We start from the raw sequence: 144,179 nt of genomic DNA on the forward strand, positions 1-144,179 counted from the left end.
CGCTATCGCAGAATCTGCTATCCGTACCCCTTACTATCGAATCCCCAATAACCACTGCATGTCTCTTCCTCTGCTGGACCACTGCATGTCTCTTCCTCTGCTGGACCACAGTATCAGACACGGTGCCAAGGTCCTGGCTGCTGAGGTCTTCCTCTATGAAGTCATCCTCTCCAACCGAATCTAAAATGAGATATCGGTTTTTGAGGGGGACTGCCACTGAGGTGCTGTCTACATAATCTTTATAACTCCTGTCTATCTCCTGCTCGCTCTCCCTAACCAACCGAAGGTCATCCAGCTGCTGCTCCAGACTCTCAATCCGTTCCTTGAGGAGCCGCATCTCGGTGCACTTTGCGCAGATGTAGTTATCAGGGAGTCTGGTCGTCTCCCAGGGGCCCCACATCTGACACTCCAAACACAATACTAATCCCAGATGCATACTGCTGAATATCACTGAGCTCAACACTAAACTAAACTAATAACTCACCCCTCTCTATAATCTCGCCTCTTACCCGCTCTCGCCGAAGCCCGTTGAGCCAAAGCCCAACCCACTCTGCTCCCTCACACTCAGCTGCCCGCTCCGACGCTGCCCGCTAGATATGCTCGTCTGCTTTTTAAATCGCCCGCGCGCTTCCGGGTGACGTCACGCGCCTGCGCAGTCACTCGCCGCTGTCCCGAACGCTAGAAAGAGAAGGTGTGCATCTGACACTGGATAGTTGTCAAGGACGTTAACATGGATTGCAACCAGAAGTGCCCAAACCAATTTCGTGATTGCCCTCGCTTCACCTGAAAATGATCACTAACATGATTTTCTCTAGGTAAAATCGATTGTGTATCACTTAGTACCAAAACATACTGTGCTATGCTTTCCAACTTGTAGGCACATGTTTGGACAGTGAATCAGTTTGGTATCTATCAGTTCGGATAGAAAGAAACATATATTTAACCTTTTAAATTTGAAATTATGTAGTTTTATAAATAGGAAATAATATTGAAGTGTATTTAATGTATAAAATACCTCAAAGTCTATGTTTCAATTTGGTAAGAGTGAATATCCCACTGAATGCTTCAAGGGAGGAAAATTCACAAAACTGTTACCATCACCAGATAAATTGGTAAGTTGGTTTATTATTGTCATATGTGCCAAAGTACAGCGACAATTTTGTTTTGCATACAGATCATTTCATTACAACAATGCATTGAGGTAGTACAAGGGAAAACAATAACAGAATGCAGAATAAAGTGTTACAGTTACGGAGAAAGTGCAGTGCAGATAGACAATAAGGTGCAAGGCCATAACGAGGCAGATTGTGAGGACATGAGTCCATCTTAATGTACCAGGAGACCGTTCAATAGTCTTATAACATCTTGAGCCTGGTGGTACATGCTTTCTGGCTTTTGTATCTTCTGCCTGATGGGTGTGGGGAGAAGAGAGAGTGTCCAGGGTGGGTCTTTAATTATGTTGGCTGCTGTATTGTGGAGGGTCATGGCTGTCACGTGACAGCACTGCCCCTACCTGGTCAGAAGACACACCACTGTCAATCAAGATTTGGCCCCACCCCACCCATCAGTGCACACCTGACCACTGGACTTTGTGATTGAATAGTCCTTGCTGGCACCGGGCCATCAGCCTTTTTAAATTACCTGGGCTGGACCCCCCAGCCCTCCAGCACTATAAAGAGTGCCACATGTGCTCGACTCTCTCTCTTTTGTCTCCGAGGGATGACCCTGCTTCGCTCCAGGCCGAGTACTGTGAAACGGCGCTGGAGAAATCGTTGGTGAGGTGTGCACTGTTAAAGGGGGTGGGAGCATTCTAGTTAGTATCCCTGGTAGCATAGAGCCATACCTGCACTGAGTCAAGGGGTGGTGGGTATCATATTGTTTTTCCTTGATTGTCTGTACCTAGTTCATTGTGTGTGTGTGTGTGTGTGTGTGTGTGTGTGTGTGTGTGTGTGTGTGTGTGTGTGTGTGTGTGTGTATTTTACCCCTGTTGCAATTTTCCCACGCTTGCCATAAACTGTGCGTGTGTGTGTATTGTTCCCATTACCCTTTCCCCACATTGGTCTTTTGTAAATAAATCATTCATCTCCAAGACTGTGTTCAGAGCCCTTGCCTCTGAGACCTCGAATCTGTTTCACAACAGCTGCTTTATTGACGTAGCGAGAAGTGTAGGCTGAGTCCATGGAGGGGAGGTTGGTTTCTGTGATGTCCACAACTTTCTGCAGTTTCTTGTGGTCACAGGCAGACCAGTTGCCATACCAAGCTATGACGCATCTGGATAGGATGCTTTCTATGGTGAATCGATAAAAATTGGTGAGGACCAAGGGGAAGATGTCAAATTTCTTTAGCCTCCTGAGGAAGTATTGGCACTGGTGAGCTTCCTTGGCTGTGGTGTCTACGTGATTGGACCAGGACATGCTATTGGTGATGTTCACTTCTAGGAACTTGAAGCTCTCAACTCTCTCAACCTCAGCACGATTGATGTAAACAGAAGCATGTGCACCTTCCTGAGGTCAATGACCAGTTCTTTTGTTTTGCTGACATTGAGGAAAAGGTTTGGACAAGATTGTAGGATCTACTTATTGGAGTAACCTTGGGTGAAGGATAGCATTCTCCTGTCTGAGTCAGGAGATTGTGAATTTGTACATTTGTTAAGCAATTCAAACCTGGTGGGGTTGGGTGAGGGAGTTGGAGTTGCTGTTTTGGCAGCATGTTGGATATAAAAGTTTAAGTTGAGCCCCCATCTATATATTGAAGCAAAAGTAAATATTCCATGGTGTTAATGGCACTGCTTGAGGAACTGCACCAAAACACAAACAACGTGTTTGCTTTTGGTTTTGCCAGAGCAATTTGGTACTGAGCTACATAAGGAGACAATAAGTCAGTAGAACAGAAGATCAGCTGAGGGAAAGGTTTAAAGAGAAATGAAAGTTAGTGAGCAGATAGCTTGAGGGAGGGAATTCCAGAATGCAGGGCCGTGGTAGCTGAAGGCACAGCCACCATTGGTGGAGCAATTAAACTCAGAAAAAAATGAAGGGATCAGAATTGGAGAAATACAAATACAGTGTGATGGAGATTATTGAGATATGGAGGAATGAGGAGGGATCAGAAATCAAGTCATTGTTTAAACAAGAGTCAGAATAAATCATCAGTTACTGGCTAATGTGGCTTGTTGTGACATGAGAGGTAAGTTTACGGAGAGTTGATTGAAGGAGATTGGCCAGAGCAGCAGAAGAGGTGAAGCAGGGTCAGGTTAATGTGATGTTGCAGGAGAAGAAATAAGCAATCTCAGTGATGCTCTGGGTATGTGGTTCGAAGCTCTGGGGTTAAACCTGACACCATGGTTGCAACTGATCAGGATCAGTTTTCAGCACTTTACAGTGTTTCTGATGGAGTCAGTAGCAGGGGACAAAGGTTGTTAGAATATGTTTCTACTCCAGAATTTGACATTGGACAGGGGATCAGAAAGTTTTAGAAACAGTGCAGGGAACATGAGAGGTGGAGGCAAGGCACAGCTGAGTGTCCTAATCATGCCTGTGGAATATGTTGCTGAGGTACTGCAGGCAGGTTGCAAATATGAAAGGACCAAGGACAGTTCCTTGAGAGGCTTCAGTAATAATGGTGCAGATGTGGGAAGAAAAGACATTTCATGTGATGTCTGGCTGGACTGTTTAGTTAAGAATGAAGTCAAGCACAAGTCATCCCATCCAAATGGATGAAAGTGGGGAGGTGTTGGGGAGGATGACGTGGTTAATGGTGTCAATGGATTCAGCTGGGCTGTCAAGCAGCCTTTGTGGCAGTCAAGTAGGGTGTCATTGTGACTTGACTTAGAGATGATTTTGTGCTGTAGTAGGGCCAGAATTCAGGATTCATACAAGGACATCAGTATGGGAGGCTGCAGCATGGCCAGTGCTTTGGAGGAAAGGACGTTTGGGGACAGCAGCTGAAGAGAAAGAATCATTATCACTATCAACTGGCAGGAGAGCTAGGAAGGAAAGCTGGCTGGGCCACGGTTTAGTGGGAGGAGTTTGGAGAGAGCAGAAGAGGAGTCCCATGGTCAAAGTGAACTCAAAGATAGTATGAGGAAATTAAGGACGAACTGGTCATTATTTTTATTGTTCCATCTATTAACTGCATTGCGTTTACCTTTCTACTTGGTAAAAATGCAATGGTTCATCTGCTTGAACCATCCCTCACTTCCGCCTTAACTGCACTCTGCACCCCTGCTCAAAAAATCTTTTGTATTTTGCATTGCATTCACTCATTTTGTTGTATCCAGTGTGTCTGAAACAGAACTGGTGTACTGAGAGAGTAATGCACTGTCAGAGGCGTAGTTCTCCAGATGAAATGTTAAGCCAAGCATCCATCTGCTCTCTCAAGTGGATATAAAAGAAACATACTGCTGTTTTGGAGAAAAGCCTGGGAGGTTATCCCAGATATTTGTCTCTCAACTGACTTTACTGAAAACAGAATATCTGGTCATTATCACACTGCTTCTCAAGCCAGCTTGCTATGTGCAAATTGGCTGCCGCATTTCAAATGTTATAACACTGACTACACCTCAATAGCTATTTCACTGGCTGTAAAGTACTTTGGGACGCAAGCAAAGAGTGTTATTAAAGGAAAGACTAATCTTCACCTGTCTCTGTCACTCTGTCTTTTCTCAGTTCCCATGAAGTGAAACTCCCCAAGTTCTAGCTCAGAAGTGCAGAGACTGGTGTCAGTAATTTGCAACACATTGTAGTCTGGACTTGGGTCATTCTTGTTCCATCAGGCTTAATGCCAAATCCTATCACTGCTGAGTCTCTACAAGTATCTCTTTCAAGATGATAAATGAATTATGAGTATGATCGGAATTTCATATGTTCATGACAAAGAAGGAGACCATTTGGCCCATTGAGTCTACACAGCCTCACAGAGCAATTCCACACTGACAGCACCAGATCAAGATTGAACTTGGATGACTAAGCTGTGATGCAGCAGCTATAGAATATATGGAAAATAAAGACTCCTAATCTGGTACTAGATAACTAGGAATTGTGGGAGAAATGTGAAAGATAATTGAGAATGGTCTTCTGTGTAGCTAATGTTCTGCCGATGACTAACGGCTCCCCGTGTGTGGTAATGTTCTGACAATAACTAAGGGCTATCCATAAACGGTGATGTCTTTCGATATGGTGAGACCTTACATCTTGTCCTCCATGCAGGATGCGGCAATCTAATAATACCTAGTACCTCAAGAGCGCGTGGCTAAGACTGAAGCTATGGTTGGCCACTGAGGCCATTTGGTTCTGTTATTTACTTCTGCTATTTGTGCTTGGATGCTTGTAGTCACGTACTCTTGTAATATAAATAAAGGTTGTAATCTCTTGGTCGGGCAGAGGTGCGGAACTCTGCTTTTAGGAGTCTGAGCTCTCCATGATATCATGCTAAAATAAAGGTTTAACTACTTGAAGAATCTTCTGTGTCTCCTGGTCATTCTCGAATCTCAGTAATCCATGACAAAATCAGCACATTTTTTATTTCAAAAATAAACTTTATTCATATTGAAAATATATACAAAGGAAGAAAACAGTGCAAAATATAAAAGCTTAACATTTATGATTGTTACATTCAGTAGTGTAAAACTTAAAGAGAAAAATAACACACAAACATAGCACCATTGCCACTAATGTGGCTCCCTGAGGTGATACCCCTTTCACTGTTCGAGGGGCTTCCCACCCATCCTTGACCCCTCCATGTGTGGTAGTGGAAGGAGCCCAGACTGTGGTCCTTCCCCACAGAGCCTTAACATTAGATGAACCGAGCTTCAGTGTGTCCCTCAGCACGTAATCCTGCAGCCTGGACTGAGCCAGTCGGGCAGCATTCCCTTATGGACATCTCACTGTGCTGGAAGACCGACAAGTTTCAGGCAGACCACAGGGCGTCTTTCGCCGAGTTGATGACCTTCCAGCAGCACTTGATGTCTGTCTCAGTGTGTGTCCCTGGGAATAGCCCGTAGATCAGAGAGTCCTCTGCTGTGCAGCTGCTGGGGGTCTCCACACCCTCTTTGCAAATCCACAGTCTGCAAAAAGGTGCATAACCATTTCCTCCCCTGCACCCCCCACAGCCTTCCTGAGGGCAGCTGGCACTGGGGTTGATGTTTCATCTGCAGAGGAAGGGTCCGACTGTGAGGGCACCTCTCACAGCCGGCCAAGCGAGGTCTTGGTGCTTGTTGGATAGATCTGGCGATGAGGCATTCTGCCAGATGGTTGGACAGTTTGCTCCGAGAACAAACCAACAGAATCCATAGTGTCCCTATCCCGCAGTATCTGCAGTACATTCCGCACTGACCACTGTTTGATGGACTTGTGGTCAAAGGTGTTTGCTTGGAGTAACTCTTCCACAAAGGACAGGTAGTGCGGCAACGTCCAGCTGACTGAGATGTTGCGCGACAGAGGGGCCAGGCCTATCTTCCGCAACACTGGGGACAGGTAGAACCTCAGCACGTAGTTTAAAACTATTTTTTTAACTTTATTTACAGCACGGTAACAGGCCCTTCCGGCCCAATGAGTCCACGCCACCCATTTAAACCCACGTTAACCTACCCGTACGTCTTTGGAATGTGAGAGGAAACCAGAGCACCCGGAGGAAACCCACACAGTCACGGGGAGAACGTACAAACGTCTTACAAACAGCGGCAGGAATTGAACTCCGATCGCTGCTGCTGTAATAGCGTCACACTAACTGCTACGCTACTGTGCCGCTTGGTGCCCACATACTTACCTGCTGCATCACTGCGCTGCCCCCACAATCCTAGTTGTTCTTATCTACCCCAGGTATGCAGCAACTGCTGTATTCATTTGGCTGAGGGTGGCCAATGCTGCAGAGTCTAAATCTCTAACCTGGGACATACCTGGTAGCTTGTGTTCAAGTCCACAAAGCAACTCGAAACTTAAATATCAAGAGGATTTCACATTTCAATTTTTCATGCACATGAAGAGATTAGAAGCCAACCCCATCAAGGCCAACAAATAGGGATCGGCACAGGCATTTGAAAATATGTGCATGCACGTGTGCGTGTGTGCGCATGTGTGTGTGTGTATTTGTGTGTGAGTGAATGTGTGTGTGTGTATTTGTGTGTGAGTCAATGCGTCTGTGTGTGTGTATTTGTGTGCGAGTGAATGCATGTGTGTGAGTGAATGCATGCGTGCGTGCATGCGTGCGTGTGTGTGTGTGTGTGTGCGTGTGTGTGTGTGTGTAAAGCTCTGCCTTCTACTCTGCAGTCAGGGGTATCAACAGGGACATCACTGTCAGTTCCCTGCCTGTGTGTACAGCATGCAGCATGAGGACAGTGCTAATTGACTGGGTGGTCTCAGTAGAAGTGATATCAGGATATTTCTCTTCCTACAAGAGGTGTCATTTGTGGCTCAGTGAGAACACTCTCACCACTGAGTCAGAAGCTTGTGGTTTCAAACCCAACTTAAGCACAGATTCCAGGCTGATAGAAGAAGGGGTGCAGACTCTTCCACACGAACTTAAACTGAGAACTTGTCTATCCTCTCAAGTGGACTACTGCACCGGGTGAGATCTTCCCAGAGTCCTGTATTTAATATTTCATCCTAGGCAATTGGTTTGGATCAAGGTAGACTGAGGTTCCTGTAGGTGAGTGGGGTAGTTTGTGAGGTGGTGAGCTCCTTTCACCATTATCCAGGACTTTTAGGTGTACCTACCACATGAATCCAAGGTTTTCCTGAATGCTCCTCTCCAACAGCTTGTTCATGGGTCAGAGATTCCCAAGCATCAGTGAGGAAGCTGGATTTTTTTCAAGGAAACTTTGAACACATTCTTGAATCTTTTCCTCTATCCAGCTGGTATTCTTTTCCCATGACACAGCTCAGAATAGAGTGTCTGTTTGAGGATCTGATGCTGGGCATGTGAATAATTATCCCCCAGTCAACATCAATAAAACATTATCTCTTTATTCTTTTCAGGGAAACATTATGTGCAAAAAAGACCTTTTTTAGCTGTAAAACTCTCCGAGATTTTGAAAAGCATTTTATAAATCAAGACCTTTCATCCTAACAGTCACTTTCCAGAGTAAACAGAATCATCAAAGCAGAGCTAGAAGGGCGAAGGTAGTTTTAGGTTCCCATGAATGGATGAATTGAGAGTTGGGGGGGGGGGTGGCGCTAAATGAACAAACTCCACTGATCTTTTAACTGACTATTCATTGAATGAGATATTAAAATAAGGCCATGTTTCATCAGTCGAATTGGATGTTAAAAGTTTTGCAGCATTAGTTGAATACTGAGGATCTTTCTGTTTTTCCTACTGAGTCAGTTTCACCATTCGAAGACTTAACTGGTCGATCATCTCTGTCATTGGTTCAACTTTCCTGTAAGCAAAATGGTTGCTGGATGTAATTTCCCTGTAAAATAACATTACTGCATTTTCATTATTTGTGAATTACATTGAGATCTTTCTGAGAGATGTGATGAGATGGTAGCTATGTGCAATTCTTTCTTTGATTAGTATTGCAGCCTAGAGGAGTGCAACTACTTTTGCAGGTGGCCCTTTCAACATTGCTCAGCAATCTTTTCATTTTTTGCTGAATAACCTGCCTAGAAAACAGAAAATGTTGTTGGCTGAATCAAGAATGTGGATCTAGTAAATCGAGTTGGCATGTGAAGTCATTTCAGTGAGCTTTTACTCCTCAAATAAAAGCAGAAAATGATGAAAATATTCAGCAGGTTAGGCAGCATTCACAGATTTTTAAAAAAACAGAAGTAACGGACTGAACATTGTTGGAAACAAAAGCATCAGGCACTCAGATGGAAGTCTAGGACTATGAATCTAGGGATCATTGTCACTTTCAGTAGGATGCATCTATGAGTTCACCTCGCTGTTGGATTCCCCAGTAGTCCAAAGGTGGGTGCCTGTAGGCAATGTATAGAATTTACATTGTAATATATATATTATAATATATACAATGTTATGTTATATATATGATTGATAGTTATTCTCCTCCAAGCCTGTAGGGGTCATGGTCCCTTAGGGACTTTTCATGTTTTGATCTTTGAGGTGGCCGTTTTGATTGATCTCTGTAAGGGCTGGTTTTGCAGACATGTGCACTCAGCCCGCTTGAAGAAAATAGATAAACTTTTTAAAGGATGAAACTCAGTCTCCATCTTTTTTTTAATGTTAAGATATAACAATTTCAATCTTGCTAATAGCCCCAACATTACACTGAGGAATCACCAGTTAGATCTGGGGCAGGATCTGGGACCCATTCATTTCAATAGGTATTCTAGGCCTTCTCATTCGGAGGAAAATGGGAAGGCAAGTTATTTTTCAATATTTTCTGTTAGTTTAATGTTTTAATTATTTCTAACTACTTTAAAGTTTTCAGTTAACTGCTTAATTTAAAAAAATAAATAATATTTAGAAAAACTATATGCTTTGATTTTGTTAATGTGTCTGACATTCAGAGCTATTTAAAACCCATTGAAATCAATGGCAGCCCTGAGAACCAGCAAACTTCCACTCACAGTCCCCACCTTTTGTCAAAGTCTGTCAGGGTGATCGGGCAGGGTGGGGGTGGTGGGGAGTGGGGCCTCCATTCTTCATTGCTCTTGGCCTGGTTTGTCTGAACCTCGTTGTTTGATTTAAAGATGTGGCGAGCAAATGAGATCAGCCCTCTGCATCTGTCCCAGGTAAGTGCTGGTAAATTGGTTTATTATTGTCACATGTACTGAGGTACACTGAGAAACTTTCTTGCATATTGTCCATGCAGGTCATTTCATTACAACAGTGTGTTGAGGTAGTACAAGGTAAAACAATAACAGAATGCAGAATAAAGTGTTACAGTTACAGAGAAAGTACAGTGCAGGTAGACAATAAGGCGCTAGGTCATAACGAGGTAGATTGTGAGGTCAAGAGTCCATCTTATCGTTCTAGGGCAGAGGTTTTCAACCTGTGGTCCGCGGACCCCTGGGGGTCCGTGGCAGGTTGCCAGGGGGTCCGCGAGCAAGCCAAGAAAAAAATGGAAAAGCGACCTATTACAAAGACTTAGCTTACTTGCTTGCTCCAGTTTTCCACTATTCAGAAAATCGGCCATATCTATTCTATCTGTTATAGGCGACAATCTTAGAGACTTAGACAGTGTTCCCTTCTGGTAGGCTGCCACTTAATATTCAATTTGTGTAGTCAGAGTAGTCAGTACTGTTCACTACTCACTACTATTCTGTTGTGCACTGTAGTGTTAGCGAGACTGAGTGACGCCTTAATAATATTGCTTACTTACCATGCATTTACGCCGCAGTGACGTCACTGTTAAACGAAAAGTGCGCAAGCGTGTAAATTTTAGATTAGTTTTGATAATTTTGTTTATCAGTAATAGTAATTAAACTGTCCAGCGTGTATTGCTGAGTATGGAGAAATTTATGAAGAGAAAAGCTGACCAGAAACTGGTAGATTCTGATGACAAAGGGGATAAGGGTGACTGAAAGAGAAAACAACGCAAGTACGATCCAGAATACATTTCATATGGCTTCATCGCAGTGGGGGCAAATGCGGACCAACCTCTCTGTGTTGTGTGTTTGCAAACACTGTCCAATGATGCAATGAAACCAACGAAATTGAAGCACCATTTAACAACAGTGCATCCAGATATTGCCAGTAAGCCAAAGAAATATTTTGAGGTGCAAAAGGAGCTGTACCTCAAGCAGAAAGGCAAAATGACAGCCTGCGCCACTGTAAATGAGAAGGCTCTTCGCGCATCATATTTGGTAGCATTACGAATAGCACGTTCCAGAAAGCCTCACACTATTGGAGAAGAGCTTATACTGCCTGCAGCAGTAGATATGTGCGAAATTGTACTGGGAAAAGAATCCAGTCAAAAATTGGAAGCCATTCCACTGTCTGATAACACAGTAAGCAGAAGAATTGGCGATATGGCAGAAGGTATACAGAGCCAGCTGATAACACGTCTTCAGCAAGCCAGATTTGCGATTCAGCTCACTGAAAGTACTGATGTTGCCAGTGCTGTGCAGTTGTTGGTTGATGTTCAATATTGCTGAGAAGGAGAGGCTTTGGAAGACTTTTTGTTTTGCAAGGCACTCCCAGGGCATACAACCGGTGAAGAACTTTTCTGTATGCTTGACATTTTATTTATACAATTGGCATTGGCGTGGACACAGTGTATTGGAGTACGCATGGATGGTGCTGCCGCAATGACGGGACGAAAGTCGGGTCTAGTTGCACAAGTGAAAGAAGTAGCTCCACTTGTAGCAGCAACCCACTGCATGATTCACCACGAGGCTTTGGCTGCAAAGGATATGGATGAAAATCTTGCGGATGTGTTTTCCATGTACATTAAAGTCGTTAACTTTATCAAAACCAGGCCGCTCAATCATCGTTTGTTTGAAAACATATGCAGTGAAATGGAAGCCGAGCATAAACATTTGTTGCTACATACAGAAGTCAGATGGCTGTCACGAGGCCGCGTTGTGCAGCGTGTATGTGAATTGCGAGATGACCTGTTCATTTTTCTAAATGAGCATAATGAATTATTGGCACAGTTCTTGACAGATGAGACGTTGGTTGCCAGATTAGCTTATCTTGCAGATATTTTCAACATTGTGAACAGCTTAAATCTATCATTGCAAGGACCTGGCTCAAATGTTCTGAAAACGCATGACAAAATCAATGCCTTCCAGAAAAAACTCCATATCTGGAAGGGAAGATGCGAGCAAGGTGTCTATGATATATCTCCATTGCTGGCTGACTTTCTGACTGAACAAGACTAAGACAGAGGCCATTGCGAGCACTGTTTTGAACCATATTCAACAGCTGACACATTATTTCTATGAGTATTTCGGCGACGATGACACGAGCATGTTTGATTGGATTCGAAATCCGTTTGAATGCATGCTTACTGATTTAACTGGACATGAACAAGAAGAATTGGCTGAACTGTCATCTGACAGGACTTTGCGCTTGCAGTTCAACTGAATGTCACTGTTGTTGTTCTGGATAGCATGTTCCTAGGAGTATCCACTGCTCTCTGGCAAAGCCGTCAATGCTCTGTTACCATTTGCAACCACTCCCTTGTGCGAAATAGCGTTTTCTGCAGTCACTGCCATGAAAACCAAATACAGATCAAGACTGAATATTGAGGATGACATATGCGTATGTTTGTCACACATACCACCACGTTTAGACAAACTCTGCAGTGCAAAACAGGCACAACCTTCACATTGAACTGAACACTGAAAGACACCGCTGGTAATTATCGGTGATTGAAATATTCACTATTTCAATAGGGCCTATGTACAGTAATTTAAGTGTTGTATGCATGAATTATCAATTATTTGATTTTGTGGGCTTTGGGGGTCCGCCATCTAACAAGGACATGTTCTGGGGGGCCACAGCATGAAAAAGGTTGAAGACCACTGTTCTAGGGGACTGTTCAGTAGTCTTATAACAGAAGCTGTCCTAGAGCCTGCTGGCACATGCTTTCAGGCTTTTACATCTTCTGCCCAATAGGAGGGGGGGAAAGAGAGAATGTCTAGTGTGGGTCAGGTCTTTGGTTATCTTGGCTGCTTTACCAAGGCAGCGAGAAGTACAGACAGGGTCCATGGAGGGGAGGCTGGTTTCCGTGATGTGCTGAGCTGTGTCCACGATTTTCTGCAGTTTCTTGTGGTCATGGGCAGAGCAGTTGCTGTACCAAGCAACTTGGTTTGGCAACTTGGTGATGCATCTGGATAGGATGCTTTCTCTGGTGTATCGATATCCCGGACTGAAGTCATGGTTGCCAAGTTTCTGTTGGGACTGTTAGATATTAACCACGTGGTGATATTTGACTTATTTTGTGTTTAATTATTTCTGGGCACTGAGGAAATCTGTAATGTCCATACTGTGGTAGCAGTTGAGATCAGCAAATGAGACCAAACTCAGGCATAATGATTGATTTCTACACAAGATGGGTGGATGGTCTGCAGAGTGGTCATTTGAATGGTCCAAAGACAGGATTGTGTTTAGGTTCAGACATTTTATTGTCAGGCATCAAAAAAACTCCCCTGGATGATGCAGTTCATTGATTGGGAGAGAAAGGGAAATCACTCATTTTTATCTGGAATGTGCAATCAAGCTCCTCAAACCAATGTGAGACCCCTCATATATCAAACTAGCCAGAACCTGCTTCAGCTTGGTGACTGCTTGCCTTTTCCAAACCCCAATCCTCAACTGCTGGTCTATTGTTTTTGAGTCAAGAAGTGAGCAGTCAATAGAGGAAGATCTCTTCCTGCTAAAGCTCATTTGGTCATCAACTTAACCAGAGGCAGTGAAATACAGATAATGATAATCAACAGAATAAACAGTCCAAACTTTTCCCTCAGAAGACAGGTCAGAGTTATTTCACAGCAGGGATACATTCAGAAGACAGAAATAAAATTCATTATTTGCCACGCACCTTTCTAGTAATGATGATTATTGTGACAGAGTGCTTAACCTTCCTGGCTCTATTAATTAAAACATGTGCCCTCCATAAAATCCTAGGACTGTAGAAAAATATATTCTTCTTTATTGCCACTTATAGTTTGAAATAGTTCCAATAACCCATCTTTAAAATTCATAGTTTTTTTTCATTTTCTTCCTTGTTCTTTTGAAAGCAGTAGCTGATGAAGGTTCACCTATGCATTAGTTGCAGAATTAACACAGGTGAGAGCAGCTGTGGGTGGTTGGAGGGTGTGAAGGGACATAGTGAATGCTGTCTTCATTTAATGTTCACACAGCTTCCCTTTCTAGTGGGGTAACTTGATCGTAATCAGGAATGAAATATTCTCTCCTGCCTGTATTCTAGGATCAGTAGAAACTATTGTAGCACCATGATTGCCAATTTTTTTTTTAATTTAAATTTTATTTAGCACTGAGCAGGAATCATACAGGAGGGTTTCCTCGTCTCTTGAATGTGGAACATTATTACCTAGTCTCCATGCATCTCAACTTTAAAATTTGAAAGACCTGTCACATCACTATCTCTGTAACCCCCTCTAGCACCACAAACATTACCCCCACACGCAGCCTCACCAGCATCTAAACACTACCTTCCTCTGATGGCTTTTGTGCACCTTCCTCTCCTTGCTCTACCAGGTATGCCTTCAGGCTCCATGCTCTGGAATTTCCTCCGTAAATGCCTTTTGCTTTTACTTTCTTCCCATGCATAAAAACGTGTATTTTTGACAAAACCTTCCCTCAGTCTTCTTAATATGTCCTTTGTGTTGAAGGACGTTCTTGTCTGATTACCCTCCTGCGAAACACCATTGAGAACTTTTGACTTTCCAATATACCATTTACTCAGAAAGGAGGACGGTGTCAGCAAAACCAATATTGAGCCAAGAATTTCTTCACTAAAGTCTTGTGAAGCTTAGTGTAGGATTCTTAGTTGAGCAGTTATTGATAGAAATTATTGACTGAGTTCAAATAATCCCGAAACAAATGCACTCAAGTTAGAGAAACCAAGGACTGCAGATGCTGGAATCTAGATGAAAAACAAATGATGCTGGAGGAACTCAGCAGGCCAGGCAGCATCCATGGAGAAAAGCAGGCGGTCAACGTTTCGGGTCAGGACCCTTCTTCAGGATTGAAGATAAGAAAAGGGGAAGCCCAGTATATAGGAGGGAAAAGCAGAGCAGTGATAGGTGAACAAAACAGGGGAGGCGACCCTTCTTCAGGGCTTTGCGAGGCACTCAGGTTAGTATTACATCATTGCAATAAAGATATGGGCATCATTTGCCTTAGGCATAGACTTGTTACTAAGCTGAGAATCTGTTAGACATTCCTACAATAAATATTGAGTAGGTGACAAGGATTCCTTCTTCTTTTCTGTAGCAGTGCCTGTAAGTAAATTTGAATACTCTTTCTGGGTGCTCACATTAGTGCTAAAGCATATAGCTTTTCTCTTGCTTATCCAATAAATATATAAGATTGCTAGCAATTATTCTTTAAAGACAAAAAAACAACATATTTATCTGCCATCTTTTACAACCTCAGGACTTCCTAAAACATTTCACAACCAATGAACTAGTTTCTGAAGTTTAGTTAATGCTGATATGCTCCTTCCACCCTTTGCACTGGGCTTCTGTGTGCTGCCTATACACAACCCTGAAGTTCTTCGAACCATCCCTAATACTCCTTCTGCATGTTGAGAGGCCATGTGCCAGGGATTTCCTGGTGTCAATGGAGATGTTGCATTTTGACAAGAAAGCTTTGAGAAGATCCATGCATCTTTTCTTCTGTCCCCCTCTTAATATCTTCCAATGGCAGAGCTCAGAATAGAGTAGTTACTTAAGGACACTGGTGTCAGGCACATGAATAATGTGGGGTCTGGATACAGGGTTTCGACCCGAGACGTTGGCAATTCCTTTCCTCCCACAGATGCTGCTCGACCCACTGAGTTCTTCCAGCACATTGCTTGTTACATGGGAATAATATGTCCTGCCCCCTGGGCGGAGCCAACTGAGTATAATTTAGGGTCTCAATACTGGGGACTTTGACCTTTCACATCCCTTTCAGGATGTTCCAAAGTGCTTTACAGTCAGTGGGATACTTTTGAAGGGTAGTTACTTTTTAAGTAGGGAGTACTGCAACCAATTCTCCCACAGATGGGACCCATCAGACACGTGATAATAACAGCTAACCTGTCTGAGTGAGAAAAACAGAAAGTGCTGGAAATAGTCGGCAGTTCAGGCAGCAGTCTGTAAGGAGAGAAACAGGGTGACAAGTCGATGACCCTTCATCAGAACTGTTTTAGAGATCTTGTGTTTTTCTCTCTGACAAAACAGGAAGTTAGTTACGACAAGGTCATGCTCCAAACATTTTACCTGGAGGAGGACTCCATTGGGATTTGCTTTCCCTACTCCTTTCTTGGCAATCATACCTTTCCAAAGGATAGTGTCTTTTCTGATCCTTCGGAAAGATTAGTTTGTCTCCTTTGGACAAAGGCCAAAGTTGTTCAAGGTCAGAGTGGAAGTCCTCTTTGGCCTTCCAGGGTTGGGTGGAAATGCATCAATGACCAAACAGTGTTGGTTCCATGTTATAATTAGCTAGAAGTTTATGAAACGTTCACATCCTGAAGGAAAGTGGTTGAGATACCAGACTAGACATAAGAGAGAATGCAGATGCTGCAGTTTGGAGCAACACACACAAAATGCTGGAGAAACTCTCAGCAGGTCAGGCAGCATCTATGGAGGGAAATAAACAGTCAATGTTTTGGGTCGAGACCCTTCATCAGGACTGGAAAGGAAGAGGGCAGAAGCCAGAATAAAAGGGTGGGGGGGGGGAGGTGGAGGAGCTTGAGCTGGCGGGTAGTTGGTGAATCAAAGTGAGAGGGGCAAGGTAAATGGGTGGTGGAGGGAGGGGAAAAGTGGGAATGATGTGAAATGCTGGGAGGTGATAGGTAGAAGAGACAAAGGACTGAAGAAGATGGAATCTGATTGGAGAACACAGTAGACCATGGAATAAAGGGAAGGAGGTGGGGAACCAGAGGAAGGAAGGTGTGGGTGATGGACAGGTCGTGGGGATGGGGGGAGGGGAAAGAGAAGGGATAAAAGGGACAGAGGGATAAGGGAAAATAAAGGCAGGGGGGGGGGGGGAGACAGACGGGAGTGGTTACCGGAAGTTAGGGAAATCGATGTTGATGCTGTCAGGTTGGAGACTACCAAGAGGGAATATGAGGTGATGTTCCTCTGATCTGAGTCTAGCCTCAACTTGGCAGGAGAGGAAGCCGTGGACAGACATGTCAGTATGGGAATGGGAAGTGGAATTCGAACGGCTGGCCATCGGGAGATCCTGGCTGTTACAGCAGACGGAGTGAAGGTTCTCGATGAAGATACCAGACCAGCTCAATCTTGAAGGTGAAACCCACCTCATGGTTCCTCTTCTTGTTTGCCCTTCCAGAAGAAGGTGAAGTCACTGCCTTGCTCTCTGAGCTGGTGATCTCCTGCCCGTCATATTTTACTCTGGGAGGTAGCATCAATGCCAAAGTGTCTGAGCTCACATCTTATAATATCAGAGTGGTGAGCAGGTATACTGCTCTTGGGACAGTCCATAAAGGCCTTAAGGTTCCAGGTTACCAACTTCGTGTTGAGGAGTTAGCTTTTCATTGATTCTTTTAACATGGGGTAGCCATTGTAAACCAGCTACCAGATGGCCTTGAAAGAGCAAGTCTTGATACAGCAACAAGGGGATCCAAGGTGACTGGAGACCAAGCTCTGCTGCATGGTATGAACATGCACATATAAGTGGCCAAACACGTAGGTGCCTGTTGGCATGGATGCCCTCTCTCATATGTACATGAGTGGGTCACACACAGACACTGGTTCTTCCCCCGCCTGCTGTCTTTCTGACTCTTCTCCATTCTCCCTGTACTTAAAACTGCTATCGTCCTGTGTTACCCTTATCTCCAATCTCCTCCCATCCCCCCCTCAGTCCATCTGCCTCCAACTCTTACTCCCTCCCCTTTGATACCATCTGGCTTAGCTCCCTCCTCCTTCCCTGCACCAGCCCCACCTCCCTCTCTGGCACGTCTGCTTTCCTCCCTCCAGACACAGGTGGAAACTTCACGTCTTGTAATAGTTCTGCAACGTTAGAAGTTTTGCGCCTGTTCATGTTCAATCTGTCTGAACCATAGCTTCTTGCTGGGGTCGTGGAAGACTGATAGATAGTGAAGAGGGATGAGAATCAAGATAAAGGTATTTTCATACATTTAAACTGTACTGGGATATGTCCTTGAATACCTATGTGCTGCAGGGCTATGAACCTAGTGTTAGAAGGTGAGATTTGTTTCAGTAGCTCTTTCTCAATTGAAGGAGATATAATGGACAGAATGGCCTCTTCCTGTGTTGTAAATTTTCTATAGAACAAGAGTGCTTGAGAGAGCGGAGATGGATAAGTTAGAGTTACAGCATAATCAGGAGGGAGCAGGAGAAGGCTGCCGCCTATGTCATTGTGACAACTGAATAAATTATGTCAAAACTCAGTTAAATAATCAGACCGAATTACACACCCACAATAGCCTGCCATCTTTTCATAATAGATAATGGAATCCATAAAATGTTTGACACAACCTTCTGCTATAAAAGTGATGAACTATTGGGCTTTCAGTTATAGCATCCGCAGACTCACTTTCTAATGTCATTCTTTTCCTCAGTTTTGCCCACCTCCATGTACACGTGATTGGGTACAGTTCATAGAAATCGGATTCAATCGCATTCAAATGGTTGTTGCAATGCATGAACCAAGCTTTCCAATTTTAAGAGGATTACTGTCACGTCAGGTCTGCAGGCATTCACTATTTATCCATTAAAATCAGTAGATCAATATAGAGTATAAACCACGGCTGATTTTTCTCTACCCTGGGTCAAGGGTGTTAAGGCCAATGTGTAGCGACAAGATCAAATAACTCTGCACACACTGCAGTTTGAACCTTGAACCTTCCTAGCTTGCATCATTCCATTCCACAAAGGGCAAAATATTTAGAAACTGAACCATCATGTATCTTAGGTCTATGTTTTATGACTGTCTCAAAGTATTTATAAGACATTATGTCTTTTTAAGACTCAAAATCCCCATTCACATTACAACAATCTTAGTCTAGTAAAATGTTTTCAAAATGGATATCAGTAAACCCTTAGTGACTTTGTCTGACACTGGATTGTTTTACATTGACAAATTCTGATGTCAAACAAATGTCAAGAGAATGGTAAGTGCTTACAGGCATGCTTTAATATGCTGATGTCATGCATTCTTCTACCCAAACATCTGGTGTTCAAATTACAGATTTCTGTTTTGGATAAAGTTGTATTGAAGTTTTCTAACAGGACCTGACCTCTGTAAAAGAATTTTTTACCCGACCTCTTAAGTTAAAGTCCCACTTACGCTGGAAATGACTTTCCTGATGACCCGGGTCAACCTGCCTTGTGACCTGGTGGACATTGCTCTGTAATGTAATGTGAACTGGGCACATTTCACAGCCCCCACTTCTTGCTCGCCAGACGGGTTTTGGTTTCAAATATTTCAATGCTGGTACAGGAAGAGATATGTGTATTAATAAATAAACTAAGAGATGATGTCACTGAGAAATCCACCTTATGCTGTTACTTCAGACAGCAGTTTTATATAGTGCTAGGTTTCCCCTTGTTAAAAAGACAACACATTTAATCTTTGATGACTGTAGCAATATTAATTTCCATCTATATTGTTTGCCATCCATCACCCACTTCCCACCTCACTCCCATCAGGTTTTGGCTAATTGCTGGGGTACAGTTCTACAGATTTCTATGGGGACCTCACCTGAAACATAATTATTCATGTGTGAGTTGAGTCTAGACAGGAAGCAATGTTAATTTTTTTGGGAAAGAAACTGAGGTAACAAATGCAAAAAAAAAACACTTAGTACTGTTTTTCCAGAGCTTTGTGTCAAATGAGTGCAAAGACCCTTGAGAACTTCACCTCTTTTAATTGTAGAGGGAACCACAGCTAAAGCTCTAGAACATGAATGATTGTTACTTAGCAATGAGAAACTTGATCAATCTCCACCCCACCTCCAGAGTCCATGCAGTGCCTCAAATGAGATTGACCACTTTGGATTGAATGGGTTTTGAACCTAGGATCTTTCTGGTCTCTCCAGCTCAGCCTTCACATTGTATAATTCTCTAAGCCACTGGGAGAGCTCATAATAAACTTTATTTGTCTTTTGCAGATGGCTTAGTGCACAAAAATGAAAGTGGACAATTGAGAAAAATAAAGATTCAGATTGAATCCTTTATTCACACAAGGAACCAGCCTTTTGAGCAGCACTGAGAATTCCAACTAGCTGTGCAACCAATCATACTATGGTTTAGAACTGTAGGTATTTCCTAAATCTGCACCATCACTCAAACCTCCTATGAAAACATATTTTGCTTTGCACTGTTGTCTAGCTACTGGGGAATTCTTTGCAGCCTGGATATAGGAAAACAAGTATTTCTAGTTTTCCTGGCAGATTCCCAAAGCAGCACGTTCTGCAGCCAGATGTGCATAATGTGGCTGGAAGAGCTGTATAAAAAATGCATTATAACAGAAGTTGATCTTTTGTGATTGATTAATTCCTTTGCTTCAGCTTATGGTGGAATATTTAACGTCTGAATTGTTTTATCAGCTGTGTATTGTAGTTTGTTAAAGCAAGGCACAGATTTAAATTCTCACACAATAGCTTAACTGTCCAAAGCACTGCAGAATGCAAGGAAATCATGTAATGTGATGTAGATTGATAAGGAATAAAAAAAGAACATAATGACAATTGAATATAGCGTACAGAAACTGTTCAGCTGGACCTGTCCACCTCAATGTCTCTTCTCAACCTTCCTCAACTCACTCTATCAACATTTCCCTCTATACTCTTTTCCCTCACATGTTTACTTAGCCACCCCTTAAATACACCTACACTAATCATTTCACTAGCTCACTGTAGCAGTTAGTTCCATAGTCTCACTACTTACAGATAAAGGAAATTCCTTCTGAATTCCCTGCTTGATTACTTTGGCAACTGTCTTGTATTGACAGCCGCTGGTTTTCCTCTTTCCCACATGTGGAGAGGCTTTCTCTCTCTGTGACTATTCTATCAAAACTAATGCAAAAACCCTCTATTAACCTCCATTAGGTTAGTCCTTTGCCTGTTCTTTTCAAAGAAAAACTCAGCCTGTTCATCCTTTCCTTATGGACATAACGTTGCATTTCTGTTGTCATCCTAGTAAGTTGTACAGGTAAACACTGTAGTTTGATTTCATGTGATTTGTTCTTGTACACGGTTGAAGAAAAGTATCACATTCCTTTCTTGGGGCCACCATATCCTTTTTGTAATAAGGCAACCAGCACTGTTGATGTGTGGTCTAAACAAGCTCAACATAACTTCTCTGCTTCAAAACTCTATCATTTTGTCTTTTCTTCTCTTTTACTTGGGATTTCATTCTGTGTTGTTACTTTAGTCATTTGTACATTTGTATTCAAAGATCAATTCCTTCCTCTGCCCTAGAGAGAAACATACTTTTCATGTGGTATGTGACCACCATATTTTTGTTACTAGGATGTAACGCTTAATTCATAAAAATTACTTGCCAGTTGAAGCTCTGCAAGTTTATTGAGGTTTTGATGTAATGTGTTGCTGTTCTCAGTGCTGACTATGCCCTACAATTTGGGATCTTACAGATTCAGAAACTGTGCTTTGGATTCCAAAGTCCAAAGATAAATTATTAACAATGGCGATCCCAGCACTAATTCTTTCGAACCTATAACTTTCGCAATTTTGAATAGTTATTCTTTACCCCAATCTCTTTTCTTTGTACTGAAGCTATCCATTCTGCTACTCACCTCTGATTCTGTATGCCCTGTCAAATTTTACCAATGAATTATTGATAATCTGTAATAGGGCCTCTGGTTATTATTTCTTAGGTTCCGCAAATGTGTGATGTAATGGTGAAGTTTATCCTTTTTTATTTTGATTAATTTTATTATCTTTTTGTTATACATGTGGTTGGCAATTCTAACCTCAATTTCTGAAGTTACATCCTGCTTGCTAAATACTTAAGTAATTATTATTTCTGCCATTTCACTATTGCTGCCTGTGATTTTATCCTATGTATATCTTATTGTCTTATTCCCATCTAGACTTTCTGTAGAATATTTTACTCATTTTTACATTCCTTGTTAACTTAAATTCAAAGTTCTTTGTTGCCTTATTATCTTTTTTTTGTCAATTCCTCTTGATCTCATTCCGTTCTTCCTTGCCATGCTCTCCCACTGACCATTTACTGACTGCATGCCTTTTTCCTCAATCTTCAATATTTCCCCTATGTTTCCTTTATTAGTTTATGCTGTTTCATCCATATTTAGCCTTTTCTTAAATTTTAATAAACTATCCATTTCCTGGCATACTGAACATTGTTTTGAAATGTTTTGCGTTGCTGTTCGACATCATTGTTGCCAATATTTCTCTACTTGTTTACAGCCCCTCAGAATCAACTTTTCTGGACTCTGTCATCTTTGGCCTTTATCAGATACAACTGTAATCATTATCTTTTATTTTATTCTCATATTATGGTAACTATGGCATATTATATTTTGGTAACAATTGTCTAGATACTCCCTTATTTTTACTTTTCTGCTCTACTTCATTTCCCTAGGTCCAATAGCTTACGTTCCCTTGTTGAATTCTTTTCACAGCGGGTAAGAATGGGATCTGTCCACACAATAAGAACACTTTTCCCTTACTCCTTTACCTATCTCCTCCAACAGATTAACTAACCATGTTTAGTATTCATTGTTTTTTACTTACTTTGTTTGGATATTTCTTCCTCTACCTTCCTCCCACAATTAGGTGTTCTGTAGATTACTACTATTAGTACATTTAATACTCTATTATCTTTTGTCTCTGTTCATTAGAATTATATTTCTGTCTTACCGATAGTTTTTTCTACTCCCATTATGTTATCACTTTATTAAGCTCAATTACTCCCCTTTTCTTTCTCTGCTTTTCCTAGAAGTACTGTAGCCTACAGTGTTTAATTACCAGTTCCCATTTTTCCATAGCCAGTTTTCAGCAATCTCTATATCTAGTTCTTCCAAAGCAGAGGTATTATTGCCTCCAGTTCCCCTGTTTTATCACAGAATCCATAAGCACTGCACTTTGGACAGTTGAACTCATTTTAAATTGCATATCATCCATTTTATTTTCAACCATCTTTTCACTCTTAACATGGAACATGGAACATTACAGCAGTGTACAGGCCCTTCAGCCCCACGATGTTTGTGCCGACATTTTATCCTGCTCTAAGATCAATATAACCCTTCCCTCTCACATAGCCCTCCATTTCTCTATCATTCATGTGCCTATCTAAGACTCTCTTAAATGTCCCTAATGTATCTGCCCCCACAATCTCTACTGGCAGTGCCACGCACCCACCATTTCTGTGTAAAAAAACTTACCTCTGATATCCTTTCCTCCAATCACTTTAAAATGATGCCCCCTTGTGTGAGCCATTTCCACCCTGAGGAAAAGTCTCTGGCTCTCCACTCAATCTATGCCTCTTATCTTGTACACCTCTATCAAGTCACCTCTCATCCTCCTTCTCCCCAAAGAGAAAAGCCCTAGCGCATTCAAACTATCCTCCTAAAACATGCTGTCCAATCCAGGCAACATCCTGGTAAATCTCCTCTGCACTCTATCTAAAGCTTCCACATCCTTCCTATAATGAGGCAACCAGAACTAAACAATATTCAAAGTGTGCTCTAATCAGGGTTTTAGAGCTGCAACATTACCTCGCTGCTCTTGAACTCAGTCCCCTGACTAATGAAGGCCAACATGCCATACACCTTCTGAACAACCCTATCAACTTGAGTGGCAACTTTGAGGGATCTATGGACTTGGACCCCAAAATCCCTCTGTTCCTCCGCACTAAGAATTCTGCCATTAACCCTGTATTCTGCCTTCAAAATTCAACCTTCCAAAGTTAAGCACCTCATACATTTTCAGATTGAACTCCATCTGCCACTTCTCAGCCTAACTTCGCATCCTATCAATGTCCCGTTGTAACCCTTGACAACCTTCTACACTATCCACAACACCACCAACCTTCGTGTCTTCTGCAAACTTAGTAACCCACCCTTCCACTTCCTCATCCAAGTCATTCATATATAAAAAAAATCACGACAGATCCCTGCGGATCACCACTAGTCACTGACCTTCAGTCAGAAGATGCTCCATCTACCACCACCCTCTGCCTTCTATGGGCAAGCCTATTCCAAATCCACAGAGCCAACTTCCCCTGGATCCCATGCCTCCTGACCTTCTGGATAAGCCCATCATGGGGAACCTTATCAAATGCCTGACTGAAGTCCATATACGCCACATCCAGTGCTCTACCCTCAATGTGTTTTGTCACATCCTCAAAGAATTCAGTCAGGCTCATGAGGCATAACCTGCCCCTCAGAAAGCCATGCTGACTATCCCTAATCAGACTATGCTTCTCCAAATGCTCACAAATACTGTCCCTAAGAATCTTTTCCAATAATTTGCCCAGAAGAAAGACTCACTGGTCTATAATTCCCAGGGTTATCCCTACTTCCTTTCTTGAAAGAGGGACAACATTGCCACCCTCCAATCATCTGTACTACTCCTATGGCCAATGAGGACGCAAAGATCATCGCCAAAGGTGCAGCGATCTCTTCCCTTGGTTCCTGTAATAACCTTGGATATATCCCATTCGGCCCCGGTGACTTATCTATCCTAATGTTTTTCAAAAGTTCCAGCACATCCTCTTTCCTCACGTTGACATGCCCTAGCGTATCAGCCTGTCATACACCATCCTCACAAATGGCAAGGTCTCTCTCACTGGTGAGTACTGAAGCAAAGTATTCATTAAGGACCTCCCCTACCTCTTCCGACTCCAGGCACGTTTCCTCTTTTATCCCTGATCGGTCCTACCCTCACTCTAGTCATCCTCCTATTCTTCACGTACGTTAATTTATTCCCTGGCCAATCATATCTTTCCTTGGTCTGCAACATATTTGTCTTTTCTGTTTCATTTATATTTTAGGCTTGTTTCATTTCTACAAAGAATATCTTACAAGTTTAAAGCTTTTCCCATCACTCCTTTTACCCCTTCTGCTACAATATTGGTATTCCATTCTGGTACGCGGAGTCTGTCTCATTGGTACAGTTCCGTCTCTGTTCCAGTACAACACTGTAATTTTCTCTGCTATACAATTCTAGTAATTTTACCAAGTGTCCCATGAAAGTTCTGTTCGTGACAATAAAAAGAAGTGGCAGGCAATGGCTATCTCCTGTAAGAAAGAGTCAAGTAATATTTAGTGACATTTGACCTTCAGTGGTATTATCGTCACTGCATCCTCCATTGACATCCTGAGGGCCACCATTGACCAGAACCCAACTGATCCAGCCACATGTATAGCTGGTCTACAAGTGCAAGTCAAAGGCTAGGAATCCCTTGGTGAGTGACACATCACCTGACATCCAAAGGCCTTTGCACCATCATACGTCAGGAGCATGAGAGAATACTCTCTCTACTCTCTGACACTAAAATAGATGATATCGTTGACAGTGAAAAAGGTTAACAAAATTACAGGGGGATCTTGATCATCTGGGTAAGTGGCTGAGGAATGGCAATGGAGTTTAATTCAGAATAGTGTGAGGTGTTGCATTTTGGAAAGTCAAGTCAACGTAGGACTTTCACAGTAAACAGTAGGGTCCTGGGGAGTGTTGTAGAACAGAGGAACCTTAGGTACATGGTTGCCTGAAAGTGGAGTCACAGGTAGACAGGGTGGTGAAGAAGGCTTTTGGCATGCTGGCCTTCATCAGTCAGGGCACTGAGTATAAAAGTCAGGATGTTATGTTGCAGTTGTACAGATGCTGGTGAGGCCACACTTGGGAGTACTGTGTTCAATTTTGGTCGCCGTGCTATAGGAAAGATGTTAGTAAACTGGAAAGGGTGCAGAAAAGATTTACAAGGATGTTGCCAGGACTCAAGGGACTGAGTTATAGGGAGTGGTTGTACAGCTAGGACGTTTTTCTCTTGGAGCGTAGGAGACTGAGATGTGATCTTATAGAGGGTTATAAAATCATAAGGAGCATGGAAAGGTGAATGCCCACAGTATTTTTCCCAGGATTGGGGAATCAAGATTTAATAGGAAACTTGAAGGCAAACATTTTTACACAGAAAGTGGTACGTATAAGGAATGAGCTGCCAGAGGAAGTGGTGACTCATTGCTGAGTCTAAATTCTGGAACTCCCTACCCAACAGCACAGTGGGAGTAGCTTCACCAGAATGACAGCAGCTGTTCAAAAAGATGGCTCACTTCTATCTTCTCAATGGCCATTAGGGATGGACATTAAGTGTTAGCCTTGCCAGTGACATCCAAATGAATTTTAAAAAGTATGTGGCAATAATCCAAAGATTGTTTTCCTTGAAATCCTATTTTTAATTTTGCTTTTAACTCGGGATATTTCAGAGCAGGACCTTTTCCCTGATCCCAATTCTGCTGTTTTCTCTGGCATTGACTCTGATATCGGGATTTTCTTTGTTTCCAAATTCTTCTCCAGCTGTCTTGTGATCTTCCTCACCTGTTCATGGCAAGAGGGAATGTTACCTCTCCCTTGATTAGATAACTGTCCTATCATTATCACTTTTCTATTCTTTTAACTCCTCCATCATTTGACCAACTTCCTGAGCCATGATATCTGGGTCTCTCTCCATTGTGCCCATCCACCCTGCTGTCTTTCTCCCTGTCCTCCAGAGAGCAAATACAATGCACCTACTGAACAGGGCCAGTGACTCCAAGATTGCCTTTTCAATCTCTCCTAGGTTATTGTCATCTGGGTCCTTGACAACCCATCTCTACCTCTCCCTAAATTTCTACATTTCTCTAGAGTGTCACTTTGCGCTGGATATTTCATAGAGTCATACAGCATGGAAGCAGGCCTTCAGCCCAACTGGTCCATGCTGACCAAGATTCCCATCTCAGCTAGTCCCAATTGCCTGCATTTGACCTATGTCCCTCTACACCTTTCATATCCATGTACCTGTCCAAGTACCTTTTTAAATGTTGTTAATGATGTTAATTCATCCCCCTGTCTCACCTTTAATTGCTCTGAGCAAGGATGAATGAAGATAGAGACACTTGTGACACATGTGGAAATCTGAAGCTGTCTTCTTGTTGTTCGGTCATTCACACTGCAGTGTTGACACATAACCTGCCTTGCATTGTTGGTCAATTTTATTTTTTGATTTACTGATAGTCTGAATTAAAGTTATGAATTTGACTTTTGTTAAAATTTACTTTCTTTTAACCCTTCTAATTTATTCACCCTCAGAGTTCCTCCTCTCTGGTTGGTGTGAAGTCACTTGGCTGTCACAGGCTTCTCCACTTCATCAACTGTGCAATACTTTTGCAACTTTACTCAGACTTTTGTCTTCCATACTGCAGGACTACAAGATTTCTCCAGTCCTCAAATTGTCCACTATTCTCTCATCCGGTCTCCCCATTAATCTCTACGAATCAGAACAAGTCTGAGTCTGGAGTGCTTCATCTTCAGCCACAAAGTCCTGCACTCCATCACATCCTCCCTAAGTTCCATCGGCTTTTCATGTCCCAAGCAATTTGATATAAAGATTCTCACTGTTACTTTCAAATCTCACAGCCTCACTTGCTATAAGTAAATTACTCCAGTCTTATGTGCCACCGTACAATCAATAATTCTTCACCTGCCGCATTCCTAGTCTTTGGAATTTGCTCTCTGGGACCTATCTACCTAACACAGACCTATCTACATTCAAAAGCTGCTCAGAACTCAATAGATTTTGCCTTCAGACCTTGACCTAACTTCTTACCTTCTTTTAGAATCCTTATTTTTTTCTTCCCCAATGCTTTGAAGTACCAGATATACTGTAAAAAGGGAGATTCTAAGCACATTGCTGTGTATTTCGTAGTCTAGATCTATTCTTTGACCTTCTCATTGTGTGTTGTTAGATTTGATTCCCATAAGTTTTGGAAATTAATTGGTTCAGTTTTGTAATGTTGCATCATACACATACATACTAGCTGTGTTGTACTGCATTTGTGAAAGTCATTATGAAACACTTGATGACATTTTGCAATGTAAGATTTAGGTTAAATGTTTATTACCATATTATGTTTACATATGTAACCTACTTGGGAAATATAATCCTCTAATGTTGTACAATAATGTTGTATTAGTTTACTCAGTGGTTGAGTTAAGAAATTACCTTCCTCAGAATTTGACATTTATATTTCTTTAGACCTAGCAATTCATCATGACTCTGGCAGCAACTTAATGAGTGTGTGACTATAGAATTTATCCTGCGGATGAAAATCTATTGAATGTCTGAAATGTTGTTGCTGCCCACAAAAAATGCACAGCGAGCTTACTTAGACTTGGGTCAGCCACTGAAAAGGAAATCTGTTTATTTTTAGGCAGATGCAAAAGTAATAAAAGCAGAAACAAAAAGAAAGTTTCAAAGGAAGACAGGTGCCTAGCTGACTAAACAAAGCCTGATCTCAGAACACATCTCTTTCTGAGAATTGGCTAATAAGCAGCTTCACTCTGGAAGCTGATTAGGTAAGTGTGAACATTATGTTATTCACTTTTCAAAGTAATCAATAATTGTAATAATTAAAATTGATAGCTGCAAATAACTTGGCATGAATCCACTACTAGAATACAGATTGCATATTAGCTTCAGAAATATAGGCAGTAGTGTGGAACACTTATTCGCCAATTTGGTTTTAGCTGTGCACAAATTGCTTTAGCAGTATCCAGCTGATTTAGACCTTTGCCTGGAGGTGCACTAGATTAATTGGTAGCTACACATTCATTGCTTGCAGAATGGACTCTATAATTGGGGAAATTTGTTAATGCCAGTTATAAAATAGCAATACAGTTCAGTTTTCCTGATAGCATTTCATTAGAGAAATCTGATATTTCACAGGCAAATAACATTGTCTTTAGGTTTTTAAATCCATTATTGTGACATTCTATCTTTTAATTTCACACATATTTTCATTAACTTTTTTTGGGGTACTTATAATACATTATGGGCATGAAAAATTAAGCAATGATGGTTCAATATTGAGACTTCAAGGGTTAGTGTAACACCTGGTATTGAGCTGATAAGAGCAGGAAGGTCTTAAATTTGACATACAGTCTTATGCAGAGTGAATTAACTGATCTCAGCCAATCCTTTGGCTAATCATGCAGCACTACACCACATGTGCATTTACCCTTGGAGCTATCTGTAACTACACACCAGCCAGACTGCTTTTATCATGATGAAGTATTCTGTGTAGATGACCAATGTTGGCTTATTTCAAAGCTGTTACAATATCTTGTTCATAAAAGCACAACTTTGAATCCATTTGCCTGTTTGTAAATGTCAGAATTGAGGCTACTGTGTTGAACAGCCAACAGCCAAAAAATCTCCTAATAAAGACCAGAACACCTTTTTCTTCATATAATTATGGAGGCTGCAAAAAAGTTATGAGAGTGCGTGATTTGTGAAAATATCACTTAATTAGTAGACCATTAATTACAAGAATAAAAAGCATTCATTGGAGGATTTCACTCCCCTCTGGTGACTGCTAGAATATGGTTCTATTAGAATAAGAAAAAAATATCATCTGTACAACTGGACACTTAAGAAAGATCTATAATATGAAACCAGTTTTCCGCACTTCGACACCACGAGTGAACAATATATCATGGCCATGTCAAGACCAGCAGAGATTTCTAAGTACCTCCAGAAGAGAAACTGACCAGATAATTTGTGAGTGAGTCATGATCAACCTTACGAGTGGAGATATTTATCACCGCATACTGGTCCTGACACATTCTATTTATACCCACATGGTTAGGAGATCACATAAAAAACACAGACCAGAAATAGAGAACAGAGAAAATAAACCTCTCCACACTTTCTAGACTGCACGTGTGATATAAAAAGAAGCTGCAAAGTTTGGACAGCCAGTAGCTCAGTTAAGAGATACAAAATAGTCACACTCTAGGATAGTAATGTAGGGATCGTGACTCCAGAAGAATATAATATCCCTCCTCCAATCCAGCGCAGAGTTGCTCATATAAGCTAAACTTTAGTAGGAGTTGTTGAGAGCAAGTAAGGAGCAGAATTTCTGGCACTCCCTACAATGGATATGACAATTAGATTGAGAATTACCATAGATGTTCTTGGTAAAGGTATCACTGGAGGAACACTTGGGCGGACTGCCCACCCCTGGAGAATGCAGGCAAAATGGGATTTAATATATTGTACACTCACCAAAATTATAAAATAAATAGCTTGTGGAAAAAAATCACTGCATTTAAAACTCTTTTAACAATAGCCAATATCAGGATATGCAAGGTGTAGCTAATTATAAAAACTGGTCTTTCCTCCCCACACCCAAATTATCCAATGCATGTTTTTATACCAACATTCAATACAGCTAAGTTAGAGTAGCCTTTGTATATCATTGTGAACATTAATTCAGTTACTAAAGGGTAGAAAGTGCCGAAGAATTATAACATTCTAAACCACACCATGTTGTATGGCGTTACTAATGCGCCAAATGGAATAGATTCGGAACAGATCTGGCAGCTTGAAAAACTGGGCATTCACAAGGGACTGTGGACATCAAGAGCAGCAGAAATGCACACTGCTATAATCTATAATCCCATGGCTCAGCATATTGCTCACACTCCATTACTCTCAAGCCCGGGAATCAACCCTAGTTCAATGAGGAGTGCAGAACGGCATGCGGGAAGTAGAACCAGATATATCTAAAAATGATGAGGTTCCAGCCTAGTTAAGCCACAATGCAGGACTACTTGTGTGCTGAACAATAAAAACAGCATGCAACAGAGCTGAACGATCAAATAACCAAAGGATTAGGTCAAAGTTCTGCCATCTACCACATCCAGCCCTGAATGGTAATGGACAATCAATCAGCTAACTAGTAAAGGAGACTCCAAGAAATTTCCCCTCCTCAATGAAGGTGGGGCCCTGTATGTGAGTGCTAAAGACAAGGCTGAAGCATTCACAACCATAACCAGCCAGAATTGATGAATAGGTGATCCATCTTGGAGAGACAAGAAACTACAGCTGTTGAAGTTGGGAGCAATAGAAAACCCAAACTGCTGGAGGAATTCAGAAGGTCGAGCAACATCTGTGGATGTAGAGGAATGGTTGACATTTCCGATTGGCTTATTCCTGAGATAGCCACCATCATGAGGCAGTCTCCAGTTAACTTGATTCACTCCATGTGATATCAAGAAATGGCCAGAAGCACCAGATACGGCAAAGGCCATGGAACCAGACAACATGTAAGGATCTGTCTTCAAGAACCAACTGTACTTTCCAGTTCACTTGCAACACTAGCATCACTTGACAATGCGAAAAATTGCCCGAGTAGACATCATTCACAAAATGTGGGACAAATCCATCCAATTTAACACACAACCATCTATTCCGATTTATTAGCGTTGTAATGGAAACCGTCCTATCAAGTGGCACTTACTCACAAAAAAAACAAACTCAGCAGACCAGGTGTATCAATAGAAAAGAAATCTTAAAGTTAACTGTTTCAATTTCCCCAGCATCTACTTGAACAGCTGAGTGTTTCTAACATTTTTTGTTGTTATTCTAATATTTTTTGTTCGTTTGAGATTTCCAAATCTGCAATTTTTTGTTTTTTGACTAATTAAGTGGGTCATTTTTTTTTGCTTTACAGAAGACATTGGCCTCTTAAAGGGACATGGTTCCACCAAAGCAGCCATCCATTACAACATGACCGAGGCTGGAATTCTTTATATGAACTTAGGAAATTGGTACTTGCCAGCTGTTCTACCACAATAGGTTTCACTGTTGCAATTGATCCTAACCTTACCCAACATCCATACACTTTCATTTAAGGAGTGACTGGTAATATTCAGGACTGAATTCCACTGGTAGACTTATCTTCTTACTGAAACTGGTCTCAAATCTGGCTCAGTTAGTAGTCAGAATCTTGAGGGTAAAACTTCAAGATCCAAGCACAAAATCAATATGCAGCATTGAGGGAACGTGTCTACACTTTGACCTCCTTCATTGGCTGTCAAGTAGTTTAGGAAGTCCTGCTGTGGTGAATGGAATCAAGTTCTGTTTTTTTTTCTGAATGACTCAGTGCCTGCTGCCATAAGCTTGAAGAATAGGTGTTGTCTTCAGATGAGATATCCAGATGAACCTGTCTCAATGGAGGTAATGGAACACATGGCAATATTTCAAAGGACAGGGATTCTCTCTAGTGTTCTGGGTAATATTTATCTTTCAACTACTATAACAAAAAAAAAATCTTATTATCACTACATTGAAGACACAGTGGAGTGCAAATTTACTGCTGTATTTCCCACTAACAATGACTACACTTGAAGTGCCCACCCTTTCAACATCTTTCACCAGCTATAATGTATTTTAGGATGTCCTGCTGTGGTGAATGGCATTAATTTCTTTTTCCTCCATCTGAATGACACAGTTCCTGACTTTAACCCAGATAGGTTTTGATGAAATTAGTGTGTTAATATATCCAGCAAACACCAAGTTACATAATCAGCAACCTGCAAGTAAACATGCCCCAGCAGTTAGTTCTACTATGGTTAAACCACTCAAGATATGTGACAGGAATAAATTTCGGAATAGCTCATAGCAATGGGGCTCAACAATATTCAGATCTGGTGTAACCATGAGCAATTGGCTGTTTTTTAATATTCTGAAATACCAGACTATAAAAGAAAAGTTAATGGTTTTTATGGTACGTGGACATCAATGAGGCTGTGCCCATTGTTCAGTTAATTTAATCTGTCAGTACGTCTTACATGAAGAATTACGTGCCGACTTGATGGAATGCTGAAAGCTTCACCAAAGTCTTAATTTAAAATGAACAGTACTGTTATTGTCAGCAGTTCCAGGCATGGATAACTGATGATGTATTTAACTCTGGCTTCAATTCTGCATATATAAATAACACAGCAGCTCAAGGTTTAACCCAGCAAAGATAATTAACAAAAATCAATACTGAGAGCTCTTGTCACTGTTTCTTCCAATCTACATGATACATCAGAGGAAATGGCATTGCACATTCAAACAAATGCAGGTTTTAGAAAATAATACTGCATTAATTGCTGTAAATGCAATTAGTTTAAACTTCTTTCAACACATATTAAATCACAGAGTACAACTTATTTTATGCTGAAGAAAAAAAAATACCAGATCAGCAACACACACAAAATGCTGGAGGAACTCAGCAGATAAATTAGACTGGTTTGGTCCATTTCCTTTTCCACAATATTGATCTAACAAGTCTCTCACATTTTTGCAGCACTGATACAGTTCTCTCTGCCTTCACCCTTGGGTCTGATATTAACATTAATGCTGCGCAAACAAGGTCTAGAATGACAAGGGACTTCACCTTTGGGGAACTGCACTATTTATCTCTTGGTAACAAGGAGACACCATGCATCAGGACAATATCAGGGTGCTGCTGACCACTTTGGGCAACACATTAGCTGCAGTGGAAGGTCTGAGGAAGATGGAGCTGTGAGACTTTGAAGAAAGGCTGTAAAATGTGAACTTGAACTATGCAACTACTAATTTACTCTTGGTGCAAATACAGACACAGAACAGATAGCATGCTGCTATTTTCTACACCCCCAATCCCATTGTTACATTTCCTATCATGCAGGGAAAAGCTGGTGTTGCTGTAACATTAAAATGTTGCATAAGAAAAGACTCAACACAAATACCAAAAACATTTTTTTATTCTGATTGCCGAATTATTTAAGGCAAGTATAAAAAATGAAAGCATTCAATATACACTTTACATAAAATAAACTAGATTACAGCATAAAATAAGTAACCAGGGCAACTGCGCAAATTCTTCCTAAATCTGGATAATTGTAAACATTTAAAACTGCCAAACTAGTTCAAAGTAATAAACAATCACAGATGTCTTCTTGTATGGGTGGGTGGAAGGGGTTATGTAGGCTATGGGGTAATCAGCCATTCAATATCATAAAGACATTTTATATTCACAGATGCTCATTATTTTCCATTTCAAACCTGTACACTATATACACAATCTAATGACCCTCAGAGCCCTCTGCTTGTATAATCTTCACAATAAACAACAATGCAGTGGACATGTGAATACAGTTAGCACACAGATGCATTTAAATAGTGTTTTCAAGGAGCCACCAAGTACACGTATACACTGTACCAAAGTGTCACTGTCACAGTTAGCCTCTCCGAGGGTCTACAGAGTCTGTCAAAATGTCATACACAGTTCAAGGAAACACCTACCCAGAACAGTATGCTCTATAAAACCAAGCAATTGTTGTCTTTTATTGATAACACTTTCAGGAAACAGAAACATACTGTGACAATTGCCAACAATAACCGACCCTGCCGTTGAGCCTGGTTACCAATACAAAAAAAAACAAAAGGTAAAGAATATATTTCAACAAAAGTTTAATTACAGCAACATTTGTAACTCAGTTATAAAATTTGCAATTTACAAATATGAAATGACTGGTTTTGCCTGACATCAAGGCATTTGAATTCAACACCATGGAACTGATGTCTGTATAAACCTCTTCTTCATGTGATCCAGTCACATGAGTAAAATTCAATGTACACTCATGATGCCATCACTCCCTGCCAAAGAGCAAGACAAAAGGTTAGAAAGGATTACAAGCAGTCCAGTAGTCCCTTTAGGGAGCAATGAATAGACCACAGGTAGAATTAGTTACCCTGACTTCGGGTAATGCGTGCTGAAATAGGTGACTGGCACCCTATTTGCGTATGTAAAATGCTAAAACATTTTGAGTATGAATTATGAAAGTCTACATTTATGTTATGAGCAATAAGTTGAGTGAAGTAGAGTATGGAATATGCCACAAATGTCTGCAGCCAATATTTCTAATAATTTCAATTGGAAGGCTGTCTATTAAGGATGGCATGGTCGCATAGCGGCTAGCGTGATGCTATTACAGCGCCAGCGATCGGGGTTCAATTCCAGCCGCTGTCTGTAAGGAGTTTGTACCTTCTCCCCGTGTCTGTGTGGGTTTCCTCCAGGTGCTCTGGTTTCCTCCCACATTCCAAAGACGTACGGGTAGGTTAACATGGGTTTAAGTGGGTGGCGTGGCCTCGTTGGGCCGGAAGTGCCTGTTACCATGCTGTATAAATAAAAATTGTTTTAAAGTATATACCTCACCTTCTCTGTGTCGGGAAAATGGCAGATGCAGAAGCTTGCGCAGCCACCTGCTGACCGGCAACAATGGCAGCGGATGTCAGCCCTGCAACAAAATTTGAGAGAATTCAGAATTAGTGGAACATGTAGTCAACGTATCCCGGGACTGATGAAAATTGTAACTCTGAACACAAAAAAATGGAACCCAATTGAGGATTTTCTAAATTAATTAACTGTTTAATTGCACCTTCTGAATAAAAGAACAGTGGTAGCACAGTGATTGTATTGTCTGGAATTCTAAAAGGTACATGTTTCATGTGTGCATCCAAAACAGATCCACCCTGAATGAATATCCATGGACTGAAAGCCACCAGCTCTGCCCAAAATTTTCATGGTTATGTGTTCTTGGCTTTGGATTGAGGCTTCAATCAGGCACATCCAATGAGTCCATGCTTCTGGATTTAAAGACACTCCTACAGTTTTTAAGTCAAACCAGTCTGAAGTTATATTGTCATTTATGTTTTATATTATCTTGCCAATTTCTCTTCTCTACCTTTTCTCCAGAAAGAGCTGGAGCACTGTACCATGGATGCTAATCATCCTCCAATAACTTGCCTAGATGCCATCAGGAAGCAGAAACACACTTCAAAACCAAATTGAGAGTAAGACGATTTTTAACCACCAGTCTGGCTCAGCTTAAGATGAAAGCAATCAAAAACCCAAAAGGTAAAATGCCAAGAACATAATTGGACATTTGCCATGAGCCCCGAGTCAAGATCACACTTGCTGCCCACTGCCTGTTGTGCCATACAAGAGGAAAGCTGGGATCAGAAACCCAATGCTTTAAAGAGCAAAAAAACCCACATCCTCTATTGCAACAGCTCATCTTATAGTGAAGTTCTGAAAGAACAACTTAAGAATTGTATGGAAATAAGTTAAAATAATTGTTGTAGGAATTAATTCTTATAGTCAACTTGACATAAAGTTAAAAGGACAACAGTAGAAAGTGAGGAAAAGCAAAAGAAAACTGCAGATGCTGGAAATCAAAAATAAATCCATCTAATGAAGGGTCATCAAACTGAAATATTAACCCTGTTTCTCTTTCCAACGACACTGCCTGATTTATTAAGTATTTCCAGCATTTTCTGCTTTTATTACAATAGAAACCATATGCTTAACTTATGACGATTGAGTTAGTACATTCATCGATAGTATATTTATCACACAATAATTTTATCTCCATCAAAGTGAAGAATTAGTGGCTCAGTTAGGTGAATACCTTGATATGGGTCATATTGGCCTGGTATTAGTGGATAGCCCATTCCAACATGGGTGTGGTGATGGGTGTGAACATGTCGTTGTGCAAAAGGTGAATGGCGTTCTCTTTCTCGCTCTCGCTCAGCTTCCCTTTCACGTTCAGGTGGAGCCTTTTCAGCAGGCTAGAGAAAGAAAATATTGCACCAATTCAGAAAATGTATGGTTCTGTAGAATTGATTACTTAGAATAGAAATTACCATTTCCAACTCATTGGGCTAAATATTTAGATCATAGACATAAATCAAGATGCACAATTTAACATTTTCTGCTCATGCCATTGGAATAAGAATAAACTGAAAAAAAGGAATCAGAAACCCTTTTTTTGTACAAAACCCTTTTGAAGAAAAATAAAAAAGGAATCAGTTTTGTTCAAATGAAATGATAAAAGGTGGCACACATTTATGGAACACTTGTCTATGATTTACTATGCATATGTTGGTGGCTCTGTGGGGTGTGCTGACATTTCAGATCTCCTCACAACGCTAAAACCTTAACCAGAAATGAGGCCCAAAAATACATCATTTTCTGATTCAGTTATATGAAAATAAGAAGTTATGTTTAATGTTTAAAAATTTTGCTTAGAAATTGTACTACTCCCATTTTAGGTGTGCACAATGCACACTCGGTTCACTGACAAAAACACATTGCAAAATTGGCCAAAATCAATTTTGAAATAGCATCAGAGCTTACATCCAGAATTAAGCGCTAATATGTGACCTGCGCTGTTCATGACGGAATCAGGCTCAAATCAGTGCAGCTGACAACACTCTGTTGCATAGCAATCACAGAAGGGCATCAGCCCTTAAAGGCACCCTCTTACTGGCAGCCAAGCAGCAGCAGCACACAAGGTGGCTGCCATAGAGAAAATGTGATTCTCTGAAAGGGGAATTGAAGTCCTTATAGCAAAGGTGCATGGCAGGAGGGACGCTGTGTGCATCAGGGGAAGGCAACAGACCCACTTGGCCCATCGTCAGAAGAACTCAACAAGAGGTGCCTCAAGATGTCTGCTCCAGCAGAATCCTAACTCACGGAGCAATTTTGCCAGAAATTTTACGATCTTACATGATAGATCAAAAAACAATGTTCACACAGATTTATCCAGACAAACACACAGACAGACAGATGCACGCATGCAAACACACACACATAAACTTGACACAAAGAGGTTAAAGCTTCAAAGGAAAGATAATCAATAGCTTACTCAATGTCTGTTGTGTCTTCCCTTCAGGGCAAGACAACAAGGATTATGAGGGGAGTTACCAACATTTTACAGGTGGGGGAGAGACATCCTAATCCTTTCGGGCAAAGGGGTGAGAGAGGTCCAATACACCCAACAAAAGAGAGTGTAAAAAGTATGGCAGGGAAGCTCATTAATAATGTTTCAATATGATGACTACATTGTCTTTGATTCAATCTACAGGAGGCATCCTTATTTACCATCTGAATGGTGCCATCACATTAAAGATCCATGACTCAGTTTACGATCACAACTATCTTCTAAACATTGTTTGGTCTTTACAGGCTGTTGATTGGAGCCTTCTGAACATCAGAACACCGCCACTCTGAGCAGTGGGGGGTGGGGGTGGGGGAGAGGCTGGAGTGTGGATGGGGGCAATAAAGATGATGAAGGCAACAATGAGTCATTCCTGGTAACATTACCTGGGGTGAGCACATTAGGTTAGAGGGAGGTCACAGGGAAATACGGTAGGCACTGAGCTAGAGTCCAGGGAAGGTATAGGTGTTGGCGAGACCATGCTTCCATACTGCTCCACAGGGGTCAGATGAGGGCCACATCTGGGAGTTTATATCACCAGACCAGTGTTGACATACACTCAGATAATAAGCATATTGTTAAGCCATTCTAACTGAATGCAAATATCAAGGAGCAGGGAAGACTCCATACTCCTTGCTCTCGTAGGAGGTTGTGTGAGCTTGGAGACCGTGACCCGTCCCCTCTGCAGTTGATTATAAAGGCACTTTGGCACTCCTGCCACTCAACCCCTACTGACGTTGGTAGGCACTGACGGAGCCTCTCTGCTTCGACATAGACTCAGCCTGATCTAGCTTTGAAGCTCTGAAGTAACATGTAGCATGTGCCTGCAGGGAGCAGTCTGACATCCTCACAGAGCAGGAGAATTCTATGTGAGCATATCATTGTCCTCAATGAGAGGTGAGATGTCACTCTTGAGCAGGCTGGTACTCTCAATGGTCACTGGGATGTTCCCCTTCAGTGGCTCATAGTTCTCCAGGAGCGAAGGGATACTGCAGATCAGTGACCAGCTCTTCTGCACAACACAGATGCAGCACATGTGGGTTGCTCTCCTACTGGTGCAAAGAGAATCTGTTTTTGAGTAGATTACGCTCATACAGGAGCAGAAATATGGCAGGTGGAACTCGTCTCTCTCTCTCTCTCTCTCTCCTGCAGGAGCAGTGATGTATCACTGCAATTTATATACCTCTTCATCTTGAGCTGAGTCCTGCTCAGATTGCACAGAGTGCTGATTCCAAGGAGTAGTGTGGAGGTGGCAGGGTCCCAGATACACTGTGCTTTGGGGCTGTCGGCCCGGTCAACTCTGCGTCTGAGTGCCAGCAGATTGTTGCACCATTGTCCATTCAGTACCTTGTGGGAACTCCCAGTTAAAGGAAATGCTGCCCTCCCTCACAAGCTCAACACTTCACCTCCCACTGCAGCCTCTCATGCATCCTGCACTCCATACAAGTCACTGCAGAACGCTCCTTCAATTGGCCCTGGATAGCAGAATGAAGCCAACCCATCCAGGGCAAGTTCTTCACCTGGGTCATCAAGGACATCTCTGTGGACACAGAGCACAGACTTCCTGCAGCCAAACCACAGTCACACGGATGACACTGTGACATTGTGCTTTCAGACCCACGTACAAAGACGTGAAAGGAGGAAAAGCGCATGGGTGTATTATTTAACTGAAAGGCATTTCCATTCAATTTATTAGACTTTGTTGCAAAGTATTCTCCTGACACCAGCACAGTTGAAAAGCATTCTCATTTGGCGCAAATAACATACTTAACTGTGCAAAGTCACCATGATGTGGCAGCTGCTGTTACTACTGCACATCCTGCCATGACCTCCCTAAAGCTTGACTGTGGCTAGACACTGTGAAGCTTTCCCCTTAATAATCATAGCCTCAATGCATCAGACCACATGGTTGTAAAATATTAAGTCATGCCACAGCTGCTGCCTTGTCCTGGCAATGGTTGCAGACAGCCCCCATACAGCGATTCTCATTCCCCTGCTTGTTCTACTCTTGCAATACTTATCACAGTCATCCCTGAGAGAAGGTCTTCTATGAGGAGTATAGAAATATGAGGGAGGAGGTAGGCCGAGGGAACACATCTGCTGTATGTTGCCCCTTCTCTAGGAACCCCTCGCCCTTCATAGAGTCACAGAGTTGTATAGCACAGAAGCAGCCCATCATATCCATGCCAATCATTTTGCCTATCTACACTTTGCCCACATTTGGTCCATATTATTCAAGTGCCTGTCTAAATGCCTCTTAAACGTAGTGATTGTATCTGCCTCTACCACCTCCTCTGGCAGCATGTTCCAGATATCAACCACATTCTCTGTGAAAAACTTCTCCCTCAGATCCCCTTTCAATCCCTTTTATGGATTGAAAATGACATAATCAGGTAAAATGACATTATTGAGAAAAAAAAATGACTTGTGCAAATAAACTTGCCACTAAATTCACCAGGTCCATTTGTTACAATTCTACTGGTGATACATCATCAGTTATGCCTCATTGTGTACCCTGAAATGGTCAGTGGTGCAATGGCGTAACATGAACCTCAAATGGAGTCTCATGAGAGAGTTCCCACTGTTGAATGACTGTGGCCTTTAAGGTGAGTGAGTTAAATGTAATTCCCTACCCAATGAATGTCAAACTGATCAACATGTTGTGATATACTGTACTGCTCTATATGCATTATTCTCATCTGCTATGGTTACAATGCAGACTATTGGTGTTAAGTAGCAGGCAGAAGGGTTCAAGGTTTCCACCACTGTTTAGATCTGCAGAGTGGAGCTAATCTAAGAAAAGTGTTTTTGTGCAGAGTTCATTGTTGTTAAGCAAGGTGCCAACGTAATGAGATTTTATGGGTCATCTGTCTGATTATTGGTTTATTACATTGGAGTTAGGGACTGCAGTTTAAAGAGAGTGACTTGGTATGTTCTATTTCATTTTGCAGGCTCCTTATGAAATGCATCCTTTGATCAGGGACTTTATTTTATCCCGTGTGGCCAATGCTTGCCTCAATTGGGTGTGGAAGCTGAGCAGGGACAACCCCACCCCCCAACTTCTGGCTATCTTCTCCTTCTCGCACCTTCTGCTCTCCTCATGGTCCTTAGGCTCTGGGTCTCCTTCCTCTTCTTCTGGCACCAAACGTGATCTTCGATTATCAAGATTATTCAGCATGCAACACAATCCTCCATATCTCTTTGGCATGTACTGCGGAGCACCCCTGGACTTACGCAGGCAACAAAATCTCAACCATGTTCTTCACTTCCATGCAACAGTGGCTCTCATACTTTCAGTTGCTGTGGTTGGAGAGGGCACTGGTGTGAAGGCCCAAGGAAGCAGATTGTAGCCTTTGTCCCTGGATCCATCCTTCTGGGCAATGCCAGCTGCTGAAAATGTCCTGTATTGCAGACTGCCTCAGAATGAAGGAGTCAGGTATGCTTTCCAGAAACATGGCGTTCGCACAAGGAAATTCTTCTTGTGATTCACAATGAAGTGTGTATTTGAAGGAATGGAAACTTTTTCCAGTTCATAACCTGATTGGGTTATTATAGAAAATCCTTTGGTCACATGAGTGCTTGCCAGTGGCTGCCTGCACTCCAGTGAAGCCAGCAATGCTGGCAAATTCCAATGACTGAGATGCTACCTACTTTTCACTGAAATCAAAATCATTTCAATCTGTCCTCTTAGGTTATCTGAGTGATCTCGCTGATGCAGTGTTGAGCAGCAAATTGGGTGGTGTGGGAGAGTTCTGCTGCGATCGCTTGGAAAGTTCTTGTGGCAAGAAAATTGAGAGTCAATGTGGCTTTGACCTCCACGGAGACACCAGTCCAGGGACGAGAGTGTGACCGAAGCTCTTCCCACTGAATGCCACATTTCTCGGTGATGACAGCCTTGGAAAACCCAGGTCTGTGAATGGATTGCTCATCAGGGAGGTCCGGGTGGGATGCTGTGTGTCTGAAGACATTATGGGAGTAGGCTCTTGGCATGGCTTTACCTCCTGCCCCAGTGTTACTGACCCACCCTCGGAGGCCATGGATAGAACAATGCCAGCAGTAAAGGGGCACTGCCCAGCGTTTCACTGCTGAGGCACCTGTGGAATAAGTATTTCAGCAGCTAAATGCTAGAAAAAAAACACTCACTGTTAGTTGCAGCACACTCTGTAGACTTTGGAAGGTGTTTGAGGCAACCTGTAGCCACTTCTGATGGTGCCCAGTCAGGTCTCCTCATGTCAGCAGAGTGTTCCTTGAATGCAAAAAAAGCAACAAGCTATCGCAGTGTACTCCTGGTTCTACTGGCCTGTTCAATGAGGCTTCTGCTCTGATTTATGTTGGTATGAGCCGAAACGTGTGTTACATGAGCGATGCTGTCATTTGCTGTGCGCCCGATGATAGGAAAACATCAGAGCCACTAGAGTGAAAAGCATCCTCTCCAATTTTGTGTCTGGTGTGATTTCACCCGGAAATGATCACAATCCAATCTGCTCTGGGTAAACTTGAAATTGGACCATGCAGCATACTCAATCCAGTTTCTAAGCATGTATCACTAATAATCTGCCTCCAAAAGTGTAGCGTTAGAAAGCATACAAAAATAATCAGGAATATGCAACAAAGCCATGTGTTAATAATTTATCGTGGCCAGTCCAGATTTTATTTCATGCGCTCACTATGGATGTCCTTATCTGCAAGTCATACAAATGTAGTACAGCATGCAAGACAGATGAAGTCAATCGTAAATTACTAGATTTATATCCCTTCTAGGTTTATTGCACGGCTGAATTTTTATGGTGCAGCAAGCCTTTGGCCTGTGCTATTCCCCAAGCTTGAACATTCTTGGCAGGCCTGTAGTTATCCTACTCACCCCTGGAGACTTGCTGCGGTACTGATTGGCATGCTGCTGAAGTAGATCCAGTGCCTTGGATTCAGCCGCTGGTTTAGTGCTTACATTGGGACTTGTGCTTGATTTCTCTGCTTCCTCTCGGCTGGACATCTTCCCGTAGACAGGGTAGTGAAACCCCGGAGAAAGGTATGCCCCTGTATGTTGACAAGAGACATGGTTGAGGTTTGTCCAGCTTGGTTTTGAATGGGGGGGGGGGGGGGGGGGGGGGGGGGGGATCTAGCACTCTCTAACGAGCTTTTTCCTCTCCTTCCCAGTTCTGACAAAGGATCTTGACCCAAAACATTAACTCTGTTTTCTTCCCACAGATATGGCTTGACCTGCTGAGTGTTTCCAGCTTTTCTGCTTTTTATTTAGATTTCTCGCATCTGCAGTTTTAAAAAATTTTCTTGCAAAGGATTTTCCTGTTTACATTTCCATGTTACACACTGTGCGGTGCTTTCATTATCTAAACTAGCGGGCTGCACTGGTTCTATTTTTAAACCCATTACTGATTCTAGTATTTCATATTTCTTTGGTTAATACTGATAAACAAATACATTATAATAGAGAGAAAGTGCTTATCAATTTTGTACTTCCACACCTGACTTTCAATGTTCAAAAGAAACATGCTTCACAACATCAACTATTATCAGTCATCAGAACTTCTAGTCTTTATTTCTTTTAATTCCACAGTCAGCATAAATGACCTACCTGGGTAACTGTGCATTAGCACTGGAGACACTGCTCGATAGGCCGGGTCATATATTTGTGAATAAGGATTATAAGCGTGCAGATACTGAATGTAAGACTGATGCTGATTCATTGGCGATGAGACAGCAACGCGCGCCCCTCTAGAATCCTTTGCAATGACAGGAGTCTTGCGATCATCACTTTTACTTTTATGTTCCTCCAGTGAGAGGGACTGGGATTCAGCCCTTTTGGCCTCCTTTGGTTCCTCTTTTATGTTGGCTACTGTAACGGGAATGTTGGATATATTTCCCTCTTTGTTGGAGGCTTTGATTGGACTGTCTTCTTTCTGTTTTTTCTCTCGTTCAAAGTCATCTGTTTTTTGCTGTTCCATATATTTAGGTTGGTAAACATAATGATGCCATGCCCGTGTGTCTGGCTCCTGTGTAGAAAGAACATGTCACTTAGACTTCATTTTCCACACCTGATAAAACCTATGCAGTAAATCCCTATATTGCACATTACATGTGCAAATATCAGACAAGTTCATTTTGATGAAACTGTGCAGTCATCAGACTGATTTTTAAATAAAAAGCAATCATGGTTATCTACCATGAATTAAAAGGGACTTTACAACTCATAGGGAGAGCAATTACCAGGGGAGACTCCTCAAACCACTCTCCATCAGATCTGCAGGAAATAGAGATCCTGACAGATACTTTTCTAATTATATATTTTTTTATTCTGTGCAGAATAGAACCAACAGGAATCCAATTACACTTTGATAACTAGCTCCATTCAACCAGTGCCCTAAAGTGTATATGTATAACAAACTATAAACATTCTGCAGGTGTCTTGGAATTGACGCAGGGTGCAATTGAAAAAGTGAGGTAAGGTCCTTTAACACAAGGTCCTTTAACACTTAATCAATTATTGACTCAAAGCTTCTGATCTGCATTTGCTAGAAAAGGTCACAGAGGAGTAATACATAGTTTAAAATGGTCATTTCAATAATGTTTTGATATATTGTCACTTCCATACATACCTTTGAAACCATTGTGCATGTATACACTTAACTTTCATTTCAAAACTTATTTAGAAATTAGTGTTCCTTTAGACTTGGTAGTTTATTCACGTTGCAAGACCTCAAAGCCTGAACATATTTTTATCAAGTCATCACTCTTAAGCTTTCTCGGTCGAGGGAGCAGCAACACTGAATTCCCTCATCCTCTTCCTTCCCAGTGTCAATTGCAATACCTCTATCATTGTTGGCAGCAGAAGTCATATTTAATCTCCTGTATTGTCTCAACCTATGTGCCTGTGATGCTGCTGCAAGCAAGATTTTCATTGTACCTGTACCTCACCAAACTTGTGCATGTGACAATAAACCTGACTTCTTATTATGCAGAGCTTCTTCTGTGGCTTTTTCCATTTGATTCTCCACCCTTAATGACTACTATTTCATAGATCATAGAAATGGGCCCTTTCAACCCACGTTGTCCTATCTACGCCAATCCCACAATGGCATTCGGCCCAAATCTCTCTACGCCTTTCCTATCCAGGTACCTGTCCAAATGCCTTTTAAACATTGTAATTGTATCTGCATCCTCTGGCAGCTTGTTCCAGATATTCACTACCTTCTGTGAAAAACTTATTTCTCAGATCTCCTTAAGTTTCTTCCCTCTCAGCTTAAACTTGTGCCATCTACTTCTAGACTCCCTGCCCTGAGAACAAAAATCTATCTATCCTATCTCTGCCCCTTGTATCTTTATAATCGTCTATATGGTCAACTCTCAGCCCTCTACATTTCAGAGAGAATAAACCCAGCCTATCCAGTCTCTCATAACTACAGCCCTCCATTCCAGGCAACATCCTGACCTTCAAACCATCCATTTGTCACGTTCTCCCTTATCCCACTGTATAGTTTTGTTCCACAAATTCTAATGTTAATGCCCTTCATAAATACCAGATTATCTTAAGAAAATGTTGTAACACTTATAAACCTCAGCCCACAAGCTTGAGGTATATTTACCCACTAACCACTTGGAGAGCAGTATTTATTTTTACATAAAAATTCAGAATTGATAACATTAGCGCTTGAGTATTTCTGACATCTTCAGCTGCCCACCTGTTTGAAGCGCAGGGTGGGATCCACTCCTGTCTGTTTCATAGAGTCCATGACAGACTTCATTTCCACCGCTTCCTTGATGAGCTGGTGATTCTCCATTTGCTTGGCTTTAAGCCCATCAGTTGCCAGTTGTTGCTGCATCTGTGATTTCACAACCTCATCCGGTTTGTTTGCAATCCCGGGCTTTGAGGAATCTGACAGCAAGAAAGCGTCCTTGCCCTTTGTGCTGTTTTTGTTTGGCTCTGGGGTGGAAGGAGCTTTTGAGATTGTAGCAGTTGGGATATTTTTCTGCTTTAGCTCCTCTTTTCCCAGTTCCTTTTGCTGGCCTTCCCCTTTTCTTTCATTGTCCCTCCCTACCTGCTGCAGTTTCTGCTCTGCAAACCTCTGCTCTTCGTAAAACTTCTCATACTGCTGTCTGTAAGAAGGATTTGTCATGATTGACTTCTGGTCAACGTAACACAGCCCATATGCATACTGTCCATAATAGAGTGACTGAGCAAGTGCTGGGTGTCTTTGTGTAATGACGGATTGATGCTGAGCTTGAATATTTACTGTACTCGCGTCATTTTTCTTAACGTCCAAAACCTCTACCTTGTCCTTCTTCTCAGTGTCTTCTTCCATCTCTTTTTTCACTTTGGTGCTCTGGGATGTGGAGGTGTTCCCTGTTGTGGTGCTACTGACCTGACTGGGGTGCATGTAATTTGGGGAATAGTAAGGCTCATAACCATGGTAAAAAGGGGAATGAGTCTCTTTGCTTTGCGCTGGCTGAGAAGTGGCTGAGGAGTGAGTTTTTACAACAGTGTCCTTAGAGGAAATTGTATCTGCAGGAGAATTAGTCTTTGATCTGATGCTCTCTGATCTGCTGTCAGAGCCTCCGTCATCAGCTGCATCAGAAATGTCCGAGTAAGCGGGGCTGTTAGTTTTGGTCGCGGTCCCGTCACCACCATTTTGTGTTAAAACGTGTAATGGCGTCATGGGAGATTGTCCATTAACCAGACTACTGCATTCCAGCCTACAGGCACTCCCGATAGAAGGGCTGGGAGCATTGTCGGTGAATGTGTAAACCTTGTCAGCCTCAGCTTTAATGCTGGCCATCCTGCTCTCCTGAGAGTCACACAAACCATTCACAAGCACTTCATTCTTATTGAGATGTTCTTTTAAAAAGTGTGCAGCCAGCTCTTTTGCGGAAGCCTTTAAATCCTCAGGTTTCCCTAGCTTAGAGTCCATCTTTGGGCTGACTGTCTCTTTGCCCTCTTTGTCTTTTAGTTTTCGCTTCTCTTTCTTCTTTTTATCCTTGAGCGAGGACAGGGCTGGGTTTACTGTGCTAGGCTCTCCCATAATTGTGGGCTTTGGTTGAATAGGTTTCAGTGGTGGGCTCTTTGGTGTTGCCTGGACAACTGTTGTAGTAAGAGAGGGCAGCCCTGGTATTGTTCCTGCAGTGGTGGTTGTGAACGTAGCGGTGGGAATAGCAATCAGTTGTGGCGGGGGAGGTGCAGGAGCAATAGGTCTAGTTGTCTTCAGCTTCGATAACGTTTTGTCCACTTTTCCACTGCTGTTCTTTCTGCCTTTTTCTTTTTCAACCAAGTTTTTCTTATCTATCACTCCTTCAACCTCAAGTTTTGGCATTTCTGAAGCTGAGCCACCATCAGGGACTGAGCAACTTTCCAAAGCTGCTGTCATATTAGAAATCACAGGCAGGTTACTCAGGTCACTGTTCAGACCTTTCTTTTTGCTAGTGTTTTTCCCGGATTTCGAGTTGACTGCAGGGCTTTGAGCATTGTTAGTGATGTCCCGGCGTCCCTTAGGTGTCCCTGGGGTGCTGATGGAAATGGGTGACTGCGGTGCTTTTACCTGCTCATAACCCAGCCCAGTGCCAGGAAGCAAAGTGCCGTTTCCAGTTTCAGACGGTTCAACACCAATTGCTACATTATTCAGAGCCTCGTCACAATCTGACATTTTGTCTTCGATGTCAGGCTCAAATTCCAGTTTATTTTCAGGATCTAAATGTGCATGAGCCTGGTGGTAGCGCAAACCATTGATGTGTTTGTACTTCTTGCTGCAGTTTGGATGGGGACAGTCAATCAGTACTGGGGAAGAGCAACCCTGTTCTACAAACATGGGCTCTGGCTTCCCTTGTGGCGTAGTGGGAGTGCTTCTGGAATTTGTGCGGACCCGCTTCCCGGACTTGGTGTCCTCAGAACTAGAGTTTAGGTCCAGTTCCATGGGAGGCTTGTTCTTCCTTTTATTAACGGGCGAGGGGCTTGTTTTCACATCCTCCACCGTACAATTAGGGGGTGTCCTGCGACCATTCGAGTTAAGACTGCCCCGCCGCCCTTTCCCATTGGCACCACCACCCCTGTTCTTGCTTTGCATGCCTCTGGACTCCATGAAGCCAGTATCATTTATTGGAGCATTAGCAACAGAGCGTGCCCTTTTCCCTCGGCCTCGACTGGCTCGCATTTCAAGGTCACTTGTGGGCGATTCACAAAATCTGTGGAATGTAAACATTTCAAATCAGTATCAGCATGAACTGGTTTGTATACATTGGAGCTCAGTCAAAAGGAAAGGAAACAGAGAAAGCTGCTTCTGATAGAACTTTTAAATGAAGTTCAGACGCGCCTGTAGATCCCATGTATCTTTACGATGCACTTTCATTATTTTCACAGAATTACGGAAACAAGGCCTCCAGTCGCACTAACCATCAAGCACCTCTTTACGCTAATCCCACACTAGTCGCATTTTATTCTCCCCACATTGCCACCAACTCCACCCTCCCCCCAGCCCCGTCAGATTCTACTACTCATTGACACACTAGGGGCAGTTTACAGTGGCCAATTAACCTTTAGAATGTGGGAGGAAACCCATGCAGTGACAAGGAGAATGTGCAAACTCCACAAAGACAGTACCAGAGGTTGGGATTGAACCCGGGTCACTGGAGCTGTGAGGCAGCAGCTGTACCACCCACTCCTTCTTGTGAAAGTTGGTTGGCAATGATTCTATAATCTTTAAAGATATGATAGAACAAAAGACTGCCCAGTTTCCTGATAGGAAGACTGTGAGATAAATGGTTAGCTCTGGCTCTTTAACTCTGTGAACTGGATCCAAACCCAGTCCAGATGGAACAGTGAATGATCTCTCTGTTGCTGTTAAATTCCTGCATCAAACGAGTTTGGCTAATTTCAACATTGGGAGTGCCTCAGAAAGTAAAAGTGCAATACACTTTGACTGCTGCTGTTAAACTGGAAGCCATACGTGGTGCTGAACTAGTAGAGATTGATCAGAGACAATCAATGCGATCCGACAGTCAAAACGCCTAGCAAGCTGTGTTGTTGAATTGATAGAATATTCTTCAGGGACTAACGTGCTGAACTGTACAGTGCTCTGGTCAGGCTGCACCATGTGTACTGTGCCCAGTCACTGACACTTGAGACTAAGAGCCACAAATCCACATGGTAGACTCAGAGGGCTAAGTCATGAGATATTTCGGAAAAATCCTAGACTAATCAATCTTCAATGTAGGAAAATGGAAGGAGACCACAGAGGGATATCTAAAGAATCAAAGAGAATAATCTTGAGCACACCTTTGTGCACCACCACAACTCAACAGGGAGACAAAAGTACAAACTAAGCAAAGAAACATGTACAACTATGTTTTATTTAAAATGCAAAGATCTTTCAGGAAGCAGTGGAATTAAAAGTCATCATTATAAAGGCAGTTAGATTATGTAACAGGGTGATCAGAGGTTCCAATGGAAAAGGAACTCAGTGGGATGAATTGCCTCCCTACGTTGTTAAGATGTACCAAACATCCTTTCTCTACTTATTGATGATTCTAGGAACACATGTCTGGTAACATGCACTCAGAAAACCAGAAAAAATATCTAAATGAATGCAGAGCATATTTTGCCCCATTTGGTGTATTTTCTGTGAAGCAGTTTTTTTCCAAATCGTATTTATTTCACGTTCTTCTACACATAAATTAGAAATCATCCAACATTATCCTGAATTACAGCAAGACCTTAAACACACACAATGTGGGCTTACCTTGGAGGAGCCCAGTCATGCTTTGTGCAGTCCAATAGTGTGCCTACATAGGTCTTATTTCGCCAGGTCACATTTACCACCAGGACACCTGCAATATAAAAAAAAATTTTAAAAATCACTCATATTTACAATCCATTTATCTCATCCCTCAAAGCACACTTAACGCACATTTGTTTTCCAAGGCTGTGGCTTTGCATTCTTCCTTTTTCTGGCTTCACTGACCTCAAGTCAAGACCACAGGAAATTGTTTTTTTTAGTGTGTAATCGAGATACGGCTGACAGAAGGAAACGGTTCTTGCCACGTCCTGCTGTAAAACGGCAACACTCACCTCTTAATTTTTGCTATTATTACATGTAATTGCTTTTGCTTGGCAAGCTGCCAGCACACACTGAACCAGTCTACAGAACTAAAAAGCTGAACTGGCTGTGGGTAATCTGTGAACTTCTTTCAGTTTTTGCTGAATTGGAAGGTGAGGTAGTGGGGAGAGGGGTGGGGGACGTTGGTAGTGATTGAGGAGGGAAAGCCAAATACTTCTCCTTTTCAGAGATTTACATCAGTCAATCAAACTGCTTCTCAAAGCTCTCATTCACGGCTCCTTGATTCAGCCAGTGAAATCCTGCCAGACAAAGGTTTTTTTTCCCCATAATAAAAATCAATGGAATTACTTCTGCTGTAAAATGATTTGAAAGCATCTTATGCACAAATTACTAGTACCTGCCGGATGAAACAAAATAACAATCTTCAAACTAAGATTTTAAATATGAATGTGGTGAGCACCATTATATATAATTCAGGGAAAGTGATTAAATAGCACTCAACAGAACAAAAATCATTATTCAAGTTATTCTCCAAAATTAGCTTTTATCCATTAGCTATCCTACACGTAATCTTGGTTAACGTGAGTAATTTTATACAAATCCCTTATCCTTCTCCTGCTGTTTTTACTGTAGTGTACAAAGTATACAATGGCTGTCCTGCAGTAAAACTGACTGCGGGCTTTTTTTGTCTAATCAGTTAGAATTACACATCATCGCTATTATGGTTTATTTCTCACATTCCCTTCACTACACAATGATAATTTCTTCCCCCCAGGAATTACTGGAGAGAGATAACTCTTCATTCAAGGGCCAATTCTATTCACATCAGTTTTTTCATACTTTCAGAAATATGTGGGAAAATTTGTTTTTAAAAAATGGAGACACAAGAGACAGCAGATGCTGGAATCTGGAGCAATGAACAAATTGCTGGAGGAACTCAGCAGGTCCAGCAGCGGCTGTGGGGGGAAAGGGATTTCCTTGATTTGTCCTGGTCTAGGGTCTTGACCGAAACATTGGCAATTCCTTTCCTCCCATAGATGCTGCTCGACCTGCTGAGTTTTTTTTTGTTTTTAAAAATACTGACAACGCATTGTGCTGCATTTAATTTATAGTGAGAAATGTGAATTAATTTGCCTGTTTCAAAACAGAAATTTTGAACTTCCAGATCTTCTCTGTAGATATTTTGTCAGGATGTACGTCAAAGCCTGTTACCTTCACACCCTTCAATTATCAACAACTCCATCCACACTGAATAAAACCACAAAACATCCTGCCAGCCACATAGAAGGAAGGAACCTTCACTAACCCAGCTCCCCAAGGACCTATAAACAGAACAAACCTGTAGCTTAATTCCCTTGAGGGCTGACAAAATGCTACTGTGGGGAGGAATCTAAACACAGTAGTGTTTTATTCTTAAGTGACACTGGTGGATTTTACTGGATGAGGAAATGATGCAGCTACAAAACAATCCACTGATAATGTGTCAGTGATCAGCTTTTCTGCAACTGCCCTCCCCCAAATAAACAATAAATATCCCATCTGGAATATCCATGAAATGATGGGATTCTCATATCAGCTGGTTTTCACGTCCTTTCACAGTGCAACCCAGGGTAACACAGATCTTTCAGCTGTGTTAAATTCTTGAACATATCAACAATATTTACATCACTAATGCATTTGTATCGCCAGAGGGTTTTTTTCTTCTCTCTCGACCCATCCCAGAAAGAGATTGCTAGATCCAGTCACAACTAACTGCAGTAGTGCAGCTGTGGCAAAAGAAAGAAAGCTAAACATAAATGTATAATTAAAATTTCCTTTAAAAAAAGCTTTAGAATTTTTTTTTAGGAAAAGAGAAAGGGACAAGCAAGCCCATTCAAGAGCCGGGGCAATAAAATTGTGAAGACGAAAGACCAGTGAAGACACTTAACATTTGTCTGCAGTGAAAGCCTTTGTTTAAGCATCTCCCTTCAGGGTTACGCATTGCCAAACCAAAGCTGCCACTTCATTGGCTCGCTCCTGCTGGGAGCACTGCAAGCTGATTGGTCCTTTCTCAGCTCTGCAGCACAGAACACAAAGAAAAAGGTTTCTTGAAAGAGATGGGTGCATGAAAGAAAATACTGCAGCACCATAAGCAAAAGAAAAATGTTTCCAATGGCTTAAAAGAATTCAAATGGGGGCTCAGCAAAGGAATCCTTGCTCTTTAAAAAAATGGCAATGTTCGCTCCTGACATAAAGGCCAGCCTGTCCCTCCTGGAATTGCATCAAACATGAGTCTAATGGTTGATAGTTCAATCGACCAGAGAAGGAGAAAAAAAAGGCTTGATCAATTGGAACTGCTGCCAAGAACTGTGAATCAAATTAACCTTTTCTCTCATAGTCGCAGCTAACGATAAATCAACACCCAGGTCGCAAGCCAGCACCTTATCCAAATCGAAGATTTTCTGTAGAAACCAGCGGAGCAGCAACTTATTGTCGGAGGAGTGGTGCCAGCCTCGGAATTCCAAACATCCTCACGTAAACAGCCTCTGACCTTTTCCTTAAACTGCTAGGGGTTTAGTGAAGCATGCCGCGAAGCGCCATGCCTTCTTAACCACAGGACTCATAAAAAATTACACTGTTAAATTACAGCCATGAACACGGCACACTGAGGCCCTGTCAGAGCTCCACTCAACACTTTCAATCTGTTACCTCTGACAAATTTAGCAGTCCAGCGCAGTAAAGAATCCTTTAGTTGCTTGCAGACCAAACAACCGTAAATGCTTCTCAGTATTTAGATAATGTCAAGACAAATAAAGCTTTATGGAAAAGTGCAGACTGCCAAGTCTGTCCTGCTTTCTTAAAGGCAAACATGAACTGACTACAAAAACATGTTTTTCTCTAGTGATGGACTGCACGAGGTAATATCTGAACACAAGGTGAGAACTTGCAGAATTTTTCGTATGTGGAAAAACCCCAGTAAAATTCACTGCAGGAAAATCGAGGTTTATTTTTAGATTAAAGCTTTTTTTTAAATGTGTGGAGATATCTGTGCTGAATGAACAGTGAAGCTTCTGCTCACAGTACTAAATTCCTAAGTAAACAGGCAGTGGGTGAGTTTGATGGACACTTCCAGTTAAAAGTTTTAATATTGTAAAAGAATTAAGAGCATGCACAGTCCAGCTCTTACTTTTTTCTTATATTTTCCCTTCAATCATCATTTTGCAGTATACATTGTTAAAGCAGCTTTTTAATGCAGGTGGTGTAATAAGGAATGGGACCCATCAATCACCTAAACCACAGGATGGGAATGGAAACAAGTCATCCTCCACCCCAAGGGACTGCCTAAGAAGGAAGAATAAGGTGCAGCCAGAGGCAACTAACAAGGAGCAATCTCTCACAGGTCTGACCTGGCCACCGTTGGGATAGTGGAAAGATTTGAAAACATTGTTCTGCAGTACAAAAGAGCAACATATTTCCTGCTGCTTAATGCAGCCTACATTGCAGCAGTGACTACACTTCAAAAGCACTTCATTGGCTGTAAAGCACTAAGTCGCTTTATAATTGCAAGTCTTTCTTTCCTTTATTAAAGCAAACCTGCTTCAAAAGGCCGGCTAGGCATTTTGTTTTGGACAATATTCCAAGCCCCAGGGAACTGCACTACCTGGGAGAGGCGGCTGTGTGAGGTTTCACAAGTAATAACATGAGTGGATTTGGGGATAGCTACACAATGGTGAGAAGCAGCTGCAGCAACTCTTTACTCTCAGGGCATTAAAGTGATTGATTTTGCTCTTGTGCTACTGCTCCGGTCTAAGTTTGGATGGAGGGCCCAGCATGACTCCTTGGAGATGTCATGGAGTCACAGAGCTGCAGAGCATAAAATCAGGACCTTCGGCCCACTGCATCTATGCTGACCATCATGCCTATCTTTACTAATCGCACTTCCCTCTCTGCCTTGTTCATTCAAGTACCTGTCAAGATGCCTCTTAAATGTTGTTTCTGTTCCTGCTTCTGGAAATTCATTCCAGATACCAGCTACTCCATGTGTGAAACATTTATCCCTCAGATCCCCTTTACACCTCCTCCCTCTCACCTTATACCTATGCTCTCTAGTTTTAGACCCCCTTATCATGGGGAAAAGGTACTGGCTCCCTCTATGCCTCTCATAATTTTATACAAGTCAATCACGTCACCTCTCGGCTTCCTTCACTCCAGGAACAACAGACTTAGCCAATCCAATCTCTCCTGATAACTCAAGCCCTCCAATCCAGGCAACATCCTTGAGGATCTTTTCTTTGTCTTCACATGGTGTGGTACCCTTTATTTGACACTGCAGAGAGTGTAACCTGGTGTGGTTTCAAACTAGGTATAAACTGCATCCTTCCACTTGCTTTTTGAAGCTAATGGATATAAGTGTAAGGGTTTAGAATATGAGCATTACATCTAAAATATGGTTGAAGGTCTAGCAGCATTGCCCAAGTCTAGAAATAAGTGGCAGCAGCACTTCGAATCACCCACCCCAATTGAACCTCACCCTTTAGTGCAAATATACCCCCCCCCCCCCCCACTTTAGCCTTTCTTCCACAATCCAGCCATACATATAGTTTCTGCCCACTAAACATCAGATCTTATGGAGGGCCAGGAAAGTTCGATTCTGGGTCATTTGTCCTCAACAAAATGTTGGGAAACTTTGTTGCAAGGTGGAACAAGTAGTTTGGGAGCTACTTGGTTGCAGTAATTCTGAAATTGCTGTGGAATTTGGGAGTTAGCATTTTGTGCTCTACCATTCTTAAAAGCAGCCATATTGGTGGTTACAGTCGGTGATATTTGGAAAAGTAGCGCATTGGAAATATCATACAAAAAGCACATTCATATGATATTATGACCTGCTGCCTTACGTCAACTCTGCTATACTACCAATGTGCCAGCAATGTTTACTTACAATAATGCATATATTGCTGTTTTGCATAAGACTGTTAAATAAATGCCTGGGAAGAATGCGTAGCAGAAAATTGAGCAGGGAGATTGCACAACTGGAATAAGCACAACCAAGTCTGTGATCCTCCCCGCCTGATCTTCCTTACAGCCACCCCAATTACTTAAAAACTGAGTGCACAAGAGGGAAGTCTGCATCCTGTAAAGATGGTGAAAGCTAGGTACAGATGGCTGCCTTATGTCTCATATGATTGGTGGTTCTCTGAGTACCATACCTTATCAAAGCACTGCACTGTTAGAAGTAATTCTGCTGGATTGTCCAAATCCTTTGGTCAGAGAATCACCAGTTATCACTCAGCGACAAACTACCTTGAGTACAAATGGTGATTAGTAAGCCCTTGTAATGTGAAGGACAAAGCTTATCTGTACAAATAACATGTTGCAGTACAGTGGAGGGCAACTGCACAAGGAGAAAGAGAATGAAACACTTTATGCTCTGGAGCACGTTGTGCCATAAATTGTAGGGCTGACTCTACCATTTGTCTTTTGTGAAGGGGTAGATAAATGCTGCTGGATTATTACTGACTGTCTCATAACTACATTTGTTAGTGCAGCAAAATGGAAAAGGAAGATTTAAGAATAATGCAACACTGTAAACATTTAGTTATGATGGAATTGAACCCCATGCTTTAGCAAATGAAAAAATAAGTTCAATTTGCCACAAATTTTTTTCATGTGTGATTAAAGTATTGAGAAATGATTGTGCAATTTAAAACTATTTACCCAGTGATCAAACATTCTTTGAGTTAAAATTTCAGAATCATGCAGCATTTTGGCATTCAGGTAATTTGGGTGCTTTTCAATGGAAACAAGAGGATTCCTACTCCACACATCTGCAGGTTCTTATGAAACCAACAACAAGAGCCTTTAAGTGTCCAGATGTACGTACCAAGGGAAGGGCTGCACTGTGATTACAAGACAACATCCTGGAGAGCCCAGCAAACTTCACCAGCAGTACAGTGTGTCAGCTGTGGCTTGGCTGACAGCACTCCTACTGTGTCGGAAGGTTCTGAGATTAACTCTTATGTTAGAAAACTAAACACAGAAATTGAGGCTTGTGACGGAGTACTGCACTGGAGTAGGTGCTAACCTTGGGATGTGATGATAAAAACTCTTCTTTTCTCTCAGGTGGGTGTTTAATAAAAAACAAAACAAAAAATGCTGGAAACACTCAGCACATCAGCATCTGCGGAAAAAGAAACAGTTTTGGGTTGAAAATGCTTCTGTCAAAAGAAGGTTGTTTGAAGAAGATCCTGGGAGCTATCACTGGTGACCCATTCCTCAATCGATATTTCTGAAACAGATTCTTGGCTTACTGATTTTGGGAGCTCGTTGAGTGCAAATTGTCTGCTGCTCTTCTTACAACAGTGACCAAAAATATTTAATTAGCTGTAAAGTGCTTTGGGACATTCTAAAAGGGTTGCAAGAGATAAATGAATGTTAGTATTTTGTTCACAATCAGGACAAGGGTTTCACAATGTTAACTAGACAGCTTTAGGTCACAAGTTAAGTCCCAGAGCTCAATGTTTTTTGGTTCAGAAGAGGAGATATTAACTGGTGACTTTCCTGATCATGAGTGATATTCAGTGTTTTCAGCTAAAAGTGCATTGTGTGTTTATGTGGAGTGTGATGTCATCAGCTATCAAAAAGTCTGCCAGTACAGTTGAATACTATTTACTTGAGCTGAATAGCAAAGGGAGATAATATCAGAGCAAAGTCAATATCTTCATCAGAAAAGCAGCAAGGGAAAACAAGCTCAAATCTCAACAAGTACTCAAAAACCCAAAGCAGTGACCTCTCACTTCTGGTCAGTACACCGGCTACTTATTTAACCAATATTTCCTACTATCCTTAAATTCTAAAAAAAATTGCAATATTTATAGCCCTCCAGGACAATCAACAGATCTCTTTTAAAAAGGCAGCATTCACCAAAGTCCCCACCTGTCTCTTATACATTTACATGGTGTACGCAACTGAAAAATTGCCACTAGCCACCAAAGCAACATTTGTTAACTGTCAACCCTCCCCATTTTTATCAGTTATTATCAAATGATACTTGTTCTTGGCTACAGAGAACACTATCCACTGAAACAAACTCCAGCTCAAAAAGGAAAAGTGTATGCCACTGGGGACTGTGTGTTCCAATGCACCAAGATTTCCATCACTGTCACATCTCTGCAGCCTTTGTTCTGCTGCATGATGTGTAGTATTGATCCAAAAAAAATCATTGCTGTCCTTATAAAAAAAGTACATTCAGGCATATTCATTGCTTAAAGCAAAAAGGCAAGTATGAACAGATAGCCAACACAATACAAAAGGCCTTGGAAACCCTACTGGTCTCCCAATGCATGCACTTGCAGCCAATTATTCTGTGGGGTGGGGCTGAAGCCTGGAAACAATGTTAAGAAATTTACTGCATGTTCAGATAAGATCCAAGTTAAATCATTCCTTTCAGCTACAAGATCTGCAATCCCTAATCACTCGATTACCTTATCTCGACAAACCCACAATCACAGCTCCAATTTACCCACAACTTTAAAATACAGCTTGTGTGTCAGCACTGAAAATTAACTTTGGATCCCTGATAGGTATAAGACAAGCACATTTGGCAGAATGTCTACATTGTGTTTAACAATTTGCACCACATCATGTTTTCTTTAACAAATATATGAGCTTTAATTTACATGGTTCTTCTAATTTCTTTAGTATGTCCTGAAGTGCTTTTCAACCATAGATTCAACCCTTTTTCAAGTGTTTTCAGTTATTTTATTGGCTAATGTGGTTGCCACTGCAAGGTTTCACAAACACAAAATGAGTCGAGTGAACAGGTAACCTGGATGTTTCAAGCAGTCCTGTAAAGCTTCAGATACACAGTTGTTTCAGTCAGGCGGGTTGCTATGATTGACCTCAAAATCATTGAGCTGGAAAGAATACAATGGCCAGGGTTCCAGTTTCTAATGGGTTTACAGTGACCTCTCATTGCAGATACTCTCACACAACTACCAGCCAACCATGGAGTCAGGCTTGGCTGTGAAACCGTCCCAGCTGGATTGCGCACCAGATCTAAAGCATGGAGTATCGCAACAAGCACTGCCAGAACATGTGCGTTCATAACTAAGCAGCGTTGAGCCTTCAGACCAGGGTACATAAAAGGAGAGAACTGAAATGGAGGTAGAGGGTTGTTGGGTTGAGAAGGATACAGATAGAGACTATATCTTTAGGAGCCTAACCTTCAGCCTGCAGCTATGCATGATCCCTGAACTGTGCTAATCCAGCACTCAATAGTTCAAGCAATCCAGTTATACTTGCTAGATTGCTCCTTTTGAATTTTGCTGGTCTAGAGGTTTGGAAAGAGCCATTGTATCATTCAGATCTTGTGAATAATGCATAAATCAAAATTCCCCCAGTATCAGCAATGTGAAATATGTGCAAGTCAATGAAAACATGGATTTGAGCTTTGAAAATGGAAATTGGGATGCCATGGTATGCATTTTTGTCATGGATTACAAACGTTACCAATTCTTAATTGGCAAAAATGGTCACATTAAGGACAAATGAAAAATAAGTTGTGAATTCTTTCTATTCCTCTTGATTGACAGCCATTGAAGTTTCTTTACATATTAACCACCCCTTTTTGGCAACTGCCCCCAGAGTTGAAACTGAAAATGTTGTTCAAATTACACCATCTTCCAAATGCATTGTCCAGTTCTTGGGAATGACTGACACTCAAGCCATGAAGTTCTGGAACAGAACTCTGAACTACAAACTGCTGGGGCATGATAAAACACAGGAACCTCATAAATCAGAAGATAAGTACATGATTTTTAAAATGAAGTTATATTGCAAAGGCACCTCACAATAGTATTTTTTGTGTTCCTCAAAACTTTTGATAAATGCCACACTGAAATTAGACCTCTGCCTCTTAATAGTTTTAGTCTGATCTCTATCCAGTTCAAGCCCTTTACCAACAGTCATGTTCTTTCATTTCAAATTCAGAAAGCCTTTTGATTAATCCCATGAGCTGACCTTTAAACTTCTCTTCAAGGACTTCCACTCTCTGTAAATCACAAATCACACGCACAATTGAATATCAATATCCTATCCATATTAATAAGCTTCATTGTGTTCCTTGGAGGAGTGGGAACTGGTAGCATGCCAAAAGCTACCTCCACCTCCACTCTGTAGCAGTGGAAACCATGACTGTGCTTTCCTCCAGCTTTCCCTTGCTGCTACCCTTCTACGCTGCTGCACATCAATTATCATGAACATTCACATGTCAGGTTTACATCTCCTCTGTCATGGTTACTTCCTGCCATGTCATTAATTACAAGATCACTGACATGGTTTATTGCAAAAGATTTTGCGCTGTTAATGACCAAAGCCCGACTGCCAGGAGCTGAATCCCTTCTTTCTCATTGACACTCACACAATTCACATAAGTTGGTATCTCAGTGGCTTCCAAATACATTCAAATACAAACACACATACATGCACACACATGCACATGCACACGCATGCACAACACACACATGCCACACACACACATCACACACGCGCGCACCACACACACATACACACCACGCACACACTCACACACACATATTTAAAATATAGGGGAAGACAGATATTATGCTCTGCTTAATAATTTTTGTTCCTTTTTCATACCATGATTGAAGTTTTATCACCCTAAATAACAATCCAAATATATTTTCAGTTTATTTTCTCCAAAATATTTCCTAATTTGTCGATCTGACTGTAATATTTTCACACATTTGTGCTTAGTGAATATAATTGTTTTTCTGAGAAGGTAATAGTCGACACAAGGCGATTAGCTCTTTAACCACTTGTAAAGATGCCGTCCCATCATGCATCTTCACAAGAACCTCTCAAAACCAACAAGTCAGACAAGTTGCTTCAACAATCTTAATATTATTGCATTTTGTTGCATTTTTTTTTAAATAAGACTTCTTTTGAAAGCCTTATTTAACAAAAATAAATTCTGGAACACTAAACTGTTTATGGTTCCAACGTTACAAGGGTTCATAGCTTCCAACATGCCTGAAAGCCCATTAATGTCTTTTTAAAAATGCTGTACAATTTGTGCCAGCCCCAGGCTCTTTTTCAATCAGTTCCAAGCAAAACAAAAAGCATTCATAAGCCCTCTTGGCACCCAGCTGCTGTCTTCCTAAATCAGCACTCTCTTAACCAGGTCTTTATTAACATGGCTAAAGAAGTAACTTGTTTTTAAAATGCAACGCCTTGCTAACCACAGGTTTGAAATCATATTTAAGTCTAACATTCCAAAAAAATTAGAAGAAAAATGGTGTGCCACACTTCCGAAAACATTCTGTGTGTTAATTATGGTGAAAGAGCTCACTGGCTGCAGAGATTTAAACCAAGGCTCTACCTGCTTCTTCAGGTGGATGGACAAGACCTTATGACATCAGAAGAATTCTGCAGATGTCCTGGCCAACAGTTGTTTCTTACCAAGACCACCAGAGGAAAAAAAATAGATTAACTGGTCATTTATCACACTGCCAATTGTGAGACCTTTGTGTATACGTCAGTTGCCATGTTTACCTACGTACCAACAGTGACGGGCTCTTCAAATGTGATTAATTGATAGTGAAATGCTTTGGGACATCCTGAAGATGTGAAAGGCAGGATACAAATTCATCCCTTTTCTTTACACTGCCATCGTGCTTTAACATTTGCTGTCTGCACTTACAGCTTTGCTCAAGTGTCAAAATGGGGAATAACAGTCAAAGCAGCAGAGATTTTGGAGAGCTAATTCTGATACGTTGTATAATGTTTTAAAATGTTTTTTTTCACTATATTCACTTTTCACAAATGATACTACTTGATGAAACCAACTGACAGCCATGACTTCTGGTTTCAAACAAAGGCTTAAACTGAAAACGGCTACTGTACATTTCTTTAGCTTTCACCCATGCACAGATTTGCATGTCTACATTGTGCAGAGTTTACTTCGAACAATATGCAATGGTTTTTCCTGGTTTTTTTAAATAAGAAAATGATAATGTGTGTATACTTTGCACTGGCTCTTCCAGCCTCACTCTATCTGCGTCCCTGCCTTACATTCCTATGTTCTTTATCCTCAGCATATAATTCAAACACAAATACTTCAATCATGTGCTTAGAGACCAGTGCTTTTCTGTAAACAAGACTAATGGAGTGCAACTAATAGACTTCTCCAGGAGTATGGTTAGTTAACAGGTTCTTTGTCAGCAGTCACTGAAGCAAAGTCGCCTTTTGCTTGGATAGTAGAAAAATCACCATTCCCAGAAAAGCCTTCACTTTGCTGGTTACAGATTGACTTGCCTGAATATGTGTCAGCATTATACAATCAACAGCTTATCTTCCTTACAGAGCACATATTCAATTCAAAAACTTGGCTCTATTTACCAGCACCTCCTTCAAGTTCACAGGCAGTACAATATAAGTCTGAGGCATTTATACCTTTACAATGCAATTAGATAAAATTATTTTTTGCAAAACAGTCACTTAACCCTAATTTTAGCAGTAAAAAACCAGGGATTAGAGATACTGGTCAAGTATGATAGATCAATACCACACTTATCAGTGGATTGGGATGCTACCAGGTCTTTCCCATTTCTTCCTGTGTGCCAACTAGTTGGACAAGTCTTGATCAAGGATGTCTATCCATTGACTGTAAGGCCACCCTCTGATTTCTGCTGGTGTCCATTGTAGCAATAGAGGTTTTTCTCATCTGTCCACTGTGCACGTCCAACCCACTTTAGTCTAATCTTCTAGGTAATGCTGAGTTCTGGCTGAATCTTCCAGAAGCAGTACATTTCTTGGCTAGTGATTTGAATTTACCATCACATTCCTGAAACAGCACAGACAGATAATAGGGTTGAAACGAGTCTAGTCTTGTACTATAGACCAAAGAATCTCAGCCATATTCTCACACAAAATACTGTAGGAACTCAGCAGGTCAGGCAGCATCTATGGAGGGAAATAAACAGTCGAAGTTTCAGGTCAAGACCCTTCATCAGGACCTGAAATGTAGACAGTTTATTTCCCTCCATAGATGCTGCCTGACCTGCTGAGTTCCTCCAGCACTTTGTATGTGTTGCTCCAGATTCCAGAATCTGCAGTTTCTTGTATCTGCCGTACTCTCAGCCTTGGTGAAACAACTTGGATTTCTGTAAGGTGTATGGTTAAAGCAATCATCCATATATTGCCATGGATCCCTGAGGCTCTGCAGTTCTTGGAAAGCTACATTTACTCTTGTCTCTTGCTAACTCCAGAAGACCATCTTAACTTCCAAAGCAAAGAGAATTTTTTAACCTTTTTCAAGGTAACACATCCTGCACCCATACAATTGGGCCTTGTGATTCTTCACTGTCGACTTCCATGGGTTAGTATAAAGATCTACTTTGACAGATGGTTTAAGTGCTTATTGCCCTCTGATAGACATGGGAATTCTCAAATTAGCCTACAAATCCAGGATAAAAAAAATTCCAAAATATGCACATCTGACTTAAATTACAGATTAAATAATATATTTACGGAATGTTATATTTCCAGCCAAACGTTAATCAATCATTTCCACATTGTTCATAATCAACAATCCGGTGGAAAGTGACTGAGTTTCCAAATGTCATTTTATTTGTTCAAATCCCTGTTGAAACCCATTTGTTTGTAACCCACCCATAACCTATCACAGAAAGACAGCGGCTAAGAGTGTGATTTTAAAAAAATGTTTTAAAAATATTTTTGATGTGTCTAAGAATGATAATCTGGTGGAGATTATTCAAAAACAAATATTTTAATCACTTTCCATTTTGTTACCATCAGTGAAGACCATTTTAAATAATTAAATTTACAGAACTACAAATCACTATATACAAATCGGTTTATAATTTACTCAATAACTGCCTACTATGGCCCAACCAAAACACCAAATTTAATAGATACCTATCTATGTCACCTACAAAAAAACTAAACAGTCTCCTTGAAGGCCTGTATGTCATCGCATTTAGGAGAACCATGTCATGGTGAGGTCCAGAGAGATTTTTTGACCCAATGATCATGGAAACTTAACGTGCGTGGACGTAGTCTGCATTTGAAATTCCTCTTTGTTTATGCTTTTATTTGACTGATTTTTTTTTACAAATTGGCATGAAGATACCAGCACAAACTCTAAGCTATTAACTAATAGTTTAGATGTAAACACCATTAAGAAATAAACGGATAGAAAGCAGGTGAGTTTGGATGCTATCCAATTTCCAAAGTTTGTAATTTCTAGGCTTGTTTGTGCAATGTGTTCAATGGGTAGTCATGTTTTGTAACTGTTATTAATCCAATTTTCTTCACCCCTTACCCCAAGGCAGTGAAATAGAATTCCACTGATACTGGATTCCTCCAGTGGTCATTCATCAGGTGAGTCTTTGTCAAATTACTCTGTAACAGGGACGCTCACAGCCAAGCCTAATCATATTCTAGGTGTCCATTTCACTTTGAAGCACAAACATGTTCCCTGAACCAAATTTTCCTTTCTGTGGCCAATTGATACCAAGTGCCAATATTGGCACCATACACCCACAGTTGAGATCAACTAGGACCACACAGCCCAAAAATATTTAACTACAAAGACATTGGGAAAATATTACCACATTACATTCCGAGTGAACATTCCAATCAATTTAACTGTAATGTACATTAACTACCAAGGCATCATGAGAAATATTCTGCTGGTTACTTCATTTTCAGGATGTGGTCAATACAGTAGGGTTTATGTTGAAAAAGTCAACACAATAATATTTTACATGAACCTTTCTAACTACAGCTGGGGTACAAAGCTGTCAGGGGACTTTGATCTATGTGCTAGAACTCCAGAGTCCAGATAACAATACACCGCTAGTGATTTGTTTTCCATTCACATGTTTCACTCCCACTTATTTTCTCCCAATATTGGTGGCTGAAAAGATGCCAGAAAATTACACTGTTCAGGACCAAGTATACTGATATTGTCTCTGTTTCTGGCTTTCCCACAGCAGTTAACTTGGTCATTGTACTGGGGTTTCACAAAATTGATGGTGCTGTTTAAGATCTATCTACCATGATGAGTCTAATAAATGTCTTTCTGAGCAAGATCTGCATAATCACATTTAACTGCTAGGCAGATTGCATTCCTTCTGACAACAGTAATTTATAGATAAAAACCAACCATGTGAATATCATCCAAGTGTAGAGCACAGTTTCTGTGTAAATTATTGATCATACTTTGCCCTTATCTCAAACATTGGACCCTTCTGCTGATATGCTCAACCCCGATTGCACATCAAGTCCGAAAAAAGGCAAGAACATTATTGCCTTGGACTAGAGACTGCAGCACAAGAGCCAATCAATCAGCCTTATGACAGCTTTTACAACCTCTTTACACAGCCCAATTTGGCCTGCAGGCTTCTTTGTTCATTTTTCTCCTTTCACTCTACTAAGGTCAATCAGTGTGGTGATTTGCAGACACAGCACCATTGTATACAGGAGCATTCTTTTAAGTTATTTGTGAATCAGCTTAAAGACTAGCTTCAAAATGATACTACAATGTTCTACAAACTGTAAAGCTATTTCATTGTCCAAAATGGTAACAATCACTGACCTGTTTTAAATATGATTCTTCTCTCTACTTTTGGAAATATCAGTTGTTCAAAAAAAACAAACTTGTTCTGTGACATGCTTCAGTACATGAACCGGTTTGGGAATGAGAGCATTTGAACATGATGGCCCCAGCAGTAATCCCCAACAATCCCTACCAAGCTCACACCATCAGTATGGGGAAAAAGTAAAGTGTAGTCCAATCCATTTTGTGCCCTCAAGAACACAAACTTGCAGCAAACGAGGAAGGGATAAAGTAGGATAACAGGGAGACAGAGGTCAACAGATGCGATCAGTTCTAACTACTCAAAGTATTTGCTTTTCGGGGAAAAGGATAAAAGTACCGCTGGATGTGGTTGTCACAGGGGGTCAGTGCAAAAGATCAGCAAGGTTTTGCTTTCAATCTCAAGCCTGCATTGACTGAGCTGATCTTCAGTTGGCTTGAGGTGGTACAATTAATTGCAGCACCTCTGGACTGTTCCTGATCACTATACTATTTGGTGACTGACTGAGGACAGGATCATGGTATTTACCCATAATGATTCTTATTAAATAATGGTTTGTTGGCCAAAGGGCAATGGCCACCTGTGGAAATCAGTGACAGGTGTACGTTTTTGGGAAGAGGGAGAAAACTGGCTAGAAAGAAAGCACTACTGAACAATTCTCATATGCTTTAAAAGAAGATAAATCCAAGTTCTTTCACTCATGTCACTCAGAATGAAAAAACCAATTATTGCAATTATTTACCAAAATAAAAATAAATTAAAACATCTTTAACTGTCCAGTTTTAAAGCAACAATCAGAAGTATTTGAAAAGGACGCAGATGCTGCATGCAATAAAAGCTGAAGGCAGCTGACGGTTCTCATCCAGCCCTGTTTCAGTGCCTGTCACACCTGCTCCATTTGTTGTGACCGAGTCCACCGATAAGACATGACAGCTCATTTCAGCAAACCTGTCAGCCACTGAATCTCTGCAATCACTGGCAGCCAAAAGTGGGAATCTGCATGCCAATTTCACCCCAGCTTTCAGACTGCCTGTCCAACATTAACCGACTGCACTGCAGCCGTTTGTAAAGGACGGCTTAGCAATTCCTGCCCATCTGAATCAAACATTTGTTTATCTTGGCACGTAAGTCAGGAAAGCAGTGTCCTGTGGTGAGTGCTGAAGTGTGTGTACAATGTCTGGAGTTACAAGACAAAAATTAAACTGCCAGTACTTTCAGTCCAGAATGATTGTTGGTGTCATTTACAACATCATTTCTAAGGCTTCACCAACACCTGAGTGGACATAATTTACAACATGACATCCAGTACTTACGCTGAACTTAATCCAAAGCCTTTCTGCTTCAGTTAAATAGTAGGATTTCTCCATTCCTGTCTGCCATCAGAAAAGCTGAAAGGTTTCAGCAATTCACATTTTTTCAGTTCATTTTCAAGCACTTTCTGCTAAGTGTGTTTGGTATTAAAATGCAATTTGATTTGTGGTTTTTGCATGTCCTCTATTATCCTCCTTGAAGAACGGTTAGGGCTGATGAGGTATTTAAACAGATTAGAGAAATTCAGCTGGCCTGCAGAACAAGAGCCTCCCATCTGTTAAATTCCCCCAGACAGAAAGGCCTGTCTATTTAACCATCACTCATGTTCAAGCCACAGCTTACAAATGGAGGGTGGAAATGGGGGGTTGTGTAATGGAGAAAAAGCTAGCATTGAGCTAGCTCCACTGGGACCGAGTTCCACCGAGACGGAGGGGAATGATGAGGCACCGTGCTGCAATCAGTAGTCACAAAAAACAAAAATCGATCCACATGGAGTGAAGCTTATGATTTAATGTCACATCAGCAAGTTTCAGGCACTTGATCTTGCCTGTGGATACCTTGGATTTAATGAACAGCTAGGTTCAATGTTGTTCATAATAGCAGACTGACATCAGTAGTGGATGAGTTCCACTCTGATACTGAGCTTTGGTGGTGGAGTTATCACTTTTTTCTTAAATACATTTGCAGATGTTCAACAGGAATAGCTATAAAAAGGATCTTCTTAAAACAAAACCAACAGAGCAGAAAGCTATTACACCATAATGGAAATAAAACTGTAGTAGCCCTAAGGCAATTTCACTAGAAAATGATTGCAAATTTTCATACTGTGTCTTCAATGCCAACATTATAGAATTGAATACATTTTATTTCAATACCACACAAGGTGCTTCCAATTAAGAAAAATAGTGAATTCTGTTAACCCTTTGAATCCTAGGCTTCATCATCAGGTATTGATTAATCTCCTTTGAAATTATTGCTGAACCTCATATTACCTAACATGCTTCAGGCAACACGTACAACAAATATGACCTAAGAGAACCTCCGTTAAATCCACCTCAAAAGCCAAGAAGGTTGCACCACTAGTTTTGCTAAGGGGAGCAAGTTTTCTAAACAAAACGCATCGCAGTTCAAAGTTTTGTATTTAGTATTGCTTGTATCAAAAAAAGTGAGGGTGAAAAAGGCACATAAAAGAGCTATATCCATCTAGAGATCTGAATTTAACATCAATGTCAGACAGATGCTGGGATGAAGATGTAGTCCCTTCTGCATTACACTGGGGAAATGGTCATTTGTATCCTGCTCCCAGTCAGACCTGACATAGGATATGAGACAATTGATTTCAATGAGTATTACAGACCTATGGATTAGGAGACAAAGGGAAAGGCATGTAACTTTTTAATTATTTGGCTTAAATTTAGAATGTTTAATTATTTATGTGACATAATTAATTTACTTTAAGAAGAGTTTTTTTTAAGATACTTTAAAAGTTTTGAAAACTACTTGAATACCATAGACATTTGAAGACTATTGATGTGTCCCCAGCTTTTCCCTTTGTTGGGGGCATCAGGGCTGTTTTGAGGGTGGGGCTTCCACACTCCCCTATCCAGAGCCCAGACATTGTCTGGACCTCTTTCCATTGGACTTTGGGGGGGGTGTGTGTGTGTGTGTGTGTGTGTGTGTGTGTTTGTGTGTGTGTGTTCGTGCATGTGCGGGGGGGTTGTGGGGGGCATTTGTTAGTGAGCAAGGCTCTGTGTCTCTGGCCCTAGGGAACCAATGATGGTGATTTGAGGCAGCGGGCACATGATCTGGCTCTGTGCTATCTAATTTGTCAGTCCCTTCTAGACTTGAAATGTGACAGGATTTCTAATTTGCTCACAGATTACAGGTGTCAATGCAAAGAAGCCACAAAGGTTCAAAACGAAAGCAGGGGTGTTGCAAGGTTACAATAAAGATGCAAATAGGTAACCAATAATTCCGTCAGTCATCTACTAGAGTTGCAACAATATTGCGACCCAGCATCAGTCTCTTTTCATTAAATCCCAATTAGTCACTGTTACTATAGCAGCTAATCTATGTTTTGTAAAGTTCTGTAAATACTACTGGAAAAAATGTCCAGGTAATATGTTTTCTTTTGGTGTTGACTAAATGATGCTTTGGCCTAGAAAGCTTTTTTTTGTTTATTTCTTCATAGGATGTAGACTTACCAGCAATACTGGCATTTATTGTCCTTCCCTAATTGCCCCTGCACTGAAGAAGCAGTTACAGTGGTTGGATTCACATTACAAGTCAGATTAGGCAAGGAAAGCAGACTTCCTTCCCTGAAGAATATTGGTGGACTAGATGGGTATTTACGACAAACTGGCAGTTTAATGGTTAGTGAGGCAAGAATTTTAGTTCACATCCGATTTATTTAATTATTTTAATTTGTATTCCCTAGCTCCCGTGGTGGAATGTGAACTTATGCCTTTGGATCAATGGCGCAGAATTCTGGCTGCTATGTTACTATATCCCTGCAACAGCTGCCCTATTTGTCTCTGAACAGTGTCATGGGCAAGGGCCTATCTAAATTACAGAACCAACTTCAAACAATTGCCACTGCATTGTGGCAAAGAGGCAAAATTGCAAAAAAGTAGTATTGACTTTTTATTCACTGTGGCGATTTACATAAGTCAGTAGGCATAATTGCTTTTTTAATCATTTCTTTTTAAAAATATTTTGTACCTTATTGTCTCGTGACTTCTGCTCAGAACCAGCTGTTGTCCTTCAGAGTCTGCCATTGTTCTTCATTCTGGATCGGGCTGTGATTGGGGAGGCACTGATGGACCAGAGGGTGGGTGAGGGTTGCTTTATTCCCTCTTACACCAAGGCCAGGGCAGATGCAGCCCCAATATTTCACTCTATCCAGTCCTGGGAACAGGGCCCTACCAACCGATCAGCTAATCCCCGAAATGTCCAGAGTCCATTCACCTCACCTACCACTTTTCCTGCACCTTGACCAGTGTTACTGGACCTGGACCTGGACGTGTGTGTGATTCCTCTGCGTGCTTTTCCCCCTGGTGACCTCTGCCATTTCTCTGTCTCCATCTGCATGTGTGTGGAACATTCAGTCAGTGTGTGAAAGAGGGAGTGAGATGGCACTTGGACACTGATGGCTGATGCAGGACAGGATTAATATTGGGAATCTGAAAATTCAGCAAAGTCACAACCAGGCCTTAGTCATGGGATCATTTATTCCCAGGTGGACAGAAAGGCAGCTGGTTCACAGGTAATATTTCTGAGGTTAAAATAGAATCCAGTACAGAAAAACTGGAACCAATTTGTGAACCAAGTGAAAGACAGGCTGGAATTTCAATTAATGAACAGAACAGCCTATAGCACAAACAAAATGGATCATACAAAATGCACAAACCTTCTGGAGAAAACAAGATGTAGCAACATCACTTGTTACAATAAAAGGTCACAAATAACAGTACGTACCGAACAATAAAAGTGTTCTCATGAACCTTAAATTTACACAGATACAACCTTGTGTTGCCATCTGCACCGCACTGTGTGGTTTCTCCAAAGGCTTCCAGCAAGAAATTCAGCAATAAAAAGACTAAATTTGAAAATAAAAAGATTATCCTTCCATAAATTCTTGAAAGGCAATTGCAGATTTACTCCATGTTATATAAATACTGAGTGTCTTTGTCCACATGTTCTAGTCCCCACAGATTAATGAAGTGCTGAGCGTTTATTTGTCGCCATCAGCAAGTGGAATGTCAGTACAGCCAGCTTCTGCACAAGCAGATCGCACAGACTTTATATTGTACTAATTAAAATCACTTCGGCTGAACCTGAAAAAGTTAATTTGCGTTTTTCTATTTATTGGTGAGCAATTCAGGCTGCAGGATGCTGTAAAAAAAACAATTAGTTACTAACCCGATTAGTTGCCAGGCTGCCTTCATCTGACGAGGAAATGGAGGGTAAAAAATGTTGCACTGACCCAGGGCAACCATAGCAGCAAATCTTGATGACCCCCTGAAAATGGCATTGTTAAAGCACAGAACAAACTAAAATTGTGGAAGATCAACCTTTTACCAGTTTACAGGTAAACAAGATGCAACGTCCCCATTGGTAATGTGATGGCTTTCTGTTGGCATTTGTATTACCATGTGCAACGTGAACTGCAATCTTAGTGCTGCAGTGGTTCACCAGCACTTGCCCCAGTGGATGTGCATTGGAGGTGGTCGATTATTATCATTTTAGTAAAGTAAAGAATTACTTAAGGATATTTCACCAAATTTCTACTTACACAATACAAAACTATTGTTACTTTTATGTAGCAAACAAGCTTTGAATACTGAAATGCTGTTCTATGAAAGAGAAAAATGTACTTTTCTGTTATTGAATGCAAGATTTACAGTGCTGAGCGGGCTGCATTAATCACCCTGTCCGCTCCAACATTCCAATTACGATTGTCCTGCGTTTCCTCCCCTTTTTCTGATTCTCCTAATGTGCCTGTCCACCTCTCACTTTTCAGCTCTACAGCGTGTCTGTTCTCCCTCAGCTGCCGACTGACACATGCCGTATGTTTCCAAGATTTTCCATTCATGTTACAATTTCTAGCATCTGCAGTACTTCTTTTCTCACGCTATATCCATCTCTTTCTTACATTTATTATAGGACGGTCCCAAGGGCGCAATTCTCAACACTCTACATGCACACTCCTGTTACTTCTCTTCCTGTGTTGTTCCTAATGATGCCCAGCGGCCCAAGATTCACATAGTGAAAAGGGAGCCAATTTTATCCCTTGCTTTAACTGGTGATCTGATAGCAGCTCCAGTCAACCAGCTTTCCTGCTGATTTAACAGGAAAGCAATGATTATGATGTTGCACAATTTTCAGAATAAGAATAGCAGATATAGAGGCAGCATTATGTTATAATGTCCCTAGCTGCATGCTTAGTTAGTCAATGTTACTGAGTTCTATCAATGGACAAGCTGTTTTTGAATATGCAAGTAAATACCGTACTACAATTTGACAAATGATTGATCATGATGCTGCTATGGCAACACTCTGAAAAGCAACACTGGAAGCAGCAACTAAAATGCACCCATAGATCTTCAATGGAACAAAACGTTATTGTTACACAAGGTGCAAAAGAGTAGTCACTTTATGTTTCAACTTGTTCCAATGCTGTACATGTTCATCTCTGGTCATAAACAATTGCACACGATTTCTGTGCCAAACCCAAAATGTACATTCATGTCTAATCTTCACCTTTGATTCAAGAATAAGGGGAGTGAAAAGCCATTTGACCCCCACCCCCATTCCCGTACCTGCTCTGTCATTCAATAAGGTCACGGCTGATCTTTGACCTCAGTGCCATTCTCCTGCACTAACCCATACTCCTTGATTCCCTGAGTAATCAAAACCCTATCAATCTCTGTTGTGAATGTATTCTGTGACTGAGCTTCCACAACCTTCTTAGAGAATTCCAGAGATTCATTATCCTCCTCTCAGTCCTGAATGGCCAGTCCCTTAATTTGAGACAGTGGCCGTGGTTCCAGATATCTCAAATGGGGCAAAATCTATCCCTATAAATACACTGCCAAGCCCCGTAAGAATTTGCTTCAATAAGATCACTTTTCATTCTTCTAAACCCAGGAGAGTAGAGTACCAGCATGCTTCATCTCTCCTCAGAGATCGAACCAATCCCATGAATCAACCTGGTGAACCTTCTTACCGTCATATATATTACAAGTATATCCTTCTTTAGGCAGTGAAACAGAAACTGTATATAATATTCCAGATGTATCTCACCAAGGCTTTATATAATTGCAATAGGACGTCTTTACTTTTGTATTCAAATCCTCTTAATAAAAGCTAACATTTGCTGTCCTAATTCTTACTATTAACTAGTTAACTTTCATTGATTCATGTACAATGATACCCAGATTCCTCTGAACAATCCCTCTCAATCTCTTACCACTTAAAAAATACTCGACCCTGCTACTCTTTCTACTAAAGTGGATGGCCTTGTAGTTTTCCACATTATTTTCCACCTGTTACACTGAGTGACTGAGCCGCCTTGCCCATTCATTTCATCTTTCACACTCACCCTGAAACCTCTCTGCATCCTCCTCACAACCAAAACTGTCACCCAACAAACTTGAATCCTTTGCACTTGATTACCTCATCCAAGTTGTTGATATAGATTGTGCATTGATCCCTGCAGCACCCAACCTGAAAACAACTCACTTATTCTGCTAGTTACAATCTCAAAAATTAATAAATTTGTCAAACATAATTTCCCTTCAATAAATGCATGCAGACTCTGCCCAATCCCATTATTATTTTCTGAGTGCCCTGCTATTAATCTTTTCCTTAATAACAGCATCTGCCATTTTCCTTACTACTATGTCAGGCCAATTGGTCTGCCGTCTTAAACTGCTTTCTCTGTCCTCTTTCTTAAATAGTGCAACCTTCCAAACTGTGGAAAACATTCTAGGATCTATGGAATTTCAGAAGATGACAACCAATATCTCCATAGCCACCTCTTTCAATACCTTGGGATGCAGGTCATCAGATCATTGAGATTTATATCTATAATTTGTTAAATTTCTCTGTCACTTCATTATTCTCCAATATAATTTCACCTGTCTCACTCAGTTTGTAAGAGGTCCGTATTAACTTTCGTTAATCTTTTCCTTTTTATGTATCTACAGAAGCCTTTAAAGATCAACACTAACTAATCATTTAGTATTACAGTTACATCTGCTGTGCCGAGGCATGTAACACCTTTGCTTCAATCCCTAATTGGCTCCACCGCTCCTCTTATTACTTGCTTACATGCATCATACACTTTGCTTTTTCTTTCATCATCTTCACCATTTTGCTGGTCAACCAAGAAAATCTAGCATTGGATCCATTACCATTTCCCCTTGTTACAAGGTTCCAAACCTGTACCTGATCACCCATTCTTCTTTTCATTCTGCCAACAATACTTTGTTCCATATTATCCCAGTAAAGTTCTTTCTTATCCCTACTCCGTTTGAAGTTTAGTTTGGATTTCTCCTTCTCCCATTATCAATCTGAACTTTATGATTCAAGGACCACCGCTCACCAAATGTTCTCTTGCTGACACTTGGGTTCACCGGACTCATGTCATTCTTGTGAGGCGTATGTTATCAGGCACAAATAGGAACAAGCTAAATCAAAGATGAAACGGAAAATAATAGTAAAAATAAAAATAAATGCCCTTCTTCAAGCAAACTCTTCCAAAAATTATCGCCATTTAACTAAAGTGCCTTGCTGGTCTGTCACAAAGCTTAACCAGTCCACAACATGTCACAAGTAGATTTTGCAGAGAGCAAGAGTTGGCTTTTCAGCAACCATTGGTATGGCTTCCTCAGGACTGCTCAAGAGGACTTTTGCAGTTGCATTGGGGAAAGCTATTTCAACAATAAATTGTCTGGGTAAGAAACAAGATGTACACAAAATTCATTTAATACAAAGGGTTATGTTCAACAAAGTTAACTTGCAGGCTCCCAGCCCATTTTATTTTCAATTGTGCATGTATAATAAAAGTTGCTCAAGGGTTTTATTTAATAAAAACTGGAATCTAGGTTACTGAAACTCCAGTTAAGAATTCCTATCAATGGTGTTGCTTGGACAGCTTTTCACATTTCATGTAGACAAGGCATTGCTTAAATGTTGAAGAGTAGACAGTCGCTGAGTATGAACAATTAAAAATGCTCATATCCATAACTGACAGTAATGAAGTACAATTTTCTTTTACAATTAAATATGATGATTTATCGGCATGAATGCTTATCATTGCAGAAGAATTGGGCACTCCTCAGAAAGAATGTAAATATCATTTATTGAGCAACTTTATCTTTAAATGCATTTGCATATAAAAAAGAGCATGCATTGATTTTATTAAAACAAAGTTCCTTAAATATCTAGGAATTATTATAATATATTCAAAAAGATCCAAATGAATGTTATTTGCTATAACAATTTTTATATCAACACATAATACAAACTTGCTATAGGAAAATTTTTAAACATCAATTCTGTGATTTAAACATATATTGTGAGATCCTACGGTTATCCCACATGTAAATATTTATAAAGGAGAATCCCTATGTAGACATTTCACAACCACACTATTGATAGCATCACTCAAAATGGTTCTTGAAAAATCTATTATTCTTTTTAAAAATATTAGCTGCATCGATTGAATTGCCTTTTGTACTTTCTGATTACACTTTGTTTTTACTTGATGGCACTACCCTCTCCAATACCTGTGTCTGGTTATGCTACTTTTTGTTCTGTGTAGTCACTGTGAGCAAAATAAAAATTGCAGTTTGACCACATGCCAGGATTCATAGCTAACTCCATGTTAGCCGATGCTGCTCTCACAACACCTAACATTACCTGAATGTTACTCTCACAGCACCTAACATTACCGATTTGGTTCTATTCATAATTACTGGAAGTGAAGTTGCAACAGCAGTTTCAAAAGCATTACCCAAAAATCTGGGGCTTTTTTCAGAAGAAAGGACATATGTATGACAGAATCTTAAAGGTTGTATTTAAAAGATTGTATCAATAATTCTTACAGTAAAACTTCTATTGGTTTTGAATTATAAATATTCAAAAACATTAGAAACTATATTAGACTTGAAAAGACAGACAATGCCTTTCCCTATCCTAACCTTTCATCTTTTTGGAAAAAAAGTCACTTGAACTGTAAAAAAACTGGGAGCCTGTAATTATCACCTGATAATTATTTGTTTAGTTTCTTGTTAGCACATCTAAACATCCTAATCACTACTACGAAACAGAGAACCAAGAGAAATAAATAACACTGAGAAGTGGAAAACAAAAAGGGACCTAGAAGTATATTCAGGCAAACCCAAAATAAGTATTGTGCTCTTGGACATCATCTAAGAACTCTGCTTATGTCCTTACAGAGATCTCCCTGGTGGCTAATTGCCAGGGAGCATCTGACTACACTCTAGAAGCTCGACATGGCTCCCATGGTCACCAGCCTGTCCACATCCCCCTGACCTCCTACAATCATTGCAGCATTCATCTACTTACTAGCAACTCCTCCCTGCAGCTAGAAAGAGTACGGGTTGCATCTCCCTTTAAGAACTGCCTGCAAAGATTGCACCTGCCTTGCTACATTGAGACAACTGCAAGAATTTGACACAAATCAATAGGGAAACTGACAATGCTATTCTGTGAACCTGAAAACTTTTAATTTTGAAAATTAAAGTTCTTACTCTTTATGTGACTTTCAAAAACAACATGAGGATGCCGAGCAACAACTGTTTTAACACCAAAACAAAATGGCATGGAGCAATTTCTGGGCTGATGTTTCCTCATCTTTATTTTGAATTTTTTGTAAAAGCCTCAGAGGAGTTGAAGAAAACAGAGCAATTAATAAATCATCCTACCCTGGACAAATATTGTGTTCATTATTATCCCTGGGTCAAAATCCTGGAACTCTCTACCAGCACAACGGGAGCACGTTATTCACGGGTTTGCAACAGTTCAAGAAGGACTACTTTCTCAAGCGAAATCAGTTTGGCAATAAATGTTAGCCTTACTTGTGACACCACGTGGCTAAAATTTTAAAAAAACTAAAGCCTTGAATTCTAACTTGCCATTTGCATTCGATTGGTATGTAAAAAATATAAGTTTGTAAGAATGAAAAATAGACTTAAAAAGAGATGAACTCCATGAAGTACCAAAGACCAAATGTAATTCCAAAGTGCCCGAGACACTTATGGAGCTTGCAAAATTCTCAGCTTCATTCAGTACACCTGACTCACACTCTATTTCTCCTCTTAATTAAGGGGCTGTTACCACTCTTCTGCACATAGAACCCCTGGGATGCTTTCTGAAACTCAAACTTTCAGGATATTAAAGCTCAGTTTTGAAGACAGCCAACCATCCCCACCCATTAATGTCTAACCTCAGGGTGTTTCAGCAAAGAATTCCCTCCATGCTTCCACCCTCAGCCCGTTACCAAACCTGAGAAACCCAACATAGTATTCCAAGTCCCAACACTGGACCCAATGTTATCAAATCCCACTTCCCACTATACTGTATTGGTAAATATCAGTTTCTTAACTCTGCCTGGCCCATTTACTGTTTATTCTCAGCTTTAAAACTAATGACGAAGTACAAAGGTAAAGGTGTACATTGAAAATAAAGGTGATTTGCAGACTTTGAAATTTGATCCACAAGGCACCCAAGAAAGAAGGGAATTTGATTTATCCATTTGCCAAGTAACCCTGATGTTATCCCCTACTGGGGTAAATGCTCCTGTTGTTGTAAAGCAGTGAGTCCTCTGGCTCACATACCCAACATGGTGGCAGGTCTGCTGGCAGGCAATAAAAACAGCCAACATTCTTTCGTTATTGTCAATGCTACTGCTTAAGTTACTGAATGCTGAAAATGTTGTTTAGTTCAGATTATGTTTTTTTATGATCAAGTTAATGAACATTTACTTTATCCGTGTTGAAACAGGACATTGAGCAAAACATTCTTTATTTAAAGAAAAAAGGCAGTCATACTATAACAAGTTTTTTTTTTAAAATGACATTTGTGCCAATCACAGATGCCTCTTTGAAAGTTGGCAGTCACTGTGTCATTTATACAAAGAGTTTAACTAACAACTTAATTGGCAAGTGAGGTGATGCATTCCTTTTTATAGCTGTTAAAAGGAAAAGCGTAAACTGATCCCAGGAGTAATGTTGCAGCCTGACACTCAGATGGATTTTTGTCCACCTGTCACCTTGTTCACACTAAAAGAAGAACCTGACTTGCTGACCATTCAAAGTTTATCCTGGCTGCTTGCAAGCAAGCCTGTGCAGTAGCTTAAAGTAGGTGGCAGGATTATTAAAACGTTTACATCAGGGGTCCTACACCAGCTTGTAAGGCCTCAATGCAGCTTTGGAGTCTTCTGCTAGGGGAAACTGTCATAAAGGAACCATTGTGGACTGCACCGGAACTGCTGAACAAGGAATTCTCCCAACTCCACAGGAATCTCCCCAACTAATGCCAGCCATAGAACCCAGTCCCCTCACCTTATGGACATTTCTGGCCTTGAAACTGATTGGAGTTCCTGGACCTGCCAGCACCCCCTCCACTTCATCTCCGACCAGCAAGCTGTTGCCTTTCAACAAGCAGTGGGAGTTTGAGGACGGTGGTGTAGTAAAGTTCGGCCACGAAAATGCTTTGGGTGCTTGACTGGTGCCAAGAGCTGGACAATGCAATCCCTCTATCCTCTGTGCACTGTGAACCCAAGCAATAAATTGACATATCTGAGCTCCCGGTCTCAAAACAAAATGAAATGAATGCAAGACTATTGCAGCACTGTTGTTTGCATGCTGTTATCAAGGACACAGAGATTTCACTGGGTCCGGGTACACTAAAGAATGTCTTACAGATATATAGTCTGCCAACTTGGTTTGCACAGATCCAGATTTATCTTTGGTCCAATAAACCTCCTTCATATAAAGTACAATATCAAACCTCCAGAATTCTGGGAAGGCAAATTAGCTTCAGATGTATGACCATTCAATTCCTGGTTACAAGGCAGGTCGAGAACTATCTATTACGTGTTGGATCTTTAACTATCTCCTCAGTTCAGGAACAATTAGGGATGGACAATAAATGCCAGGCCGAGAGTCCTGATGAAGGGTCTTGACCCAAAACGTCGACTGTTTACTTCCCTCCATAGATGCTGCCTGACCTGCTGAGTTCCTCCAGCGCTTTTTGTGTATTGTCAGTGACATCCACAGCCCTTGGGCAAATAAAGATAAAGCCTGATCACAAGGCAATGTTTCATCTAAGGAAAGAACACTGTGAACTCCTTATGAAATGTCAACAAACAGTAATCTTCTTCACTGTCTTCATCAAGAGGATGGAATATGTATGCATGCAAGCTTCTGTCATTTAACTTGTGCTCTGACATTCTTTATGGAACTGCATGTGTTATGTTCTTCCTCAAAGGCATAGGTTTAAAAGTGTATTACTGCTTAAATTGCCAAAATTCATTACCCATCTTGCTTCCTGCCACTTGTGAGCTAAAGTAACCATCAGTAATTTGCCTGTTTCCATGGACAAAGCTCAGCCAACACAACAGCTGCAAGAAGCAAGCCAGGGACAGAACACACGAATACTAAAAACCAAGAATGATCATCGCGCATATAGACCATAGAACAGAGCACTCACACACGTCTGTAGGTTCAGGAAGCAGTAAAACCAACAAAAAACAGCAGGAAGGCACAAGCCAGCACAGGAGCCAGAGTCACTCAGGGAAACCAGCCACAACAGCAGGAACTCAAGTTGTTCAACAGCGCTGCCCTTCCTTTGTATGAGCTCATTTTATTAATAGTGAAATAATTGCCTATTTTATCCATGAAGGAAGAAACCCATCACAGTCTTCATCCTGCACAATGCCCCTGCTGCGAACAGCTTTTGGTTTTTGTATGAAGTGATTCTTCTCACTTTTCATCATATTTATCCATCAGCCCCTCATCTTCACACGTCCAACTTGTCACTGGCACAAGTTCAAAGGGTGCATAAACTTCAAAGGTTGCAATGAACGGGAGGCCCACCTCTGACTATCAGGTGTCCCTCTTCCCAACCAAACTGTAATCCCTGGTAAAGGAGTCCTGTTAACACTCAGTTAGCTGACAATGAACCTGACTAAAAGGGGCATGGAGACATCCATGGTTAGCTTTTACAGGCAGATGGAAACATTCTTGCATATGATTCAAGATCCAAAGTGGTCAGTCGAAGAACCAGGCTCAATCATGCAAAGCCTTTTAAAGCCCTCTGTAAAACTGAAAACAAATTATCAGCTTTGCCGGCTTCAAGCTGTCCGTGCAGATGGAGCTTGCTTTCACAAAAGACTTCACTCGAACTGCGAGAAGACAGCAGTTCTCAAAGAATCTGCCTCAGGGATACCAAAACATTTTCTGTAGCTCATTTCCTGTCACTTTCTTGTCTAGACTGGTACAGCAGCCTTGAAACCTGTTATCCTCCCCCACAGCAACAATACATTCATACGCTCTCCTACGCCACTAAGATAATTTAATACAGGATAAAGTCCACTAAGCTCAGCCATGCATGCCACATTCTCCTTTGATGATACAGATTCAAACCTGGCAACTTAGATGACCCAAAGGGAAAAGGATCATGCACTATCTTCTCAGTATCTCTCAGGATATATCCACTCACGTGTGTCTGGAAGCCTGTTGATTCCTCATCAGCTAACAGGTTTTGAATGTTTACCGATTATAACATCACAGCAAACATTCCATACATTTATAGCTGTTTACAGTCTACACTTTTTCCTTTGACCTGAAGTAGTGTCATTAAGAGGGAAAATACACCACTTAAAAAGTTCTATTAGTTCCTGCAAATGTTTCAGTTAAAAAATGTAGTAGCCAGAGTGAAACTTAATCAAACAAATTAGGAAAATTCCAGGTTCAACTTCCAGTCTTTTGTGGACTTGCTGATCTTAGCTGGTATTGCTGCACTGTGGGGTGAGGGAGAACAGTGAGCCAAGACTTCATTCCCTTAACACTATCAAGTAATTACAGCTAGGGATTGCATATATTCGGATATGGTCTGGTTGTGCTGGCTCCATTGATGAGTGGCCTGATGTCATTCAAACTCCAGTTCAAAGGATGTGCTTTGTCAAAGTCAAACTTATTATTATATGCACATACATGTGTGCACAGGTGCAATGAAAAACTTACTTGCAACAGCATCACAGACACATAGCATTAGAGACACAACATTCACAAGAAAAACATTAATTAAACATAAATTATACAAGCAAGAACACAAATAGAACCAAAAAAAGTCCATTGTAGTGCAAAGTGGCCATAGTGTTGCTATACTGAGGTAGTGATTAAGGTTGTGCAGGTTGGTTCAAAAACTGAATGGTTGAAGGGTAGTAGCTGTTCTCGAACCTGGTGGCGTGGGACTTCCAGCTTCTGTACCTCCTGCCCAATGGTAGCTGCAAGAAGATGTGTGCATGCATGTGCAGACAGATGTTGCACCACACCATTTGCATGAGAAACAGCAAGCGATTTCCAAGACAGTAAAAACAGCATAAGGACTTTCTCAAAGTCTTCTTGACAATATGTAAAATCCTCACTGACTCATGGGATCACTCAAAATGGAGGAGGAGTGTTTGGGAAGGCACTGAGTGTCTTAAGTCTACATCAGGAGCATGTAAAGGCCATTTGCAGAAGGAACCTACATCTCAAACTACACACACCCCATCAGTCATTACCTGCCTTACCTGCACCAGAGTGCCCAGATCCCATGTGGACTCTTCATCCAATTCCGAACCTCAGCCTCAAGATATGTGTGTGAGAGAGAGAGAGAGAGAAGAGAGAAGAGAGAGAGAGAGAGAGAGAGAGAGAGAGAGAGAGAAAAGAGAGAGAGAGAGAGAGAGAGAGAGAGAGAGAGAGAGTATATGTGCGCATGTGCTTATTTATCTGTTATGTCACTTACAACACTGTTAGCTGGTGGTAGAGATTAGAAAAGTTATTTTCCAGACTGCTTTCAAGTACTTTACACAAAATTTTAAATTGATTATCATAAAAGATGGCAAGAACAATGTGGGAAACATATTTAACTCGGCAGAGTTGATCTCTGATTTCATTAAGGGACTTTGGCAAAAGCAACTGAGATGAAGGAAATCCCACAGGAAGACAGGGACAGCATAATGTAAAGTAATGAGTTTAATCTGAAAATCAGTTGTTCAAGAAAAAAGGACATTTTAATTACATTTTGGAAAACTACATTTGAAAATGAACTTTTAAGTGTTTTTTTTAATAAATAAAAGCTCATAGTTTATAAAGCAACGGCCTTCTCAAATTGTTCTCTATCCCTCAAGCTTTAGTGCACTATATGTCAAAGTAATGTGGGAGTTGACAAGAAATAAAGCCTTAAGATTAGACAGACAATAATAAAGCTTTTTTTGAAAAAAGAAAATTCCATCTTCTGCCTTCTAAGAACTCCACATGTAGATTCCAAAATCATTGAATAAAAGAGCTTAACAGAAAAATAAGTGCCAGCATCAAAGGGAGGGGCTCATCAGAGATGTTAAATGGTTCCTTATTTAAGGATTTGTTCAATGAAATGCTAGTTAGTAGAATACATCAAAATATCCTGGCACCTCTTAAAATCAACAGCCCAAATGCCAACTTTAAACCAACTACCAGTACAATGCAATAAAATATGCATTTCTTAATCTACTGTATTTTGTTGAACTGTGTTTAACTGCACCAAAATTAATAGGAGTTATTTAATCTTCATTTTTAAAATTCTGTATACCTCTTAATGGACAAAACGATCTGTGGAAAATTGCCTTTCCCTGCATTTATAGACATTACAGCTAATCATGAGAGGATCGCTCATGGCCTTACTTCTAGCCTAAACTGGTTTGTGAAATGCAAGAGCTGAAGTAAATCGGTCTCCAAAATTTCAAGACTCATTTACTTACACTTTTCACATCATCTTAATCTCAGGCAGTCCCTCATGATCGGGAGGACTTGCTTCCACTCCCGCTTTGTGTGTTCTGAAGTGGCTAATGAGGCCAATGTGGGAATCACAGACTCTTCCACAGATGAAGCAGATGATGGCTAGTGAGTGGGAGGGTGTGTAGCTTATGAGGTGAACCGTACCTCCTGCTGCAAAGGGAGGCCTCTGCTTGCTCCTGATGGACTGTTTTGAGGTCCTTGGTGCTATCCTGAGTGCTTTTCACATGTCTTTCAAAGGCAGAGCTATGATCTACAATGGGCAGAGTATATCTGCTACATTTTCAGGAGAGCAACATTTCGGTACAGTTACAGAGTCATATAACATGGAAACAGGCCCTTCGGCCCAACTCGTTCATGTCGACTGTGTTGCCCTGCGAGTTAGTCCCATCTGCCCATGTTTGGCCCATAGCCCTCTAAACCTCTCCTATCCATGTACTTATCTAGATGGCTTTTAAATGTTGCTAATGTGACCACCTCAACCACTATTTCTGGCAGCTCATTCCAAATATGCACCACCCTTTGTGTGAAGAAGCTGCCCCTGATGTCCCTTTTATCTCTCGCCTCTGATCTTAAACCTATGCCCTCTTGCTTTCTGCACCCCTTCCCTGGGAAAAAGACTATGCGCTTTTGCCCTGTCCATACCTCTCATGATCTTATAGACCTCTTATCAGGTCACCCCTCAATCTCCTACATTTCAGGGAATGAAGTCCTAGTCTACGCAACCTCTCCTTGTAACTCAGGCCCCAGAGTCCAGGCAACATCCTGGCAAATCTTTGTTGCACTCTTTCTAGTTTAATAACATCTTTCCTGTAACAGGGTGACCAAACTGTACACAATACTCCAATTGAGGCTTCACCAACATCTTATATAACTGGATCATAACTTCCCAATTCCTATACTCAGTGCCCTGACTGATGAAGGCCAGTGTGCCAAACACCTTCTTCGCCACCCTATCTGTGATGCCACCTTCAGCGGACTATGCACTTGCACTCCTAGGTCCCTCTGTTCCATAACGCTCCCCAGGGCCCTACCATTCACTGGTTTGATCTCCCAAAATGGAATACCTCACATTTATCTGGACTGAAAGCCATTTGCCAATTCTCAGCCCACATATCCAGCTGATGAAGATTCCCCATGTATGTTTGTTTACAAACTTCAATAAACTTTACACGAACATCAAACTAGCATTTAACACATCCCATGGACAACTGGAAAACCAGCTTCTTTTAAAATCTGGCGGCTTGTTACAAAGTCAGCAGATTTACTTTGGAATTGCTGTAAGATCCATATGCTGGGAGCCACAGGCCAAATATCTCACCATACCTCACAAAAGAGTGCTGTGGAACATATTTAAACCCAGGATCACCAGAAACACTTCTTCTTCTTCCACTCTACTTCTTTGGTGATGGATTAAGACAATGTGAAACCTGCAGACTCTGCCACAGGTGAGGCAGAAGAGGCTTGAGAGGGCAGATTGGCGGAGAGATGATGTTGACTGGGTTCTTGCATGATCCTTCCACTGCATGGATTTATTGTGCAGTGATGATCACGTCCATTGCATTTTTTTGATGGATATACCTACATTATGACTCTGGGAGGAGCTCCAGCCACTGGTGAAAGACTATTGAGGAGAATCCTTATGAGAACTTTTCCTGTGACATACAGCACCCTCTTGTACTTCCTGCAATCAAACGACGTTTCCTTTCTTGAAGATGGGCACAATTATGGTGTCTCTGAGGTCTCCTGGCATGCTCATGTATCCCTGATGAGGGAGGCTAGCTCATGAATTCAAATCAGAAATACTGCTCTGCTATGCTTTACCATGATAGGCAGCCTATTCAACCTCTTGCAGAGCTGAGGGTAGCAATGAAATTGAGGTGGACAGTCTGTTGTAGACTGGAGTCAAGTACATTTGTGCAAAACACCAAGGCTTGGTTGAGGTAACATTCAAACTGCATTTAAACCAATTAGCCCACTCAAGAAATATCATTTTGCTGTTATTAATACTTAACCATGACTCTGCTCAAAATAGCAGAGCTTGAGGTAGGGAGAGAAAAGTGGATAAGAGAGGGGACTGTTTGTGGGGAGGGGAATCAGATTCAAAATAACATTATTTTAAGGACAGAACAGAAACAGCTGCACACGACTTGGATATCCATCCACCACTCATTTCACAATCAATTATATGGCCATTTAGCAAAAGTATTGAACCAAGGATCTAGACACATACATTGTTCCTGAATCCTTAACGATCAGCCGCTGGCTGTGGCATTGCTACAATTTAGAAAAGTAGGCCCACCAGTGATCAATAGTGCAACGTCATCTTTCACACAGACGGCCATACATTATATCTCAAATTCTTAAATTTAAAAAAAATCAAGAAATTAAAGAGTTATGTACTTGTAAACTGAATACCAACTTGCCTTACAGCAAATCAGCCAATCGACACTTTTCTTCTGAAAGCAAGCTGGCAAATGGCACTGGAGTCTTTCAATGACCTTGTGTTGCCGTTTCTAACTGGCCTTCCCCAGGCAGAGGCCATTAACTGCCTGTTATTTTATCTACATTTCAAAGCAAATTTGGCTGGGGCTCCCAGGAGGGTTTCTTGCATCTGTAAAGGAGCAGACTGCAGAATGATTTTTTTGTTGTTGTTATAAAGACGCCAGGTTTTCTGTTTTTGACCTCTGCCTTTTGACATCTTAGCTTCCTGTGCCATCAGCATAACCAGATACGTTCCACAGTGTGAAGCTATAATAATATCACAGCATTTGTAAACCAATTCAGACATCAGCCATAAATTATTCAAGACAGGGCTCTGTTAGTTCAACTACCAGTGAGAAACTCTGAGCTATAATTTCAGTAGCAAATTCCCCCTCCATCTTTCCATGCCCATTTACTATTCTTCACAACAGGCTAGCAGTTTCATCTTTCACCACTTAGCACCCTAATCTGCCTATTTAATTTTCAGCTTTTGCGATTCTGAATGTATTTTCAGACTAACCTTCTAGAGCCTCCACCAGCTTCCCCCCGCTGACAGAGCTTTATTATTCTATTCAAGCTGCAGAAAACCCGTGGACTTGCAGCAAGAGTCGGTCACACTGCTTCCACCCCCACCCTTTCTCTTTTGCTTTCCCTTCATTCATTTGATGTTTGTGTAAAAATGGAACTATTATGTTATGCATGCACAGGAGGTACAGCATTCCCTGCACTGGCGTTTAATGTCTGGTAAGAGGTTGTGAATGTGGAGGAAGTTGCATGCTTCACGCAAATCCACAAGCTACTGTTTGCAATCTACCTAACTGGCTGCGTCTGGACGCCAGCACCAAGCTGCAGGAGCTCCTGTCTGCATGTTACATTTAAACCTTGTAGATTATTCCAGGCACTGACGAGCGCAAACACATTTTTGGTCATCTGGCTCAGGCAGAAACATGAGCTGGTCTATTGAATTTAGAGTCGGAAAACTGAATGCATTAATCCAATGTGAGAAATACAATGATACTACCATCATTGCGAGGCAAAGAAAATTCAACTGTCTTCCATTCCACCTAACCCTATCACACTGCCCACCAACTCCTGTATTAACAATTTAGATCTTTTTCTTATGTTTTATATTTGAATCCGGTAAGCTGCTTAAATGTTAGAAGCAAAATAGCTGAACAAACTTTTATTACAGCTTAAGATCGTTTTATATAAGGTCAAGCGTACATTAAGTTTTAGTTCCATGAACACATTGAGGCTCCTTGGTTCGGCCCAATTAAATCCATTAATGTGGACTGCAAACCTTAGCACGACATAAAAGATCCTTTGCTGTAGTCAGATATGCCTATGCTGTGGATAGATTCTCATTCACATCGCCCCTACAGTAAGCCCCTGATCTTTCTTCCTTTATTTTTTTTAAAAATGCCTTTGAAAATCCTGCCTTTCCTCTCTATTCATACTAGATAATCACAGCCAGAAAAGCTCTGACAGCTTACGTAATGGTCTCCTGAGGCAATTTGTCACGCCAGATATTAGCCATCTTCTGGAGCTTAGTAGCCCATTTGTTTCCTTTCTGCTGTGTGCAAATAGTTTACCAGACAGCGCTGGAGAAAGAATTGCCTTTCATTCAGCTGGTTCTACATGTCCATTGTTCTGGCTCTCTTAGCAATTCAACCCTTAGGCAATAGTCTCAACCAGCCTTCAAATTATCACTTCTGATGATTGGAACTCTCACATAATAATAAGCTCTGCTTTGCCACTGTTAGGAAAGAAGTGATCATCTTTTCATTTAGAATGCAGGACTCTTTTCTGTTCCACTGTTAACAGGATAAAACTTGGCACCCTTTTCTTCTGCCTACTCTGCACTTTTTTTATGAGCAAATACTCAAGACCCATTAGCACAAAGGAGAGGGAATGGCCACTTATAAACAATCAAGAGGGTTAGCGACATCTTGACCAATCCCAGAGAGGCACTCCATTCTACTCTGAAGAATGGGAGAAGAGGAAAACCACCATAATGGTACAAAAATATGCACCAGTTTCTTAACCGCTGTTTGAAGCATGATTTTTTTTACCTTCAGTCTCCTGGTCTTATTTTTCCCGAATTAAAAGAAGGCTCAGAAAGCATCTGAATCATCTCTAGTTTTACGTTTTTTCCATCACTGCTATATAATGGATAATAGAACAGACCTCACACTTGCAATTTTTAATTAGCCCAATACGTAAGTTAATCATTTGATAAAAAATAGGGAACTTTGTTCTTGATTATTACTGCTTGTCCGCTAAGCTGCAAATTTAAATGATTTTCAATTGAATCGTGTTTGTTACCATTTGAGGAGGGGACACCGCTTTTATTTTATGAGAAAATATTCTCGATTGCTGCCTACTGGGAGAAAAACGTAACAAAATTAGGTGGAAATACAGCAATAAACAAGAATTATTTTTTCCTGAACTATTTGTTCCGTTCAGGCATAAAATATTCATTGGGTCAGAAGGGTATTTGATTCACCATGAATAACTCTATTAAGGTCACCACAGGCTCTCTTACTGCATCACAAACAGCCACACATTCTGGTGCTGGAAGGCAGTCATTTCCAGGAGCCTAGTTATTCCGTACACACTTCACCACATTTTGTATTGAATCTATAAAAGCCCCAGCTATTTTTAGCATTAGTCATTGCCTATTTAAAAGAAAAACTTCTATCTATTAGTTAACATGAAGATTAAGTGCAGAAAAAAAATCAAGCATTAAATCAAAGTGAATGACCATGAGTATATTCTAACTTTTAATATTAACTCTTCAGACTCATTGTAAAAATAGGAAACATATGTAATTAGAAACCTTAGAATACTGACAGCAATCTCTTTCCCCAAGCATTGTATTGCCATTAAAATCTATTAGGGAGAACCAGAACATTCATTTCCCAATCAAGAGCAGCATACAATATAAAAAATTACTATTTCAACTAAAACAAAAGGGAACCTCAATGGTTAACAGTGACTTTCATCACAATTGTTGGTACAATGTAAACAAATAAAACTGCTCCACCATAACCTGAAACCGTAACTGCAAAAGGGAGGAACAAAACTATTCAGACAAACTGAATTTTCACCTTCCCTGACCCCGCAGGTGTTGAAATTCTCAGTTACTCAAAGCCACCGAAAATACCATTTGAATGATAAATGTCAACAGTTGACTGCCTTGTTTAGTCGGCCTTTAAACATTGTAGGGTCTGCATCTGCTGCAAGTTTGAGTGTTTCCTCTGCTCTAATGAGAACGGAAAACACTAAAAAACACTCAGCAGGTCAGACAGCAACTGTGGAAAGAGAAACTGATTCACATTTCAGATCAAAGACCCTTCCTCAGAACTCTGCTCTAATGTTGCACTGAAACCCAAGCTGGCCGTGCAACCAGATGACAGCAAATGAAAATGAACTTGCTGGAATTAACTAAGGTGACCTAGTCAGGAAGACACTGGTGGCGTGGCTGCTACTTCTCCTCACACAACATAAACACAGCTGGAGAAATGCACCGAAACAGGTTTAGGACTGTAAACGTGGATGTGCGTTTCAGCTCTTGACAAGATGAACAGGAATGAAGTCTGGTAGAAATGGAAGTGGTCTTAAAGGTGGTATGGAGACAAAGTCTGGTGCTCAACATGGGTTCAGATATGACACCAAAACCACAGACAAGATTGGTCCAGACATGGGCAAGTAGTTAAGGAATAATATTAATTGTGAAGGGGCAAAGAAAATGAGTTCAGTCATCACAATATCTAGTTGGAGAAAACTTCTCCTCAAATAGTACTGAATTTCAGATCAATCTAACTCTCTCAACATAACTGATCCTATTCCTGTTTATCTGGTTTTCTTTTGAATGCATCCATTGCTCCAAAACTTCTGACGTCTCTCAAACTTCATATGGGTAATCAAACAGGGCAATTCATATTTTATCCCAAACAAAATATTTGTTTAAATGTCTTACCTTCCTCCGTTTCATGCCACACAATCCCTTCCAGGTTTACACTAGTTCCTGGTTCACATGGTCCAAGGCATTCTGGCTCAGTCACCACTCCAACCTCACAAGTATTTATTCCCATTGAACGAGTCCTTACTAACAGCTGCTCAACTGGTGCAGCAATGCTAGATGAAGGAGAAAAGTAGGAAGGCAGAATCTGAGGTGGCATGCTCACAGAGATTGGCGGCGGAGGTGCAGGCACAGTGAACAAAGGATCAACCTGTCAAACAAAAAGGAAAATGTTATAACCTATATTCATAAAATAACAGCTTAACAATGCTGCATCATTTTATTGTCCCTGGAAATAAACTAAATCTCAATATCTTTCCCATAATCAAATCACTTATGATAATCAACAAAATTTGAAATCTCATTCAACCATCAGTTTAATTTCATTACCAGTGAATACCCCTGGTCAAACATTATGTTGTTTAAGCCCTTAATAATAGACAGCACAATGAAATACAACAAATGCCATTTAAGAATGCTTTGGAAAGAATGTAGAATTGTGCAATATATTGATAGGAGCTATCAGAAATAATCAGGCTTACTCCATTATCCTTCAACAAAGAAAAGGATATTGTACAAAATGTCACACATTAATGAGCATGTGCAAAGCATTAATCATCGCAGAGAAAGTTCAATGTGTAAAAATTAATATTGCTATAGATAGGCTCCATGTGGTTTCTGCACAAGAGGGCAGAGGAAGTTACAAAGACATACTGTAATCTGGAGGAGCGGGTAACTGTAGTGGATGATCATCATAAAGTAATGCTTTCAACAAACATGCTGTAGTGTAACATGGCATTCGCTTTTTTGGTCCTTTTGTTAGCCTATCCTGAAATTCTGAGTTGTGACAGTGAGCTTTGTAGGTAACGGTTAGACTACCATTTTGTACTCATCTTGCATATCTTAACAAGCCTTAGGAAATGCACACAGACAAAACCAATTTACTTGCTATGTGTTTGAATCAGTTGCAACAAATACACCAAGTTGTGCAGGGTGCACGCTAAGCACAGCTTAATCACTTCAATACTTTAAAATGATTTACAATAATCCTCTGAAAGGACAGGCATACAATGCACCTACAATCATAATGGTACATGGCTTTAACCCTACCATTAACCGCATGGCAAAGGCTCTACACCTGGATGAAGAAATTGCAGCATGTGCCTCTCCATTCTGATTCCACTACTCTATCACAGTCGTCATATTTTTGCATTAAAGAAGTGAAGCCAGTGCGATTATCATGGGTTTCGACATCTCATGAAATACCATGTAATGAAGAGCATTGTGACATCCTATTTAATGGATCAGCCAGTGTGTCTGCAATTTGCCCACTCAGATTAGGAAGGTTTTCAGGGTCAGGACTTCAGTGGGGTAACAGCTCAGTGGAAGTGTGGGCACATCATTGCAATCCAATTCGTGTGGCTCACAGTAATAAAACTGCTGATAGGCAAAGGTATTACATTCTCTCTATACCAATCCTGTACTTTGTAATGTAATACCTTTAAAAAGCTCTGATAACAGGATAGTATCTCTCCTTCCCCAACAATGCAAGATCTGCTGAAACATAAAGCTCCAGGGAAAGACAGTGACTGCTTTAATACTGAAAGACACATTCTTTGATGAAACCCTCCTTTGTTGTTTATTGAAAACCCATTTCAAATCTTACCACAAGCAAAAGACTGTAATCAAATGTAGCCCTGCGGAGCACATTACAGGATATATTTTTCCTCGGCAAGTAGCAAAAATTCAAATTGAATGAGAATAAAAACAAGAGAGACAAAATCTTATTCAGTGTTAAAAGACTAACAATGTGACGCCAATGAGCCATTTTCCATTAGGCAACACTCTGACACCATCTGCTTCCCTGCGCAATTCAGCCCTCACAAAATCTCAAACAAAATCATATATCACAGTAAAAGCAGGAAGATACCAATTTTATTTTTATAAAGTATTTGCTTTGGAGGATCAAATAACTGTGCTTTCCTCCCCCACACACATCTCTACAACCTGCTCTCATGCCCATCCTATTGTGATAGGAATTAAAAGGCAGTCTTTTCAGGCAGAGAAGGAGCACATTGAGAAAGGGATATCAGCCATAGAGAAAACACTGGGTGCACAAGACTTAACAGCCGGACGTGGCAGTCTGTCAGAGTGGGGAAAATATATGTCAGAAACAGACGCTCTGCTTTCTTCAGTGTTACTCTAGCGTGATTATTCCCAGGTGTTTATGTGCACTGATCAGAATTCTGGCAATTCATCACAGAAACCAGAGCAGGGAGAAAGAGCATGCTATCCACTCTGCAAAGATATTTACACACATAACTAAGACTGTGCCCAACTCTTATAGGGAAGCCAGCTCTTTTCAAAGGCAGTTGGCCATCACTTATTAATGCTCACAATGTAAATGTAATGTGTTGAATTTTTTCAACTTCTGTTGCAATACATGATGAATGCTGACCCGTGTTCACGATGATCAAGTGCAATAAGAGCTTTAGAAGGTGCAAGATTTTTAAAACTAAATGCCAGAAACATTACAAAAGTAATTATTTATAAAACGATCCATATCTATGCATTACTGATCCTGGAAGCTAGATATTGTCATAATCCTCCAATAACTTGCTTGATTTGAATGTTTCAGAGAAACTCGCATTCTTTCTTTTGTTCCTAGTGTTAGAAAAGCATTTGGGCATTTTGTAATTATCCCAGTGTACCAGCAAACCTTCCGCAGAAAGATTTCTTAAAAAATTGACACTGATTTACTAAAAGATATTACAGTACCGCCACCAACCTAATCATTAGTACTCCAGCAGCAGTCATGTGAACACATCAATTATGGGCAAGTGCCAAAAGCTCCAGAGATCCAGCAGATTAACAGGCAATCCTCTGTTTTACAAGCATACATCAAAAAGAATATTAATAAGAGGAGGGGGCGGTGTGAGAGCTTGTCAGGCTGATTCAGCCATGGATGTAAGCATTTCTTCCAGTCTTTTTCATGAAACTATTCCATGAAAGAAACTGGCACCAACTACAAAGTCTCTTGCCTCCACCTTTTCAAAAGCACTGTTGTGGATCACTGTAACATTTAGGAAAGTAAGAAATCTGGAGTTAATTTTATCCTGCTGTTCTGACAAGTATTTAGGCCCCTGGTACTTTTAAAAAGCATCAGTTCAATATCTTCTCATTTCCACTCCTCTGTTACTAAAGCAACCAAATTTATCAAAATTAGCCTTAAATATTGTAAGACAACTGGAATTACATCAAAGTAAAATTATTCAATGTACAAATATAGCAGAATCCACACAGGGTGTTCTGAGATCTGGATGCATTACAGTGCTGAAGTTTTATTATTTAATACACAAGGGATACTTTTATCACAGATATGTGTCCATTATACTTGAAACTGGATCAGACATACAGAATTACTTGTCTCAAGCACACGAGAGGGTGGTTTAAAGGTAGGGTCCTTTATTTTTTAGTTTATGTGAAGCAGCCATTTCAAATGCAGATACATTTTTTATATCTATTTATAGCCTCCATATCCACTAAAGCTCTTCTAGACCACTCCAAGTAGCCCAATGTAAACTACTGAATACAGTATTACCAAAATCTCTGGAAATCTATTACTATCAACTAGTATACCAGCAGTAATTCCCAGCAGGACACACACTATTGTGTTTTATTTCCCCGCTCCCTGCCCTAAATCCTAGTGCTAATACAGCTCTAATGACCTGGACTGAAAAACCTGCTCTGCACAGTTACCTCCTGTTTTGAATTCATTGCAGCAGATTTACAAGGTCAATGGCATCAGTCAGCATTAAACATGCAGAGATTTTAAGAAGCCTGGAATGTTGCAGATAGAAAAGCATAAACTTGAGCCAAAGGGGGAGGATTAAAGGAAAGAACAATATAAAATGGAGTGCATTATTTCCCATGGCATGTAGTTACAGAATCGTTTCAAAAACAAATCCTCATATTTTATGTATAAGGGAGTTATTTCTTTCCTTTTAACAGTGAACAGAGCCATGTCATTTATTTTCCCTCAGCAATTAATAACACACAACTAGAACTACATTCTCAAACATGACATGTTTCAATCAGGCTAAATTTCATTAGCAAACCAATAATTGTGGAAAAGATAGGCAATTTCCTATTTTCCATTAAAAGAGGAATTTTACCTCTCCTCTTCCAGCTCCATCCATAACTCACTAAGGCAAATGATGATCTATGGGTCCAGTCTGCTCAATATGAACAAGCTTTAATTAGGTTAGACCAGTAGATATTCAAAACAGGTAAAAATGTGAGCGCCTGTGTTGTTTAGTCCGTGCCTAGTAGATGGCTCCTGTATCTGTAATTAACATATGGATGCAATCTTCACATTCACTCAATTAGTCACAGACGTTGTGGATAAACTGAGAAAGCAAACGCTGCTCATCCCAAGGATTTACAGCCACAAGCACCACACCATAAACTCAATTCTTCCCATTATGCTTGCACAGCCAGTAAGCGCAAACCTATTTTTTTCTTCTTCCTCTTCCAAATGTGAATGGGTTCAGCATAAAACCTTCACGTAGGCTCACTGTCAGAGAGAGGAATGAATCAAGAACAATAATGCCTTTCACGGCACCTGTACTTGGCATAATTAGTCCAACCAGTTTCATGTTTCCTGAAAGCTATGGAGATGTGGCTTCAAAGCAAATGATTCACTCATGCCACAAAAGAAATTGATATAAATGTCACCCAACTAAAGTATGGGATGAAAGTACATGTTTAAGAACAGCATCTGAAAAGTGCAGTTTATTCTGGATAGAGAACAAAGTTCTTGTTGTGAAAGTTAGTTCATGGAAACAAAGGAGCCACCTCTACACCACGCTAATTTTGCCGCCACCTCTGTGAAACCCACAGATTCATGCAGGGTTACAGCCCGTGCTTCTCAAGTGCTCATTCATTATTTGTAATGCTGGAGCAGCTATTGGAAGAGGAAGGCATCACAACTGAACCTAATCCTTATGTTGTCTCATCTGGGGGTTGGGGGAGAGGAAATGGGTAGGGTCATTTATCACGGAAGCCTCAAGTGATTTCCCCTCTCTTTAGTTCATGAACATTAAAAGAAATTGTGGTAAAATACCCTGACCACCTTGAACAGGATCAGTGCTGGCTTGGAATGAAAACTGAAGCTTTCCTGATCTGGGTGGCTCTGTAGCTGGCCTACTATTCACCCTCTGAGCCTAAATGATTTCTTTAATTCCCATCTGCAATTCCTCTGAGTTTCTTGTGCGCTAGAAACCAATACTCCTTCGCACTCTTGTTTCAGTCGTGCTCAAGGCTTGCTCTCGCTCCTTTTCCTGTCGGTCTTTGTTCTCCCCACCCCTCCCCGTTTTCTCCACGACTGAAGACTTGTTTGATTTCTAACTTTTCCCAGTTCTGAGGAATGGTCATTAACCTTATACATCAACTCTGTTCCTCTCTCTATGTCTGCTGCCTGACCTACTGAGTGTTTCCAGCATTTTTCTTTTTTTATGTGTCCTAAAAGATAACACTTCTGGGAAACACACCCACTCACATTAGGAGAAAGTACACCATCAGGTCCAGAGTTCACTAATGTTAATAAAAACTAAGCTCTCTTGTCCTTGTAATCATTGATTACAAGGCCTCTCATGATACCGCTGCCTTTTGAACTGAGGGATGTTTAATCTTGTGATAACATTGCAGATTATTTTTGTTCTGATTTTTTTAGTACATATTCCAAAACATCAAGTATCTGCATTATTGAGGGTAATTTTAAGTGCAGTATAACACCTAATTGTTTTATTTGTTTGTGGCAGTCAGCCAGCGAGTCTTCCAACGTATCATCCAGCCCATTTTGTGATTAATAATACCACTTTTAATATCTGTGTTGAGTCAATACAGTATTTGGGACGTTTCCTGGAAGATTGTTTAGAAGTGAATCATAATTCTTGAATGGGATTTTATTTAAAGCACACTACCACCCTGTTTCAGCTTCAAAGGTCAACAAAGCCACCAAACCCTCTCTTCCAGATCCTTTTATGGCCTTTTCTGCTTGATCTAAAACAACATATAAAGTGACTTGCCTTTATTCTGCATTACTGGTGTTTGATAAGGGGGAGGGGATGGGTAGACTGGATAAATGTTCGTGAAAATAAGCTGAAGACATTTTCAATTGATTTGCTGCGCAACTATTTCACTAGATGCAATTTTTAAGCAGATCTATGGCATTTAATTGTTTAATGCTTGTTATCAATTGTAATTGTTTAACTGCCTCTGGTACATGTTACTAACTAAAATGCCCAAAATCAAGTTACAATTGGCAGAATTTGCCAAGCAACAGATCAATCTCTTTTACAACATATATAGTTTTGCTTAGACTCTTCTAACAAAACTGAAGAAGGTGTCATGGGACATGATGATACTGCAGAGTTTGACAGAGGTGGTTGAGATCTTAATGAATTAAGGGCAGAACGTCCAGTTTTCTAGATCAGTTGAGGGTGGGCATGTTTGCTTCAAGAAGGTGAAGAACCAGGCTTCAGAGTTAAATGGACTCCACTCCAGCAGTAACACACAAACTGCTGGAGGAACTCAGCGGGTCAGGCAGCATCTATGGAGGGAAATGGACAGTTGACATTTCCGGTTGATACCCTTCATCAAGACCACCATTTTATGTGTTGCTCCAGATTTTCAGCAGCTGCAGTCTCTCTTGTCTCCACTCCAGCAGTACATATTTGGTGGAAGCGAAAGCCCACTTCCCCCAAACCCAAGACAAGAGATTCCATCCACGTTCCAGGTTGGGGCATTCACAAAACTTGATCCAATGGCACCATGTCCTGTTAATCCTGTCATCCACAACCACTGTGCACTGACAACCCAGTGGTCAAATAAAACAAGAAAAAAATCTAAACAAGAGACCCACTGCCCTTTGACCTTTTGGAATAAGGTAACCAATCTCCTCTAAGATCAGTTATTTTAACACAGCCTTGTGCCATTTTAAAGGCCTCAATGTCAATCTTTGGTAGCAGGGTGTAAAAAGCATAGTGAGTGAGAAAGCCAAGGAATTCCTGAATGTGCTTCTATAATCTTTAACACGTCATAAGTGTGTTGAAGATTCCAACCATGCCTCCATCACTAGTATCCAATGGGCAAGAGCAAACATTGCAAAATGTTGGTTCCATACCATATTCCTGGTACCCATCCAATTGAGAGCAGGCTCTCTGGCCTGGTCCCAAATGTTTAGTTTGCATGGATGGATAAGCTTCGGTCTCAAAGTATGAACTGCCCATCCACCCCCTCCTTTCACTCTAATGATAGAAACTGGTCTCACAGCTGTGTCATCAGCAGTTTAATTTGTTGTCATTTCTCTTGAACTGGCAACAATCTTGTTCAAAATGTACAACAGCACCTGGAAACCCACACACAAAAAAAACATTCTGCACAACGTTGAAGGGCACGTTGAAAGAAGTATTGTTTACAGACACAGCATTCAAATTGTCCAGAACAGCTAAGGTTATAATACCAGTCACTTGAGCATCAAGAATGGTAGATTGTAACAATGAGACTTCGCCTTTGGGATTTTTGAGAAAAAAAAGATTAAAGTGAGAGCATTGTAGCAGTAGTTTGACAATTGCAAAATGCTCAGCAGCAATTCAGAATACAAATTAATGTTTACATAGTAAGTAAGCTACTGATTTATGGCAGTGTAAGCTAAGTGCAACCAATTAGAAAATGCAAAATTGCACAGGTGACACAATGCATAAGAAAATTTACAGCAAGAAATTGTGTGAGCAACATCTAGCGGGAAATATATCACTGTAGTTCAGCTTCCGCATTGCCATTGAAATACCACTCCACCCCAATTCATAAATAAAATAGAAAAACAGTGATATAAGTCCAAAGTGCTTAACATGGCCATTTTAATGCACATCTATGTGTTTTTAGAATTTACATTTCATTTATATTGTCCTCTCATATCATTCGCAATCTTAGTAAATGTCCACCTGACAAAGCAAAATGATCCCTCAGAATGCACCAGCCCAACAACATTTCACAAAGTGCCAAGCAACAGCAAATTAATCGCTTCAGCTTCTAGCTACCCATTAACACGGGTCACTAATTAATTAGGATGCAGAAATAATGGCAGACTTACAGCACACTAGGTGATTTTTTTTCCACTCACACAAAGTTCAAATCACAACTCTTAGGATTTTGCTTTGATTTAGTGAGTTGCTTTTCTCTCTCCCTTCCCCCCTCCTCTCTCCACCATTCTGCCCACAGTGGTTGTAAAACTACTCTACCAACAACGGGTGCCCAATAGCTGGAAGCAGTTTGCCTTGTCAAATTTCTGACAGTCTGCCACTGCCCATCCCCCATCCTTTGTCTGCTTAAGGCACTTATTGTGCTCAGCAGAGAGTTGCCTTTCCATTAAGAATGTGTTTTACCTCCTGTTTTGACTAAGGGGTGGAGGACAAGGCAGTTTAACTGAAATAAGAAACTGCTACTTCATTCCTGGCCTACAGCATCTAATTCTTTTTCCTGATACCCCTAACCAACATTTGGCTAACAAATTGAACCTTCTCTCTATAAACAAATGATTTGTTCTACATTTAAACCATTCATACATTTTTCTTCTGTTGGCTGCAAGCCAAACAGCAAGCTCGCTGCCTCTATCAATATTAAGTGTGGTTAAAAATGTAATAACTGGATTTCAGCTATATATGACAACAATGCGATAAGAACAACATCAACAGAATAAGGCTGCCAAGGTAATGACTACAATTGCATTGATTTTTTAATGCATTGTCCTCCAAACATTTTTTGACCAAGACTTTCATTCCTTAACGATATCATCTCAAGTGAGATAAGGCGAAGGTACAGACATCCAAAGCACCCAGCTTTATAAATATATGTATACGGTTATCAGCAAAAATGTTCAACACTCTCAGATAACTAATATGCAGGAGTCAAGCTCACATTTTCATTTAGAGGCACAGTAGACACAATTTTACTGCATGTCAACTTCAAGAGGAATGCAGGGAGCAGTATCGACCACTATATATGGCCTCTCAAAAGGTTTTGACTTCAGTAAGTTGAGAGAGACTCCAAGTATTCTTAAACACAGTCTTCATCTCAGGTCTGCTACATGACAGCATGCAAGCCATGGTCTTAACCGTTGGGTCTACAACAGGCTCAACCTTAGTGAAGACTGGTGTCAAGCAAGGCTGCATCATCGTCCCAACATTATCATCAAACATTCCTGCTGCAATGCTGCACTCTACTCCCAAAAGGACAAATGCAAACCTTAAGTTGCCTCCAGGACCAAGGTCACCCCAACTTCAGTCATCAAACTGCAATGTACAGAAAACAGCTATTTATAAGATATCTTTATTAGTCACATGTACATCGAAACATACAGTGAAATGCATCTTTTGTGTAGAGTGTTCTGGGGGCAGCCCGCAAGTGTTGCCACGCTTCCGGCACCAACATAGCATGCCCACAACTTCCTTACCTGTACGTCTTTGGAATGTGGGAGGAAACTGGAGCACATGGAATAAACCCACGCAGACACGGGGAGAACGTACAAACTCCTTACAGACTGTGCCCGGAATTGTACCTGGGTCGCTGGCGCTGTAATAGCGTTACACGAACCGCCACACAACTGTGGTGAGACACGGTATGTGCACGTCTGGAGTCCTAGCTCCAAGCTTTCACCAACTCATTCCCTGAAACATGCAAAAGAATGGGCCTTACACTAACAGCCATAAATTAGAGACCTCCAGCTTCCTGCTCTCCCCCACTGCAGACATTCTATTCCAGAATCTAACCACAGCAAGGGATTACCAGGTGGATAGAGGAAACAATTCATGGATGTTCTCAAAACTTCCTTGTAAAAGTGCAACAATTTGACCAGCTCATAGGAGGCACAGTCAGGGTGGCTTCAGAAGCCTCATGCAAACAGCAGAAAGAATGCACAACCTTCTAATCTACCTACCCACCCACTCCATTATCTCCTGCAATGCCCTCAGAACCCATGGAACAAGCGTGGAAGCAAATCGTCCCCATCCTTGTGTGATTGTCTTAGACATTTCATCCTTAATTCTCTCTTCCATGGGACACCCATATTACCTGCTGCTGCCCTTCAGTGTGTCTCCCTTAAAGCCTAAATCCCATGCAGATTTGGCCAATTCAGCTCACAGCTAATCAAATGTCCACCGTCCACCTAAGGCCTATCTAGGTCCACAGTACAATTTTACGCAAGTGATATCAAAGGAACATTGTGTTCCCTTTGATCCCAATGGGAATTCGAATGGCTCCAATGATTCCAGACTTTGATGTGTTACTTTGTCAGAAGAGCTGCATCAACAGTCTAGATGTGCACACTCCATGCTACTGAAGCACAACACTAAACTCTTATTTCTCAGTGGATATAAATGTTACACTTAGCAATAAAGTTTCCAAACCAGCGCCTCTACATTTGAACTCCTTTTACGTACACCTCCTGCCACCCTGAGGTGCACTGTGCGTTATGATGCCCTGGACCTTTGAATATTTGTACAACTGCAGGACTTGAAAACAGCAAGGCCAATGGCAGTAAAGGAGATGGCTTGGGATGCAGACAACTGACAGCTTTGAAGAGCCAGAGGCAATTTAAATGCCTTGGGATTGGAATTAAAAATGCTATGCTAATCACACATGACTTCTCTCATTACGGACCAATAATAACTGTGTTTTATTTGGATATTTTTATTAAAAAGGAATATGTCAGTCATTTACCTCCTGATGATCATTCACTGTCCAGTCTCCAACAGTCTCCAATTTTCAAAGTGCAACCTCAACCTTGGAACATCACTAGCGTAACAAAGTCTTTAATTTTATCAAAATTGGTGCCCTTGGCTTTTAGAGACAACTAGTATTTTATCTCTGAAGTTGTATTAGCACAGGAACTTCCAGGGTCAATACTTTGTACTGCACACCAACTGCGCTTTCAGTTTTTAGCAGGAGATGATGCAACATTTAGGATTCTCATCTTTGATGTTTTAGTTCTATCAAATTAGGAGTGGAGCACAGATGTTACAGGGAAAAGATGGAGAGCACGTTCGTCAAGGGTGAACCAGAACTCCACTACAAAGATACAATGGCTGATTTGCAAACAGGAAGAACAAACTTTAATTTTGTTTCTGAAAATCAAAAAAAACTGTTTCTTTTTCTAAAACAGAAACAGAAAACGCTGGAAATACTCAGCAGGTCAGGCCACATCTATGGGAAGAGAATAAGAGTCAATATCTCAGGTCGGGGACCCTCCATCAGAACACTCTGATGAGTATTTCTGACCTGCTGAGTACTTCTAGCATTTTCTGCTTTTGTTTTAATTCCACTTATGTTTGACCACTGATAATCCTCAAACAGCTGCCCTCGTTTCTCAGTCAATCAAGTATCTGCACACTATTATTTCATGGAAGACTGAAACAGAAAATAGGATTTATTTCTATTACTACATGAGCTCACTAGAACTGTTTTTTTTAAGCAAAACTATATCTGGGTCTTCTGAATATTATCCTAAACAATTGATATAAAGACCATTAGAATTTTCTCCAGGATTTTGCTGTCTAGCATACAGTTACTTTATTCAGTGCTAAATGGAACGGTTTCCTTTGTCCATTAGTAATCAAACTTTAAAACAGGAGACTGATTAGCAAAAGATCAAGGGTGCAAAGATAAAAACTGAATAGGCCTTTCAAAACACTTCTGACATTGCTCTACAAAGGAAAGATTGTCCAAAAGTGCCGGACAAAGAAGGAATTTACATTAGAAGTCAAGACAGGAGGCCGGAGTTGTTTATTTAAAATGAATGCATGAAGACTATTAATCTAAGAAGGGTTGCTATCAAGATTAAAAATACACCGACATTCCCCAAGTTACGAAGACAGAAAGCCAGGAAAGAATGCTAATGTCAGCAAGGAAGGTTCTTACAGAGGAAACAGATTGTGTAGGATAATATAGCAACGGTGTAATGGAAACAGCTGCTTGTTTTATACTCCAGTGTCTGGCATCTGCTACAGCATCATGGGAAAGGTTGGTTTAGGATTTCGACAACAAATATAAATTCAGACAACTAACCAAACAGCAGGATGCAGAATGTGCACAAAGAGCAGGATGATCTCTTTAGAAACATGGTGAAAGAATGAGAAAACAAATTCTAGCAGGGCTGGGAAATGCTACTGGAAGGCTGTGGATTGTAATGAGATGCTCTGTTGGCTCTGGGTATTGTAGAGGGGCAGTGACAAGCAATAATAACCACAATTAAAAAATGTACAGTGCAATGTGGAGAGACTTAACTACTACATCATTGGTACATCACTTCACCCACTGCCTGCCTTTACCCTGAAAGCAGTGGCCTACGTAAGGATTTGATGAAATGCTTCACCTGTCAATGCAAATCCACTTAGTCAATATTCAGTGCTAAGTGCGCCATATGTGAAAGCTTCAGGAGAAGGTTGAAAAAAAATGAAATACACCCCTTAATAAAGCTAAACCAGTGCAAGCCCATCTGCTTCAATTAGAGGAGTCAAATTAGAAAAATTACAGCTATCAAGATGTTTACAAGGCAAACCTGTTATCTTTGAAGAAACACTTCCCTTTACACCACAATGCAGACAATGCAGGCACTACCCAACATTTTACAGCAATATTTTATTCTAAATCAGCCTACCCCAATGTTGTTTCATATAAAAGGGTTTAATTGCTTGAAAAGGGTATTTTACAAAGAAGAAATCATTGAGGAAAAAGAGAGCTATTCTATGGTGAAAGAGAGTTAATTTATATTTAATGGTCTTAGGAAATTAAGCAGAGTTCTTGACCATGCCTCTATACATAGCAAGGTCTAACATGCACTCGTGAAACTCTTAAGCGGACATGGAAATGGCAGGAAGAAGACAAAGGGCAGTAAAGATTCAAATGTCTGGTTACTAAGGGGCCATTAAGCACCCCATTCCTTACTGAAGGAGCAAATTAAGAATGCCAAGAAGTTATTATTTTTATTTGCACATTAGCATAATGCAATGATAAACTGAATACCTGCATGAAATATATTCTCTACCTTCTGTTTCTAGTGACAAAAGTAGCTTCCTTACGAATTTTATTACTTTTATTATAGGTTTTTGTCAGAGAACAGGAAGATTCTATTCTAAATCAGCATTTAACATTCGTCCAGTGCCAGAAAAAGAGCACAATTTAGTCAAAACAAATAGACATGATTTAGTTAAAAATAGATATAATTCACATCTCCCACTCAACATCCAAATAAAACAGCAATCCTGACGTGTGACCCTGGAGAAATGCATCACCCCTCCCTTCACGAATTTGCTTTCAACTCTCAAAAATGATACAAACAGTCCTATTGTCAGCCAATCCACGTTTAATCCATGCATTAATGTCTGAATAGTTTTACAACCCTTCATTCAAATGCAAAGGCTTTGTTCAACTTGCCAAGACCATTTAGTTTGGATTAAAGGGAAAAAAGCAACAGACACACTGTACTAAAAACCATCACAGGCACAAAGCAGCCTTTGGTATTACTGCTGTCCTTCTGCTTTAATACCCTTTAGTGGCAAATTATCACTTGGCCTGATCTTCTGTTCCTCACTAACAAAGGTTATCCAATTTGAAGATCTCGTCCCAGTTAATGTTCCAAACTGCTGAATTAAAATGCTGGTTCAAGCATCTATTTAACCTACTGAATACGTTTTTTGGGCACATTTTTCACAATGCTTAATTTGAGGTTTCTTTAAAAATAGAATTCATGCATTTCAGCTGGTCAAAAGCACACACGCACAGTGCTTCATTCTAGTGTTTTCATCCCCTACACAAAGTCCCACTGTAGAAGAAAGGCTGATTTAAAAATGAAGCTAACCACAGCATTCTAAAGACTTCTAGCAATTCCATCATGTTTTTGGGAAACATAGGACTTGTCCATTGACAAACTGAAACACCATAAATCATCTATTATGTTAACTTAATACAGTTAAATGATAGTGAACAGTTAGCTTTGACATTTTAATAGATTACCATTCCTGTACTTGAAAACTTGACAGCTTTTATTTTACTTACGGAGTCAAGCTCTGTACTGACAGATACTCTCAGCCTTTGGCTTTCTATAGGGATTGGAAAATTCATGTTTGACAGGGTTTATCTAAACTCAAGGACAAGCTTTATGCTAAACTGGCTACAAGGTTTGATTACACAGATGAATTTCCTATCTCACTTGATTTCAGATCTTGTGTTCAACTAAAACTGTAATTTCTTCCATCAGGGTCATCTTCTGCAACATACAAGTTACAGCTTCCACTGATGGTAAATATACACACAGCATGAAAATAGACACAAGTTGGTCAATAAGTATAAATCACGTAAAAATCAAGAAACAAAAAAATGCTTTATAAGAGAACACAGGAAATTCCAAACCTTACAGATCAAAGAATTCCAATGGGTGTAACTATAGTTATTGTATTGAGAGTGGGTGTCAACTGAGGTTCTTCAACAGAATTATTTTTGCAATTTGATAAAAACAGAAGTGTGAGGTGACTAACTGACTCGCAATCTCCTTTGCAAACTGGTCCAACGTACAGGAAAATGTGGCTTACTAATCTTTCCGAAAATGATCTACAATAAATTGGAATTAAGAATGTCATTGCTGTGGTTTGACATCCATATGAAAACACACCATTATGCTTCTAATTATCTTGACCCACATGGGAAAAGCAGGAATGCATTATGTCTTAATGATCACAACTAGAGGTCCTGGCTTTTCTTTTGCAAGGAACAGGGAAGATCCTCCCTGCAGCTTCACTATTAACATGTCTGTTTCCTGTCAGCCCACTCAGAGATAATGTCATTTATCTCCAAGCGGCACAAGACCAGTCATTAGCCTCAATAAAAAGACCTCGAACAAAGAACAGTGATTGCTATCCGTTGCTCAGGGTCTGCAGCCAAAAAAACTAATTTCATTGAGGGAAGGGGGTGTGGAGATGCTGAACTGAAGGACTATTTATACACGCACCAACCAGAAGCAAGATTTGCCTAACGTATGATTAGTGTAGATGATTTAGGTAACCACATAAAACACCAGCCTTAAACACTTTACTAGTCAATAGAATTTAGTTTTAAGCATGAAGAGATAATGCAGGAGAGACTCAGCAGGTCAGTCAGCACTACTGGAGAAAACAGAACAGTCAGCATTCTGATGAGGAGTGCAAACACAAAACATTAATCTGTCACTCCTACAAAGCATCTCCAATCTTCTTGCTTTTCAGTTTAATTGTAGTATCATTTTTGATAAATACATTTTTTTTGACAAAGATGGATAGATTTTTTTTGTTGGTGATGGTCTGAAGGGATGTAAAATGAAGGTGCAAAAATGTAAATGGAGTTGAGGTCACTGTAATATATTTGAATGGAAAAACACATTTGAGGAGCCAATTTGGATGTTTTAACAAATCTGGGAATAATTCACTGAATAATTGATCTGCACTTCAGATTTTGCCAATGTAAACAATGGTTTATCACTGGGTAAAAGCTTTGTGCAGCACAATATTCCCATAACAAATCTCCGCAAGAAGCCTAACTGTTTCTGCATTTCTGCATCTCCTAATTGCTGTTGTGTACTTTGGGATGAAAACACACTCTCTCTCTCTTTCATTCACACACACACACACACACACACACACACACAGAGTACTAGATGCTATCATATTAATCCTCCCTTTTCCCATTTTAATTTTATACAAAGAATTCTTTTTCCAAGGCCAACAGTTCTATATTCACAGTATTTTCATTCCAATAGTTCATAGGGTCTATCATGTTTAAAGAATACACATTCATCTTGTCTTGCAGGTTACCTGTATGATTTGCTTATTCATACACTTGTTTCAAAAATCTTTCAGCCACAATTTTGATTAATGAAATAACTTGAATTTACGTATTATTTAACTACTTCAGGACATCCCAAAGGGCTCCAGAGCCAAGAGCACATTTTAAATAAACAATTCCCAGGGGTTATTGTTGACCAGAAACTCAAAAGGACAGGCCACAAAAGTTCAGTGACCACAAGATCAGGTCAGAGGCTGGGTATCTTGCAAAAGTGACTCCCCTCCAAACAGTCCAGGACCTTTCCACCATCTACAAGGCACAAATCAGGAGCGTGATGGAATCTCTCTCCTTACCTGGATGTGCACAGCATCAGCAACCCTCAAGAACCTCAACACCATCCAGGTCAAAAAAGCTCACATAATTGAAACACCATCCAACATTCTAAGCATCATTCCCTACACCACCAGTGCACGGTGGCTGCAGTGTGTACCATCTACAAAAACACTTCTGTTATTTGCCAAGGTACCTGACAGCACCTCCCTTGCCTGTGACCTCTGTCACCAAGGAGGACAAGGACAATAGGGAACAGCACTTATCCAAGTCACACACCATCCTGACTTGGAAATATATCACCGGTGCTTCATCATTGTAACGTTGAAAATCCGGAACTCCCTTCTGAACAGGACTGTGGACTACCTTCACCAAAAGGACCTCAGTGGGTCAAGAAGGCAGCTCAGCACACCTCTCAGGGGCAATCAGTCAGGCAATAAGTGCTGGCCTTGTTAGCAATGCCCAGATCTTGAAAATAAATTTTAAAAGCTATTGTAATGTAGGAAAAAAATAAACATTAAGGCACAAATATTAAACATGTAAAATAGCTTTATGAAAGTTCTGGTAATAATTTGTGTTTGTCTTGATGTCCTTTTCAAGGTATGTCCATTAAAATAATTCAGATAAGAATTTTAGTGTCCTTTAGAGCCATGTGGCCTTACAAATGAGATTAGGAATTCAGCTCATTAGTGGTAAAAATTCAATAGGAATTCTAGTCTCACAGATCTTGGGAGGTCACTACAAGTTCGTCCAGAAAGTTCTCAGCAGTCAAAGGGCACCAGCTCATTCGCTGACTTTGAAAGGGCTCTGGTCACACTATTCAAAGTTACAAAGCATTAAGTAGACTGAAGAGTTTTTTTGTTCTACAGGGACTCGTGCTAGTTTGTGGTACCATTCACCAGCCAAAACTCATCTTGCAGAGTTTTGAGTCAGCTTTTTAAATTGTTCACACTCGTACAAATCTGCCCTTTGTTTTCTTCTTTAATGACTGCTTACCACTTACAGTCTTTTACCACAGACTGTAACAGACAAGTAAGAGCAAGATACAAAGAACAGGAAAGTATATGGATGTTTCCATTCAACTCATCAGCAGGACAAAAAACAAGCACAAAAGACCCAGCAGAAAATGTGGTTCTGCCTGCAACTCATTTTCAGTACAATTCCTTTCTATTTATTGGTCTGTTGCAACTGAAAATAGTTGCTAGCATTAATGATCCATCAAATGGTTTGTGGACACAATTCTCAGCTGTGAAATTTATCACTGCATCACTTTCAAAAGGTGACAAATTCTTCCCTGGGATATTAACAGGCCTTATGAGGACTCTCAGTCCTACATCAGCAGCATGGTTTCATCAGCAGTAAGAAAACTATCAATGGATAGGACAGCCAGTTGTACTCTATATTCTAGTCCTATAACAAACCAGCTAAATCAATCAATTAATAGCAATTTATAAGATAAATCATTGAATCTGGTTTGTGATTGGTTATATCATTAGTATCTCACTTCAAGCCAATCAAATACATAATTATGTTTCACTTAGTGGACAAAAATCATAAAATCTTATTTGATACCAGTGACGGACTGGGTGCTAACAAGCCTTTATTACGTAATCCTATATTGGAAGGATTTTGCAAACTGCTAGGAGTGGTTATTTGTCTTGCCAAGTCTAGATAAGTCAGACATGTTAGTAGCAGCTAAACCACAAAAATGGGCTACATAGAAATGCACAAACAACTCAAATTATAGGCTGCATTTTACCCGAGCCATACATGCAGGGAGTGGCAAGTTTTACAACATATTTGTGGTTCCCTGGATAAAAGACAGAGAAAAACAGAGTCGCAAAAATAATTAGTTTTAATAGGATCTAATTTATCAAGTTTTACATGACTAACTGTAGCAAACGAATAGAATACCCAGGCCAAGAGTAAATCTGCAAACACACTACAGAGATTAAAGAATGACTTCAACTCTTGAGGATTTACCTTACACCTTTAGCATCCTGCTACTCAAACAAGTACAGCTGGACACATTTGTCTTCAACCCCATTTAAACCAGACAACTATATAAATATTTCACAGCCTGTTTAACAGAAAGTGCCTTCACCTTTCAAATAAATAACAAGTACAAGACACTAGTGTATACATTAATACCATGGGTTCCATATCAGGTACCATTTCATTTCCTTCAAGCCATATGCTGTGTATGCTGAAGGTTTAAATCTGAATGATCTCTGGAGCAGTCAACAGGAAAACAGGCTGTGCTAGAATGAATAGAGTCTGCTTGTCAATTATATCTGGGAAGAACCAAGACAAGCAAGCAGCAGTACCATAGTGGACGTTTTTTTGTATGACTCACTGATTATCAGCAGGCACAGCCTTTGTACACACATACACACACATACACACACAGTCTTGATTGTTTTGAGAAACAGACACATTGAAATAGTTTCCCCAGGAGACTATTTGAGGTATAAATAAGGAAGAAATAGGAGTAGTGAAGCCACACCAGTCTAATCTCTGTTGCCATGACACCTGCCTCTAAGATTTGAAAGTGTACAGACTGCCTGCTAAACAAAACTGTTGAATCTGAACATTTGGCTGAAAGATTAAAATTAAGCTTAGGGGTGCAGGGAGCAATGCTTTTTGCATTTCATACAGCCTGTGAATCCAATCAAATGGTCCTGAAACTTTAACCACAGCAATAAGTGAAGAACAGATGAGAGCAAGTTATCTTGATACTTAAAGGAGATTAAAACTGTTCCCAATTTGCTTACTGTTGGAAACCAAAGTAAAACAATTTGATTGGAGAATTGTCAAACATGTCAAACAGTTAGCCAATCTTCTTAATTCCAAATCTGTTTAGATACCCTTCTCGTGACTAATAGACTATGAACATTAGCCTCTGCACCTTGCTGTTTAAATCTTTATTAGCATCTCAATGTCTCCTTGAAACTGTTTCCCCAGCAATAAAATTAATCAAATAAAATACTGTCTTCCATGCCAACCAGTCTTGCTGCTGTCTAAAGTTTCCAACAATAGTATCAGCAGAAATGCAAAGGTCACCACCTCAACAAGCTGGGAATTCACTCTATTATGCACTGAGACAAAATCCTCTCCAACTCGACTGACCACTTCCATCACAGGGAATCAATTTATTGAGTTGAATGGGAAGGGAAAGGTTGAAAAGTAGATCACAAGGTGCTCAGCAAGCTATATTAAAAGGAAGTAATTACTCTGAAAGGACTAAATTATTCAACTTTTCTTGACCAAAATTGAAGTAGAGCACAAAAGCTTCACTATGCTTCACCATGCACGACAACACAAAGCAGTTCTCAACTCTTGACAGTGGTTTAAACATTTTGTATATCTTATTAGAAATAAGGAACTGTTAGGATTTTGTTTTAGGAAAGGTACGGACATTGTTTCAAAACCAGCATCAACAATAATCAGTCAGCTTCTTAAAATGGCACAATTCCTCTGACCTCATAATTATCCAACAAACAATAGATCCGAGCCTCCTGAGAAACTCCACAGTCTTTGGATAATTATCAACATACCAGAAGCCTGGTTACACACCAACAATGGAAGGCAAGGGCAAACTTCCCTTTCACACTGAATCTACAAAACAGAGATCATCGTGCCCGCACTGATGTTAATAAAATACCAGGCACCATTCGGCCAACCCTGCATTCATAAAAGGCAAGACTGGTGCAGCCTTTTATGAAGGCGTTTAGTGTGCTATTTGATTACAAAGCACCTCCCCCAACCTTTAGGCAAACAGCAGTGATCACAATAACCTCATTTCTCTCCAGCTGCGGGTCTTACTCCATTGTTTGTGTGTATGATCATTACACCAGCCTGTTATTTCACACAAACAAGCGAAAATGTGGAGTTTTCTCTCTTATTGGAGAGCTCCAAGGCCATGCTGGATACACCGATGCACAAAGTAATGGTCACAATTCGTGCTGTTAAGACAGTTGTCTTAACCACAATATAACCGCAAACCCTTTCCATACCGTCGTCACTCGCAGGTTATTACTGAGGTGCGTTCAAATTATAGCAGATATGCAAAAAGGCAAGCATTATCATTCCTCTCGCATTATTCATCCCGATGCATCGCTCACATCCACACAAGTAGGCATGATTTTGTTTTTTTTTATTATTATTTGCAAAGAATCCAACAACAAAGGCAGCGGAAAGTAAATAACGAGTTACCTTTTCGGTTTTCAGTTTCTTGATGGGTCGAGCAGTGTCTCCGTCAGTCTCTGCATCCTCTTTCTTGGCCACGATAGGGCTGCTGAGGATCCCCGGCTCCAGAGTAGTTTTGATGTCCTGGACCCGGGGCGAGGGCTCTCCGGCGCCTCCGCCGCACTGCAGGGAGCTGCTGCCGCCCTTGGGGCCGAAATTAAAGAGGTGCGCGGCGGCTGAGCCCGTTACCGACATGGGGGGCTGGCCCGGGATCGGGTGCACCCCCACATCGTGTTTAGTGCTATCCTTGCGAGACCTGCCACCCTCTTTATCCCGTTTAGAGCCTCCCCTGCCCGAGCCCTTGCCCGGTTTCTCTTCTTTGTTTTTAGTGCAATTGCCAATTGTGTTGTTGCAGTTATTGTTATTATTAATATTATTGCAACCACCGTTGTTGCTGCTGCTGTTGCTGCTAACTGTTTGACCCAGGGCTGAATTCATGCCAGAAACCTCTCCAGGGCGCCCTTGAACTTCCTGCCTCTTGCCAGCACTGCTAATTTCAGGAATCCCATACAGTGAGGCAGAGGAGAGAGATTTATTAGCATCCTTGGAAGTTTTGCTTCTTTTCACTTTGGATTTGCCAGTCTCCTTGTGGGAATTTCCTTGGGGAGGCTGGACGGAAGAGGAGGTGAATTTGAGGCTATCGGAAAGGGCTGCTGCTGCTGCACTAGCTCCACTTGGAGCCAAACCCCCGCAGTCCTTGGTGGTGTTGGTTGCAATGGTGGTGTTATTGCTGCTCGAATTATTCATTTCCAATTTCTGCCTGTCTTTCTCCAAATCGGCCTCCAAATCGATGATCAGATTTCCCACTCCAATTTCCCAGTCATCGCCACTGTCGTAAGTATCAACCGCGTTTGAATCAACACATTTACCAGTAGCAATGGAACTGTTCACTGACATCCTGAAGATGAGATCTCTTGGATAAAAATTGGATGAACTTCACTGCTTTGGATCTGGGAGGACATTCGCTTCTCCGCCACGTGTTTCACCCCTTTCAAATGTTTATTTTATATATTTATATCTATATTCCCCTTATTTTCGAGTCACACGATCCACACACACGAATAAATTACTTCCTGTAAAAAGATAAGACTAATAAATCGGTTGTTGGGTAAGACCAACATTTTTCTTCTATTTAAAAAAAATCCTTTTGCATGTAGGTCTGGTTTGAACTTTCCAACATTTTAATTAAAAAATCCAATTACATGCTTTTTTTAACAAATAAAATGTAGATCTTTAGAGTCGCATTTTCCCTCTTGACCTTTGTAATTTCACACCGACCCAAATGGTAGTCGACAGCAACAGCAAAACTCGGAGCTGAAATCTTCTTTGCGAAAAACTAACATATGAGGAAGTTATCATAGTGCAAAAGAGACGCGTTTAAAAATTGCTGAAATGAATCACCACTCGTTCGCGCTCCATCAGCTCTGCACCAAGGTGGCCCCAGTGACCGCAAATGAGGTTATTTGACAAAGATCAGTGTAGCCATTCAAAGTCTGAAGAGCATGCATCATGGGTAGCTGCAACTCTTACCTTTAAATCATTCATTTAAACATCTCTGCCCCGCATTAGCAGCCCCCACCCCTCCACACGCAAATCTGCAACATTTCGCCATACATCATACATCCTGCACAACTTATGCTCATATATGTGTAACACGAAATGGAAGAAACGTTTTAAACCTCCTCGTCAAATAAATGTTTCACTTCTTTCCCCTCCTCCTCTTTCTCCTGGCACACAGAACGGATTCTTCCCCTTTTCCCAGCAAACGAAAAATATCTTAAAAGTCCACACACGCGTCGCGACCAACAGCAAAAAAAACTGCATGGGAATATAAATGTAATTGTAGGAACTGTGCACGGATCCAAAAAATCATTTTAAAAGTTTTCAAACTTCAAATTCCATCTTAACCGCACACTTTTCGTGATCAGTAAATAATTATGCCATAAAGAGAGAGGGGGGGGGCAGAAAAAGAGGAAAAAATCTACAGGCGTCCGGTTGAAACAAGACAGAATATGCTAACCCTGGGATAAATTAGTGAAGGGAAAAAAAAGCAGAAACCTGGACTGGATTACACATTCTGTCCGGACGTGGCACCATCGTCTCAAAACAGTGTCAAACACACAAATTAAGCGAGGGAAACGACGCCAGTCAATCATGTGGTAATTTCATAATCGACAGTTTCAAATACAACAAAGCGAGGACCTGAGGGGTGGGGGAAGGGAGAGGGGGTGGAGGAGGAAGGGGGGGGGAGATATCTTATACAACTCGGACCGGTTTGCTGCAAACGTTGACGATTGTCTGCTTACCATTTTCTGTCATCTTGTACTCGGATTAGGAGCTACACAGTTTAATTAGCTGGCGTTTAGAGCTAAAAGCTGTAATGAATTGTTGATGGATTTGAAGGGGGAGGTTGCAACAACCAACCATCTAAAAGCAGCTATTTTGTTACAGTTCGAGCTTCAATCACGTGAATCCAAGATTCCCTGTAGCTTGACGTGAGAACAAAAATCGGTGACAAGCGTATCAGAAAACTGATCTTGCCTTAGAGAAAAAAAAGGAAAAAAAAACTTGAGGTCTGCAGTTTTGAATAGGGGCGAAAAATCTCTTAGGGGGCTGTTATCGACTTGGTCAGAATAAGCACAAACCTTCAGAAAGCGCTGCGTGTCCCTTTCATATCAGCGATAAAACGGGAGGGGGAAGCATTCGTGATCGACAGTCGTAACTGCTTATTAAAGTCAACTTCAAAACTTGTCGCTATTTACAAGCTCAAGTTAGCACGATTAATGTCACGAGGGACCAAAAGCCAAAATAGAAGCATTTGTATTTATTTCTTTTTTTTAAAAAAATCGTGAACGTAAAATAAATAGGGAAACAGCACCGGATATAACTTTTAAATCAACAAAATGAATCAAAACTATTTCTATTTAATTATAACTCCATCTTATCCAAAAAAAACTCAGGAGGGCGAGTAAAATGAAAAGAGAATTCTCTTGCCAAAATGCGATCTCTGGTGTGATTGATAAAACTTTACTAAAGATTATTGTATAATATACTCACGATCAATACTGGTTCGGTTTTGCCCTGGTCTTCGTGTGAAATGAAATGCATTTTTTTTTGTTTTGTTTTAAATCAGATCTTGCAATGGTGTGACTGCCTGTGTCCTTGTGTGGCGGTGTGTTTTGCTTGGCTTGTTCTCACTCGTGTCTGTGTGACTATCGGTGTGTTTTGTTGGGTGCATTGGCTAGTCCTCAGTTATGTCTGTGTTTCGCTGGGTGCATTGGCTTCTCCTCACTGTTTAGTTGGGTGTACTGACTTGTCCTCACAGTGCATGTGTATGTGTATTTTGCTGGGTGCAGATTTCTCTCTCTCTCTCTCTCTCTCTCTCTCTGCTCCAGACCCGGCTCCGCTCCTTTGTTTCACAGCCATTCGCCCTGCAGCCACTCAGAGCGCAGCTTTTATGAAACTCAGCCCAGCCATTGGCTGTGCATTTTCGCATCTGTGTGTGCGAGAGAGAGAGAGAGCTGAGCTTGCAGCACAAGAGTCAAGTTAGTCTGTGTGTGTGAAAGGAGCTTCCAGCAGAGCCAGCACTGGAGCGTTCAACTCCCAGCAGTAGAGCGTTTAGCCAACACAGCCAGAAAAAACAGCTACTTTCACCCTTCTCTCGTCACAGCCTGCGGCAGCCAGCAGAGCTTGAACCAAGCACCCAGCTGAACCAGTTCCAAGTATTTAGTTCGCCAACCACTGCATAAAACAAAGGGTTACAATGACTTACACCGAAAACACTTTAGTACAGGCAGCAAACATTTAAATTTACTTCTCTCTTCATCCAGAAGAATTAGGTCATGGTATTTAAATTCATAATAAAAAGCATCCTTCATCCAGATCACACCGATTTAAAGTAACAGCAATCTGACTTTCCCCAAATCATTTTCAATTATTTCCCTATTCATCCGGAAAATTCAGATTACTGATAATGTTTTGATTAACTGCCCTTTGTTTCAATATCACAACGAAAATAATATCTCACCCAGTTTTCTGAATATTATTTTAGTTTTAAATACTGAATATTACAACTAGAAATCACTGTTTCTTATGAAGCAGTAAACATATTTTGGAATGACTACTCCACTGGAAATATTTTGAATCTACAACAGCTGGAAGCATTCACTTTACTTTGCAATGGGATTATTTCCCTCTATGGTATTATTTGTTGTCCCTAAATTACAAATGTTAGCACTTTGGTGTTTCTAATTTAATTGTGCAGTAGTTGGAAAGAGAAAGAATTGTGTGCATCCAAACAGCAAGGTCTTAGGGAAACGTCTCCTTAAATTGTTTTCCTTTAGATGGTTTTTGGTGAGAAAAAACATTGAGGTTAAATCATTATCTTGTTGGGCCACGTGGGTGAACGATTCAGCAGTGCTTAAAAAGTGTTAGAAACACCCTACATGATCCCTTAAAATAAAGTTGCTTGTGCCACATTTAGATTATTCACTTCTATCAATATTTCTTTCTCTGGACCTGTGTGTATTTAGTGTGTCCATGTATGGATGGTGAATATGCCTGCTTACATTTGTGGAAGTTATTTCTTCCCTTGTGTATACATATAGAAAAAGTGTGCCTGTTATGTCTCTGAATGATGTATGAGCTGTGGTATTTATTTTGTGCATGCATCATTTATCATATTTGTGCCTGATATGTATATGCATTTTTTTTTACTTTTGCGTGTGTCTCGGCGCTGTTTCGTTTCAGTGGTGTGCATTTCTGTGTTCCTTTATCTAGCGGACGACTTTCGTGCATATTTGTCACGTAACAATATAAGTTAGATGTATTTGCATTTGTATTTGGTTCATGTCTTTCTCACTGTCTATGTGTTTATTGATGTATGCAAATCTATTGCTCGTGTTTCTGTGCGAGTCCCTCCCTCCTTTCACTGCCAGTGGGATCATTCCCACTGTGGCTGCACCTTTTGGTACACTGCTTGGGTGCCTATTCTACTAGAGTACAAAGGCTAACTTTGCTTAAAGCTATCAATTCAGTATGCCAGGAATCAAATATGAAATTATTTTGTTTTTTTTATGCCTCAGCTACTCTCAGGTTCAATCAACTGAGTCATAAGTTAAATGCGTGTCTGGTGAATGTGTGTTGTCTGTGTCTCTGCAGAATGTAAGCAGTCTGAGGTGTGGTATGTGCGTGCATTTGTAGCAAGTGAACCGAATGTCATATGGTCTTTTCCTGACAACGGTTTATGTGTGTGTGTGTGTGTGTGTGTGTTTCCCTCTTCGCTATTTGCCCTTACCCTTCGTGCCTTCCCCACCCGATTTGTAAGATAACACATGAGAGACAATATTTGCAGAGCAAACGTTTGCTCGAGTACAGATCATGTAAGAAGAAGCTTGCTCAACGCGATTGCACAATAATCAATGTTCTTTCTATATTTAAAATAAATTGGTGGCCAGGGTACGGTGAGGGTGGACTTGCACAAATATATGATCACCCTCAGTGTCTGCAACCAAACGGCAGCTCGCGATTAGCCGAACTGTGCAAACTTCATGCCTCACTCACATGGTGCTATCAACACATTCTGCAGAGGTCGTAGTCTCTGTTTCGTAATAGCTTTTTTTTGTTCTTTGTGTGTGGTTGATAACAATGTTTCTGTTTGGACATGTTGATCGTGTTTTATTTTGAGCTCACGGCAGAGCAGTAAACAGCGATCATTTCCTCCTTCCACTGAGTTTTTACTACAAAGAACCACGAAGTGGGGGATGGGGAGCGACAAAGCTTTCACAATAACCTTACTGATGTCCGGAAAACCACATCCAAAATGGTTTTGACACTGGTCCATTCCTGGTTCCTAATGAATCGTCCCTGTTTGTATTGTTTCATATATGTATCTTGCTTGTTCAAACAAAACCCTCGCAAAGGGGAACATCTGAAGGTTTCAGTTTTAATTTGAAAATGTGATATTTGTCTAGCCAATGAAATGCAACCTGTGGTGTAAAACATAATTGCTTTATTAAAAATAAAGTTATCTTACGCTATGATACGTCGTAAATCTTTTCTCTATCTGATTATGAATAGAGATAATAATGATTTGAAGGAAAGGCATAGGTCAGAGTATGAATACGCTCAAATCCCTTTTAATTGATCTGGTAGTAATATGAAAATAAAGCAATAAAACATCATTTGTGAAAGACAATTATCAGCAAATTTTAGTTTCCACCTACAGAAAATAAGATGCCGTTCGCTTAGACTAATGGCTATATTTGCTCATTACAAAGATGTTCAAATATAACATTGACAAATGTTAAATAACATATCACAAAGTACCAGAATGAGATAACCACATTTTTGTGTTTGTTTTATCTCTTCACATATAAATGAAGATAAATCATGTTTAACAATGTTCATTCTTGAAAGATAGTAGATTCTTATTTGTCCTTTAACATATATCCTCATGGGATAATTTACGTGCCACAATATGACGTGGAAGTTTATGGCAATAATATTATGAAGGATTATCGAATCAAAGCATGCTATTAGCACAAAAGAAATTACAATTCCATCCAGCTATGGGCTTCAGTACTTTCCTCCATATAAATCTTCTGTCCAACCTCAATTCTCAGTTGCTCACACTCCATATCCATTAATATTACTTTATTTCGCAAGCAGCTATTTTCTTTAATTCATAAACCATTTCAACAATAGTTTGTGCCAGACAGTTTCAGATTCTGACCAGCCTCTCTATAGAGAATTTGGTTCATAATCTTGCCTGTAACACATCATATTATACACTCTCATTTGTCTGTCTCCTTGGTTTGAGTGAGCTGCACAGCACCTGCCAAAAAAAGAACTGAAATCCTGGCTCTCTGCTCCCTCCTTTGAGGTTGAAGTCATTGTACCAGCATTTGCACTGGGGCTGTAGTCTTTGAACCAAAGTATCCAAGCCAATATATATTAGTTTCAGGCCCAAATATCATTCTTCCCTGATTCATATTCAAAAGACTACATTTGCATATCTGTATTTTTCTTCTCACAGTGGTTGAAATTCCTAGTAAACTCACTGGACCGAGTTCAACAACCAGATTTATGCACCAGCAGGGTGACTCAGTAATCTGGCATCCCCAGTGACACTTACATTGAGCACATCTTGCTGGCTTTGTCAATTGGTTCAATGTAATTGAAACAAAAAATCCCTTCCGTTCTCATAAACTGTCATTGACTGATGCAACCAGAAATGTTTTTATTACACAGCGCTGTCTTCTAAACATGTAAATAAAAATATAAAAACCTGTCTAATTTTATGCATCACTGCTTTTAAACATGTCATTCCAGAATAGTGTAAACATTTAAAAAATATAATAGAAATGATATTTTCTTTTGGTAATTTTAATTTTTCATTTCCACTGTATTTTTAAAATTCAGTTTTATTTTATTCTTTGTTACTGGAAATGGTGGCAATAAGCTTATTCAAATTTTGGTTTCGAGGAAGATCAATCAGATTGCAAAGCTACTTTAACAGGCTCTGAAGTCTGTTGATTTGAAACAAACCAGTGTAAATGGTATTTGAACCCCACGTTTCTTCCTGCCAGTCCACATCCAACCACACTTTAAATTGTTAACGCATGTTGCCCTGCAAGCACTGTATGAACTCACTGACACTCCACATGGTGCATAACGCCCAATATTTTTCTTACCTATACTTTCCTTATCTGTGTTCCTTTTCCCAGTATCACTATTTGGCTTGTCCACAAACACTCAAGTGCAACCAAATGCAGAATAGAATTGACTTTACTCTTTTAATAATGTTTTGACACATTGATAAAAAATCATTTTCAGCATTATCCACCCAAACTTCTTGATTTCCCATTTCAATAACTTTATGATGATTTTCTTTCTCTCAGCAAGTCCCATTGGGGTGTATCATGGGCTGTAGAGATGGAAAGATATCACACTTCTGCCAGTCCAGATGAAGGGTCTCAACCTGAAATGCCGACTGTTCATTTCCTTCCATCGATGCTGCCTGACAGGCTGATTTCCTCCAGCTCCTTTGTGTGTTGCTGAAAAATGGATATAGTAGTCTAAAGTTCCTGGAAAGTTAGCCAGAGTTCTGGACCATTGATTTAGGGACATGGATTTGAATCCCATGGCAACAGGGGATTTTAGATTGAAAGGATTAAGTATTGGAATTGGAATTGGTTTATTGTTGTCACATGTACTAAGGTAAAGTAAAAAACATAGTTTTGCAAGCCATCCATACAGATCATTTCAAAACATAAGTACATTAAAGTAGTACAATGGAAAAGCAATATCAGAATGGAAAATGTAGTGTTACAGTTACAGAGAAAGTGCAAGTAGACAATAAGGTGCAAGGGCCATAATGAGGTAGATTGTGAGGTCAAGAGTTCATCTTCAACATAGAAGAGGTCTGTTCAAGAGTCTTATAACTGTGGGATAGAAGCCATCCTTGAGCCTGGTGGTGTGTGTTTTCAAGCTTTTGTATCCTCTGCCCAATGGGAGAGGGGAGAAGAGAGAATGATGGGAGGGGTCTTTGATTATGCTGGCTGCTTTTCCAAGGGAGCTCACAGAGGGGAGGCTGGTTTCTGTGATGGACTGAGCTGTGTCCACAACTCTCTGCAGTTTCTTGCAGACTTGAGCAGAGCAGTTGCCATACCAAGCCGTGATGCACCCAGATAGGATGCTTTCTGTGGTGCATCGGTAAAAATTGGTGAGGGTCAATGGGGACATGCCAATTTCCTTAGCCTGTTGAGGAAGTAAAGGTGCTGGTGTGCTTTGTTGGCCATAGCATCTGCATGGTTGGACCACGTAGATATAACTATAATGTAACCATGGTATTACCAGAATGTTATAAAAACACATGAGGTTCACAAGGGTCCTTTAGGGAAGGCAAAGTGCCATCCTTACCAAGTCTGGACTACATGTGACTCCAGGCACTTGATGCATCCTTCGTTCTGGAACAAATAAGGATGGAGAATAAATACCAGCATTGCCAGTGATATCTATAGCCCAGGAACAACTAAACTTTAAAAAGTCATAGAGAGATAGAGCACAGAAACAGGTTCTCCAGCCCACAGAGTCCACAGTGACCATTAGCGCAGGTTGGAGCTACAACACCTTATATTCCGCCTTGGGAGTCTCCAACCTGATGGCCTCAACTTCGATTTCTCTAACTTCTGGTAACTTCATCCCTTCTTTTTCTTCCCCCACCGACCCCCCCCAACTCCTTTGTCTTCCTTTATTCCTATGGCTCCCTTCCCCTGCCTTGATGACCTGCCCATCTCCTTTCCTCTCCTCTCCTCCCCCATCCTTTATACCATGGTCCACTGCCCTCTTCTACTGGATTCCTTCTTCTTCAGCCCTCGACCTCTTCTACGTATCACCCCTCAGTTTCTTACATCTTCTCCCCTTCCCTCACCCACCTACCTTCCCACTCTCGCCTGGACTCGCCTATCACCTGGACTTGCCTACCCCCTGCCTGCGTGTGCTCCTCCCCCCTCCCCCAACCTCCTTATTCTGGCTTCTGCCCTCTTCCTTTCCAGTCCTGATGAAGGGTCTCAGCCCACAACATCGACTGTTTAGTTCCCTCTACGGATGCTGCCTGACCTGCTGAGTTCCTCCAGCACTTTTTGTGCAGTGACCATTAGCTACCCATTTACATCAATCCGAAAATACCATTTTTTTTATTCTCCCCACATTATCATCAACTTCCCCACATCCCACCACTCACTGAAAGATAGCAAGGTTTCTGGAGCAGATATTATCCCTGTTGCAGTTCCAAACTTGGCAGAGAACTTCTGTTACAAATTCATGGCCTCCATCTCTCATCTACCTCATTCCCAGCACCAATATAAGCAATCAATAGAAAATAGAACAATATCAATGTAGCAAAATCCATTTATACTAATCTATTGCAAGGAATAAGACATAAATATCTGCATAGAAATAGAAGTATTAGTTTGATGTAGACTGGTGTGAACAGTATTTGAAAATCACTTCCCTTTCACTAAAGCATTCTAATCTGCTAAGTGGTAAAGTAAATGATAGGTGCATTATACCATTGTATCTTAATGAAATTAATTATTCAATAGCTTTTTTCATCCTACAATGCTTTGATTATACTGCTTCTGAAATTTATTGTAGCATGATTGACAATGAGTTAAGATTTGAATTAGTCTATGTATATCAACCCTAATTTGAATGAAGTTGTGGAAAGGCTGCATTAGTTCTGGAGGGAGTAAAGAACTGAGTTCTGCTTCAGACTCACAGGTTAGCCATCAATAATTTGACATGTCTCGAAGTGCATTTAACCAAATGGAGTAGAATACGTGCACTGAGTAAGGGAGAGGAGGTGAAAGGGAATTAGTGACCAGGCCAACAAAGTGGATGAAGTATTTTTGGAATACTTTCAAAAGTAGGGAGGGGGAAGATCTGGTGGCGGAATTTTGGTGGCGTTCCAAAGAGAAGCTGAAGCAGAACAGATGGCAATAAAGTAGTGGAACCGTATCAGAGCAAGAAAAGGGGTATGACCCCTCTGGGACCTATTAGATGAAGCAGTCGATAACAACATCTTATATCAATATTACACCTTAACAATAGCAACAACATCTTGCATTTATATGGCATCTTTAACTCAGTAAGAATTCCCAAAGCTCTTAAATGTACATTAAATAGGACCAAAACCACAGAGGTCAATTATTGTTAAATGGATTCAAAAAGTTTCATGGTGTTAATGAGGTCTAGCAAGATTCTGATGAATGAATTTAGAAATTTGAGTGGAAGTGAAAAAGCCAGATACAAGAACATAGAAAAAGTCAGGACTCAGTGAAAAAGGCATGAATTACAGCCTCTGCAGAAGTGAGAAAGAGATACAAGCGATATCAGGTATGCTTTGTAGGAGGAAAAGGGCATTTCTGTTGATTGAACAGATGTAGGGAGTAAACTCAGCAATGACCAAATAATACAGAAAGCCTGCACACTTCCCTATTTAACAATGAACCGAGAGAATCACTAAGAACCCTCACCATCTGGGACATTCACTCTTCTCGTTACTACCATCCGAGAGGAGGTAAAGGAACTTGAACACCCACAGTCAGCGATTTAGGAACAGCTTCTTCCCCTCTGCCATCAGATTTTTGAACAGTCCATGAACGCATGAACACTACTTCATTTTTTTTGTACTATTTACTTATTTTATAATTTATAGTAATTTTATGCCTTTGCATTGTACTGCTGCCACAAAACAACAAATTTCACAACATATGTCAGTGATAATAAGCCTGATTCTGATTCTGAAGGTACTTTGATATATTTAAGACAATATTAGAGAAGTATTTGGAGGTTGAGGCCCGAAGAGTTGGAATTCATGAAACTGTAATTGAATCTTATGAAGCGGCATTTCACAGATGCATGGACGTTGGTAGTGGGCTCCTCCAGAGTCACTGCCAAAACTTGGAGAATACTTCAGGTTATTTCAAATGATTATATCAAATGGTGCTGTTTAGATAATAACAATATAGAATCTCTGAGGTGCACACCTTTGGCTCAGCAATGGAAGGACACAAGCTTCTGCTGTAAGCAGCAAAATTCCTGGACCACTCCATCTAGCTGCATCTGCTCCTGCTTATTCATGCTGTGAGTCATCCAGTGCTCCACTGTGAAGGTCAGTAATGAAACCCATACTAGGATTTGAAACTGATGGAGCCAGTAACATAGGAAGCATAGGATCTGGCTTCTTGGGAGGCACTAGAATCTGTGGTTGGCTGTTTGTGGGATCCAGTTCGGGACTGGAAATTTGCTGCTGTTGACATTTGGTTGCACAGGCTACATTAGAACATGTCTTTAGATATTACTTATAAGGCAATTACATCAACAACTTTCATTTATATAATGTCTTTGACATGGCAAAAATTTGACAATGGTGTTTTTCAGGGGAATTATCAAACAATATACAACAGTGCAATGGCATGGTGCTTAAAATTATAAATGAGCAAGGTCATCAGTAAATGAGTAGAGGGAGCAGGAGCATTTGAGATGATAATAAACCTGAAATTATGTAAGACTGAGCGATCAGAGGCAATCTTATTGAATAGTGCAGCAGGCATGAGGAGCCCAATGGCTACTCCTGATCCTATTTCTTTTGTGCTTTTATTCTTATGTGCATTTTGAAGCAAGGGTTTTCAAAGCAGCCTCTTGAGATTCACAGCTGAGGTTACATGACACCCTGGCATGCAAATCTACTCTTGAGTTGAATGCTATTTTCTCAAAACATATTCTATTTATGTAGAACTTTTAATTTGGCAAAAATCCCAAAATAATTTGCAGGAACATAATCAAACCAAATATTTAATGCCAACCACCTCAGGTGATGTTAGGGCAGATGACTAAACACTTGATTAAAAACGTAGGTTTTAAGGGACATCTTAAAGGAGGAAAGAAAGGAAGAGAAGTTCCAGGAAGGAATTTCACAGTTTAGGGCAGCTGGCTGTAATGAAAGGGGATACTCGAGGATCTTAAAGAAGTCAGAGTTGGAAAATTGGCGAAGAGTAGGTACCTTGGAAGGATATGAAGTGAAGAAGATCACATGGATAGAGGTGAACAAGACAATTGAGCAAGGATGAGAATTTTTAAGTTAGCTATTGTTTAATTGGGATAATGGGTGACCAGGATTTGATGTATGTTAGAACAAGAACAAAAGAGTTTTGGATGATCTTAGATTTGCAGAGCATAGAAAAAGGAAAGTGAGCCAGGAGTGCACTGGGATAATCAAGGCCAGTGGCTGAGGATTTCAGCAGCAGATAAGCTGAGACAGGGACAGAGTGAAGTAATATTACATAAGTGAGAACAGGCAGTCTAATAGTAATAATATGAGGTCATGACACCAACTTTGTGAAAAGTCTGGTTCAGTTTCCAGGAAGAGGGATGAAATCAATGGCTGGAAATAGTTCAGATCACAACAATCCACTTGCTGAGTCTGCAGCTTATCCTGGACATGTAAATAATGCTTGAATGTGCATTATCCTGCTAGGTTTTGTCTTAAATTCTTAGGTAAACTCCTTTCAAGTTGTTTCAAGAACTTCAGCTAAAGTCGCAGCTTTATAATGTGTGTCATGTCGTAGAATCGATGGTTGGCAAGCACCTAAAAGTGGTCTGAGTGGGACAGTACATTTTGTGACAATGTTTATTTTGACCACCCACATGCTCCAAGCTGTGCCATATCTGACATTGTCAAGTCTGGAAAGTTTTCTTTCCCTATGGAGCCAAGCCCACTTAATGCTGCCATAGCTCTGACAAATAAGCACACCTACTCCCAGGCATTGTCTTGTGGGACAGGTTTCTTGAGTATTAAACAACGTAACTCTCCAGAGCTTCACTTCTTTTGAAAGCACCTCTTCCGCTGCTTGAGAAAGCTAAAGTATATGCTAACGTAGTCCTGTTGCAAGAGTGGCATAAGAACACGTCTCTTTTCACAACTACATATTGCACCTTTTTAACTTAGTTTCATGGTACAGGGCTGCTCTAATTGGGATGACTCTTGGAAAACTGCATGACAGCAATGTGCAGCAATGATTTTAGGAGCATACAGCAGCATGAAGGGCCAAAATTGAATCTTTGCACAGAGCTCCTGCAAGGCAAACATCACCTCTAGCAGTGTGTGATCCTTCAAAAATTAATGAACAGAAAATCACAGGCTGCTGGAGTTTTTTTTTCTAAATGTAGTCTCATTCATTATCCCATGTCAGGAGCCCCTAAACGTAAAGTTTATTTAGCACAGAGACATCCAACCATTAAAAACATTGAACTACAGAATAATGACAGAGTATTCACTGTGTTAGTTCTTCAATTGTCGTGATTGCTGAATGAGAATGGTTGTTGGGGGATTGTGGTGCATGCTTTCCTTGTTTGGGCACATTGCAACATTTCCAACATCTACATATGCAGATGTAGAAAATGGTCTTCATACTGTCATTCAGATCAGCTTTTACTCCTGTAGTTTGAGCACAAATAGCCAGAATAATACTGTGGTGAACTATTAAGGGAGTGATGCATTGGCAGAGGTGCTGTCTCTTAGATGAAAGTCCTGTCTGCTTCCTCAGATGTATATAAAACAGTCCCATAGCACTTGTTTGAAGAAGTCACAAGAATTTTATTCCACATATCATTCAGACATCATTATTTAAAACAATGGATTATCTTGCGATTATTACATCATAGATTGTAGGAGTTCACAGTGCAGTATATTAGCTGCTGGGTTTCTCACATTACAAAACTGATTGCACATCAGAAGGACTTAATTTGCTCTGAATTGTTTTGGAATTTCCCGAGGTTTTGAAAGATGCTACAGAAATGCAGTCATTTTCTATCCATTAATATTTTTGGAAATCAATTTGCTTTGACAAGGGTTTCTGTGGAAGATTACCTGTTTATTTAATTCCTCAGAGATTATAGGGGTTCTGTGAAAAGATTTACTTTGGGACTCGACAGCCATTTTTTGCCATGTCTGGTTGATATATTTTTCTTCACCATGTCATCCAGTCAAACAGTCTCTATCTCCATTTCAAATATCTTTATTACTAATAAAAATTATTAAAGGAAAGGAGAAACAGGATTTTTATAGTGGGTCCATATGATTCCCATCAAGTTGCATGCAGTAGTCAGAAACTTGGCTTTAATTCCTGGAGAGGACAGTCTTTGGAGACTGAGGTGCCCACTGCAGCTGCCTTGTTGATGAGGGTTTCTGACTGCTTGCACTCAAACACTGAAGAAACAAAGGCTTGCATTTTAAAAAATCTCAAGGCATTCCAAAAAGCTTCCCACCCAAAGAAGTACTTTTGAAGTGTCACAGTCGTAACATTTGAATTGCATCAGGTAATATAGGTACAGCAAGCTCCCATAAACATTGTTTTAGTGTTGTTTCATCAAGAAAATGTTAAAATAATTTAATTCAATATTGTTTTGTATAAATATCATTTTAAAATTCTTTGCACTTCTGTATAATATTGGTCAGAATAATAAAGGCACAACATTGAGAAATATGATTTTAGGTATAATCTTGTTCAAAAATACTTGTCCAAAAACAATTGTGAGTTCACAGGAAGAGCCACTGCTATGGAAAATTTTCCTAAAAGCACTCTGTTTTTGCTCACCAGGCTACGGTTAATGCTTGTTTTGCCCTGACTCTAGTATTATTAATCACGCTTTTTATTGAGATAAATGGCACTGTACAAGCAGTATTAACAAATCTCCATACATCAGTAGCTTTACAACAGTTTTCCTGAATTTCTGTTTATTTCTCCAGCCCAAAACATTCTGATATTTATACTCAATAGCACACTTGTACATTTATACTCAATTGCACTTATTTTGCAGTTGGAAGAGCAGAATATAATTAAATTATCATAATTGTGAATGATTATAAAGCATAAGCAACTTGTTGTTTAAATTTAGATTTCTGTCTATGCACTGACATTTCATGCTTCATTGAGGTGTGATTTTATCCCGCTCCACCATTCTTATTATATTACAATATCAATAACTTTTTTTTATATTCTTCCAATAGACCAGAGAACTGGTTTAATTCCAGTACAATAGACATAGTTCATGAGGGAGAATGCTAAAAATCATAAACAAAGCAACTTCTTATGAATTAAGCATTGATCTTAAAAGAAGCTTTTAAGTGCTAAAAGATCATCAGCTTCAGGAGAAAAAAATTCTCACAATTTTTCTAAAGAGTGTGATTGTGTGAATAATATTGAAGTCATTAAGTAGACTTCTTCCATGTAAAGCCTTCTACCAATATATGCAGCCACTCCCAAAATCTCTTGTGGCTTCCCAATTCCATTAGGGTTATCATCATATACTCACATATTGCTCTCACAAATTCTATCTTACCTCTTTCAGGAGCTTCCCCATGAAACAAAGTCTTCATAGATTCATAGAAGCTTATGGCATAGAAGGAGGCCATTTGACCTATCCATGCTGGCTAAAAATGGAATTTAGGTTAATCCCATTTTCAAGCTTAGTCTGTGGCCCTGAGTTTATGGCTCTTCAAGTGCTCATCCAGGTACTTTTTTAAATATGGTAGGAAATTCTGGCTTCAACATCTTTTCTAGGTAAGAGTTCCACACCCTTACTACTTATTGAGTAAAATAATTCTTTTCAATTCCCCTCTAATCCTTCCATCAAACACCTTAAATCAATGCCCCCCCCCACACCCCACTCCCCAAGTTGTTCATCTCTCTGCCATGGCAAATAGATCCTATCTGTTTATCCTACTTCGAACTAATTTCATACAATTAAACCTCCCTTCAATTTCCTTTGCTCAAAAGGAAACAATCCCAGCCTGGCCAGTCTCTCCTCATATCTACAAACCTCCAGCCCTGGCAAGATCTTTATAAATATTCTCTACACCTTTTTAACCACTCTATTTGTCTTGTTACACAAAATAATTTGTTGACATGCTCTCAGGAATCTAAACTTCATAGTATCCTACCATTTATGGTAACTTTTCTTACCTCTTTTCTCCTCCCTAGAATCATCACCTCACAGGTCTCTACATTTAAATCCATTTGCCACTTTCAAACACATTTAAGCTGTCCATTGATATCTTCCTTTCTGGATTTCTTGCCTTCATTTCTTTATGACTGTACATTCTAATTCTCAACTATTTAACCTTTGAATCTCCTTTGTTCAACCACTCATTCACTTCTGCTCTCAAAATGCTCATTTTCATTGGAACCTTCACTGTCACACATCCCTGTTTCTTCTTTGAGTAAGGTACCAATATCTAGCTCTTCAAATTCTAAAGCCACATATTAATGCATATACAGCACACCCATCACCTGTTTTGAATGGAATGCATCAAGTTCTGTGGGACCACTGATGTCTCTGATAAGGCTACCTGGTGCTCCAGCATCATTGTACAGGGCAAAGATAACAATAGGCTTTGTTCCTCACCTCCTTCTTGACCTTAATCTCTGCCTCGCATTCCTCACTTCATTGGAAATTGGATCCTCAGCTTCCTTATTGGGAGATCACAGACAGTACGGATCAGTAATAACATCTCCTCCTCACTGATTATCAACACAGGCACACCTCAAGGATGAGTGCTTAGCCCACTGCTCTACTCTCTCTACACTCATAACACTCATGACTGTGTGGCTAAGCACAGATCAAACGCCATCTATAAATTCACTGATGACACCACTGTTGTTGGTAGAACCTCAGATGGCGATGAGGAGGCTAACAGGGGTGAGATCGATCAGCTGGTTGAGTGGTGTTGTAACAACAACCTCGCACTCAACGTCAGCAAGATCAAGGAACTAACTGTGGATTTCAGGAAGGGGAAGTGGGGAGAACACACACCAGTTCTCATTGAGGGGTCAGCTGTGGAAAAGGTGAGAAGCTTCAAGTTCCTGGGTGTCAACATCTCAGAGGATCTATCCTGGGCCCAACACATTGATGCAATCATGAAGAAGGCACGGACACGGGTCTACTTTTTGAGGAGTTTGAGGAGATTTGGTATGTCTCCAAAGACCCTTACAAATTTCTATAGATGAACAGTGGAGAGCATTCTGATTGATTGCATCACAGCCTAGTAGGGAGGATCCAATGCACAGGATTGCAGAAGTCTGCAGAGGGTTGTAGACTCAGCCAGCTCCATCACAGGCACAACCCTCCTCACCATCGAGGACATCTTCAGGAGGCAGTGCCTCAAAAAGGTGACATCCATCATTAATGACCTTCACCATCCAGAACATGCCCTCTTCTCATTACTACCATTAGGGAGGAGGTACAGGAGCCTGAAGACTCAACAATTCAGGAACAGTTTCTTCCCCTCTGCCATCAGAGTTCAGAATGGTTGATGAACCCATGAACACTACCTCATTACCCCTTTTTTGTCTTGCACTACTTATTTATATTTCTAACTTATAGGTTTTTATGTCTTTGCACTGTACTGCTACCACAAAACAAATTTCATGTCATACCTCAGAGATAATAAATCTGATTCCAATTCTGACTTTGATTCACAAGTGTGGAATTTGAGGATTTTGTAAAATTAAATGGCAGGAGCCATGTGAAATCTACTCTGTTTCTTCCTACCTCTAATGGGCCAACAGAGAGATCCTTTCATACTTTCTAAGAAGAAATTAAGAAAATGCAAGGAGCCAGCACTGAAACCAAAGTGTCTGAGTTCCTATATGATTACTGCATTGCACCGCAGTCGACAAATCTCACAGAGTTGCTCATGGAAAGGAAATTGAGGTCAACTTTATTCCCAACATGAAAAACAAAACTGAGAACAATTAAAAATGAAAGAATATTATGCCAAAAGTGTGAATCTAAGAAGTTTCATATCTGGAGATGAAGTATTTGCTTTTAACTTCAGTTTTGGACCAAAGTGGTTCCTGCTGTGGTTGAGCAGAGTACAGGCTATTGTTATATCTGGTCATTCTGGGAGATGGACAAGTCAGCTATGGCACTCAGATCAAATATGACCTCTGTGAATATCGTGCTTGGAAAAATGCACTTTCTAAAGAAGAAAAGTCAGCCTCCATTTTGTACCTTAAGAATAAACAGCAAGCAAGTCATCCTCGATCCCGAGAGACTGCCTAAGAAGAAGTGCAGACTCTTAAAATTATTTCTTTGGAGCACAGTACAGTTTTTTTTTGTCTTCACTTTCTCCCTACTTTTGCAAGGTGAGGCTTCTTGATGGAATATTATTTCATGAACACAGGGCGACAATAAGTTTTATTTGAATCGTACTCTGAAGTTTAGAAATATTTCCGCATGCAATGTAGCGTCAGCAAGATCCATGTGAAGGTGGGAGGGACCTGCAGGGAAAGAAATGTTAAAAGCACAATCAAGCAGACAGATAATAAGAAAACCTTTAGAAGTGTTCTAAACAGTCCGAAAGTTGTGGTTTGGGGAGAATATCTGTGCCTGAAGGGTTTGCCTACATAGAAGAATTAGAGGAAGTAAAACAGAAATCTAGCCTCAGATGATCAAGGAATACAAGTTAGAACATATATAGAGAGAGTTCTATTTAAATACATTATAGCGAATCTAAGTAGTGACTTGGGAATGAGGGCATAGATCTTGAAATTGATTAACTAGATGATGCATGACTTGTGAGCATGATGGTGGTAAAGAGTTATATGGGCAAGAAAAATTGGGCCATGGAGTTGTGTTTAAAAGCTGAATTAAATGGGAGATTGGGGAAGGTGGGGATGGGAGGGTGGGGGGGGGAGGGGAACAAGGAACAAGGGGGAAGGTTTACATACTTTTCTACGTTATGAATGTTTAGGCTTTTGACAATGGAGAAAGAAAGGCAGTGCTGCAAGTTGCCAATATTGCAGCAGATAAAAAATATGCTCTTGGCATTCAACAGCTGCAGGGAAGGAGCAGAATGTGAAGGTTGCACAGCATGTAGTTTGAGTCAATGGAAAGCCAAGAAAGTTAATAAAACTGAGCTAAATGTGTCCAGGTGGTGGAATGAAGCAAAGCATACATAAGACATAACAGAATCTTCTAAAGTTATTTTTATTAAGATGCCCATAAATAATCTGAACTGCAGAACAGGAAGTCTGTGGTTGGATCTCTGATCTGTGTTGAGTTAGCTTCTGTCAGATGAACAGTGATGCCGATTTTAAGCTTGGTTTTAGCAGCCCTGGAGTAGGGACTGGAAAAGTTAGTCAGGTTTCCAACTTCTGATCAACATCCAATATTCCCTTCATTAAAGTATGCTTGTACACTCAAAGAGCTCAGTTGTGACATTCTCAAGTGTCAACCACTGACATTTGCTGTCCAGACACTTGAAAAAGGCCATGGAAGGGATATGGAAAAGTGGAGGGCTATTAATGAGGCAGGAATGACAGAGACCATCCAGTAAGACATTACAATAATCAAGCTTAGACAAGGGACACAGATGAGGATTTCAGTGACGTTTGAGCAGAGTCAGGGCTTCAGTCAAGTGATTTTTCAGAGGTCTTAATGATAGACCAGATAGGTGTTACAAACCTCATTTTGGAATCAAATATAACACACGGGTTGTAATCACAAATTTGATTTCAAACAGATGGAAAGGGAAGGAATCAGTAGTCAGGGAATGCAGTTTGTGACAGCATTTGTAGAGAATGCCTTCAGTCATCGCAGGATTCACAATTCATGATTATTCTAGTCTCTTGGCTGACCTACTTTTCTCCACTCTTCATAAAAATCAGCTCATCTAAGATCTAGGTGCCTGCATCTTTGTTAATGACAAGTTCTGCACACTTATTACCCTTTGCTAAGTGATCTACATTGGGTGCTAGTCTATTAATATCTTGAAGTTACAAAGCTCATCCTTTCATTTAGATCCCTTCATGGCTTCCCCCTTCCCAATCTGTGAAACCTAGTCCAGGTCAAGAGCACTTTGATAGCTCTGCAAGTCTTCAGCTTTGGTCTCCTCTGTATTTCAAAATCTTGAAGTTTGGTCGCTGCCCCTTCCACTCCCTAGATCCTAAGTTTTAGCCTTGTCCTTATATCTTTCCACCTCATTTTGATATAGACACTCCTTACACTGCACTGTAACCCCCAACTCTTTATTTGCCACTCATTTTTTTTACTTCTGTGTTAAATTTTATCTGATGAGGCTGCTCTAAAATGTTTTTTCTGTATTAAAGTCGCTATAAGAATACAAGCTGATGTTCTAAATAAACTTATCCCTCACAGACCTGTGAAATTAGTCTCTCAATAACCTCATAAAATCCATGATATATCCACAATTGTTTATAAATTAGCCAGTCAGGTGTATTACATGTCCTGAACGAATTTAATTGTGTAAGAACTGATCTTATGAACACGGGAAACTTGGAATTGCATTTACCAACATTGAGAGCAGAATTTAAACAATTTTACATTCGTCGGGAAGTTCAACAAGAAGTGGTTTCACAAAAGGATCAAACAAATTCTCTCCTATACACAATCAGAAATCAAAGTATTCTATTGCATGTGACACATCATAAAGCAATGTTGCAACAAAGCTCAAGGTAATTCAGGGAAGTTCCTTCAAAATCTCCACTGCATAAAAAACTGATGCTTATTGCTCTTCAGAATGAAGACACCAACTATACTTGTGCATAGTCTGCTAACTTCATTTTAATTGGATCTGTGTATATATGTATATTTTATGGATTATGCTTTTAAAATCCTAGCTATTTATTTTGAGGTAATGGAAAATATTTTTAATGGTGAGATGCTTTAGATAGATAGATTGACTGCAGTTCAACACATGCATGTAAATATGCAGTTTAGTCTGGTAACTGCTTTCAGTTTATTTCATTGAGTCTTTTCTGTGGCAGGACTGTGATGCTTGTTTCACGCGGGCAGCTCCCGACGTTGCTTTAATTGAGTGCTTTTCTATTGAACTGAAGAACAGAAATCCACAGCATGTCCCATCCCCCTGCAGCAATTCCATTCCACTCCTAACTGATTATGCAGCGACAAATTAACTTGCTTGCAAATGAATAAAAGGTCGTGGGGAGGGAAAAAATCTAATGACAAATGGCCCGCAGCTAATGTCGCTGAAACCTATAAAAGCAAATAGTATTGAACAAATTGTCTTTTTTTCACAGGGAGAATGTATTCAGGTCAGGAAATGTTTTACACAGTTCAGACAAGGGTCTACACCCAAACAGTTAACCTTCATTCTCCCTTTTCAGATGCTAAAGCATCTACAATGTATATGAACCATCTATTGTTTTAGCTTTTCATGTTTTACTATGTCCTTGAAAGGTGAAAAAAACACTATTTCTTAGGGGATTAAAATTATAATTCAAACTAAAAAAAGTGCCTCATTGAATCATTTACTTGAATGCATATTTTATTTTTATTTAGTTTTATAATTTAGGAAAAAATCTACAGGGCAAAATGTCCTGCTTTGGCTGGGTATATAATGAGCAGCAGTTGTTTGTTCAAGCAATATATGGCCTCACCCTTTCCTATCTCTATAATCTCCAATCCTAGAAGCTTCTGAGATAACAATACTCCTCCGGTTTGGCCTCTTGAGCATCCCAATTGTAATTGCATCATCATTGGTGTCATGCCTTCAGCTGCCAAGGCCCTAAACTCTAGTATTCCCTCCCTAGGTGTCCTCCTTTAAGGTATTTTTTAAATAGTACCTCTTTGACCATGTGTTTGGTCATCTGGAGTGGCTCAATGCCAAAGTTTTTTTATTAATAGCACTCTCATTAAGAACTTTAGGACATTTTGCATGGTTTTGGTTTTCTATATTAAAGAAGCAACTTCTCATTGCTGTAAAACACATCAACCATTAACAGATGTCAAAGGTAGAGTATATAGAGGGCTGGTGATTCACTTATTTTATAACCTGCCAAAGTTGAAAGTCTTGCTCAAAATGCATTTCCCCTTGAGTAAGAGTTTATAAAATGTACAGAGTGGCACAGCAGGTAAGCTTAATGAACCAGTCACCCAGGCTCGATCCTGACCTTTGGTGCTGTGTGGAATTTGCACATTCTCCCTGTGACCACATGAGTTTGCTCTGGGTGCTGCGATTTCCTCCCATGTCCCAAAGATGTGCTGATTGTTAGGTTAATCGGCTACCATAAATTGCCCCTGGGGAAGGTGGGTGGTAGGAGAATCACAATGGGCATTTGTGAGAGAATAGGTTACAGCAAGAATAAGTGGGAGAATGGGATTGATGCATTTGCTTGGAGCCTAGGCTGAATGATCTCTTTTTATGTCATTATGAAATATGAAAATTGAAGTTTTGACATAGCAACGCCTTACAAAAGCAATGATCGATTATTGTGCTTTTAGTGGAGTTTAAGACCCTCACCTGCACATTCCAGTTTTGTGATGTTATTTTGACGAAAAACAGGGGATTTCCCCTGCCCAGTGTCACCGAAGTAGGTCTGAAACTTGCATTGCACCGTAACAGGCATGTGACACACTAACAGCTGTTTCGGTCATGGGCCCACCATTTTCTCGAGTGCTGCTGAACCACCATTATACTTCTTTAGTTGCATGCAAAGGTCAACATTGAAACAAGGATCAGAGGAAGGGTGAACCATCGGAGATTGGAATTAGTCAGTGGTGTGGGGGTGGGGAGGGAAGTGGTGCTGCATTATCTATTGCAGTTTTGGGGATTGAGGGATGGTGAGATCAGCAATTGGAGATTAAGGGGCCGGGCGTGGGTAGAATCAGGCTATTGGATTGTCAGGGCTATTGGACCATCAAGGGCTTGAGGCACTGAGGGTTGGGCCTTGAAACATCAAAGGATCTTGGCCACTGGAGGATTGCCATTGGGGAGTCAGGTGTTATGGACTCAGTGAAAGTCCCTTTAAGATAGAGAGTGTGTGTGTATGTGTGTGTGGGGCGTGCTTACGTCAATAGAAGATAAAGGACGTAATGACGTTGTTGAAGAAGTAAGAAGAAGAAGAAGGAGAGAGAGAGAAGGGAGAGAGACACCAGCCTGCTTGTTTTCTCTATCGATGGATGAGAAACAATAACTGTGCTTGCCACTGAAATCCATGTATGGAAGTTGGAAGTAATCCGGTGGAGTTCACTTTGTTGCTGACCTGTAGAAGGAAACAGGTACTTGTGTGTGGACGACCACGGTTCGGATGCTTTTCGGGGTGAGGAAGTCACTACCGAGTAAACACTGAAGTGTCGTTTGGGTTCCATCGTGGAACATTTGGATTTCGTATGTACTCTCTCTATGTTTTTCTACATCTACATCTTATCTTCAGACAACGGTGGTTGTTGAAGAAACCCTTGCTCATGTTTCACCTTATGGCTTGCGGAACTGAACTTTAAGAACCATTCAGGAACTGGGAGTTTTGGACTTTGTCACACACACACACGACGAGTTTAGTTTTGGGGTTAACGTTCGAGGTTTAACATTCTTGAATTCTAACATACTAACATTTTTACTTTTATTTTACGTATTATCATAAGTAGTGATTAATAAAATAGTTTTTAACACTAAATCATGCACAGTGTGTTTCTTTTGTTGCTGGTTTGTGACACAGGGCCTTGAGACATTGGAGGGTCATGATTATCAGGGTTTCAGGGGACTAGTCACTGACTATCAAGATATTGAATGATAGGATGGGAGGAAGTTTGGATGTCAAGTGATGACAGAGGTGCTGAGGTGGTAGGCAGAGGAGGTGATTAATGCTGTGGTAATTGTGCGCCTGGGAAAGGACATGATGCCCTAAAGAAAGAAGAAGGTTTGGGACTTAGTGCGTTCCCATTCTGGCATTCTACAATGATACTGGGATGATGTGAACCAGTATGCCCTGCAAAGCTCCAAAGGGAGAATTATTTAAGATAAGATATTTTTATTAGTCACATGTATGTCGAAACACACAGTGAAATAAATCTTTTGCGTAGAGTGGTCTGAGGACAGCCCACAAGTGTCGCCACGCTTCTGGCACCAACATAGCATGCCCACAACTTCCTAACCCGTACGTCTTTGGAATGTGGGAGGAAACCAGAGCACCTGGAGGAAACCCACGCAGACACGGGGAGAACCTACAAACTCCTTACAGACAGTGGCCGGAATTGAACCCAGGTCACTGGCACTGTAAAAGCCTTATGCTAACCTCTACACTACCGTGCCTGCTGATATGAACCTAAAGCTGTAATAACTTTGGACACACAAATGGGTTGGTAAGTTGTCAATTGAATTTCTAGAGTGAGGCAAAACAACCCAGAAATCATTCATATCAGTTTTCACTCCATCCAATGTAGATTTTCAATCACCTTGCATTGAAATATACTGATATGTGATCACATTTTTAGTCCATTATTTATTTATCTAATTGCAGCTGTTTGTGGGAGCTTGCTGTGCAGAAACTGAATATCACACTTCCAACATTTCAACAATCACTGTACATTAAGTAAATATAAGGATACTTATACCTCCATCCTTTCCAGTAAGAGTGGCTGACTTCCTGGCTGCTCATTATTTCAAGGATTTGTGGAAAAAAACTTTATTTAATGTACAGTCTAGATGAAGCATCTCGACCTTAAACGTTGACTGTCCACTTCCTCCACAGATGCTGTCTGGCCTGCTGAGTTCCTTCAGCAGCTCATTTATTTGCTCCAAATAAATGTATTTGACTGAATGAAAAGTGCTTCGAGACATTCTGAAGGGTATCATGTAAGTGTAAAAGCCTTTATCTTGGATTGAGTGAAGAATATTGCCCAGGTCATCAGGATTCCTTGCTCTTTTCCGACGTACAGTGACAACTTGTAAAATCAGAACAGTTGAATGAAATGTTCGGGTATTGTCATATCTGAAGGACAATTCCACCTGTACTGGGTGAACATTATAGCATTGTTCTTCGGCAATGTCAATAACCTCACACCTCATTAGTTAGGTTCATATCCTGGCATAGGCTCACAACCTGACTCAAACGTGCAAGAGTTTGACAACGCTCAGGATATTTACACCTCCAACCCTTCCAGTGAGAGTGGTTGACTTCCTGGCTCCTCATTATTTCCAGGATGTGTGAGAAACTTGCAACAGTAGGTCAGGTTGTGTCTTGTAGCATAAGTCATGTTGGATCAAGGTTGCTGGTGGGAATCAGGTTGTTTACAGCTAGTCAGGTCAGATAAAAGGCCAGCAGGGAAAATCAGATTGGGTCAAGGCGGCCTGCTGAACTCAGGTTAGGTCAAGGTGTTGGTCTGGGTTAGGGCAAGACAGACAGACAGAACTGAGTGCTGGGAAGGTGACTGGCATTGGGCTACCAGCAGGATATGAGTCAGACTGGAGTAATTAACAGGACTTGAGTTTCTCTGGAGTTTTAGGCAATAGCTTTCTTCGAGCACAATCCACTGGTGAAGGAGTGCAGGAGAAGCAATATGCTGAAAGACCTTAAAGTCATAGATTGGGTTGTGTTCCCTGAACTTTGCGGAATTTGTAGGTTGGTGATCCTGCAAAATCCTCCAAGTCCACTGTCAGGATAAGTGAAGCAATGTCAGCTAACATTCCCAGTATTAAGGCTTGTGTTATACTTATCTAGCTCCAACCGGCAGTTCACATTATTTACATGTCCAACATCAGATTCCCAGAATGCTATACTACCACGAGCTCTATCACAGTAACAGATTACCAGGGGAACAAAAGAAATGCTTCAAGCATTTTCTGAATGTCTCCTTGAAAAATATAACATCTTTACAAACTCATGGGAAGCCTTGGCCTGTGACTGATCAAAATGGAGAAGGAGCAGCGGAATGGCACTGTGAAGCTTACTTCTTTTTTGTCAGGAGTATACAGTATTAGGAAAAGCCAGGAGGACCTATCATTTTGTTTGTTGGTCATTAAAAAAAAAGCTAAAACTTTGAATCATCAATTAAATATTTGCATCTCATTCATATTGGGAGAAATTAAAGAAGAGGTAGTCTACTTGTTAAAACAAAACAATGACATGAATCAATTAATTGTTTGGTTTGTGTTTGTGTTTGTGCTTGTGGTTTGTGCTTTAGTCACTCGAGGAGAAATTTTTTTAAACCACGTTAGCAATCCACGATTTTTCAACTGGTATGTATGTTTCTTCAACACAATGTATAATGGCGGAATTATCCATACATTCATCATTATAGCTCAAAGAAACCCTGATATATTTGGCAAAGTTTCCACAAAGCAGTAGAGTTCCAAATGTGTTCACCAAATGTAGTTGATGCGTTTTAATTCTGAGAGTGTTTAGATATAGTTCAGTGTATCCACATATTTCCCCATCCCCCATTTGAGCTGACTAAGCTGCTTAGGCCAAGGCTAGATTGATAAGCACAATGATAAAGTTTTAGCATGCTTTAGCCTGAGCTGGCAGATTGCCTAGAGAGCAGATCGTGTAGATTCTTGTCCCTGTGAGCAGTCTGGCTTCAGCATAATGGGCATCATTGAAATCACCAACACGTACTGTAGGCAAGGTCAGAGTGCCTTTCAGTGCTGCAACAATAAACCGGTACAGCTCTTTAGACCCCATGTGGGAGAAGATGAGGGAGGGGATTGGTCAAAAGAGCAATTGGATATTTATCCTATTTTTTTTCTCAAAACAATTAGGAAAGAAAATAGAGGGAGAAACCCGAATAAAATGCATTAGAGTAGATTCTACATACTTCATAACAAACAGTTTCCCTTTGTATGTATTTTCTGGACATAGAGAGATGTGAATTTAGAATTCTAACATTATATATCATTGCCCGGTGTATCTAGAAAATTCAAAATTGACAGTTCCAAGAGTCACCAATGACAATTTCCTGTAGGTGTATTTTCATTTCTGGGGGAGAAAAAACAACCAACAGAACTCCTATTAAAAATTTCTATATAATAAATACCTCCACACCCAAAACTTAACTGGTACTTTAATCTTAATATGATAAATCTCTGATAAGGAGAGCGACTTTGCACATATGACGGTTACCTGTACTTCAGTTATGTTTGGTACTTTTTACCTGTAACATCAGAATCACACTTTTCACTGCATCAATAAAATAACAACAAATTACTAATAAGAATAATAGATGCCTGTCAGTTAGGTAATTACAAGACTGAATGTTTCCAGTGGAATCATAACCATTGGACGGTACCTTAACCAGAATGTTAGGAGTATTCAAAAACTGAGTGACTTTCTTATTCATTATTATTTATGGCAATGATGACACCAGAGCAAAAACAACATAACTGAGTATACCTGAGTCAGCACTCTGGAACTGCAATTGGAATTGGTTTATTATTGTCACTTGTACTGAGGTACAGTGAAAAACTTATCTTGCATACTGTTCATACAGATCAATTCATTACACAGTGCATTGAGGTAAAACAATACAGAATGCAGAATAAAGTGTCACAGCTGCAGAGAAAATGCAGTGCAGGTGGACAAAAAGGTGCAAGGTCATAACAAGGTAGATTGTGAGGTCAAGAGTCCATCTTACCGTAATAGAGAACCATTCTATAGTCTTATAACAGCAGGATAGAAGCTGTCCTTGAGGCTGGTGGTACGTGTTTTCTGGCTATTGTATCTTCTGCCTGATGGGAGAGGGAAGAAGAGAGAATGTCCGGGGTGGGTGGGGTCTTTGATTCTGCTGGCTGCCTTACTGAGACAGTGAGAAGTATAGACAAAGTCAATGTAGGGGAGGCTGGTTTCTGTGATGTGCTCTGTCGCAGAAACTCTCCACAGTTTCTTGCATTCCCGGGTAGAACAATTGGCATACCAAGCTGTAATACATCCCGATAGGATGCTTTCTATGGTGCATCTGTAAAAATTGGTGAGTGTCAAAGGGGACACCTGTGGGGCACAAGTTGTGGGGCACCAGTGTTGAGAATAATCGTGCCGGAGGTTGTTGCTACCTATTCTTACTGATTGCGGTCTGTTGGTCTGGTTGTTTGCTGGGACATATATTGGGAAATACTGCAGCACTATTTCTTGAGAAATATGCAAATGGCAGCCAAGGAGAGAAATATAGGCAAACTATTAGCTGATGGAAGTATAAGTTCTTTAACAAATTTACTGACAACAGCTTCTAAAACTTTTCTGGAAATTAGATTTCACTGACTTTTGTGGATTAAGCTGTCATTACATTTACCACTAATGGCCAATCAATTCCCCTGCAAAAAAGAGTGAAGTTGAAATAAAAAGAGGTTAAAGGCAATTTCCGCCCTGAAATATGACCCACAGCAGATCTGTATGTTTCATGACAGGAGTTGCTAAGATCCATGGGCACGGTTCTTTTATGCTGAACTGTGTGCAGGAAAAGTCGGTGGACCTTAAAGGGTCCATCCCTCTAACCACCACAGATAAGCTGCATAAAAGACTACCATGGAGATGAACAAACATGGGCCAAGAAATGAATCAGAATCAGAATCAGAATTATTATCACTGACATATGATGTGAAAATTGTTGTTTTGTGGCAGCAGTACAGTGCAAAGACATAAAAATCTATAAATTACAAAATAAATAAATAGTGCGAAAAAGAGGAAAAACAAGGTAGTGTTCATGGGTTCATGGACCGTTCAGAAATCTGATGGCAGAGGGGAAGAAGCTGTTCCTGAATCATTGAGGTTGGGTCTTCAGGCTCCTGTACCTCCTCCTGATGGTAATGAGAGGAGTGCACATCCCCGATGATGTCGGTCCTTAATGATGGATACTGCCTCTTGACGATGTCCTTGATGGTGGGGACGGTCGTACCCGTGATGGAGCTGGCTGTGTCTATAACCCTCTGCAGCCTCTCCCACACCCTTCCTCCCCATTCCCCAGGCTGAAATATTGTAATGCAGTCATTCTGCAGTTGACCAGGACTAGGTTCCTGTTAATAAAAAAAACTGCAGATGCTGGAAATCTGAATTAAGAACAGAAACTGCTGGAACCATTCAGCAGTTCAGGGAGCATCTGTGGAAATTAACATTTCAAATCAGAGCCCTTTGATCAGAACTGGAAAAGGCAGAAAACGAGTTAGTTTTAAATTACTGAGAGTCTTGGGGAGGGATGGATTGTATTATAGAATTATCTCTGATAGGGTGTGGCCATGGTTGCTGTGGTGATAAACTGTTAATGAAATCATCTCAAGCAACGCAGTTTGTGTCTCCATAATGCAATCATCTGATTGATAGGGTAATGAGAAAAGTTAAAGAGACAGTGTAAACAAAGGAACATGTAAAAGCTGTGAAATGCAAAGCTATAAGAAATGCCCATTAGGTTAGGATGTGCCAGTGGAAGTGAGAAACTGATCCAATGTTACAGATGGATCAGGAAATGCTTTTGGTTCATGGCTGATTTAAGGTGTGCTGTTCTCAATATGATTGCAGAGTGAGGAATCCCAGCAAGCCATATATTCTCTCTGGAGACACAGGAGACTGCAGGTATTGGAATCTGGAGTTGATACAGGGGTTCCAACCCAACATTGACTATTTCTTCCCCCCCTTCCCAACAGATGCTGCTCGACCTGCTGAGTTCCTCCTGCAGATTGTTCTTTGCACATATTGTCACTGCCTGCTTGACTCTGGCAAGAGAGAACAAATGTATTTACCTTTCTCTGTGAATAGTGCTTCCTTGTGCAACGTGAAGGTGTAACAGACATCTCCAGTTCCAACCTGGAAGTTTCCAAATGCATAAAATACTATTGCTGCTTTTGCTGCAAAGAAAAGCTTTTCACTGTATCTTGGTACATCCCTTCTGGTTCTCAATGCACTCTGTACTAACTCAATGTATCTGCATTGTGTAATGAATTGATCTGTACGAACTCTATGCAAGACAGGTTTTTCACTGTACCTCGGTACAAGTGACAATAATAAACCAGAACCAATACCAATACATGTGACAATAATTAACCAATACCAATACCTTAATGACCACTCTTAACATCAAAGTCAAAGTCAAGTTTATTGTCATATGCACAAGTGATTGCAGAATGAGGAATCACAGGTGCGGTGAAAAACTTACTTGCAGCAGCATCACAGGCACATAGCATCAAATACACAACACTCACAAGAAAACAAAAAAAACATGAATTATACACTTTTTTACAAGAAAGAACATAATCAGAACAAAAACAAAACAAAGTCCATTGTAGTGCAAAGTGGTCAAAGCAGTTATAGTGTTGCTATACTGAGGTAGTGATTAGGGTTGTGCAGGTTGATTCAAGAACCAAATGGTTAAAGAGAAGTAGCTGTTCTTGAACCTGGTGGCGTGGGACTTCAGGATCCTGTACCTCCAATGGTAGCAGTGAGAAGATGGCATGGCCTGGATGGAGGGATCTTTGATAATAGATGTTGCCTTCTTGAAACAGCACCTTATGTAGATCCTACCAGTGGTGGGGAGGGATTTACCAGTGATGTATTGGGCTGAATCCACTACGTGGTCCTTGCTCAGCTCTGAGGCTGGGAATTGTGGCTGCAGTTTGATAGATTTCATGAGGACATCCTCAGTGCAGTATGGATGATGAATCAACAAAGTTGGCAAGGTCAAGGCAGGCATCTTTACTTCTTGTGTTGTATTCTCTTACCAATTGTTGCAGACCTAGCTTGGCAACTTCAGAACTCAGTCAGCTTAGTCAGGAGTTTTGCTGAGCAACTCTGAAGATGGATATTGAAATTTCCATTCCAGGGGGGATATTCAATTCTCCTGCCCTGGGCCTGATCACAGCACTTTACAAAGTAGTGGTTAATATGAAGGATTAATGATTCATCAGCAGAGGGATGGTGGTGAATAGTAGTGAGCAGGAGGATCCCTTGTTATGTTCGATATGAAAACATCAGGTCCGGAATTAATACCGATGGTTCTAAGAGACATGCCCTTCCAATATATAACTGGGTTGTCACTGTTGTTGGATCCATGCAATAGGTAGGACAGAATATCCATAGGAATGATAATTAAGGAGATATGATTCTGTGAATATGGTAATGGCATGGTGTCAATTTATTGGTTGTGGGACAGCTCTCTCAACTTTGCACAAGTGCCCAGATTTTGATAAGAAAGTGTTTGTAATGTTGACTGCACTGGTGTGTCTTTTTTGTACCTTATGACAAGGTCAATGATGGATGATGTATCCAGTGTTCTTCATTTACAGTTTTGCAGCAGTCTTGATGCAACTGAGTGACTTGCTCAGCTGAGGGAAGTTGGGAGGCAACCCTGCTGGTCTGAGCCTGTGGTCACATTAAGGCAAAATTATGCAAAGATGATAGATTTCTCCCCTTAAAGAACTTTGGTGGACCAAATGGTTAAGATTGTTTAAGATTATGTTATTTTCAGAATAGAATCTTCCAAGACACGGTGGTCATTAGTCCTTTTTAGTGGATTACTAGTCCAGCAATAAAACCACCAGGCCACCATGCTCATTATTTTTTTAATGTGTCTCAGTATCGAAGTTTTGCTTGATGATTACTCCTGCGATGACCCTTGCTTTTATTAAGTTAAGGAGTTTATAAACTCATACTGCTATGATGGGACATACTCCTGGCATGAAGCAGCAAGTCCTCCCTCCCACTGCACTTCTTCATCTTGAACAGACATTTCATCACCTTTTACTTCACGTCCAACATCATTATAACCAAGTGACGGAGCATGCTTCAAGTTGTTTCCATCTTGAAAGTCCTTGCTGGATTACAAAGATAAATTCCATCTGACTTGTTAATAGATTGTAAATTTAACTTTAAAATTCCAGTGATGCTGATGGTTCTCCTGATCTCATTGAACATGTTTTCAGCCTTTATTCTTTGACCAGTGACTTGTATACCTCGTATTCTATCAGCTGCCTTATCATGTAGTTTTGGCTGAGCAATACGACACTGCATGGCCTGTCTATAAATATATCCCTGGGAGTAAGCATTGACATACATAATGAAGTGACTTCCAACACTCACTACCTGGACATTCAGAGATTGAATTAATTTCCAGCTATTTAAGTCAAAAGGGCTTTCGGATGGGGCCTTTATAGAACATGGATGACATCAGTGAGACTAATGTGAATCTTATGGCTCTGAAGAAGTGCTTTGGTAGGTCCTTGCCCTGAATTCCGTGACCCCCTCGAGCCTTACAAATCTGTAAGATCTCTGTATTCTTGCAAGTCTCACCCCTAGTACAGTCCTGACTTTTATCTTGTCAGCGTACCTTTAGCTGCCTTGACTTAAACTCTAGAATTCCCTTCCTAATCCTCTCTGTTTTACTGCTTCACTCTCCTTTTCAAAAATTGTCTTTAAAATCTCTTTGACAAAGCTTTTGGTCTTTTATATTGTGTTGCTTCAGGTTTTGTTTGATACTTTTCCTGTCCAGCTCCCTGAAGCCATTGTATTGATGCAAGATTAAGTTGGTGCTAAAATTTGTTGCATGGAAACAGTTAACCCAAGTTTATTCCTTCATGATTATTTGATGTACATCATGACCAATTTATTTTGTCTTGTATCTGACAAAATGCTGTCAACGAACTTAGCTATAAAACCAAACCAATCCAATTCCATGTTAATCACTTCAACATATTAATATAAACTATTCCAGTTCAGTGTTTGTATGTTTATGAAGTATGTAACTGTGAGATTTCTGTTGTTAACAGAGATTATAATATTTTCCTTATGAATCCTGAACTTTCTAAAAGAAATCAGGGGAGGCATTAAGTTAGTGACCTTGAACTCAAAGGGAACGTGATATATTCCAAGGCAACATGAATCAAAAAATCTTTCCTCATTTTAAGTATAAAGCTCTAGTGCACATGAGTAATGTGTTTGAACCCATGTGGACATATGCCCCAGATTTGTTGGAAAATGATTGGGAAAGGGCACTCAAGAAAATTGATTTTTTTGACAAAGTGGCCAGAGTGGAAGAGGTATGTGTTTAATTTAAGTATTGCCTGAGACGGAAATGCTTGCTTTGCTCTTTGGTATAGGACCCAGGTGAAAAGGCTCCATTCACACACAGTTTTATGCTAAAAGCTGTTTAAAATATGAGTGGGAAATTGCCTTATGCGGACATTCAGTTCTTTTAAGACTGCAAATTCATCAAATAGCAATCTGTCAGCCTGATTCTGTTTTCCACAAAAGTTAATGTCTGCCACTTTAAATCATTGCAACATGATAGGCCTCAGTCAGTGGTCGCTGGAGTAACGTTCACCTAATGAAAAACTGCAACACATGTTCACCAGGGTTCTTCCAGATTCTATAGAGACAGCAAGAGGGATTTTCATTTTCTGTCCCCAAGTTTACCAGCATCACTCATACGTTACTGGGTCATAGGTTGTTTGGCTGCAGGACAAAGTCGATTATAGTTGGTGATAATCTTTTGAAAGACCATAATTTATCTTTGTTTGAAAGGTGTTCTTTCTCCCTGGGCTATTGGTGAGAGCAGGATTAACAAATATTCAATGGTGAATTCATAAAAGCTTTTGTCAGATCATATTTCCATAAATCCTTTAAAGGTGTTGTCAAAAGTAGATGGAGTGAAAAGTGTCAAATTCACACAAAAGCTCCCTTGAGGCTCAAGGTATTTTGCAAAGATAAAGCTTAAAATTCACACTCTACCCCTATGGGTGAGAAATTGGTCTTGGCAGTGTCTCAGCTTTAGCCATTGTAAGTGTCTCTACAGTTCAAGACTAAGTCCCCGACATGCTTGCAGATCGCTGACATGAAACTCGTTAGGTGCCATCTTGATAAAGATGTGTACAGTTGAAGCAAGTATGCAAGACCTACAGATGATAATGTCAATCACCACATAACTCTGCATCTCACTATTCTGGCATTTTTTTTCTTTCTTCACTGCCCTGACTCACTTCACTCTATTTACACTCCTTCAGCTATGATTAACAAGTATTCATCACCCTCTCTTTTACAGCACTGATAGCAATGTCACCTGGACGATCTTAGTCTCCACTTATAATGGATGTTCCCTTTGGTCTCTCCACTCCTCCTCTGTCCATAAGCTTCAAACACACTTGTCTTCTACTTTCTTAGTTCCAGTGAAAGATTGTTGATCTGCAACTTTCAATCTATTTCTCCCTCCACTGATGCTGCCTGACCTGTGGAATATTTTCAGCATTTCCTGTACTTATCGCAAATACTTCTGATATGGATGAATGAATAAATATCAGGTGTACACATGTTAGCTAAGTTTACTTCACTTCCTACCCAGGGACTCTAGATTTGGTCAAAGAACAGGTCAGAAATTGAGAATTAGTCCTTCAGGGTCATCATGGCTTAAAATCATATACCTGCCCACCTCAGCATTGGAAAAGCATTGCTATTGGGGATAAACTTATGACTGCTTTAATATTTACGCTTTCCATCAGAAACTATTGGAAACTCTGACAGAAAATTGACAAATTGATTGCAAAAATGCTTATAAAAGAGGAAAAAATATAGACACCTCTCTGTTGTTGGAAAGGAATCCTTGCAACTGTGGCTATTTTCCCCACATAATTAATGGAAGTAGCAAATGAAGGTTTTAACTTGGGTCGGAGTGCTTTCAAAAATAAATTCCCATCTCTGTAATGTTATGTGATATAGTCCTTTGAAAATTCAAAGTGAATGAGCAGGATCCTTTTTGTCAACTCATTTGTTCTTAATATATTTTAAATGCTCTAGTACTTATTTAAATGTCAGAATACCTCATGAATAATTTCGTTTAGACCCAGAAAATTGATGGGATCTGCAACTAAATATTACTGTATTCACAGCAGTGCCACAAATAGTACAAATGTGTTGAGTAAAAGTTAAAAGATTCTTCAAAACAATTTTTCAAAAATCCAAGTAACCTTATTAATGCTCCATTTTCATGATATTTCTACATTTCTATCCTCTCTCCCTTATGTTATTTTCAAAACTCCGAAGACTCTATGACCATGCTTAATAAATTTATTGCTTTTCCAGTCTTTGATTCTTTAATTCATCATTTTCTTTTTACTCCTGGTTTTTATTCCCCTTCCTGTTGCATAAAACTAACGATCTGCTGGAGATTCCTTCTGAGAAGACTGAATATGAGACCAGCAGGCAAAGGACTAGAATGTGTAAAAGCCAGTTCATGAACACATCTGTGGGTTGACCTACAAACTCCCTGAATCACAGACCAGGAGACCAGACATCCAACAAGTGCTGTTTACAATCTTACCATGCTGCTGAAAACTAAGGGGGGTCTCAGACCATTTAACACATGTGAATACACAGACGTATAGTGCAGCTGGGGGAGGGGAACAAATCTCTCCTACTAGACCAGACGAGAATGTGCAAAAGGCATATTTCCTTTTTTTTTGCTGTCATTATTTATTGCATGGCAGAAACTGTATTCAGCTGCTTTCTGAAAGGATCTAACATTCAGATGAAAGGCAGTAAAAGCTAATGAAAAAGACATTTAAAAAAATAATAAAATATGTTTGACCTCTTCAGCCATCAGTCCAACACTGCATAAAACAGACTGGGATGGCAAAGCATGAAATGAATAGCAGTTTGTAGCAAGTTGCAGCTGAAAAAATACCAGACTTAGTACTTTCAGTATTGTGAATAGTTTAGAATCGGAAAGTGTGACAGGGAAATGCTGTACTGTTCCCTTTCTCTAAATTCTCACTCTGAAAGGAGCTGGTCAACTGCCAGAAGCCGTTTGCCGTGATGAATGGCTCACACTGAAATGTTTTCAGAGAAAACATCACTTTTGTTTCTGAAAGACCTTCTCAGTGGAAGGCTATGTCACGGCCCGATTTGTTAATTTACCAACAGTGTTGTCAACCCAAAACTCTCACAGGCACACAGAAAG

General features: G+C 40.5%; 1 protein-coding gene across 8 annotated transcripts; it reads right to left on the reverse strand.

The window, feature by feature from the left end:
- Positions 1-33,382: 33,382 nt before the first annotated feature.
- On the reverse strand, positions 33,383-111,312 carry znf608 (zinc finger protein 608). Of its 8 annotated transcripts, none has more exons than XM_052020352.1 (10): positions 110,985-111,231; positions 107,895-109,000; positions 87,438-87,690; positions 49,150-49,237; positions 45,106-47,596; positions 43,002-43,419; positions 42,273-42,445; positions 36,101-36,260; positions 34,846-34,927; positions 33,383-34,286 (listed from the first exon to the last, which is right to left on the reverse strand). In XM_052020352.1, exons 2-10 carry the CDS (start codon positions 108,822-108,824, stop codon positions 34,280-34,282), a joined length of 4,602 nt encoding a protein of 1,533 aa, XP_051876312.1. In that variant the 5' UTR covers positions 108,825-109,000; positions 110,985-111,231; the 3' UTR covers positions 33,383-34,279. The 8 variants fall into 8 exon arrangements, with proteins under 8 accessions (XP_051876312.1, XP_051876314.1, XP_051876313.1 ...); XM_052020354.1 differs by lacking the exon at positions 110,985-111,231 and adding an exon at positions 110,234-110,487; XM_052020353.1 differs by lacking the exon at positions 110,985-111,231 and adding an exon at positions 109,458-109,841.
- Positions 111,313-144,179: the final 32,867 nt, after the last annotated feature.

The sequence above is a fragment of the Pristis pectinata genome, chromosome 7 (assembly GCF_009764475.1).
Source record: "Pristis pectinata isolate sPriPec2 chromosome 7, sPriPec2.1.pri, whole genome shotgun sequence".
Lineage (NCBI taxonomy): Eukaryota > Metazoa > Chordata > Chondrichthyes > Rhinopristiformes > Pristidae > Pristis > Pristis pectinata.

Excerpts from the sequence above, each read along its gene's own strand:
- znf608 (XM_052020352.1), bottom strand. The coding sequence starts at position 108,824 with ATGTCAGTGAACAGTTCCATTGCTACTGGTAAATGTGTTGATTCAAAC. Across the intron at positions 49,238-87,437 it reads GTGGCATGAAACGGAGGAAG|GTGTCCTGGTGGTAAATGTG; the intron begins GTAAGACATTTA and ends TTTATATTGCAG. Across the intron at positions 43,420-45,105 it reads CCACCCTGCGCTTCAAACAG|GAGCCAGACACACGGGCATG; the intron begins GTGGGCAGCTGA and ends CTTTCTACACAG.